General features: G+C 46.0%; 6 protein-coding genes across 12 annotated transcripts; 3 read left to right on the top strand and 3 right to left on the bottom strand.

Annotated features, from left to right (window-relative positions):
* Positions 1-9924: 9924 nt before the first annotated feature.
* On the bottom strand, positions 9925-18590 carry LOC101115059 (zinc finger protein OZF-like). Of its 2 annotated transcripts, XM_042232570.2 has the most exons (5): positions 18324-18590; positions 17598-17772; positions 15246-15284; positions 14258-14384; positions 9925-13021 (listed from the first exon to the last, which is right to left on the bottom strand). In XM_042232570.2, the coding sequence occupies exons 2-5, from the start codon at positions 17667-17669 to the stop codon at positions 11547-11549; spliced, it is 1713 nt and encodes a 570-aa protein (XP_042088504.1). In that variant the 5' UTR covers positions 17670-17772; positions 18324-18590; the 3' UTR covers positions 9925-11546. The 2 variants fall into 2 exon arrangements, with proteins under 2 accessions (XP_042088504.1, XP_042088505.1); XM_042232571.2 differs by lacking the exon at positions 17598-17772.
* Positions 18591-30714: 12124 nt separating this feature from the next.
* On the top strand, positions 30715-46231 carry LOC101114805 (zinc finger protein 550). The gene is made up of 4 exons (XM_012094874.5): positions 30715-30958; positions 33713-33839; positions 34641-34736; positions 39992-46231. The coding sequence occupies exons 1-4, from the start codon at positions 30932-30934 to the stop codon at positions 40996-40998; spliced, it is 1257 nt and encodes a 418-aa protein (XP_011950264.2). The 5' UTR covers positions 30715-30931; the 3' UTR covers positions 40999-46231.
* Positions 46232-51884: 5653 nt separating this feature from the next.
* On the top strand, positions 51885-75459 carry LOC121816451 (zinc finger protein 550-like). Its single transcript, XM_060397862.1, has 5 exons — positions 51885-51917; positions 52883-53006; positions 55180-55745; positions 66571-66697; positions 71796-75459. Exons 1-5 carry the CDS (start codon positions 51885-51887, stop codon positions 72827-72829), a joined length of 1884 nt encoding a protein of 627 aa, XP_060253845.1. The 3' UTR covers positions 72830-75459.
* Positions 61780-71827, bottom strand: LOC132657796 (uncharacterized). Its single transcript, XM_060399188.1, has 3 exons — positions 67662-71827; positions 66004-66197; positions 61780-61942 (listed from the first exon to the last, which is right to left on the bottom strand). Exon 1 carries the CDS (start codon positions 70319-70321, stop codon positions 69206-69208), a length of 1116 nt encoding a protein of 371 aa, XP_060255171.1. The 5' UTR covers positions 70322-71827; the 3' UTR covers positions 61780-61942; positions 66004-66197; positions 67662-69205.
* Positions 75460-85804: 10345 nt separating the features above from the next.
* LOC101105270 (zinc finger protein 773) lies at positions 85805-92961 on the bottom strand. Of its 4 annotated transcripts, none has more exons than XM_004015444.4 (5): positions 92662-92961; positions 90864-90902; positions 88975-89101; positions 88410-88508; positions 85805-87546 (listed from the first exon to the last, which is right to left on the bottom strand). In XM_004015444.4, the coding sequence occupies exons 1-5, from the start codon at positions 92749-92751 to the stop codon at positions 86435-86437; spliced, it is 1467 nt and encodes a 488-aa protein (XP_004015493.2). In that variant the 5' UTR covers positions 92752-92961; the 3' UTR covers positions 85805-86434. The 4 variants fall into 4 exon arrangements, with proteins under 4 accessions (XP_004015493.2, XP_011950259.2, XP_042088508.1 ...); XM_012094869.3 differs by having other exon boundaries at positions 90609-90902; positions 92662-92746; XM_042232574.2 differs by lacking the exon at positions 92662-92961 and adding an exon at positions 90609-90667.
* A 9664-nt stretch (positions 92962-102625) lies between these two features.
* ZNF772 (zinc finger protein 772) lies at positions 102626-112415 on the top strand. 3 transcript variants are annotated; one of them, XM_060399186.1, is made up of 4 exons: positions 102626-102866; positions 106112-106238; positions 106752-106874; positions 107511-112415. In XM_060399186.1, the coding sequence occupies exons 1-4, from the start codon at positions 102834-102836 to the stop codon at positions 108656-108658; spliced, it is 1431 nt and encodes a 476-aa protein (XP_060255169.1). In that variant the 5' UTR covers positions 102626-102833; the 3' UTR covers positions 108659-112415. The 3 variants fall into 3 exon arrangements, with proteins under 3 accessions (XP_060255169.1, XP_060255168.1, XP_060255170.1); XM_060399185.1 differs by having other exon boundaries at positions 102800-106238; XM_060399187.1 differs by lacking the exon at positions 106752-106874 and having other exon boundaries at positions 102800-106238.
* Positions 112416-121896: the final 9481 nt, after the last annotated feature.

Here is a 121896-nt window from a genome sequence, read left to right as displayed (position 1 = left end):
CCGCCACGCTTCCCCTTCTGTTCTTCCCTTGCTCGCTGCATTCATCCCTGCCCAGTGTGCCGCTTTTGCTCTTGCGTTTCGCTTTGTCTGATCCCGGATCTCTGCAGGGCTGTCTGTCGCCCCTCCCTGTGCCTCAGTGTCTGCTCTTAGGATAGTCTTTTCCCAGCAGTTTTCCTTCTGGCTGCGATACCCCTGGCTCCCACCTGCCCATCTTCTGGAAACGCTCTGCCATCTTTTGCTGAATGGTCAACTCTCACATCTTGTGGCCTCTAGTGGAAGCATGGAGTCCTAACCACTGGACCATCGGGAATTTCCTGTGGCGACTTACTGGAGCTGCCTGGACCTCAGGCCTCCGCCTGAGACACAGAGTTGATGATGGCCTTTACCTTGTGGGCCAAGTGGGAGGACTAGTAAAAGTCAAAAAGGACATGGCACACTTCACTGTGCCGGCCCTCCCGCATCTGGTGTGTGAACATGTTATTTTCTCTTTAGTTCTCAGAATCACAGCACATTGGGAATGAGCATAGTATTAATGGTGACACTGATGCTTGGAGAAATGATGAGATGTTGTGCCCATGGTCACACTGCCAGCAAGTGTCAGACTTCAGACTCTTCATCTGAACCCCGGATCTCTGGCCCAGAGCAAGGAATCTGCAGTCACTTGAACGTCAGCGTGTGAAGCCCTCCGCCTGGACAGGCGCTCAGACCGGGTGAGGGCAGCTCAGGTGCTGTCGCTGCTGTGGCCATTGTTGGAATTACATCTTGAGCATTTTTCCCAGAGCACCTACTCTGCCCCCCGACCTCGTGGAACACCACTGTCTGTGTCATCTCCTGTGGCCTCCTTCACCTGAGGCTTTCCTCTCAGCCACGACTGCTTTATGTCCCAAGGCTGCACCTGTTTCCCCCCTGAACCCAGCCCAGAACTCGGCCATCAGCAGGCGTCGCAATTCAGGCCTGGGTCTCTGCACCTTCACCAGCAGCACAGTGACAGGCTGGATCCCACCCAAGTGCACATCACCAGTGTTGCCGTGTTTGACTCTCCAGGTGGTGGTGACCCTCAAGGATGTGGCCGTGACCTTTACCCGGGAGGAGTGGGGACAACTTGACCTGGACCAGAGGACCCTGTTCCGGGAGGTGATGCTGGAGACCTGCGGGCTCCTGGTCTCCCTGGGTACGTGCTCAGCTCTTAGACCTGTGCGGAGCCCAGCCTCCTCCTGGTTTCTGGCTGATCAGAAGGTCACAGGAGTCACCTTTGCTGCTCCCCACAGGCCCTGGAGTTTGCTGATCCCTCCTCCTCCTGCTTGGTCTGTGTCTGGGATAGAAGCAGTGTCCCTCTGAACACCAGCCCTCATCCCAGTGCCCAGTACCCTCAGGCATCAGTCTGAGGTCCCTGTTCTTGACTCCTCTGCCGGGAAGCTGACTGACCCAACCTGGTGGGGTCACATGTCCCCACAGCCAGTTAGCAGGGCTGCTCTCAGAAGGGAGGGGGTGGGTCAGGCAGATCCTCATGGCCTTTGTCATCAGGGACCTCTCTGACCAGCACAGTCTCAGCAGAGAGGCCCCCTGGTTGGCATGACCCTCACCTGTGTCCGGGGTCCCTGGTGGGTTGCATGGGGCAGTCCTTGGAGGGCCAGGAAGAGATTTCTCAGGAGGCCGTATATGCTCGGAATCATCAAATGACAGTTCAGACTCTTTGTCCCCTAGCGTGGAATCAAGTGGCGGACAGGTGAGTGGCACCACTGACAGCTATCCACAGTGAGGCCCTAGGGGACACTTTGGCTTTCCATCCCCACAACGTGCTGATTGTGTAGAGGTCTTCATTCTAATGGGACTTGTGCTTCTACTGTCGCAAAAGAACGACCCCTTTGTCCTGGGAGGTGACCCTGCCAGTCGGCCACTTTGTGCTCCTCAAACTTCGGAATCAACAGGGAGAGAGTTACCGTGCTGGCTCTGGTCGTTCGCTCTGATTCCAGGAGCAAACTGGACTGTGCTTCCCACTGCTGCTGCCCAAAGGAAGTGTGTGCCTGGAGTGCAGGGGTCCCTGAAGACGTCTTACTGTGACCCATGATTAACCTCAATGAAAACTATACCAGCCTAATTTAGGCAGGACAACTCATAGCCCAGACCCTTCAGGAATGAATGATTGGTCACCTCAGTTCAGTTCAGTTCAGTCGCTCAGTCGTGTCTGACTCTTTGCGACCCCATGAATCGCAGCACGCCAGGCCTCCCTGTTCATCACCATCTCCCGGAGTTCACTCAGACTCACGTCCATCGAGTCCGTGATGCCATCCAGCCATCTCATCCTCGGTCGTCCCCTTCTCCTCCTGCCCCCAATCCCTCCCAGCATCAGAGTCTTTTCCAATGAGTCAACTCTTCGCATGAGTAGCCAAAGTACTAGAGCTTCAGCTTTAGCATCAGTCCTTCCAAAGAAATCCCAGGGTTGATCTCCTTCAGAATGGACTGGTTGGATCTCCTTGCAGTCCAAGGGACTCTCAAGAGTCTTCTCCAACACCACAGTTCAAAAGCATCAATTCTTCGGCGCTCAGCCTTCTTCACAGTCCAACTCTCACACCCATACAGACCACTGGAAAAAGCATAGCCTTGACTAGACGGACCTTAGTCGGCAAAGTAATGTCTCTGCTTTTGAATATACTATCTAGGTTGGTCATAACTTTTCTTCCAAGGAGTAAGCGTCTTTTAATTTCATGGCTGCAATCACCATCTGCAGTGATTTTGGAGCCCCCAAAAATAAAGTCTGACACTGTTTCCACTGCTTCCCCATCTATTTCCCATGAAGTGATGGGACCGGATGCCATGAACTTCGTTTTCTGAATGTTGAGCTTTAAGCCAACTTTTTCACTCTCCTCTTTCACTTTCATCAAGAGGTTTTTTAGTTCCTCTTCACGTTCTGCCATAAGGGTGGTGTCATCTGCATATCTGAGGTGATTGATATTTCTCCCGGCAGTCTTGATTCCAGCTTGTGTTTCTTCCAGCCCAGCGTTTCTCATGATGTACTCTGCATAGAAGTTAAATAAGCAGGGTGACAATATACAGCCTTGACATACTCCTTTTCCTATTTGGAACCAGTCTGTAGTTCCATGTCCAGTTCTATCAGTTGCTTCCTGATCTGCATACAGATTTCTGAAGAGGCTGGTCAGGTGGTCTGGTATTCCCATCTCTTTCAGAATTTTCCAAAGTTTCTTGTGATCCACACAGTCAAAGGCTTTGGCATAGTCAATAAAGCAGAAGTAGATGTTTTTCTGGAACTCTCTTGCTTTTTCCATGATCCAGCGGATGTTGGCAATTTGATCTCTGGTTCCTCTGCCTTTTCTAAAACCAGCTTGAACATCAGGGAGTTCACGGTTCATGTATTGCTGAAGCCTGGCTTGGAGAATTTTGAGCATTACTTTACTACTAGGGAATAAAAAAGGAATATCTGAAGTGGTACTGAGGACCAAAGGAATTTGAAATGGGTTGCAGAAGAGATACATACTAGTCGTGGTTATATGACCATATAGAAATGAGGATAGTAACCTGTAATGTCATAAGTATGTCTTCCTTCTTTTTCCATGAATATGTGTGTGTATTCAATACCTTTTTCTTCCTTCTTTCATCCCCTTAATATAACAAAAGTAGTGTTGGGTGGTTCCCTGATAGTTCAGTGGTTCAGTTCAGTTCAATCGCTCAGTCGTGTCTGACTCTTTGCGACCCCATGAATTGTTCAGTGGTTAGGAGTCTGCATTTTCACTGCAGTGACCCAGGTTCACTCCCTGATTAGGGAACTAATCCTGTAAGTCACCTAGCACAGCCAAAAAAAAAAAAAAAAAAAAGGCTGACTTAACATCTCAATATTTATTCACTATATATCATTAAACTGATAGTATTTGGTTCTGTTTTATACTTTGGTATTTTGGCCCCTAGGCATGTGAAATCTTAGCTTCCTGACCATGGATTGAACCCACATCACTGGAAGGTGAAGTCTTAACCACTGGACCACCAGGGAAGACCCTGTATATCATAGTATTTGGTTATAGGATATCCAGCAGAAGAGTGACCATCACCCAAGGAATCTGCATCCTTTCTTTAGAAAATGTTAGTGTATTTTCTATCGTACATAGGATAGTTGTATCATGATAGGTGGAAGTATGACCTTGTTGTCTTTATTTGGAGGTTAGGAATGGTTTGAGTTTCTGTGGATGCCAAATTGACAAGAGGTGGACTTGTGATGATTAATTTTATATTCAACTTGAAGGGTGTATGACATCTAGATGTTATTCAAACACCAGTCTAGCTTTTGCTGTAAAACTTTTTCATGGACTAAGCACCTATATTTTTTATTTATAATTTTTAAATTCATAGATCAAATACATATTCAAAAGATATGACCTCAACTTAATGGAATATTGTCCCTTAAGAAAGTAGGGGGGGAAAAAAGAAAGTAGAAAAGTAAGGCAAATTAAACAAGACTTGGATTCAGTAGCATACTGAAAATTTTAGTAAAACTAGACATCTATTTAATATTGAGGTGGAGGTTATAGTCACCATAATGAGGCAATAAAAAGAAATAAAATTACTCCTTGTTAAGGGTGAAATAAAATTGATCTAATTGATCTAGCTGGGCTGGAAGAAGCACAGGCTGGAATCAAGATTACCAGGAGAAATATCAGTAACCTCAGATAGGCAGATGACACCACCCTTATGGCAGAAATTGAAGAACTAAAGAGCCTCTTGATGAAACTGAAAGAGGAGAGTGAAAAGGTTGGCTTAAAGCTGAACATTCATAAAATGAAGATCATGGCATCTGGTCCTATCACTTCATGGTGAATAGATGGGGAAACAGTGGCTGACTTTATTTTGGGGGCTCCAAAATCACTGCAGATGGTGACTGCAGCCATGAAATTAAGACACTTACTCCTTGGAAGAAAAGTTATGACCAACCTAGACAGCATATTAAAAAGCAGAGACATTACTTTGTCAACAAAGGTCTGTCTAGTCAAGGCTATGGTTTTTCCCAGTAGTCATGTATGGATGTGAGAGTTGGAGTATAAAGAAAGCTGAGTGCCAAAGAATTGATGCTTTTGAACTGTGGTGTTGGAGAAGACTCTTGAGAGTCCCTTGGACTGCAAAGAAATGGAACCAGTCCATCCTAAAGGAAATCAGTCCTGAGTGTTCATTGGAAGGACTAATGTTGAAGCTGAAACACTAATACTTTGGCCACCTGATGCAAAGAGCTGACTCATTTGAAAAGACTCTGATGCTGGGAAAGATTGAGGGCAGGAGGAGAAGGGGATGACAGAGGATGAGATGGTTGGATGCCATCACCGACCCAATGGAGATGAGATTGGGTAAACTCTGAGAGTTGGTGATGGACAGGGAGGCCTGGCATGCTGCAGTTCATGGGGTCAGCAAAGAGTTGGACACGACTGAGTGACTGAACTGAAAATTGACCTATGGAGAAAATTGTATGGGATATACCAAAAAAAAAAAAAAAACAAACATATACAGTGGAATACAGAAAGTGAAAGTGAATACTATCCAGCCATCAATAACGATGAAAAATTTCCATTCACAACAACATGGATAGACTTGGAGAGTATCATGCTCAGTGAAATAAGTCAGACACAGAAAGACAAATTCAGTAGGATATCACTTATTTGTGGATTTTTTTTTTTGTTTGTTTTTGGCCATGCTGCATGGCCTAGGGGATCTTCGTTCACCAGCCAGCGTTTGACCCTGTGCCCCCTGCAGTGGCAGTGTAACATCTGAACCACTGTACTGCCAGGCAAGTCTCCAGGGTAATTCTTAAGTGAAAAGCTATAGTCTAGAACAGTGTACAAAGTATACCATGTTTTTTGAGTCATGTAGAAGTAAAAATATATAGGGACAGAGATTTAACAGTTTGGAAAGACAGGAATGTAAGTTATCACATTTTCTTATGTTATAGTTTTAGTTTGTAGAGATCTAAGTGTTTTCTATAATGTTTAAACAGCATTCAATCAAAATAGAGTTTAAAAATCCATAAAATCAATAGTAAAACTGAAGAAAAAGTGAGAGAGGCTGTATGTTATATTGCTGGCACATGTAGGACAAAGGAACGTGGCTTGAAAACCTGGAGGAGGGACTTCCCCGCAGTCCAGTGGTTAAGACTGAGTGTCACTGTAGAGGGCACCTGTTTGATCCCTGGTCAGGGAACTTAAGATCCTACATGCCATGTGATGTGGCGAAGAAATAAAAATAAAAACCCTGAGAAATAAACATACACACACTTGAGTACAAATATAACTAGAGGAATCTGAATAAGTTCAGGTGATCGTATCAAAGTCAATATCACTGTTGTGATATCATAATATAGTCTTCCTGTTAGGGAAACTGGGTAAAGTACACACAGGATTTCTGCATGTGAATCACTGGTTTTCACCATAAATATTTCAATTACAAAAAATCCAAGGGAGGAGGAATTCCCTCGTGCCCCGGTGATTAGGACTCTGTGCTTTCTTTCATTTGAATCAACCCCTTTTTAAAGATTGATAATTTACTCCAGTGGTGGTGCCTGGGCTTCTTTCCTTGAAGAGCAGGAGCTCTGGGGCATATGGGCTTCAGTAGTTGTAGCGCTCTGACTCAGTAGTTGCAACTCACAGGCTCTAGAGCTCCGGCTTAGTTGTTGCGGCACACAGGCTACGTGATTCCTCAACATGTGAAATCCTCCCAAACTAGGCATCAAACCTGTGTCCCCTGAATTGGCAGGCGGATCCTGATACACCGCACAACCAGCAAAGTCCTTGAATCAACACCTTTATGTCAACTTTTTAAAAATCAAATCTGAAAGTCATACTCTTTGATTTTGGATTAAAAGAAGTAACATCTACATTTATTACTCTGCAGCTGTATTTTCATTATTCTCATCACGATAGATTATGTAACTCAAGTTATTCATGATTTTATAGAAGAAAACGGAAGCTTGATAAACATATATGAACCTGTAAGGACACGACTCCTGACTGGTGAAAGCAATCATCCCACTAGCAGGGACTATGGGCAACTGGACATCAGTGAGGATGTTTGACAGGGAATACACAGGAGAAGTCCACTCCGCACTGTCAAGCAGGGGCTGTTCTCAGATCTTCCTGAACATTTGTGTGAAGTTGTCATTTCTGTCTGGAAGGATCCTCACCAGTTTTGAGCAGTGTTCCTTCCCGGGTTGGGGACTTGGTGAGGGAAGAGTGCAGTATATCAATCTCATTATTCAGTTTATACTCAAGTGGTTTCTTCAAAATATTCACAGTAAACCTCATTTTTATACTACTACTTAAGGTTGTAGGAAATATAACCAGCATGATGAAAATAAGTCACAAAAGTAGAAAACAAAGCAAAATAAGGGACAAAGGAGAGGACCAGGAATCTTGATAAGAGTCCCAAAATGAAGTTAAATGACAAAGACATGTCAGTAGAATTTACTGTGGAAATCAGGGCATTTGCATAAGCCTGAGTCCGACAGCTGTGACATTGCTGAGGTTATGGACCGCTCCACTCTTAATGACCCCCAGGGAGCCACAGGCAGTAATGACTGATAACTTCCCCTGATCATACAGGTTCTGTGGAGACACAAAGGTTCTAAACTAAATGCCCCCTTCTCATTGAGTGTAGGGTGATGCCATTCTTCCAAAATGTCTGGTCCCAGGTTCTCTGTTTAAAAAAATTATAGATGGGATGTTACTGAGATGAAACCAGAGTACGGCCAATGATAGAGATAAATACGTGATAGATACTTAAGTCGGTTTCCCAGGTGGTTCAGTGGTAAAGAACCCGCCTGCCAATGCAGGAGACCAGGCTTCAATTGCTGGGTGAAGATCCCCTGGAGAAAGGAAATGGCAACCCACTCATAGGTATTCTTGCTTGGAGAATCTGAAGGACAGAAGGAGCCTGGCAGGCTACAGTCCATGGGGTCGCAACAGTGTTGGACACGACTGAGCAACTGAGCATGCGTGCATATAAATAGAAAATAGATATATAGGTAGATGATGGATAGATGAAAGAAGAATGGATCCATTTTTACAGGTAAGGAATGGAAGCCGAGGCCCCAAGAGGATGGAGTGTTGATTACTATGAGAAAGAGAATATCCAAGTACTTGAGATGCAATGAACAGCTTCCACTATGGCTAGAAATGTAGACACACATCATTAAAGGCTCCGTAACATGCCCCAATCAACAGAGACTACACAGACCCTAGGACTTCCCAGATGGCTCAGTAGTAAAATTCTGCCTGCAGTGCAGGAGACGTGGGTTCAGTCCTGGTCGGGAAGATACCCTGGAGGAAGGCATGGAAACACACTCCAGTATTCTTGCCTGGAGGATCCCATGGACAGAGGAGGCTGGTGATCCATGGGGTCATAAAGAGTTGGACACGACTAAAGCAACTAAGCACATATGCACACAGAACCTAGGTGTTGACCTAGACTGGGAGCTCATCTTTATCTTATTACTTACAACCTGCCTCATCTTGACGGCTTCCCTCATGACTCAGTAATCTGCCTACAATTCAGAAGACTTGGGTTTGATTCCTGAATCAGGAAGATCCCCTGGAGAAGGGAATGGCAACTTCAGTATTGTTGCCTGGAGAATCCCAAGGAGAGGAGTCTGGCAGGCTACAGTCCTTAGGATTGCAAAGAGTCAGACACAACTGAACTAACGTTTTCACTGTCACCTTATCTAGAGGAGAGGGGGGAGGTGTCAGGCATTCCTGAAGCACCTTGATGAGGAGCAACTTGCCTCTGGTTCAGCAAATGCCTTTCCTGTTTTTATGGGTTTGTTCTTGTTGTCTGTATCTATATGTATCCATAGATATGATCTATCTAAGGTGTTTTGTTTTGTTTTTTTTGTCCTAATGTCAGTAAGTAAAATTTAAAGAACAGTTAATCTTGGGTTTCCTGAGATAAACATCTTCTAAGAATCAGATACCTGAAATGAAGAGATACTTACCTGAAATGAAGAGGTACTTACCTAATGTGTTTGCTCCCAGGACAAGGGCTGCCTTGGCAACCTCTGTGCATCTGCAGTGAGGACACGTAAGCCTGAGATAAAGGTTTAGACCCCCTATGTCATCTGGCCCTGGCAAAGTGACCACCTGTAAGTGCACCAGCAGTTGTTTGTGTAGGGCCTGGAGACAAACTCTGAAAAATGTTTGGGGCTGTGTAACTACCAAGAACTATGGAAAATGCTCCGTGTGACAGATATCTGTCAGGAGTGGAAGAAAGTGATGACGGGAAACTGGTTTTTGAAATAATCAAAATCCCACGGGAATGTATGGGGGAAAAAAACCCTGAGTTCTATTCAGTGAGGGAAGGAAAATGCCTACTGGGGATTTTTAAATTGATTTAAAGGCTTTTTGCAAAACATGATTTCTTCCCATAACTCAGCACTGAGGGCAGGGAAACTGAAGGAAAAAGCAGAGTGAGGAGAGTTAGAAAGTATATCCACAGATGTACAAATGAGTAAGTATGTATTTTCAATTTGTTCTATATTTTGAGACATTAATATATATCCTAGGAGTTTCAGACATGTTTCTAGGAATATGGAATATGTCAGTGCACAACATTTAAATACATATGTCCCTGCTGGAACTTAGTATTTGATAGAAAAATACAATAAGCAGTTCTTCTATTTAAGTTGCATAGTGTCATAGAAGGTGATGGTTCCTAAGGAAGTAAGGGCAGCAAATGGGTGATTAAAAAAAAAAAATAATAATGAGTTTATGAGTCCAGTCACTGAGTGTCCATATGTGGACTACTAGCGAAGATGAAAACTAAGGACATACTATAGATGGTTTATTTCCTCCTTTCCAATTGCTTCATATTTTTATTTTGCCTTTTAATGAAATTGGAACTCCAGGATAATGCTGAATTGAGAACAATGAGCAGCTGTCCTTCTTTTATGCTAATAGGAATATTTTAATAATGGTTCAAAAATACAGTATTTATAACTTTTTGTAGATTTATAAAATGATTAAGAAGGATTGCTTCTATCTGCAGTTTGATATCTCTCTCGGTGTACTAGCACTGAACAATTCACAAAGGAAAAAAATTTAATTCCCATTCATAGTATTACCAGATTTAGAAAACCCATATGCAAGACCAATAAAAAGAAATCTAAAAACACTGTTAACAAAAATTAAGATCTAAATAAAAGGAGACTTATCATGTTTATGGATTGGGACACTCAGTATTTCTTCCTAAATTGAAAATTAAGGAAATGTCCTGGTGGTCCACTGGTTAGAACTCTTGTGTTTTCACTGCCATTGCCTCGGTTGAGGGACTCTAGATCCTGTAAGCCAAATAGCATGGCCAAAAATCAAAAATAAAAACAAATCAATGCAATCCCAGTCAAACTCCTAGTAGGATTTTTGTACTGTATAAACTAGAAGGTGGATTCTACACTTCATATGAAAAGCAAAGATCCAAGAATGACTATGAAGACTTTGAAGAAAAAAAAAAGGAAGTCAAGGGAGTACACAACTTTGATTTCAAGACATATTATGAAAACAAATTAGTCAATACATGAAAATACTGGCATAAATAAAGTAGGTAAATGCAACAGAATAGAAATTCCAAAAATAAACATACATAAATGATTCACCTTCAATAAAGTACTAAAGCAATTCAGGGGAAAGATGTAATCTTTAAATCACTATCATGGCAGGAACTGGGTGTCCATATTTTAAAAAATAATCTCCACAATTAACTGAAAATAATTCCCTTACATCAGTAAAAACCCCAAACCATAAAAGTTATAGGAGGAAGCAAGGGAAAAAGTAAAGAGAATAACAAATTAGACTACAATAAAATTAAAAACTTTTTCTCTGGATAAGTGATTGAAAAGACAAAACCAGTTCTGGAAGACTGTATTGCTAGGTATTTCCATTAGAGTACCTTAATCAGTAAGCAATGACAAAATGTCAAAACTCACTAATTAGAACAAGTTATATGAACAGAAATGTCAAGAATGATATGTGGTTGGAAATCAACACATGGAAGACCACTTGGCATCACATCATTAGAGAAATGCAAATTAAAATCACTTGGTCCCACTATGCAACTGTGGTGTCACTAAAATGGGAAAGCCTGAACATACCAAGTGAGAATGTAAAGGACAGGATCTTGGCTTATGGTGCTTCTGATGAGACTATAAAAGGACACCACCACTTTCAGAAGAGTTGGACTGACCTACATGAGTGTAACATTCACTTACTCTATGACGAGGAGTTGTGCTACTAGATATTAACTCAAGTGAAGGAAAGCATGAGTCCAGAAGGCATTTCTCCAGTGTGACCATTGGTGGCGCAGTGGTAAAGAGTCCGCCTGCCAATACAAGAGGCATGGGTTCAGTCCTTTGGGCTGAAGATCCCATGGAGTAGGAAATGGCAACCCAATCCAATAGTCTTGCCTGGAGAGTCCCATGGACAGAGGAGCCTGGCAGGCTATAGTTCACAGGGTTGCAAAGAGTTGGACATGATAGAGCGACTGAGTGCACACACACACACACACACACACAATCATGACCTTGGAGCTGTGTACAAAGAACTACACGCATAAGGCCTTTCTCCACTGTGGGTTCTCTGGTGGACAATTAGACTTGTTTTGTAACTGTAAGGCTTCCCACACTCATTGCACTGAAAGGGCTTCACTCCAGTGTGGATCCTCTGGTGGACAATTAGACTTGTTTTGTTACTGTAGGGCTTTCCACATTCACTGCACTGGAAAGGCTTTGCTCTAGTGTGGACGTTTTGGTGGCTAATTAGTGTGTTCTTCAGCTTGAAGGCTTTCCCACATTCATTGCACACATAGGGTCTTTCTCCAGTGTGGATTCTCTGGTGCTCATCGAGTGTGATTTTCCTCTTGAACCCTTTCCCACATTCACTGCACTCATAACGCCTCTGTGAAGTGTGAACATTCTGGTGTTTGTTGAGGGCAAAGCTGCTCATAAACAAATTCCCACATTTCTTACAGGCATAAACTTTTTCTCCACTGTGGATTCTCTGGTGGACAATAAGACTCTTTTTGTTGACATAAGCTTTCCCACACTCACCACACATATAAGGCCTTTCTCCAGTGTGAGTTCTCTGGTGGATAATAAGACTTGTTTTGTAACTAAAGGACTTCCCACATTCAGTGCACTTAAAAGGCTTTTCTCCAGTGTGTATTCTCTGGTGCACAAGGAGTTTATTTCTGTACAGGAAGAGCTTCCCACATTCACTGCACTTATGAGGTTTCTCTCCAGTGTGGACTTTTTGGTGCTGGACAAGTGAATCCTTGCGGGCATAAGCTTTCCCACATTCCTGACACTCATAGGGTCTTTCTCCAGTGTGGACTCTTTGGTGCTGAACAAGCTTACATTTGTAGATGAAGACTTTCCCACATTTACTGCAATCGAAAGGCTTTTCTCCTGTGTGAACTCTCCGATGATGAGAGAGACCCCCCCGGAGTCTAAAGAATTTCCCGCAATCATTGCACTTATATGGCTTTTCTCCGGTGTGAACTCTCAGGTGCTCTGTGAATTTGTACTTCTTACTGAAGGCTTTGCCACATTCGCTGCATTTGTAATGCCCTTGCCCAGGGTGAGAGGCTCCCCTGCTCTGCCTGCTTCTGCGTGGATGCTCTCCATCGTGGGAGGGCTGGTGCTGGAGAAAGCCAAGGCTACCGAGGAAATCCTCCTCAACCTCTCCACATGTGAACACAGTGTCAGGTACAAAGATCTTGCAGCTTGTCACGAGCAAGGCCCCATTCTCGTCCTTCCTGAGACGTTTCTCTCCACTTAGCTGTGTCTGGCACTGCTGCAAGTGAGAAGTGAGCATTTTCCCAGAAGCCCCAGAAGAGGGCAGGGTTTTCTCCACCAGAGCACACATGTCAGTGGAAGTGACAGCCTTCAGGATAGATGAGTCCACCCGTGGATGCCTGTCTCGTGTCACTTGCTCTGCAGAAACACATTGTTCAGAACCGGCCTCTTCGGTATCTCCTCCACGCCAACACCCTGAAACCATAAAAAATGCTGGTAAGTATGGAGACTCTGGTGGGGAAGGATACATGTAGGAATGAGCCCATGGGTTTGTGTTCAAAACAAGGGAGGAAGGGTCAAGCGGTAGAAGGGGATACTATGCATTTCTTAGCCCCTGGTGGTCACAAAAATAGAAATGTTTCAAACCAAGGAGAACACGGGATATGGAGCTGTGCCAGGAGGAGACCCTGGAACAACTCAGTCCTTGGCCAGTGGCAGTCAGCAGGGTTTTCTGGTGGAGACAAGTGTCAGCTCTGTAGAACTGACGTGTGTCCTAATCCAGGAAAATGCAATTATATCTGTTTGCCTGGTGTTCAAATACCATACAAGAAAACATGCAACTTTAAAACCACATTAAACATATACGATATACTAAACACATAATATGGGAGAACATTTCAAAGAGAGAGGGAGAGGGCAGATGTGGAGGACACTAAGGCAGAAGACAGAGAGAGGTGAGAAGTCACAGTGAAAGGATAAGTGGGCCAAGTGTCCAAACAGGGAAGAAAAGAAAGAAAAGAGAGTGACCAGGATGAATCTGGGGACTAAAACACCAGTGAACAAAGGACATTTCCCTGTAGGATTAGAAATGACCTATAATGTGCGGTCCTACAGCCCCTGCTCACCAGGCCCAGGATCCAGTAACCCTCTTCCAATGACTAGAGAAGTGTCTACCTCATCAGGGACCCAGGGCCACCTCCATCCCCAGGTCAGGTAGGGTGACTGTGAAACTTACTAGATCAAAGGCCTGAAGAGAAAATGGGGCCATTATGAGAAAGACACTGGCCCAGGGTCAATCAACCAATGACAGACTTCAGGAAAAAAAATATATATATATATTCTTCCAAAAATAACCTAGTGTTGACCATAAATGCTAACCACGTCTCTAATTCCTGAGACAAGCAGTGCATACAGACAGGGTTAAAACCTGTGACATCGATTTTCCACCCAGCACAACAGCCAATACACAAGCGATGGCAACGCAAACTGGAAGTGGACAGTTAACAGGGCTCCGAGACCAAACTCTTCTGTGAAAGGCTTCAGGGCATGTGCTACAGGACTAGACATGCACAGGTTGGGGCACAAAGCTGAAATGCCAGGAAGCCAGGGAAGGAAGCAGTGTCCATGGCCCAGGCTGGGAAGGCTGGAGTGAGCCAAGCAGAGAGAAGGGCCGAGCCCAGCACGAGCGGTGTGTGCGGACGCAGTTCTTACCCAGGGAGGCTATCAGGGACAGGTTCTCCAGCATGACGTCATAGTACAGGAGTCTCTGAGCCTCGCCGAGGAGCCCCCACTCCTCCTGGGAGAAGGACACCGCCACGTCCTCAAAGGTCACATGGCCCTGTCAGGAGGGGGACACGAGTTCACAGCGGCCTCTGTAACCAAAAACACTCCCCCCAACCCCCTCAGGCTTCATGGCACCAACACCGTGACCTGAGGGCCTGAATCTGACATGGTCCACCTGCGGTCCACCTGCTCAGGAGTATCTTCACACCTGGACCCTGCCCCCACCTGATCTCCAGATGTGTGTCTAGTTGTACACCTGACACCTCCCGTGAGACACCCCTGCCACATCTCAGACTCAGCATGAGGATACCTAATTCTGGACAGTCCTGCTCATCACTCCTACTTTTTGTTGGCTGCACCAGCTCTTATTTGTGGCATGTGGGATCTAGTTCCCTGACCAGGGATCGAACCCTGGGCCCCCTACATTGGGAGCGCAGAGTCTTGGCCCCTGGACCACCAAGGAAGTCCCGTCACTCCTACTTCTCACTTCCCGTCTCAGACACAGTGTCCCTACTCTCACTTAAAGGCAGACATCGTGGTGTCATGTCAGGCGACTGTCTCTCACCCTGCACAGCAGAAAATCATGCAGCTCCTCAGGCTGCCACCCCAGGAAAGGCTCTGCTCTGTCTTCATCCACCCACACCCTGGGTCCTGCAGTTTCCTGGACACACCGGACTTGGTCTCACCTTCAGGCACACACACAGGCTGGCTCTAGTCCCAGGAATATCTCACCACCTCACCTTCTCCAGTGGATACAGGAGACCACCTCAGTACCACTTCACGGGTCCTGTGCCTGAGGTGACCCCAGGGCCAGAACTAAAGCCCAACAACCCAAGGATGACTGTCTCCTGCATCTGTGTGTCAACACCAGGGGTGGGATGACGTCAGGAGATGTACTGAGGCTTCTTCCACTTACCTGTCCAGGGACCATAAAAGTTGCTGCTACCATGGGAACCTGTGAAAAGAGGGAGGGGAGGATCTGAGATCAGGGTCATCTTGGTGAGGATGGAAAGGCGGAACTGTGTCCTCCTTTCCCTTTCCTGCAGATGAGTCACCTCAGGCTGACCTCTGACCTCACAGCTATAACCTGACAACTCAGATAGCCTTTAATAAAGACCCAACCTCCTTGAATTTCAGTGTCTTCAGGTGTAAAAGGGCAACACTTAAGAGGTCTATCTCCTAATGTTGTGTAAACATCAAATGCATTATTAACGTCTCCCAGACTAAGATTCACTATGACATAACACAGGATTAAGGTCCGGCTAGTCAAGGCTATGGTTTTTCCTGTGGTCATGTATGGATGTGAGAGTTGGACTGTGAAGAAGGATGAGCGCTCAAGAATTGATGCTTTTGAACTGTGGTGTTGGAGAAGACTCTTGAGAGTCCCTTGGACTACAAGGAGATCCAACCAGTCCACTCTGAAGGAGATCAGCCCTGGGATTTCTTTGGAAGGAATGATGCTAAAGCTGAAGCTCCAGTACTTCGGACACCTCATGCGAAGAGTTGACTCATTGGAAAAGACTCTGATGCTGGGAGGGATTGGGGGCAGGAGGAGAAGGGGACGACAGAGGATGAGATGGCTGGATGGCATCACGGACTTGATGGGCGTGAGTCTGAGTGAACTCCAGGAGTTGGTGATGGACAGGGAGGCCTGGCGTGCTGCGATTCATGGGGTCGCAAAGAGTTGGACACGACTCAGCGACTGAACTGAACTGAAGATTTCTATAAATGTTTTTTTTTTTTTTTTAATCAGGATTTCCTTACATATCTTTCAAGGCTTTCTGAGACAAAGTATCTCTTTTCTACCACCAATTATTTGATTTCATGACAGAATTCACTCTTATTATTATACTCCCTAAAATACATGACCATAGGTTTAAGAGCTCAGTCCCATAAACTGCCCTCTTCTGAGAAGCCAGTTCCAATCCCTGGCCCTCAGGCTACCAGTACTTCGGTCAAACTGGCTACAAATCCAGGAATTCCCCTGAACCTGTCAGTATTGCTAATTTGATCAAATAACCTATGAAAGCTAGGAAAACACTTTTCTCACTTCTGGCTTACCGTAATGGATACAACTTAGAACAGCCCAATGGAAGGGATGTCTAGGTCTAGGTAGTGCGGGTAGAAGGCAGAAGGGGGTTTCAGGCCCTGTCAGTACATGCCACCCTCCCAGGACTTCCATCATTTCAAGGTGTTCGGCAATCTTGAGGCTCCTTGAATTTCATTCCTCAGCAATTTTTATACATAATCTCCAGTTCCCCTCTGATTCTTGGGAACTTCCATGTGGGGCTGAGAATTTAGCCTTCTATTCCCCTTATTTCCTGGTGACCAGTCCAATTCTAAGTCACCTCAATTATAAATAAACGCCTGTGTGAAACAGGGGCAAGTTTTAACAAAGAACAGTCCTAAAGCTAGGAAATTCCAAGGAGCCCAAGATAAAACCTAAACATATGTATATTATTATAGCACAGATATTCATTCTCATTTTAAACAGTGAGTACTTGCTTATACAAGATTAACTTGTTAAATCCATATATTTTTAACCTTATAGTTTCCCGGAAAAGCTTAGGCACCTATGCCCTTAACTGAACCTAAGATTGACTGACTGGTCAGCATCGCCCAATTTTTGTGGCTCCAAAAGGAATAGACAGTCATCTGGCTGAGTATTCCTCACAGTCAATGTACACAACCTCACCCCTCCTTCTCCACCTCCTTCCCAGCCAAAGCTCTTTACTCCTTATACCCACCCTTGCTTTCTTAGAAAGCCCTAGAGCCTCAGGACCCTCCCATTTTCAGGCAGCAGTCCTATCCACTCTGCCCTCGAGCCCCACCTCTTCTTTCATCTCAGGTCCTCTTTCACAGAAAAGTGAAACGATTTTCCCACCTAAATTTGAGATCCCGACTTAGGTGTCACCACAAGGACATCCTTGAGCCAGTGACCTCCTCCCTCAATTCCAGACTATAGATTCTACCAGCCCCTACATTACCTCAATTTTGGAATCTCAGAAATAGCATGTCTCAAATTCAACTTTTCTTCTCTCCCTAAAACTGACTTCTCACATCAGTGTGGCCTCTGGTCGTAAAGAAAACCTTTATTGTCCTTTACTCTGTCTTTAGCTCAGAGCCACATTTACTTCACCAGCCAATCGTGCCAATTACCTGTAAGGCTTATTAGGAATACTACCTGTTACGTTCCTTTGGAAAAAAAAATAAATAAACAGAAACCTCAATTAGAGTTGGCACACCAGAAGAGGGAGCCCTCACTGACCTGAGACAAGAATGGTATTCCAGAGGAAGAGTCTCCTCTTTCCTGGAAAGGACTCAGCCAATGAAAAGCCATGGGCTCTTTGGTGCCTACAGCCCTTTTAACTTCTTTTGTAATCTCTATAAAAGTGTTAGCTCCCCCATAGTCACACACCCCAGTTGCAATTCCCCGAATGGTCCTGAAAATTAAAAAAAAAAATTTTAAGCCTATTTTTGTGTGCGAAATACAAGGCAGGCTATTTGTTTCAGGTCAGCAACTTCCATACCCACCACTCTCGTCCATAAAACATCTTACTCCAGATTCTAACTCAGAAGCCTCCCCCAGGTCTCCCCGCCTCCACTCTCATCTTCTCCTCCCCAGTCTGTACTCCTCGGGGCTGGCTTTGAAATACTTTAAAACTCAAACGTCTTCCTAATTTATCCGCAACCCTCCATGCCTCCCAGAATGCTGTCGGCCCAGCTGACCCAGACGATTGACTCCTCTTTATATGCCCTGTCCCTGCGGAGAGGACTCCAACCCCAAGTTTCCCAAATGCTCCGGCTCGTGTGCGCCTCCAAGGATAGGCACGTGCCGGGCCCACGGCCTTTAACACCCCACCTCAGCACACAGCGTGTCAGAAATGGGACCGCCACACACGCACGCCTAAAGTTCTGCAGACGGGCCTAAGCCGCGGCGCTGCGAGCAGGAGACCCTCATGGGGGCTCGAGGATCCGGAGACGGAACTGTCACCTGGGCCGGGTCCTGCAGCGCGTCGGTTGCCATAGGACCCTGCGGGCGCAGTGGTGCCAGCAGACGCGCGAGATAATGGCGAAGACCTGGGCCGAAAATCCTGGAAGTGTCCTGAAATCCGCTCACTCCTGTGCACTGTGGACGGCGCCCCTTGGGTTCTTCCCAGTTTCTCTAAGGCCGGCTGCACCAGTTATTTAGAGTCTCAGGTTTTGCTGTCGGCAGCAAAAGCCGTCAAACGACCGCCATCAAAAAGACGCCGGAAGTCCCACCCCCTCCTATTTCGCAATCCCGGAAGAGCCCGAGTTTGGGGGCTTCATTGGTGCGGAGAACAAGGCTGACCGGCGCGTGGTCTTCTGGGTAGTGTAGTTCCCTCGCTTCCGGTTTGAGTTACAAACCCCTCCGGCTCTCGCCTTACCATGTTCTGACGAGAGTACAAGTTAAAAAGTAGACCCAAGAAAGCCTTTAGGTACAGTCTTTACAAAATTCTGATTTAACTACCATTTCTCAGCTAGAAGTTAATACAGGTTTAGCAAACAAGCGTTTCCCTCGTGAAAAGACTGAGAGTAGCCACAGTCCTCAGTTTTTATTGCTTTTTTATGAAAATCTTGAGAAATTTTCAAGTAAAATCAAGTCAGTATGATTTGAAGGGAAAAAATTTAAAGGGAATTATATGCAACAAAATATCTCGGTGTATTTCATTACTGGCAAACAGAAAAACCATATGGTCAGATAATAAACTCTGTAACGGGTGCTGTGGACCTAACTAAACCCCAGAGGCAATACCGTTGCCCGACACGTTTACACAGGATCAGAGAGTTACAATTGCGAACACATATTCAAATAGCCACACTAAAGGTGTCCTGATAGGGAATAAACGTCAGGGAGTTTTAAGGCAAAGAGAGGTTTGTATCACAAAGAATTTTAATTGCAGCTGGACTCAGAAGCTAGAGTATGGTAGCCAAACAGGGTAGAACAGGGTTGAGTGCCAAGGCCATCACTAGAGGAAGATGTAAGCCCTTTGTTGTGGCAAGTTTTAGGCATTCTTTCTGAGTCCTTGGAATATTTACCCTTTGGACCAGGTCAAAGTTCATAGTTTTACCTGGTGGGGAGGGGCAAGAGGTGCACTAATTAACATGTTCAGTTCAGTTCAGTCACTCAGTCCTGTCCGACTCTTTGCAACACCATGGACTGCAGCACACTAGGCTTCCCTGTCCATCACTAACTTCCAGAGCTTGCTCAAACCCATGTCCATCGAGCCAGTGATGCCATCCAACCATCTCATCCTTTGTCGACCCCTTCTCCTATCATCTTCAATCTTTCCCAGTATCAGGGTCTTTTCAAATGAATCAGCTCTTCGTATCAGGTGGCCAAAGTATTGGAGTTTCAATTTCAACATCAGTCCTTCCAATGACTATTCAGGACTGATTTCCCTTAGGATGGACTGGTTGGATATCCTTGCAGTCCAAGGGACTCTCGAGAGTGTTCTCCAATACCACAGCTCAAAAGCATCAATTCTTCAAAGAAAGTTCTCAGCTTTCTTTATAATCCAACTCTCTCATTCATACATGACTACTGGAAAAACCATAGCTTTGACTAGACGGACCGTTATTGGCAAAGTAATGTCTTTGCTTTTTAATATGCTGTCTAGGTTGGTCATAACTTTTCTTCCAAGGAGGAAGCATCTTCTAATTCCATACTGCAGTCACCATCTGCCATGATTTTGGAGCCCCCCAAAATAAAGTCTGTCACTGTTTCCCCATCTATTTGCCATGGAGTGATGGGACCAGATGCCATGATCTTAGTTTTCTGAACATTGAGTCTTAAGCCAAATTTTTCACTCTCCTCTTTCACTTTCAAGAGTCTCTTTAGTTTTTCACTTTTCTCCATAAGGGTGCTATCATCTGCATATCTGAGGTTATTGATATTTCTCGCAGTAATCTTGATTTCAGTCTGTGCTTCATCCAGTCCAGCATTTCTCATGGTGTACTCTGCATATAAGTTAAATAAGCAGGGTAACAACATACAGCTTTGACATACTCCTTTCCGATTTTGGAACCATTCTGTTGTTCCATGTCCTGTTCTAACTCTTCTTAACCTGCATATAGGTTTTGCAGAAGGCATGTCAGGTGGTCTGGTATTCCAGTCTCTTTAAGAATTTTTCACAGTGTGTTGTGTGATCTACACAGTCAAAGACTTTGGCATAGTCAAGAAACCAGAGGTCAAGAATAAACCCGTGGCCACAGGACTGGAAAAGGAGAATTTTCATTCCAATCCCAAAGAAAGGCAATGCCAATGAATGCTCAAACTACCACACAGTTGTACTCATCTCACATGCTAGCAAAGTAACGCTCAAAGTTCTCCAAGCCAGGCCTCAACAGTACATGAACCCTGAACTTGCAGATGTTCAAGCTGGATTTAGAAAAGGCAGAGGAACCAGAAATCAAATTGCCAACATCTGTTGGATCATTGAAAAAGCAAGAGAGTTCCAGAAAACCATCTACTTCTGCTTTATTGACTATGCCAAAGCCTTTGATTGTGTGGATCAAAACAAACTATGAAATTAACATTTTAGTTAATTAGTTAACTATCCAGCTCCATGTTAGTGTTAGTCACTCAGTCATGTCTGACTCTTTGCAACCCCATGGACTGTAGCCCGCCAGGCTCCTCTGTCCGTGGGATTCTCCAGGCAAGAATACTGGAGTGGATTGCCATGCCCTACTCCAGGGAGCTCCATGTTCATCTCCCCCCGCCCTTTTTTTTTTTTTTTTTTTGCCTAATTGCCCTGTATGCAGGATCCCAGCTCCAACCAAGGATCAAACCCTTGCCCTCTGTACTGGGAGCACAGAGTCTTAACCACTGGAAAACCAAGGAAATCCTAGATAAAAGATATTCTTGATTGCTGTATTTGGTTGCATTGGTTCACATATTATACTTTAAATTCACTTACAGATGATTGTCAAGTCAGAGAACTCTATCAAGTAAATTTCATTAGGTTGAGAGGCCACAGAGCCCTACCCCTGGAAGGCAGCATAGAATTCATCCCTCAGGAAGCCTCAGTGATTCAAGACTGGGACTCTCTCCACCATTCCCAGTGAAATAGATTTCAGTATCAGTTCAGTCACTCAGTCATGTCTGACTCTTTGTGACCCCATGAACCACAGCACGCCAGGCCTCCCTGTCCATCACCAACTCCCGGAGTCCACCCAAACCCATGTCCATTGCGTCGGTGATGCCATCCAACCATCTCATCCTCTGTCGTTCCCTTCTCCTCCTGCCCTCAATCTTTCCCAGCATCAGGGTCTTTTCAAATGAATCAGCTCTTCACACTAGGTAGCCAAAGTATTGGAGTTTCAGCTTCAACAACAGTTCTTCTAATGAACACCCAGGACTGATCTCCTTTAGGGTGGACTGGTTGGATCTCCTCGCAGTCCAAGGGACTCTCAAGAGTCTTCTGCAACACCACAGTTCAAAAGCATTAACTCTTTGGCACTCAGCTTTCTTTATAGTCCAACTCTCACATCCATACATGACCACTGGAAAAACCATAGCCTTGAATAGACAGACCTTTGTTGACAAAGTAATGTCTCTGCTTTTTCATATGCTGTCTAGGTTAATCATAACTCTCCTTCCAAGGAGTAAGCATCTTTTAATTTGATGGCTTCAGTCACCATCTGCAGTGATTTTGGAGCCCCAAAAAATAAAGTCAGCCACTATTTCCACTGTTTCCCCATCTGTCACGAAGTGGTGGGACCAGACGCCATGATCTTGGTTTTCTGAACGTTGAGCTTTAAGCCAACTTTTTCACTCTCCCCTTTCACTTTCATCAAGAGACTCTTTAGTTCTTCTTCACTTTCTGCCATAAGGGTGGTGTTATCTGCATATCTGAGTTAGGTTAGGTTCAGTCGCTCAGTCGTGTCCAACTCTTTGCGACCCCATGAATAGCAGCACGCCAGGCCTCCCTGTCCATCACCATCTCCTGGAGTTCACTCAGACTCACGCCCATCGAGTCCATGATGCCATCCAGCCATCTCATCCTCGGTCGTCCCCTTCTCCTCCTGCCCCCAATCTCTCCCAGCATCAGAGTCTTTTCCAATGAGTCAACTCTTCGCATGAGGTAGCCAAAGTACTGGAGTTTCAGCTTTAGCATCATTCCTTCCAAAGAAATCCCGGGGCTGATCTCCTTCAGAATGGACTGGTTGGATCTCCTTGCAGTCCAAGGGACTCCCAAGAGTCTTCTCCAACACCACAATTCAAACACATCAATTCTTCGGTGCTCAGCCTTCTTTACTGTCCAACTCTCACATCCATACATGACCACAGGAAAAACCATAGCCTTGACTAGATGGACCTTAGTCGGCAAAGTAATGTCTCTGCTTTTGAATATACTATCTAGGTTGGTCATAACTTTTCTTCCAAGGAGTAAGCGTCTTGAGGTTATTGATATTTCTCCCAGCAATCTTGATTCCAGCTTGTGCTTCATCCAGCCCAGTATTTCTCATGATGTACTCTGCATATAAATTAAATAAGTAAGGTGACAATATAGAGTCTTGATATACTCCTTTTCCTATTTGGAACCAGTCTGTTTTTCCATGTCTATTTCTAACTGTTGCTTTCAATCTCATATAAAACCTCAAGATCAACTGGCTGCCTCTGGCTCTCAAGCCATTAATGACCTTAAAGAACATGACTGGGTTGTGACGGAAGACTCTAAACTCCTAGTCTTATTTGGTAAGAACCTCTATGGCATGTGGACAACCTAAAGCTCTCTCCTTGGCTGCACATTTTTCCTCATTCCTCGCTGATGTCAACTACAAATTGGCACTTGCCAAGAGCATTTGCCAGAGACGGAGGAACAACAGCTACAAATGCATTTACCATCTGCCTTCCCTGGTGATTCAGATGGTAAAGAATCTGCCTGCAATGAGGGAGAAAGTGAAAGTGGAAAAGTGAAAGTGAAGTTGTGTCCGACTCTTTGCAACCCGTGGACTGTAGCCTACCAAGCTCCTCCGTTCATGGGATTCTCCAGGAAAGAATACTGGAGTGGATTGCCATTTCCTTCTCCAGGGGATCTTCCTGACCCGGGGATCGAACCCAGGTCTCCCACATTGCAGGCAGACGCTTTAACCTCTGCACCACCAGGGAGAACTAGGTTTAACCCCTGGGTGGGGAAGATCCCCTGGAGAAGGAAATGGCAACCCATTCCAGTACTTTTGCCTGGAGAATCCCATGGACAGAGGAGCCTGATGGGCTACAGTCACAGTTCAGTTCAGTCACTCAGTCATGTCCAACTCTTTGCGACCCCATGGACTGCAGCATGCCAGTCTTCCCTGTCCAGCATCAACTCCGAGTTTGCTCAAACTCATGTCCATCGGGTCGGTGATGCTATCCAACTGTAACAGGAGGGAAAGGGGCAGGCAGGGCACAAATTTTTAAAGAATGACATAGCCCAAGGACACAACATAAATGTGTCTGATCTGACTCTTTGTGACCCCATGGATTGTAGCCTATCAGGCTCCTCCGTCCATGGGATTTTCCAGGCAAGAGTGCTGGAGTGGATTGCCATTTCCTTCTCCAGGGGATCTTCCCGACCCAGGGATCGAACCTGGGTCTCCCTCATTGCAGGCAGACGCTTTACCGTCTGAGCCACCAGGGAGCTCATAACATAAACCGGCTATGCCCGATGCAGGATACAGCATGCTTGGGGCTGGTGCACGGGGATGACCCAGAGAGATGTTATGGGGAGGGATGTGGGAGGGGGGTTCATGTTTGGGAACGCATGTACACCGGTGGTGGATTCACGTCAATGTATGGCAAAACCAATACAGTATTGTAAAGTAAAATAAAGTAAAAATAAAAATTTTTTAAAAAAAGAATCAAATGGGACCAAGATTTCAGACAAGACTAGACCTTGATCCTCAATCAGTAAGTGAAATGACACACCCAGAGGTGCCATGAGAGGTCCAAGGCACTGTCAAAAGACCAAGGAGTGAGCGGTGGCCCAAATCCTGGAAATCTCCACCCCTTCCCAAAAATAGTTGGAATAATCCTCCTACTCATTAACATGTAAAATTATCAAGACTATAAAAACTAACCACGCCACATTTCAGGGCCACACTAGCCCTCAGTGATGGCCCATACTCTGTCTGTGGAGTGTGCTTCTCCCTGAATCTAAATAAATCCACTTCTTACCTATCACTTGGTCATCACTGAATTCTTTCTGTCGTGAGACATCAAGGACCTGAGCTTCATTAGGTCCTGAAACCAGCTACTGTGGGTTTTGGCTGGGTTTGAGTCCCAAATTGAGGTAAACAGACTCATAATCATCTCAACCTCTTTTGCCCCTTCTCCTGCCTTCAGTCTTTCCCAGTACCAGGGTCTTTTCCAGTGAGTCAGTAATTCGCATCAGTGGCCAAAGTACTGGTGTTTCAGCTTCAGCATCAGTCCTTCCAATGAATATTCAGAACTGATTTCCTTTCTGATGTACTGATCGGATCTCCTTGCTGTCCAAGGGACTCTCAAGAGTCTTCTCCAGCACCACAGTTCAAAAGCACCAATTCTCCAGCACTTAGCCTTTTTTTATGGCCCAACTCTCACATCCATACATGACTACTGGAAAAACCATAGCTTTGGCTATCACGGAGACTTGTTGGCAAAGTAATGTCTCTGCTTTATAATATGCTGCCTAGTTTGAGCATAGCTTTTCTTCCAAGGAGCAAGTGTCTTTTATTTCATGGCTGCAGTCACTATCTGCAGTGATTTTGGAGACCAAGAAAATAAAGCCTCTCACTGTTTCCATTGTTTCCCCATCTATTTGCCATGAAGTGACAGGACCGGATGCCATGATCTTCAGTTCAGTTCAGTCGCTCAGTCGTGTCCGACTCTTTGCGACCCCATGAATCGCAGCACGCCAGGCCTCCCTGTTCATCACCAACTCACGGAGTTCACTCAGACTCACGTCCATGAAGTCCGTGATGCCATCCAGCCATCTCATCCTCGGTCGTCCCCTTCTCCTCCTGCCCTCAATCCCTCCCAGCATCAGAGTCTTCTCCAATGAGTCAACTCTTCGCATGAGGTGGCCACAGTACTGGAGTTTCAGCTTTAGCATCGTTCCTTCCAAAGAAATCCCAGGGTTGATCTCCTTCAGAATGGACTGGTTGGATCTCCTTGCAGTCCAAGGGACTCTCAAGAGTCTTCTCCAACACCACAGTTCAAAAGCATCAATTCTTCGGCGCTCAGCCTTCTTCACAGTCCAACTCTCACATCCATACATGACCACAGGAAAAACCATAGCCTTGAGTAGACGGACCTTAGTCGGCAAAGTAATGTCTCCGCTTTTGAATATACTATCTAGGTTGGTCATAACTTTTCTTCCAAGGAGTAAGCGTCTTTTAATTCCATGGCTGCAGTCACCATCTGCAGTGATTTTGGAGCCCCCCAAAATAAAGTCTGACACTGTTTCCACTGTTTCCCCATCTATTTCCCATGAAGGGATGGGACCGGATGCCATGATCTTCGTTTTCTGAATGTTGAGCTTTAAGCCAACTTTTTCGCTCTCCTCTTTCACTTTCATCAAGAGGCTTTTTAGCTCCTCTTCACTTTCTGCCATAAGGGTGGTGTCATCTGCATATTTAGGTTATTGGTATTTCTTCCGGCAATCTTGATTCCAGCTTGTGTTTCTTCCAGTCCAGCGTTTCTCATGATGTACTCTGCATAGAAGTTAAATAAGCAGGGTGACAATATACAGCCTTGACGTACTCCTTTTCCTATTTGGAACCAGTCTGTTGTTGCATGTCCAGTTCTAACTGTTGCTTCCTGACCTGCATACAGATTTCTCAAGAGGCAGGTTAGGTGGTCTGGTATTCCCATCTCTTAATATTCCCTCTTCTTAATATCTTCTGCTTCTGTTAGGTCCAGACCATTTCTGTCCTTTATCGAGCCCATCTTTGCGTGAAATGTTCCCTTGGTATCTCTAATTTTCTTGAAGAGGTCTCTAGTCTTTCCCATTCTGTTCTTTTCCTCTATTTCTTTGCATTGATTGCTGAAGAAGGCTTTCTTATCTCTTCTTTCTATTCTTTGGAACTCTGCATTCAGACGCTTATATCTTTCCTTTTCTCCTTTGCTTTTCACCTCTCTTCTTTTCACAACTATTTGTAAAGCCTCCCCAGACAGCCATTTTGTTTTTTGCATTTCTTTTCCATGGGGATGGTCTTGATCCCTGTCTCCTGTACAATGTCATGAACCTCATTCCATAGTTCATCAGGCACTCTGTCTATCAGATCTAGTCCCTTAAATCTATTTCTCAGTTCCACTGTATAATCATAAGGGATTTGATTTAGGTCATACCTGAATGATCAGCAGTTTTCCCTACTTTCTTCAATTTGAGTCTGAATTTCGTAATAAGGAGTTCATGATCTGAGCCACAGCCATGATCTTAGCGTTTTGAATGTTGGGTTTTCAGCCAGCTTTTTCACCCTGCGCTTAGTGAAAGCACAGGTGGAGCACAGGTTCTCGGCACTCCCTTCAGTAACTGCACAGGCTCAGTGGCTGCGGGGCACTGGCGCAGTTGCTTTGCCCACGTGGAATTTTCTCAGACCAGGGATCGCACCCATGTTCCCTGCATTGGCAAGTGGATTCTTAAATGCTGAATCACCAGGGAGGTGGGGATAAGTTGCCCCATTTCACACGTGCTCAGACTGTGATCACGGCAGCCAATGTCCTAGGAGGAAGTAGCAGTTAGTACGTTGCTCTTTTCCGATGTCTCGTGGTTGTTTTTTCTTTTTAATTGTATCTGCCCCGATCCGTTTGAAGCTAGTTTAGGTCGTCTGCCCACGCCCTTGGTGGCACTTCCGGCAGGGCTCGTGCATAGCGCCCTGCTTTTGCTCCAGACACCTCAGAAGCCATACCTGGGTGGTAGGTTTTTTGGCATCTGACTGTTTATAACTTGTCCTAACTTCACAGGCACAGTTATTTTCAGTCCCCTGTAGTTTCTTTGTGGGCTTCCCTGAGGGCTCAGCGGGTAAGGAATCTGCCTGCAACTCAGGAGACAACAGAAGACTCAGGTTGGAACCCTGGGTGGGGAAGATCTTCTGGAGAAATAAATGGCAACCCACTCCAGTATTCTATCTGGAGAATTCCATGGACAGAGGAGCCTGATGGGCTGCAGTCCATGGGGTCACAAGAGTCAGACATGGCTGAAGCAGCTGAGCTCTCACAGACATGCTATCCTGGGAGCCTGCTTAACTTAGTAGGAGGAAAGCCCAGAGACAAAGAGGGCCTCTAGACAACCAGCATTATTGTTGTACCCAGAGGGGCTACAGGCAAATGTCATGAGGGGACTTCATTGGTGCACTGGAATGTCACTAGGTCACAAGGGAGGACAAGAAGGGAAGCTAGTTCCGGGAGCCACAGCCTCATCACTCTGCCTTGGAATGTGGAATGAAGCAGGGCAAAGACTAATAGAGTTTAGCCAAGAAAATGCACTGGTCATAGCAAACACCCTCTTCCAACAACACAAGACAAGACTCTACACATGGACATCACCAGATGGTCAACAGCGAAATCAGATTTATTATATTCTTTGCAGCCAAAGATGGAGAAGCTCTATACAGTCAACAAAAACAAGACCCAGGAGCTGACTATGGCTCAGATCATGAACTCCTTATTGCCAAATTCAGACTCAAATTGAAGAAAGTAGGGGAAACGGCTAGACCATTCAGGTATGACCTAAATCAAATCCCTTATGATACAGTGGAAGTGAGAAATAGATTTAAGGGCCTGGATCTGATAGATAGAGTGCCTGATGATGGAATGCGGTTCGTGACATTGTACAGGAGACAGGGATCAACACCATCCCCATGGAAATGAAATGCAAAAAACCAAAATGGCTGTCTGGGGAGGACTTACAAATAGCTGTGAAAAGAAGAGAGGCGAAAAGCAAAGGAGAAAAGGAAAGATATAAGCATCTGAATGCAGAGTTCCAAAGAATAGCAAGAAGAGATAAGAAAGCCTTCTTCAGCGATCAATGCAAAGAAATAGAGGAAAACAACAGAATGGGAAAGACTAGAGATCTCTTCAAGAAAATTAGAGATACCAAGGGAACATTTCATGCAAAGATGGGCTCGAAAAAGGACAGAAATAGTCTGGACCTAACAGAAGCAGAAGATATTAAGAAGAAGTAGCAAGAATACATGGAAGAACTGTACAAAAAAGATCTTCACGACCAAGATAATCATGATGATGTGATCACTCATCTAGAGCCAGACATCCTGGAATGTGAAGTCAAGTGGGCCTTAGAAAGCATCACTACGAACAAAGCTAGTGGAGGTGATGGAATTCCAGTTGAGCTGTTTCAAATCCTGAAAGATGATGCTGTGAAAGTGCTGCACTCAATATGCCAGCAAGTTTGGAAAACTGAGCAGTGGCCACAGGACTGGAAAAGGTCAGTTTTCATTCCAATCCCAAAGAAAGGCAATGCCAAGAATGCTCAAACTACTGCACAATTACACTCATCTCACATGCTAGTAAAGTAATGCTCAAAGTTCTCCAAGCCAGGCTTCAGCAATACGTGAACCGTGAACTCCCTGATGTTCAAGCTGGTTTTAGAAAAGACAGAGGAACCAGAGATCAAATTTCCAACATCCACTGGATCATGGAAAAAGCAAAAGATTTCCAGAAAAACATCTATTTCTGCTTTATTGACTATGCCAAAGCCTTTGACTGGGTGGATCACAATAAACTGTGGAAAATTCTGAAAGAGATGGGAATACCAGAGCACCTAACCTGCCTCTTGAGAAATCTGTATGCAGGTCAGGAAGCCACAGTTAGAACTGGACATGCAACAACAGACTGGTTTCAAATAGGAAAAGGAGTATGTCAAGGCTATATATTGTCACCCTGCTTATTTAACTTCAGAGTACAAAGTACATCATGAGAAACGCTGGGCTGGAAGAAACACAAGCTGGAATTAAGATTCCCGGGAGAAATATCAATCACCTCAGATATGCAGATGACACCACCCTTATGGCAGAAAGTGAAGAGGAACTTAAAAGCCTCTTCATGAAAGTCAAAGAGGAGAGTGAAAAAGTTGGCTTAAAGCTCAACATTCAGAAAACGAAGATCATAGCATCCGGTCCCATCACTTCATGGGAAATAGATGGGGAAACAGTGGAAACAGCGTCAGACTTTATCTTTTTGGGCTCCAAAATCACAGCAGATGGTGACTGTAGCCATGAAATTAAAAGACACTTTCTCCTTGGAAGAAAAGTTATGACCAACCTAGATAGTATAATCAAAAGTAGAGACATTACTTTGCCAACTAAGGTCCGTCTAGTCAAGGCTATGGTTTTTCCTGTGGTCATGTATGCATGTGAGAGTTGGACTGTGAAGAAGGCTGAGCGCCGAAGAATTGATGCTTTTGAACTGTGGTGTTGGAGAAGACTCTTGAGAGTCCCTTGGACTGCAAGGAGATCCAACCAGTCCATTCTGAAGATCCACCCTGGGATTTCTTTGGAAGGAATGATGCTAAAGCTGAAACTCCAGTACTTTGGCCACCTCATGTGAAGAGTTGACTCATTGGAGAAGACTCTGATGCTGGGAGGGATTGAGGGCAGGAGGAGAAGGGGACGACCGAGGATGACATGGCTGGATGGCATCATGGACTCGATGGGCGTGAGTCTGAGTGAACTCCAGGAGTTGGTGATGGACAGGGAGGCCTGGCGTGCTGCGATTCATGGGGTTGCAAAGAGTCGAACACGAATGAGCGACTGAACTGAACTGAACTGAGTGGTGTCCCTGAGGTCAGTCATCACTTGAGCGAGGTGCTCACAAACTGTGGGGATGGTGAGGCAGCAGGACACAAAGTTTAAAAAGATTGACAATACAGTACGCCCACTTGCTTAGAAACATGCAACGCCTCGTCTCCTTGGTTGGAGCCTCTGTAGGCCCTTTGCCCGCTTCAGACTCCAGGCCTCTGGGCCATTGACTCCCAGAAGGAGTGGTTTCCTCTTCTCGGCAGAGAAGGCGATGGCACCCCATTCTAGTGCTCTTGCCTGGAAAGTCCCATGGACGCAAGAGCCTGGAAGCCTGCAGTCCATGGGGTCGCTCAGAATCGGACACGACTGAGCGGCTTCCCTTCCACTTTGCACTTTCATGCACTGGAGAAGGACATGGCGCCCCACTCCAGGGTTCTCGCCTGGAGAATCCCGGGGACGGGGGAGCCTGGTGGGCTGCTGTCTATGGGGTGGCACAGAGTGGGACGGGACTGAAGCGGTTTAGCAGCAGCCCCTCCGGGGACGGAGGCGGGACTACATTACCTAGAAGGCTGCGCTCCACGGCGGCTGGGAGGGGCGGGGCGCTAGGGTCGCCGAAGGGGGCGTGGCGGGCCGCGTTCTCTGGGGCGGGACTTCCTGCGTCGCCCGCGAGGCGGCTCGTTGTTGACGGGCGGGTTTTGTCTGTCTCTGGTGACTGCTTCCCCGGGTTTGGGGCCGGATCGGCGAGGACAGCGAGGCAGGCCCACGGACGCCTCGGTGCGACCTGGCGGAGGGTGGGCTACGCCGCCTGGGCCGGCCGCTGGCCGGCGTCGCGCGTGCTCCTGCGCTCCCCGCGGGGCGATGGCGGCGCTCTTGACCGCGGGCCAGGTGAGTGGACGCCGCGCACCGGCTCGGACCTGCCCACGTGGCCCGGGCGCCCTGCGGCGCTGGCCGGCGGTGGCCTGTGTCTCGGCGCCTCGTCCTCTGCAGGACGCTGTCTCGGAGCCTCGGGAGGGCATCGCTTGTGCTCCGTGTGGGAGCCCAGGTTAGGGGCTCCGTACGGTGGATCCTATTTCTGTCAGTCGCTGGGACGCCGTGTAAAAGGGCGAGGCGTGCCTGCTAGAGTTCCTCCCCTCAAGCCCACACCAGTGGCGTGGAAGGACCCGCGGGGCGGAGCGCAGGCCGCACAGTCTTTCTGCGTGTTGAGCCCGCGCCCCTCCCCGAGTCTAGGACCTTGGGTAACTTTCAGTGCTGCCCTTGACTTTTTTTTTTGCTGAGTCGTGAGGCTTGTGAGATCCTAGTTCCTCGAGCAGGGATCGAACTGGTGTCACCTGAATCGGGGATTATTAACCACTGGCCCGCCAGGATAGTTCCTGTGCTTGGCTTTTATATTAAAGTTCCTCCACCTGGGTTTAGGACACTAGAAAAGGCACATGCATGACATGTATTATCTAGTGTCCAGTATGGTCCAGGGAGCATCACTCTGGCTGTCTTTTCATGGAGCTGCCTCCTGAGCCCATGTTGACGGCAGAGGCGCATCCCTGGGGGAATCTGGTCCTTGGCTTCCCTTTCCTGAATCCTCTATGAAGATAAGGGCTGGGGTGGGGAAGAGGCAGCAGTAGCCTGCAGCAGTCTGGGGATTGCTGCTCTGCTAGGACAGAAAAGGTGTCAGGACCAGCTGGGAGCCCAAAAGGCCAATTTACCTTTCAGTTTCCCGGGTGGCTCTAGAACCTGCCTGCTAGTGCAGGAGATGTAAGGGATGTAGGTTCAATCCCCAGGTCGGGAAGATCCCTTGGAAGAGGGCATGGCAACCCACTCCAGTATTGTGGCCTAGAGAATCCCATGGACAGAAGAGCCTGGCAGGCTACAGTCCGCAGGGTCTCACAGAGTCGTTCTAAGCCTGACATAGGTCACATACACTTCAGAAGTGGCAGTGGGTTTTGGTTGGTTTACAGCCAGAGTGAGCCCGTTCCGATGGTAAAGTATGATGGTGTACCGGAATGTGGGGCCCTTTGCACATAAAAGCACAAGAGGTCCTGGGTGACGGCATAGCCGTTGCCCTGAGTGCCCTCTTCACAGTCCTGATCACCGTCAGGACTTGTCCTGTTTGTTGATTTCCCCATCCACTCGATTCCCTTCTTTTCTCTATTTCAGACTCATTCCCATTGGCTGTCCTGAGAGAGGCTTTTCCTGGTGCCCAATCGCAAGCAGGCAGTCACCTCCTCAGCCTTCTGGCTCGTTTTTCTTGAGTTTGGAACCTTTTGGTCCCTCTGACATTGTTGGGTTCATTTATTTAGTTGTTCATTTAACATCTGTTTCCAGCCCTAGAACTTGAGCACCTGTAGTGCTCTCTGCCAAGACCTGGAATGGCCCAGGCTTATAAAAGGTGCTCAGGAGATGGTGGGATGAATGAGCCTCCCACCCAGGTGCTCTCAGCACACCTACAGTAAATACAGTCTCCTGCACTGTGGCCCACAGGGCTGTACTGGATCTGCCCTGTGAGCTCCTCCATGCTCCCCCACCTTCCGTTCTTCCCTTGCTGCACTCATTTCTGCCCAGTGTTCAGCTCTTGCCCTTGCATTTCCCTTTGTCTGGGGCCCTGATCCCGGATCTCTGCAGGGCTGTCTCTCTCCCCACCCCTGTGCCTCAGTGTCTCCTCTTAGGATAGTCTTTTCCTGGCCATTTTCCTTCTGGCTGAGGTACCCCTGGCTCCCCCCTGCACATCTTCTGGTAACTCTCTGCTGTCTTTTGCTGGATGGATATTCAGTTCCCAGTTCTGTTCCTTTTTTTTTTTACCATGCAACATGGCTTGTGGGATCCTAGTTCCACAACCAACAATCGAACCCTGGGCTTTGTCAGTGAAAGCGTGGCGTATGAACCACTGGGCAACCAGGGCATTTCCGAGCTTTTGTAGCTTAAATCTGAGGTTATGGGTGACTTTCTAGGGCTCCCTGGACCTAGAGCTCTGGCTGAGATAGGGAGGTGATGATGACCTTTCCCTCGAGGGCTGTAGGGGAATTACTAAAAGTCACAAAAGACACGGAGCACTTCACTGCATTGGTGCTCCCGCATCTGTTATTTTCTCTTTAGTTCTCAGAATCACAGCACATTGGGAATGAGCATAGTATTAATGGTGACACTGATGCTTGGAGAAATGATGAGATGTTGTGCCCATGGTCACACTGCCAGCAAGTGTCAGACTTCAGACTCTTCATCTGAACCCCGGATCTCTGGCCCAGAGCAAGGAATCTGCAGTCACTTGAACGTCAGCGGGTGAAGCCCTCCGCCTGGGCAGGTGCTCAGACCGGGTGAGGGCAGCTCAGGTGCTGTCCCTGCTGTGGCCATTGTTGGAATTACATCTTGAGCATTTTTCCCAGAGCACCTACTCTGCCCCCTGACCTCGTGGAACACCACTGTCTGTGTCATCTCCCGTGGCCTCCTTCACCTGAGGCTTTCCTCTCAGCCACGACTGCTTTATGTCCCAAGGCTGCACCTCTTTCCCCCCTGAACCCAGCCCAGAACTTGGCCATCAGCAGGTGTCGCGATTCAGGCCTGGGTCTCTGCACCTTCACCAGCAGCACAGTGACAGGCTGGATCCCACCCAAGTGCACATCACCAGTGTTGCCGTGTTTGACTCTCCAGGTGGTGGTGACCCTCAAGGATGTGGCCGTGACCTTTACCCGGGAGGAGTGGGGACAACTTGACCTGGACCAGAGGACCCTGTTCCGGGAGGTGATGCTGGAGACCTGCGGGCTCCTGGTCTCCCTGGGTACGTGCTCAGCTCTTAGACCTGTGCGGAGCCCAGCCTCCTCCTGGTTTCTGGCTGATCAGAAGGTCACAGGAGTCACCTTTGCTGCTCCCCACAGGCCCTGGAGTTTGCTGGGCCCTCCTCCTCCTGCCTGGTCTGTGTATGTAGCAGGGATCAGAGGGATAGAAGCAGTGTCCCTCTGAACACCAGCCCTCATCCTGGTGCCCAGTACCCTCAGGCATCAGTCTGAGGTCCCTGTTCTTGACTCCTCTGCCGGGAAGCTGATTGCCCCAACCTGGTGGGGTCACCTGTCCCCACAGCCAGGTAGCAGGGCTGCTCTCTGAAGAGAAAGTGAGGCAGGCAGGCCCTCCACAGCATTTGACATCAGTGCCACCAGGGAATTGAGAACTATTGATGCCTCGATGTGACCCTGAGCAATTTTGTTTCTTTTGGTTTGAGGTTGGGCTTAGGCATCCTTGGGTGGTTCTGAAGCACAGGGTGACTTGGAGGAATCATCAAAGACGTTCCGGAAGGAGCGTCTGCTTCCCAGGGTCCTGTCCTATGCCCTTGCACGGGCCTGGCTTCCAGTGATGATGTTCAAGGGCACAGGTGTTGCGCAGACAGACGACCCTACCTTCTACGGCAGTGGAAGCCCTGGAGTGGTGTGTGCGCCCTTGGTTCCAGGTCACGAATCAATACTTTATTTACTTGGGGAGCAGCTACATTCATGGTCTTCCTCTTCTGTCACAGAGTCCCAGACAGGGTGGAGGGTTTCATTCTTCTCATCAAACACCTGTATCCTGTTTCTTGCTCCATCCACAGGGCATCCAGTTCCCAAACCAGAGTTGATCCACCTGCTGGAGCACGGGCAGAAGCTGTGGACAGGAACCAGAGGCCTCCCGCATAGCACCGGCCCAGGTAGGAACTGGTAGCTGCTGGCCAGTTGCGCTCATGGCAGCCTTCAGAACGTGCGGGGACCGGCGCCTCTGAGGTGCCATGTGAAGCCCTTCGTGGGGTCTGGAGGTTTCTCTCGCATCGAGGTTTAGTATGCATCAGCTGGCAAGCTCAGGACCACACCATTGTTTAGAGATCCAGACACCTCCTCCTCCTTGTTTTTTTCTTTTTAATTTTCTCTATTAAATTGAAGTAGAGTTGATTTCCAGTGTTGTATTAGTTATGCTGTACAGCAAAGTGCCTCAGTTATACACATCTGTGTATTCTTTCTTTATATTCTTTTCCACTATGGTTTATCCCAGAACATCCAGTGTAGTTCCCGGCGCTACAGTAGGGCTTGCTGCTTATCCATCCTATATGTAATAGTTTGCATCTGCCGATCCCAAACTCCCAGTCCTTCCCCCTCATCACTACCCCACTTGGCAACAACAAGTCTGTTCTCCACGTCTGTGAATCTGTTTCTGTTTCATAGACAAGTTCTTTTGTGTCGTATAGTTAGATTTCACATATAAGTGAGACCATGTGGCATTTGTTTCTCTCTGTCTGACTTATGTCACTAAAGCATAATATCTTCTAGTTCCATCCGTGTTGCTGCAAATGGCATAATTTCATCCTTTTTATGGCTGAGTGATATTCCGCTGTATATAAGCGCCACAGCTTCATCCGTTCATCAGTCAATGGACATTTAGGTTGCTTCCATGTCTTGGCTATTGTGAACAGTGCTGCTGTGAACACAGGGGTGCGTGTGTCTGACAGCCTGTGGTGAACGATGTCAGATTCATGATCTCTAAAGATTTAGCTTCAGGACCAGGGACCAGGCTTGATCACTCAAAAGCTTTTGTGTAGCAGAGTTTTATTAAAGTGAAAAATGGACAGAGAAAGCCTCTGACATAGAGACATGAGAAGTGGGATGGTGAGTGCCCCTCTTGCTAGTCTTAGCAAGAGAGCTATATACTTTTTAATTGGTTATTACAGTGAGTCAAAAGAATGTCTCACCTCATTGGTGGAGAAATCAAAAGCTTTTCAGACAAGCAAAAGTTACAATTCAGTGCCACCAAACCAGCTTTACAAGAAATATTAAAGGGACGTATATAGTAAGAAATACAAGAGAAGAAAAAGATCTGCAAAGGAATGTCTCAAGGTCGTAGAGATCTTACTAGACCTGCTCCCGCAACTTGCATTTTAAGATGACAGGATGAGAACTGACAATAGGAAGATCTTCAGTTCAGTCGCTCAGGCGTGTCCGACTCTTTGCGACCCCATGAATCGCAGCACGCCAGGCCTCCCTGTCCATCACCATCTCTCGGAGTTCACTCAGACTCGTCCATCGAGTCCGTGATGCCATCCAGCCATCTCATCCTCTGTCGTCCCCTTCTCCTCCTGCCCCCAATCCCTCCCAGCATCAGAGTCTTTTCCAATGAGTCAACTCTTCGCATGAGGTGGCCAAAGTACTGGAGTTTCAGCTTTAGCATCATTCCTTCCAAAGAAATCCCGGGGCTGATCTCCTTCAGAATGGACTGGTTGGATCTCCTTGCAGTGCAAGGGACTCCCAAGAGTCTTCTCCAACACCACAGTGCAAACGCATCAATTCTTCGGCGCTCAGCCTTCTTCACAGTCCAACTGACCGCCATCCATACATGACCACAGGAAAAACCATAGCCTTGCCTAGACGGACCTTTGTTGGCAAAGTAATGTCTCTGCTTTTGAATATGCTATCTAGGTTGGTCATAACTTTTCTTCCAAGGAGTAAGCGTCTTTTAATTTCATGGCTGCAGTCACCATCTGCAGTGATTTTGGAGCCCTAAAAAATAAAGTCTGACACTGTTTCCACTGTTTCTCCATCTATTTGCCATGAAGTGATGGGACCAGATGCCATGATCTTCGTTTTCTGAATGTTGAGCTTTAAGCCAACTTTTTCACTCTCCTCTTTGACTTTCATCAAGAGGCTTTTTAGTTCCTCTTCACTTTCTGCCATAACCCATAATATACATTTTAAGATAACAGGATTAGTCAGAAGTTTTTCAAGAAGAAGAAACTGTCCTCAAGCAGAATACATTGTTGTTATACAATCCTTAGTACAGAGTTGAAGCTCAGTTGTTTAGTTGTGTTAAAGAAAAAAACGTTTTATGTGACTAAGGAATGTGGAAAAGAAGAGTTTGTCCTTTTCTCCTCCTTGAGAACGCCGCACCCGCTATCTCCTCCTCAGGGACCCCAGAGTTCTTATCAGCCTGAAATTGACTCTCTCATGTCTTTTCAAATTAGAGTTTTGTCTGGATATATGCCCAGGAGTGGGATTTCAGCTTCACTTTTTTTTTCAGCTTTACTTTTTAATATACATATAAACTGAAGTATCCTTTACCCCACCTAAAATTTAGAATATTTCCAGGACTGTGGCAGGTCCTGGCGCCCCATCCTTGTCAGTAGCTGCTCTTATTGCGATCCCCACTGTTGACACTCTGTCATTGTGGATAGATTTTCTTTGTTTCTTTCTGAGGATGGGAGTGGGTGCCTTGAACAGCAGTTTCAGTTCTCAAGGCTGGGTATCACCAAGGTTCATTTCTTCTGAGGCCTCTTTCTTTGGCATGTTGAACAAGATGGCTTGTCCTGGATGGTGGAGTTGCTGTTATCCTAACTGCCCCCTAAAGCAATGAGGATACTGACATTAGACTGCTTCAGAGAATCAGAGCCAAAAGAGATATGTGTCCATTGAGATCTATTCTACTGATCTGGCTTTGTATGATTGTGAGAGCTAAGAGATTTTGAAATCTGCAGGGCAGGCCAGTAAGCTGGGAGAGTAGATGCTTGCAGCCTTGAGTCTGGAGGCAGAATTCCTTCCCTCCCAGGGCATCTCAGTCTTTTCTCTCTCTCTCTTTTTTAAATTTATGTATTTTTAATTGGAGGATAACTGCTTTACAATGTTGGTTTCTGCCATACATTAACACGTATCAGCCATTGGCATACATACCTCTTCTCCCTCTTGGCCTTCCCTCCCACCCCTGTCTTTGCTCTTAAGGCTACTAATTGATTGGATTTGGCCCAACATATGAAGGGGAACCTGCTTTTCTCAAAGTCTGAGAATTTCACTGTCAGTAGTACCTAAAAAGTACCTTTACAGCAGCATGCCAAATGGTACTTGGACAAAGAGCTTGGCACAACCACCAAGCCAACTTGATGTACAAAATTAACCACCATAAATGCTCACACGGCGCCAAGAACTGTGCCAAGAGCTTTCCAGGCATTTTCTCATTTAACCCTCGTGTCCGCTGGAAAAACAGTCTTCTTGTCTCTCAGGTGAGAAAATTATGACTTAGAGAAGAGAGAAGGGACTTCCCTGGCGGGCCAGTGGTGAGAGCTGCATGCTTCCACTGCAGGGGGCGAGGGTTTGATCCCTGGTCAGGGAACTAAGATCCCAAAAACCACGCCTGGAACTGAGGCATTCTGACTCCAGAGCCCTTCCTGCTGACACCACATTAATGCCCCTCAGCAGCGGAAAATTGTGTTTCCTACCGTTTGGCCGGGTGTGTCTCTCTGCCCCTTCTCTTCTGAGATTTTCACTGTCTCCTTCCTATAACCGCCCTTGTAGTATTGCCTTCCCCAGGCTTCTCGTGCTGTTTTCTTTTTCTAACTCTTTTTTTCCTTTTTGGCCACATCACAAAGGCTTGCGGGATCTCCAGAGACTGAGCCCAGTCCTCAGCAGTGAGGATATGGAGTCATAATCACTGGACTGCCAGGGAATTCTTTCTCTTCTTTTAAGGCACTATTTTCAGGGTTTTGTGTACCAACCACTTGTTTTAGTTTTTGTTAACTCAGTAAGTCATGTCTGACTCTTTGTAGCCCCATGGACCCCATAGCCCGCTGGGCTCCTCTGTCCATGGGATTCTGCAGGCAAGAATACTGGAGTGGGTTTCCATTTCCTTCTCCAGGGGATCTTCCTGACCCAGGGATCGAACCCATTTCTCTTTCTTTACCACTGAGCCAGCAGGGAAGCATCAACTACTTAGATAACACTTATTACCTCCCAGGTCATCTTCTAGGCAGCTTTTTTTAAAAATTGGAGTAGAGCGGATTTACATTGTTGTGTTAGTTTCAGACGTATGGCAAAGTGAGTCAGTTGTACACACGTGTATATATTCTTTTGCAGCTTCTTTTCCTGTGTTGGTTATTGCAAGATATTGAGTATAATCCCTGTGTTATACAGGAGGTCTTTGTCGTTCATCTATTTCATATATAATAGTGTGTATCAAGTAATCCCAAACTCCTATTTATCTTTCCCCTTTGATAACCATAAGTTTATTTTCTGTCTGTGGGTCTGTTTCTGTTTTGTAAATAAGTTGAATTTGTATTTTGGGGTTTTTTAGGTCCCACATGTAAGTGATAGGATATTTATCTTTCGCTGTCTGACTTACTCCACTTAGTATGATCATCTCTAGGTTCATCCATGCTGCTGTAAATGCTTTTATTCTCTTTTCATGGCTGAGCAACAGTCCATTTTTTGATAATTCTAAAGCAGCCTCTAGGGGTGAAGCTACTCACACGTTCTCTTCTATTTCAACCCAGTGCCCCATCCTTCTTTCTGGCAACTCCCGTGTCTGCGTTAGGACCCAGCTGATGGGCTTCCCAGGTGGCACAGTGGTAAAGAATCTGCCTGCCAACATAGGAGACCCAGGAGATGTAGGTTCGATCCCTGAGTCCGGAAGATCCCCTGGAGAAGGAAATGGCAACTCACTTCAGTATTCTTGCCTGGGAAATCCCATGGACAGAGGAGCTTGGTGGGCTACAGTCCATGGGGGTCATAAAGAGGCAGCCATGACCAAGCACACATGCACGCGTGCACGCGCACACACACACACACAACACATCTCAGGGAAGATGGGCTATCTCTTCCCAGTGTCGCAAGGTGGCGTATTCCTGCACTCTCATAGAACCAAGGCATCAATCCTCGGGGCAGATGCTCTCCAGACAGTGTTATTGGAACTGTCCTCCCTCCCTTGCTCCAGGTCCTCTGTCTCCCAGCCCAGCTTGCCCTCGGCTCACCCCTTTCGTGCTGTCAGGGTGCAAGGATAATAAAAAGTAATTGGAAATCTAGGTTATGTTGGTGCGAAGCTACAGCAGGTGTCAGAGGTGCTGCTCTTGTCCTCGTTTGTCCACTGAAGTGTTGCTTTAGTTCCTTCCCTGTTGCATCACTAAAAACCCTCCTTCATGTATCGGCTTCTTTCCAGGTGACAGACCAAAATGTCAGACCAGAGAGTCAAGCAATTCTCAACCAGTTTTATCTGAGGAAGCCTTGCTCCAGGGAAGCCTGACTCTGGGATCTTCCTGGGACTCCAGGCTGGGGCGAGCCGGGGCTGCACAAGGGCTCTTGGAAATGTGGAGCGTTCCACAGAAGCCAGAGGTGGACGCTGGCAAGGAGGCCCATCCGGGGAAGATGAGCCTTGAGGATGACGGTTTAGGGGCAGGTGATGGTCTGCACTCAGGAGCGTTCCAGAAGAGAGGCTCTCAGGAGGATGTTCTCCACGAACGTGACGCACAGCGACCTGGAAAAGGCTCCCCCATTCATCACCTCTACAAGTGCAAGCAGTGCGGGAAGGCTTTCAACAGGAAATGGTACCTCGTGCGCCACCAGCGGATTCACACGGGCATGAAGCCCTACGAGTGCAACGCGTGTGGGAAAGCCTTCAGCCAGAGCTCCACGCTCATCCGCCACTACCTCATCCACACCGGGGAGAAGCCGTACAAGTGCGCTGAGTGCGGCAAGGCCTTCAAGCGCAGGTCCTACCTCCTGCAGCACCAGCCGGTGCACACCGGGGAGAAGCCCTACGAGTGCAGCCAGTGTCGCAAGGCCTTCACCCACCGCTCCACCTTCATCCGCCACCATCGGACCCACTCGGGCGAAAAACCCTTCGAATGCAAAGAGTGTGAGAAGTCGTTCAGCAACCGAGCGCACCTCATCCAGCACTACGTCATCCACACCGGGGAGAAGCCCTACGAGTGCGCGGAGTGTGCCAAGGCCTTCCGCTGCAGCTCGGAGCTGCTGCAGCACCAGCGGATCCACACCGGCGAGAAGCCGTACACCTGCACCCAGTGCGGGAAGGCCTTCCACCGGAGCACCTACCTCCTGCAGCACTCGGTCATCCACACCGCGGAGACGCCGTTCAAGTGCTCCCAGTGCGGCAAGGCCTTCAAGCGCAGGTCACACCTCCTGCAGCACCAGCGGGTTCACACTTGAGAAGGCGGCCTTCACCCGCTGCTCGCCCTTGGTCTTTAAGGAGGAGATCCAGGCTGGAGGGGAAAAGTTCTTCCCAGCAAAGAACGCTGGAGAAGGCTTTCTTGGTCCCCTCTTCAAACCCACAGGCGGTCACATGGGAGAGACGCCTGGGAATGCAGTAAATATCCGGAGCCTTCAGCCCCCCGTCATGGGAGGATTCAGACTGTAAAGAAACTCAGCAAGAAGGCATGTCACCCGTGGCTCCACCTCTGTCAACTTCAGAGCACACACTGGGAAGAGACAGCCTGCAGATAACCTGAGCTAAAAGAGAAAGGTCTTCCTGCCACCTGAGATGGTGTAGTGAACAGGAACCACCTAATTATCGCCTTGAGAAGAGTTCTGTGGCAGGTCATCCACCACTTGTGACGCTAGAGCCACATCAGAACCTCACAGAGCTTGGGCTTTTCCTGTGAGGAAGCACAGAGGGGACAAACTCAGGGGCGTTTGCACTTACAGCAACCTCCGGCCCTGGGGCTCCCTTGGGTTTGCACTTAAGAGGCCATCTCAGCATTATGTTGAAAGGGAAAATAACAAGGGAACTCCCATGTGGTCCAGGGTTAGGATTCTGTGCTCTCACTGTTCAGGGCCTGGATTCAAGCCCTGGTCAGGGAACTAAGATCCTGCAAGCCCCACAGTGTGGCCAAAAAGAAAAATAGCAAGGAGGTGGAGGGGATGCAGAGGAAGACTATAAACATGAAAAGTGAAAGTGTTCATCACTTAGTTGTGTCAGACTCTTTGTGACCTCCTGGACCTTAGCCCGCCAGGCTTCCCTGTCCATAGAATTCTCCAGACAAGAATACTGGAGTAGGTAGCCATGCCCTTCTCCAGGGGATCTTCCTGACCCGGGGCTTGAACCCAGATCTCCTGCATTGCAGGCAGATTCTTTCCCGTCTGAGCCACTAGGGAAGCACAAACAAACAACGGAAGTGCTTTTGCAAGCTCTTCCAGACTTTCCTGCCAAGGCTGCTGCTGTTTTTGATCAGTTCTATTTTTGAGGGGCAGTATTTGAGAGAGGAAAAGGGTGCAGCCCTTTATTTTTATATGTTCACAGCTGTCCCCAGCCATTAGGCACTTAATTATTTGTGAGAAATATGAAGGCTTGAGTCATGAACTACTTGAACTACTAAGAAATTGGAATACTAAAAGTATCATTCAGTTCAGTTCAGGCACTTAGTCGTGTCCGACTCTGCGACCCCATGAATTGCAGCACGTTAGACCTCCCTGTCCATCGCGAACTCCCGGAGTTCACTCAAACTCACATCCATCGAGTCAGCAACGCCATCCAGCCATCTCATCCTCTGTCGTCCCCTTCTCCTCCTGCCCCCAATCCCTCCCAACATTGGAGTAGTTTCCAATGAGTCAACTCTTCGCATGAGATGGCCAGAGTACTGGAGTTTCAGCGTTAGCATCATTCCTTCCAAAGAACACCAAGGACTGATCTCCTTTAGAATGGACTAGTAGGATCTCCTTGCAGTCCAAGGAACTAGCAAGAGTCTTCTCCAACACCACAGTTCAAAAGCATCAATTCTTCGGTGCTCAGCTTTCTTCACAGTCCAGCTCTCACATGCATACATGACCACTGGAAAAACCATAGCCTTGACTAGATGGACCTTTGTTGGCAAAGTAATGTCTCTGCTTTTCAATATGCTATCTAGGTTGGTCATAATTTTCCTTCCAAGGAGTAAGCGTCTTTTAATTTCATGGCAGCAGTCACCATCTGCAGTGATTTTGGAGCCCCCCAAAATAAGACAGTTTCCACTGTTTCTCCATCTATTTGCCATGAAGTGATGGGACCAGATGCCATGATCTTAGTTTTCTGAATGTTGAGCTTTAAGCCAACTTTTTCACTCTCCTCTTTCACTTTCACAAGAGGCTTTTAGTTCCTCTTCACTTTCTGCCATAAGGGTGGTGTCATCTGCATATCTGAGGTTATTGATATTTCTCCTGCCAATCTTGATTCCAGCCTGTGCTTCTTCCAGCCCAGTGTTTCTCATGATGTACTCTGCATAGAAGTTAAATAAGCAGGGTGACAATATACAGCCTTGACGTACTCCTTCTCCTATTTGGAACCAGTCTGTTGTTCCATGTCCAGTTCTAACTGTTGCTTCCTGACCTGCATATAGGTTTCTCCAGAGGCAGGTCAGGTGGTCTGGTATTCCCATCTCTTTCAGAATTTTCCACAATTTATTGTGATCCACACAGTCAAAGACTTTGGCATAGTCAATAAAGCAGAAATAGAAGTTTTTCTGGAACTCTTGCTTTTCCATGATCCACTGGATGTTGGCAATTTGATCTCTGGTTCCTCTGCCTTTTCTAAAACCAGCTTGAATATCTGGAACTTCACAGGTCACGTATTTCTGAAGTCTGGCTTGGAGAATTTTGAGCATTACTTTACTAACGTGTGAGATGAGTGCACTTGTGTGGTAGTTTGAGCATTTTTTTGGCTTTGCCTTTCTTTAGGATTGGAATGAAAACTGACCTTTTCCAGTCCTGTGGCCACTGCTGAGTTTCCCAAATTTGCTGGCATATTGAGTGCAGCACTTTCACAGCATCATCTTTCAGGATTTGAAATAGCTCAACTGGAGTGCCATCACTTCTGCTAGCTTTGTTTGTAGTGATGCTTTCTAAGGCCCACTTGACTTCACGTTCCAGGATGTCTGGCTGTAGATGAGTGATCACAGCATCGTGATTATCTTGGTCATGAAGATCTTTTTTGTACAGTTCTTCTGTGTATTCTTGCTACCTCTTCTTAATATCTTCTGCTTCTGTTAGGTCCATACCATTTCTGTCCTTTATCGAGCCCATCTTTGCATGAAATGTTCCCTTGGTATCTCTAATTTTCTTGAAGAGATCTCTAGTCTTTCCCATTCTGTTGTTTTCCTCTATTTCTTTGCATTGATCGCTGAGAAGGCTTTCTTATGTCTTCTTGCTATTCTTTGGAACTCTGCATTCAGATGCTTTTATCTTTCCTTTTCTCCTTGGCTTTTTGCTTCTCTTCTTTTCACAGCTATTTGTCAGGCCTCCCCAGACAGCCATTTTGCTTTTTTGCATTTCTTGTCCATGGGGATGGTCTTGATCCCTGTCTCCTGTGCAATGTCACGAACCTCCATCCATAGTTCATGAGGCACTCTATCCAATCTAGGCCCTTAAATCTATTTCTCACTTCCACTGTATAATCATAAGGGATTTGATTTAGGTCATACCTGAATGGTCTAGTGGTTTTCCTACTTTCTTCAATTTAACTCTGAGTTTGGCAATAAGGAATTCATGATCTGAGCCACAGTCAGCTCCTGGTCTTGTTTTTGCTGACCGTATAGAGCTTCTCCATCTTCTCCATCCAGTCAAGGCTATGGTTTTTCCAGTAGTCATGTATGGATGTAAGAGTTGGACTGTGAAGAACGCTGAGGGCCAAAGAATTGATGCTTTCGAACTGTGGTGTTGGGGAAGACTCTTGCGAATCTCTTGGACTACAAGGAGATCCAACCAGTTCATTCTAAAGGAGATCAGCCCTGGGATTTCTTTGGAAGGAATGATGCTAAAGCTGAAACTCTAGTACTTTGGCCACCTCATGGGAAAAGTTGACATTGGAAAAGACTCTGATGCTGGGAGGGATTAGGGGCAGGAGGAGAAGGAGACGACGGAGGATGAGATGGCTGGATGGCATCACGGACTCGATGGACGTGAGTCTGAGTGAGCTCCGGGAGCTGGTGATGGACAGGGAGGCCTGGCATGCTGCGATTCATGGGGTCGCAAAGAGTCGGACAGACTGAGCAACTGAACTGAACTGAACTGATATGGTCTGAATTTTCAAACTTCAGTTTTACATTCAATTCTTGAAATTTTTCCTTCTTTGCTTCTTTTTTCATGCTTTTGACAGGTATAGCAATGCTACTTAGAAATATCTGACATGTTTTCTGATTGATAGACTGGTTTATGCGGTGCATATATCAATAGAAGTTTTTGCACAAAGGAACAAAAGTTTCAAGTAACTGTAGTGAAAGTGAAAGTCGCGTCTGACTCTTTGAGACCCCAGGGACTATACAGTCCCTGAAGTTCTCCAGGTCAGAATCCTGGAATGGGTAGCTATTCCCTTCTCCAGGGGATCTTCCCAACCCAGGGATTGAATCTAGGTCTCCCACATTGCGGACGGATTCTTTACTGGCTGAGCCACAAGGAAAGCCTAAAACTACTGGAGTGGGTAGACTATCCCTTCTCCAGGGGATCTTCCTGACCCAGGAATCGAACCGGGGTCTCCTGTATTGCAGGCGGATTCTTTACCACCTGAGCTACGTAGTACTAAATGCTTTTTGCAAAATAAGTTTAATAGATAACCTAATGAATGTTTCTGATATTTATTAATTTCTCTAGTATTACCGACATTAGATAATATCAGACTTACTTAGCTCTCATCAATCTGATTGGTTGCCTTTTCCTTTTCCCAATGAAAAATAAAATAAAATTTTTTTTAATGTTCATGTGTGTTAAGGGACCAGACCTGAGCCATGACAGGCTCAACAAGCTATGCTAGGCCTAAGATTCAGATTCTTGTAAAACCTGAGTCATGATTCCGGGAAACCACACCCTGGGAAAGTCCCCACTGGCGCCAAACCTGAGCCAATCTGGATAGGGATGAGGGATTTGAAAATCGCCCGTGCGTGTATGGCTCAGCCAATCATTACCAGCCAGCTGTACTAAGAAATGCCTGTATAAAAGCAGCTGTGATTCAGAGCTTGGGGCGTTCGTCAAGACTCTACTGTGCTGGATGAGACGGGAGCCCTAGCTCGAGCTAGCAATAAAACCCCTTTATGCTTTTGCATTGCTGTGGACGTCTTATTCTCTCAGTTTTGGGGACTCGGACTTTGGGCATAATAATGTGTTTTGTAATTCTGATCTCAAGTGGCATACAAGAATTTTGCCTTTGAAGATTTTCAGTCTTTTCCTCGTTAATTTGTAGTACTTGTTGAATTTATTTATTATTTATGTATTAACTTAAAAATTTATAGCTCAGTATCTTAAGTGTTTTCTTGTTTCAATTTTTATGTTTTTTTTAAAGCCTGCTATTTTCATATAGTTTGTGTATATACTGTGAAAACATTTATATTTGCTTTAAAAACTGTAAGGCATGACAAATCAGTAATGTTCGGAAATGTGAAATAAAGTGGAATCATTTATGTCAAGGGGTTTTTAACCTGGAGTTAGGAGGCTTGCTTTTTTTTTTTTTTTTTTTTTTTTAGTTCTACCAGTTTATTGCTACCAACCCATCTCCCTCCATCCTCATGCATGCGTTCTCAGTCCTGTAACCCCATGAACTGCAGCCCGCCAGGGTCCTTTGTCCATGGACTTTTCCACGCAAGAATACTGGAGTGGGTTGCTATTTCCTTCTCCATAGGAGGCTTTTAATTGTGGGTCTCCTGTACCTCCCCGTCTTGTGAAACCATGAACTTTTGATCTGGACCAACCTGCAAATATTCCAAGGACTCTCCAAGAATGTCTGCAACTTATCACACAGGTTACCTCCCTCTAGTGATAGCCATAGCACTCAATCCTTTTCTTCCAAGACTAGCTTTTGCCTCCAGCTCCAATTAAAATCCATTGGAATGCGAACCTCTTTTTGTCTTTAAAAGCACCTTTTATTCCCTAGACAACATCTTTTTTTATTGCTATTCATACTTTAATGTGCCTGCATGCTCAGTCCCCTCCACTCTTTGGGACCCCAGGGACTGTAGCGCGCCAGGCTCCTTTTTCCGTGGGATTTCCCAGACGAGAACACTGGAGTGGGTGGCCATTTCCTCCTCCAGGGAATCTTCCTGACCCAGGGATCGAACCCGAGTCTCTTGAATCTCCTTCACTGGCAGGCAGATTCTTTATCACTGCACCACCTGGGAAGCCCTGATACTTTAATGTGCACGGAGTTGCAATTCTTTGATCACAAGTAAATGTGTTGTGGTTGATTATTACCTCTTAGGTTTATTTAGGCAGACAGTATCCACTATAGAGTTCTGTTATCTAGTTTCATGTATTTTCTTTTTTAGACAATAATACAGAATTGCCTTTTTTATTCCAAAATCTTATTTCCTTACATACAGGCTTTGCTGGGTCTATTTTGATGTGTTTTTGAGTGGTTCTTCCGGCGGACTTGGCCCATTAGTGCCCTGCAGGGAGGGGGAGGGTCTGGTCCACTCAGCAATCCCTGGACGCAGGGGAACTACATTGTCCAGAAGTCGTGCGCGGCCTGGTACTCAACTGGGGCTTTTCCGGGAATGCGAAATAGGAGGCGGCGGGAATTCTGGCGTCTTTCTGATGGTCGGTTGACCGTTTTTGCTGCTGTCTGCAGGACCCAGGGCTCTAAATCACTGGGTGGAGCCGAGTTTAAAGAAACTGGAAAGATCCCGAGGGTCGCCGTCCACATTGCACAGGAGTGAGCGTGTTGCGGAACCGCTTTCGGGATTTTCGGCCCAGGTTTTCCCTGCTGCACCGAATGGGTCCTATGACAGCTGACGCGCGGCAGGACCGGCCCAGGTGACTGTTCGTCCCCGGATCGTCAAGCCCCCATGAGGGTCACCTGCCCAGGGCACCGCGGTTCAGTCCCCTGCGTGCAGAACTTTAGGCGTGCGTGTGTGGCGGTCCCATTTCTGACACGCTGTGTGCTGAAGTGTGGTGTTAAAGGCCGTGGGCCCGGCACGTGCCGATCCTTGGAGGCGCACACGAACCAGAGCATTAGGGAAACGGGGTTGGAGTCCTGTCTGCAGGGACGGGACATTAAGGAGGAGTCAACCGGTCAGCTGGGCCGACAGTCCGCATTCTGGGAACCATGGAGGGCTGTGAACAAGTCAGGAAGATGCTCCAGTTTTAAAGTACTTCGGAGGAGAACTGACTGGGGAGGGGGGGATGAGGTGGAGACTGGGAGAGGCTTCTGCGTTAGACTCCAGAGAGTTGAGTGGTTTCCGGACGACACTAGTGACTTTGGAAGTGGCCGACCTGAAACAATTCGACTGCCCTCATTTCTTTTGTAAAGATGTCTCCCACTCAGGAGCATCAGGGGTTTGCAGTTGGGGTGTGCAGCTATTACGGCAGGCAGGTCACTGGGTATGAGCAGAGAAATGGGGGCAGGGGCAGGGGATCCGAAGGCAGAGGAAAGCAGGAACCTCCAGACTGATAGGAAATCAGAGATCTTGGGTGGTAAGTGTCTGGGTAGCAGACAAAGAAAGGAGGAGAAAGGTGGGAATCTCCTATGTCCAAAGGTAACTTTTACTCATGATGTCCTCAATACAGTACGATTAGCCGGACAGATTTAGAAGTACCCATCAGGCACGGACGTCATAACACTTCTCATCGAAGCTAAGCAAGGACAAAAATCCCTTCTCCCCTTGGAAAATAGAGCTGGATTAAAATCAAGGAATCTGACCCCCAGACTTCTTCTTCGTGAGCATTCTGCCTCTTCATTTCTATCCCGCTCATAACTGCCTTGCCTGAGAAACCTGGGGCGCCAGATTTTCAACTCTCTCTCCTCTCCCGCTAAGAGCATAAGTTTGTTAAATAGACTCTCAGTTCACTTTCTTAACCTCTCCACTTTGTCTCCAAATTCTTTCACAGTGAAGAAAGAACTTTAAATTCAAGGGCAATACAACCGTCCGGAGCTAACACTTTATGCAGATTAAAGAAGGAAGTTAGATGGGCTGTAGCCACCAGTGAGTCCATGGCTTTTCATTGTCTGAGACATTTTCAGGAAAGAAGAGACTCTTCTTTTTTTTGAATACCATTACTGTCTCAGGTCAGTAAGGGCTCCCACATCCAGCTGGCCAACCCTAATTGAGGTTTGTATTAATTTTTTTTCAAACTTTTTATTTTGTATTGAGATATAAACAATTAACAATGTTGTATGTTTATTAATTTTTAATAAATGAATTAAATAAAAAGAATATGAATGACATTAATTAAATATAAGCATTAATGATATTATTTATATATTTATAAGGAACAACAGACTGGTTCAAAACAGGTAAAGCAGTACGTCAAGGCTGTATATTGTCACCCTGCTTATTTAACTTACATGCAGAGTACATCATGAGAAATGCTGGGCTGGAAGAAGCACAAGCTGGAGTCAAGATTCCCGGGAGAAATATCAATCACCTCAGATATGCAGATGACACCACCCTTATGGCAGAAAGTGAAGAGGAACTAAAAAGCCTCTTGATGGAAGTGAAAGAGGAGAGTGAAAAATCTTGGCTTAAAGCTCAACATTCAGAAAACGAAGATCATGGCATCCAGTCCCATCACTTCATGGGAAATAGATGGAGAAACAATGGAAACAGTGTCAGACTATTTTGGGGAGCTCCAAAATCACTGCAGATGGTGACTGCAGCCATGAAATTAAAAGATGCTTACTCCTTGGAAGGAAAGTTATGACCAGCCTAGATAGTATATTGAAAAGCAGAGATATTACTTTGCCAACAAAGGTCCGTCTAGGCAAGGCTATGGTTTTTCCAGTGGTCATGTATGGATGTGAGAGTTGAACTGTGAAGAAGGCTGAGTGCCGAAGAATTGATGGTTTTGAACTGTGGTGTTGGAGAAGACTCTTGAGAGTCCCTTGGACTGCAGGGAGATCCAACCAGTACATCCTAAAGGAGATCAGTCCTGGGTGTTCATTGGAAGGACTGATGCTGAAGCTGAAACTCCAATACTTTGGCCACCTCATGCGAAGAGTTGACTCACTGGAAAAGACCCTGATGCTAGGAGGGATTGGGGGCAGGAGGAAAAGGGGATGATAGAGGATGAGATGGCTGGATGGCATCACCGACTCAATGGACATGAGTTTGAGTGCACTCCGGGAGTTGGTGATGGACAGGGAGGCCTGGTGTGCTGTTGCAAAGAGTCTGACACGACTGAGTGACTGAACTGAACTGAACTGAAGGAATATAAATAATTGTAGTATAAAACCTTAAAGACAATTGGCAGGATTTCCTGGTGCCGTAAACGTGGCTCTGAGTAAAGGACAGTAAAGGTTTTCTTTTGGCTGAGCATCTGTAAGACCTGAGACCACACTGATGTGAGAAGCTGGCTTTAGGGGGATAGTAAAAGTTGAATTCGGGATGTGCTGTTTCTTAGATCCCAAAGCTGAGGTAACATAGGGGTTGCTGAAGTTTGTAGTTTAGAATGGAGGGAGGAGGTCGCTGGCTGAAGGATGTCCAGGTAGTGATGGCCTAAGTGCTGGACTCCAGCCGTGTCTGGATCTCACATTTAGGAGGGAAAGTCTTGTCCCTTTTCAATGAAAGGGGACCTGAGATGAAAGAGAGAGTGGGGCTTCCTGAGGCTGCCGGATGGGAGGGCCCTGTGGCTCCAGCGCTTTCTGGGGGAAGCAGGGTATGAGCAGTAAGGAACCTTGACTGGGGTGGAGATGGAGGAGGTGCAGGGTGGTCGTGTACACTGACTGCTGGGAACACTCAGCCAACTGTCTATTCCTTGTGGTGCCAGAAAAATTGGACCATACTGACCAGTGAGTCAAGCTCGGGTTCAGTCAAAGCACAGATGCCTCAGGTCTTCCAGGAAACCACAGGGTTAAAAATGTATAGATTTAACAAGTTAATCTTGTATGAGCAAATAATAACTGCTGAAAACGACAATCTATGTCTGTGTATAATCTTACGTATATATTTAATGTCATTTTTGTCTTGGGCTCTTCACATAGGTCTCTGAAGCCCTTGGAATTTCCTAGGAGTTTAGGACGTTTTTTTGTTATTCACAAGTAGCCCCCTTTTCACACAGGAGTTTTATGGTGAGATGACTTAGGGTGGGTCTCCTAGGCAGCCTCAGCATGGTACCAGTCACCAGAAAAACCAAGCAATTAGTGTAAACCCCCACCCCCACCCCCACCCTGGGGCCTCGCAAGGATCAGAAGGAAACTAGATTAGGTATAAAAACTGCTGAAGAATGAAATGAAGTTTCCTTCAGATTGGTGAACACATTGAAATGGTGCAGGTCCTAGGATGGCGGCATGTACTGAAAGGACCTGGAAACCCCCTGCTTCCCTTCACCCCCCCCCCCCCACCCCCACCTTCCCCACCTAGCCTTCTCTTCCATTGTGCTGTTTCTAAGCTGTATCATTACAATGAACCAGAAGAAAGGAAAGTGATTACTTTCGTGGGTCATTTTATCAAATTATCAAAACTGAGGAGGGGTTCACGGGAATCCCTGAATTTGTAGGCAAGTGGAACAGAAGTATTGGTAGCGTGGGAACCAGAGATCAGAACTGGCCTCTCTAAAAAGGGATAGTCCAGTGAGACTGAGCCCTTAAACCTTTAAATTTTGTCCCTAACCTCTGGATGCCAGAATACGGTTAATGTAGGGCACCCAGTTGGTATCATGGAATCTGATCATTGGTGGTAGAAAAGATATCATATAGTTGGTGTCAGATAGGAAATCATAGAAGGAATCACAGAAACTTCAAGGCGTTGATTAAATGTCACATTTATATACTGACTTAAAAGACATGTAAGAAGTATCAAATTTTCAAAAACACTTGTGGATGTGTTAATCCTGTGTTCCGTTATAGCTCGGTGATAGCCCCAGACATAGAGTAATAATGCATTTGATGCCTACAGTAACATCATGAGATGGGCACCATAAATGTTGCCATTTTACACATGAAGACACTGAAACTGAAGAAAGTTGAGTCTTTGTCGAAGGCTATCTGAGTTGTCAGGCTATTGCTCTGAAGCCTGAGGGTGTAGGGTCAGAGGTTAGCCTGAAGCGACTCATCTCCAGGAAAGGAAAGGGAGGACGCGGCTCCGCCTTTCCATCCTCACCAAGATGACCCTGATCTCAGATCCTCCCTCTTTTCACAGGTTCCCATGGTAGCAGCAACGTTTGTGGTCGCTGGACAGGTAAGTGGAAGAAGCCGCAGTACCTTCCTAGATGTCATCCCACCCCTGGTCCTGACACAGATGCAGGAGACACAGTTGTCCTGGGGTTGTTGGGCCTTAGTTCCGGCCCTGGGTCACCTCAGGCACAGGACCCTCTTTAGACAGGCCAGTTCTGATCTCTGGTTCCCAGGCTACCAGTACTTCTGTCCCACTTGCCTACAAATTCAGGGATTCCCATGAACCCCCTCCTCAGTTTTGGTAGTTGTACTGAGGTAGTCTCCTGTGTCCAGTGGAGAAGGTGAGGTGGTGAGATGTTCCTGGGACGGGAGCCAGCCTGTCTGTGTGCCTGGAGGTGAGACCAAGTCCGGTGTGTCCAGGAAACTGCAGGACCCAGGGTGTGGGTGGATAAAGACAGAGCAGAGCCTTTCCTGGGGTGGCAGCCTGAGGAGCTGCATGATTTTCTGCTGTGCAGGGTGAGAGACAGTCGTCTGACGTGACACCACGACGTCTGCCTTTAGGTGAGAGTAGGGACACTGTGTCTGAGACGGGAAGTGAGAAGTAGGAGTGACGGGACTTCCTTGGTGGTCCAGGGGCCAAGACTCTGCGCTCCCAATGTAGGGGGCCCAGGGTTCGATCCCTGGTCAGGGAACTAGATCCCACATGCCACAAATAAGAGCTGGTGCAGCCAACAAAAAGTAGGAGTGATAAGCAGGAGGATTGTCCAGAATTTCGTATCCTCATGCTGAGTCTGAGATGTGGCAGGGGTGTCTCACGGGAGGTGTCAGGTGTACAACTAGACACACATCTGGAGATCAGGTGGGGGCAGGGTCCAGGTGTGAAGATACTCCTGAGCAGGTGGACCGCAGGTGGACCATGTCAGATTGAGGCCCTCAGGTCACGGTGTTGGTGCCATGAAGCCTGGGAGGGTGGGGAGGGTGTTTTGGTTACAGAGGCCGCTGTGAACTCATGTGTCCCCCTCCTGACAGGGCCATATGACTTTTGAAGATGTGGTAGTGTCCTCCCAGGAGGAGTGGGGGCTCCTCGGCGAGGCTCAGAGACTCCTATACTATGACGTCATGCTGGAAAACCTGTCCCTGATAGCCTCCCTGGGTAAGAACTGCATCCGGACACACTGCCTGTGCTGGACTCGGCCCTTCTCTCTGCATGGCTCACTCCTGCCTTCCTAGCTTAGGCCATGGACACTGCTTCCTTCCCTGGCTTCCTGGCATTTGAGCTGTGCCCCCCTCCTCATAGATGTTCAGTCTGTGTCACGTGCCCTGAAGCCTTTCACAGAAGGGTTTGTTCTTGGAGGCTTGTTCCTGCTTGTCCACTTCTCCTTTGCTTTGCCAATACTTGGTGCATTGACTGTTGTGCTGGGTGGAAGATCTGTGTTGCAGGTTCTAACCTATTTTTGTGCAGCACCTGCCTCAGTGATAACAGACAATTACGTGGTCAGCATTTGTGGTCAACACTAGGTTTTTTTTTTCAAGACTCTCCTCGAGGTTCTCCTAATAATAAATATTTTTCCTGAAGTCGTCATTGTTTGGGTCACTCTGGGCTGGTGTCTTTGACTGCCCAGTTTGATCTGGTAGGTTAATCAGGCCTTTGATCTGGTAGGTTCCACCCTCACCCATCCTGAGCTGAGGGGCAGAGGCAGCCCTGGGTGCCTGACGAAGTAAACATCTGTCTGGTCATAGGAAGAGGGTTGACAGGATCCAGGGCCTGGTGAGCAGGAGCTGTAGGAAGGCATGATGTCACTGATGAGTTCTAATCCTGCAGGGACAGGTCTTTCCTCCACGACTGTGTTAGTTTTTAGCTTATCCTGGCTGAACCTCACTTCTATCTTCCCCGTTTTGACACTTCCCGCTTTGGTCTATTTCTACTGCGAGTTCATACCCCTGTCCTTTTCTGCCCCAGTGTCACCTGCATCTCTCCTTTCCCTCTCTCCCTGCAATCTTCGCCAATAGAAGTCTGTTCTTTTTTGCTAGTTTTTTTGTTTGTTCACTTGTGGTTGCCACACTGGTGGCATGTGGGATCTTAGTTCCCCAACCAGAGATAGAATCCCCTCCCACCCCAGCACTGGATGGTGGATTTTTTACCACCGAATCATTGGGGAAGTCCCAGTAGTTGATTCTTTTTTAATTTTAATTGGAAGATATTACTTTACAATATTGTGATGCCTCCACCATACATCAACGTGAGTCGGCAATAGGCACGCATACGTCCCCTCCTTCTTGAACACCCCCTCCCACCTTCCTCCCCACGCCATCCCTCCAGGTTGTCGCAGAGCACCGGCTTTGGGTTCCCTGTGTCATACAGCAAACTTCCATTGGCTATCTGTTTTACATATGGTAATGTATAGGTTTCAATGCTATTCTCTCACGTCATCCCACTCTCTCCTTCTCCCACTGTTTGCAAATGTCTGCTGTTTATGTGTCTGTCTATTTTGCTACCATGCACTGTTTACAATAGCTAGCATGTGGGACAACCTAGATGTCCGTTGGCAGATGAATGGGTAAGGAAGTTGTGGTACATACAGACAACGGAGTACCACTTACCTATGAAAAGGAACATACTTGAATTAGTTCTAATGAGGTGGATGAACCTGGAGCCTGTTACACAGAGTGAAATAAGTCAGAAAGAGAAAAACAAATGTCATATTAATGTGTGTGTATATATATATATTTGAAATCTAGAAAGACAGTACCAGTAATCCATTCTTAATGTATCTTGGGAGGTACACATTCTTATATACTCCTCGAACACTGAGTAGTCAGGTGTGAATGCATTTTCCAGAAGTGGGGCACATTCTGCCTAGTACACTTGTCACCACCCCAAAATCCTGCTGAACACCTGCAGAAGAGTGGGTAGTTCCAGGCCTCTCCTCTTAGCACAGCACCATATCCCGGCATCCTGTCTTTTTCCCTATTCTCTGATCACAGAGGCCTAGTATTCACAGTAGCCCCTTCTGCCGCCTGTCTGCCTCCCTTGTTTGAATCATTTGCCATGGACTTACTCTCTGATATGTCATAAAGAAATCTGTAATGGGTTTCTGTCCGACAAAAGTCTCCACACACTTGATCAGTACTTTTTGTTTTTTTTTTTCAGGTTGTTGGCAGGGGGGAGAAGCTGAGGAAGCCATTTCTAAACAGTGTGTTTCTGTAGAGCAAGTGACACAAGACAGGAATCCACAGCCAGACCCTTCTATCTTGAAGACTCTCGCTTCCAGTATGTGTGCCCTGGTAGAGAAAGACGTTCTGTACCTGGCTGACCCTGTGTTCAGGTGCAGAGAGATTGAGAAGACTTTCCTTGGCAGCCTGGGCTTTCTCCAGTACCATTCTTCCCATGATGGAGAGCATCCATGCAGAAGCAGGCAAAGGAGAGAGGTCTCTCACTCTGGGCAAGGACATTACAAGTGCAGCGAATGTGGCAAAGCCTTCAGTAAGAAGTACAAATTCACGGAGCACTGGAGAGTTCACACTGGAGAAAAACCTTATTTGTGCAATGACTGCGGGAAGTTCTTTAGACAGAGCTCCAGTCTTATTCACCATCGGAAAGTTCACACAGGAGAAAGGCCTTATGAGTGCTGTAACTGTGGGAAAGTCTTTGTCCACAAATATAAACTTTTTGAACACCAGAGAACTCACACTGGAAAAAGACCCTATGAGTGTAATGAATGTGGGAAAGCCTTCATTCGCAAGGATTCACTTGTCCAGCATCAAAAAATCCACACTGGAGAGAATCCTCATAAGTGCAGTGCGTGTGGGAAGTGCTTCCTGTACAGAAATAACCTTCTTGCTCACCAAAGGATCCATACTGGAGAAAAGCCTTATGCGTGTAGCAAATGTGGTAAGTCTTTCATCTTCAAAATAAGGCTGCTTTATCACCAGCGAGTCCACACTGGAGAAAAACCTTTTATGTGCAGTGAATGTGGGAAAGCCTATGTCTACAAAGGAAGTCTTGTTGTGCATAAGAGAATTCATACTTTGGAGAAGGCTTATGGGTGTAACAAATGTGGGAAATTGTTTACAACCAGCTTCGCCCTCAACAGACATGAGAATATTTACATGGCACGAAGGCACTACCAGTGCACCGAATATGGGAAAGCTCTCAATGGCAAAGTTAAACTTGATGAGCCCCAGAGAACCCACACTGGAGAAAGACCCTATAAGTGTAACAAATGTGAGAAAGCCTTCATGCACAAGGCTACACTTGTTCATCACCAAAAAGTCCACACTGGAGTAAAACCTTTTAAATGCAGTGAATGTGGGAAGCCCTTCACTTACAAAACAAGTCTTGTTGTCCACCAGAGAATTCATACTAGATGAAAGCCTCATGAGCATAGTTCTTTGTAGGCAGCTCCAGGTTCATAAAAAACAGGAAAGTTCACACTTGGGAAGTGCCCTTCTGAACTTAGGCTTGCCTTCATTCGAGTTAACATTTGGTAGCACAGCTTCTGTGTCATAGAGTAGGTGGATGTGCAATTTTTGTGGAGTCACTCAACCTTTTCTAAAGTGGTTAAATCTTTTTACAGTCTCACTGGAAGCACTAAAATCCGAGTTTCTGTTCTTTCCATTCTTGGCAACACTTGGTGTTTTTGGGCTTTCTCATTTCTGTGATGTTATAGCCGTATCCAGTGATTTGAAGTAGCATTTTCCTAATGACATGATGCTGAGTCATTTTCCATGTGTTAATTTCCACCCATATATCATTGGAAATTGCTGTTCATATGATTTACCCTCTTAATTACTGACTTGATGTTTCTTCATGGATTATTGATTAAGGAAATATTTACCAGTATTCCTCCAGAGACTTGGTCATCACAGTTCAGTCACATTTCCAGAGAAAGAGTTCTGTTTTATTTTGTTTATTTATTTGGCCATGCTGCTGGACATGAGGGATCTTAGTTCCCCAACCAAGGATCAAACCTTTGCCGCTAGCAGTGGGAGCGCAGAGTGCTAGCCACTGTACCACCTGAGAATTCCCAAGATGCTTTAATTTTAGTGTAGTTTAATTTGTCCATTTATTCGTTTACTGATTATTCTTTTGGTGTTGTAAATAAGAAATATTTCCCAAATTTAAAGACAGAATTTTTCCTATATTTCCTTCTGTAACTTTAAATTTAGGTTTCTTAATGATATTAATAAGCCATCCTCAGTTGATTTGGAAAGTTATTTTTTTTTTAAATATGGATACCCAATTGCTGCAGTGATATTGATTTAAAATAGTATAGCTTATTTCTTGAATTGCTTTAGTATCTTCATGGAAGGTCAATCATGTCTATATATGTCTATTTCTAGACTTTCTCTTCAGTTGCATTTATCTACTTTATTTATGCCAATACTTTCATGTGTTGAATAATTTATTTTTAACAATAATATGTCTTGATCTCAAGGTTGTGTGCTCCTTGGACTTTCTTTATCCAAGTTATTATGGCCATTCTTGGTCCTTTGGCTTTCCATAGGAAGTTTGTTTGGCTGCTCAGCATATGGGATCTTAGTTCTCTGAGGAGGAATTGAACCTGTACCCTTGGCAGTGGAAGTGCAGAGTTCTAACCACTGCATCACCAGGGAATTCCCCCATATAACATTTAGAATCCACTTTTCAATTTGTGCATAACAAAAATTCCCGCTAGAATTTTGATTGGAATTGCATTTAATCTTCAGTATGGTGAAAGTGAAAGAGGAGAGTGAAAAAGTTGGCTTAAAGCTCAACATTCATAAAACTAAGATCGTGGCTTCTGGTCCCATCACTTCATGGCAAATAGATGGGGTAACAGTGGAAACCATGTCAGACTTTATTTTTAGAGACTCCAAAATCACTGCAGATGGTGATTACACCCATGAAATTAAAAGACACTTACTCCTTGGAAGGAAAGTTACGACCAACCTAGATAGAATATTGAAAAGCAGAGACATTACTTTGCCAACAAAGGTCCATCTAGTCAAGGCTATGGTTTTTCCAGTGGTCATGTATGGATGTGAGAGTTGGACTGTGAAGAAAGCTGAGCGCCAAAGAATTGATGCTTTTGAACTGTGGTGTTGGAGAAGACTCTTGCGAGTCCCTTGGACTGCAAGGATGTCCAATCAGTCCATTCTAAAGGAGATCAGTCCTGGGTGTTCTTTGGAAAGACTGATGCTAAAGCTGAAACTCCAATACTTTGGCCACCTCATGCGAAGAGTTGACTCATTGGAAAAGACTTTGATGCTGGGAGGATTGGGGGCAGGAGGAGAAGGGGACGACAGAGGATGAGATGGTTGGATGGCATCACTGACTTGATGGACATGAGTTTGGGTGAACTCTGGGAGTTGGTGATGGACAGGGAGGCCTGGTGTGCTGCGATTCTTAGGGTCGCAAGGAGTTGGTGACTGAACTGAACTGATGGTGGTGCAGTGGTAAAGAATCTGCCTGCCAGTGCAGGGGACCTAAGAGACTTGGGTTCCATCCCTGGGTTGGGAATATCCCCTGGAGTAGGAAATTGCAACCCTCTCCACTATTCTTGCCTGGGAAATCCCATGGACGGAGGAGCATTTTGTGCTACAGTACATGGGGTCACAAAGAGTCAAACATGACTGAGCAACTGAGCACACACACACATAGAAGAAAGACTGTGTCCCAATCTATAAACATAACATTTTATTCAGATCTTTAATTTTGTTAGCAGTGTTTTTTAGTTTTCCCTTTGTAGATCTTAAACATTTCCAGGTATTTTCTACATGTGATGATATTGAATGGAAAAATATTCAATTTGTGGATTGTTCATATCTATTACACTTAGATATCAAAGTAATGATAGAAGTGATCCTTCTTGTTTTTTTCCTTGTTTTTTTTTTTTTTTTTTTTTTTTCTCTCTCTCTCTCTTTTTATTTGGATGGCTTGTGAAATCTCAGTTCCCCAACCAGGGATTGAACCCAGCCCACAGCAGTGAAAGTGCTAACCACTAGGCCACCAGGGACCTCCCTAGTAGTGATCTTTCTTAATCTTGTAAATAAAGAACATCTACATAAAGCTATTAGAAAGACTACCTTTGAAACATTGTTAAAATATCCGCATTAGAATAAAAGGAGGACAGTGGGTTCTAGTGTCATCCTGGAGTTCCGGTTTCATTCAATAAGGCAAAATAGTGACTGCAGCAATAGGGAAGGATGAAATAAACCACCTCAAATATGCCCTCAGTTTCCATCTTCACTAGAAGTCCAAATATGGACACTCAGTTTAGTGCCTCAACCCATCATAAACGCCTAATTTTTTCATCGTCCATTTTCTGCCCTTCTTAACCTCCTTAGGCCCCATCACCATCCATTATACTATGCAACTTAATGTCATAGATGAGCTGCTTATTGTATTTTCTAACAAATACAGAGTAAGTTCCAGTAGGAAAATATGTGTTTACATGTTGTATACTAATGCATTCCATATTCCTAGATATATGTCTGAAACACCAACACATTTATGTCTTGAAATAGATAAGATGAAAACACATTTCATGTTCATTTGCAGAGCTGTGGCTATATTTGCTAACTCTCACCCTGCTTTTTCCTGTATGTTTCTAGAAACTTGTCCATTTCTTCTAGGTTGTTGAATTTATTGGCTTATGACTGTTCATAGTATTTTCTTAGGATTTTTTGTTTGTTTTTCTATAGTATCAGTTGTTACTTCTCCTCTTTGATTTCTTGTTTATCTGGGTTGTCTCCCTTTTCTTTTTGGTGAGCCTGACTAGAGATTTTTTTATTTTGTTTACCCTTTCAAAAAATTATCTCCTGGTCTTATGAATCTTGTCTTTGAAAAAAAACAAAATACCTGCTTTATTTATTTCTTTTACATTTATAATTTTATTCCTTCTGCTGACTTTGGGTTTTGCTCTTTTTCTGTTTTAGGCGGTTGGTTAGGTTGATCTTTTGAGATTTTGTTTGTTTCTGGAGGAAGGCCCACCTCACTATGAGCTTCCCTCTTAGAACTGCTTTTGCTGCATCCAATAGACTTTTATAAGGCTGTGTTTTCATTGTCATTTTTCTTGAGACATTTTCTGATTCCCTGCCTGATTTTATCATTGACCCGCAGGTTTTTTAGTAGCATTTTGCTTAGTCTCCATGTAATTGGGTTTTTGTTTTTCCTCATTTTTATTTCTGTGATTGATTTTCTGAGTTTATATTACCATGCTCTGAAAAGATGCTTTAACTTTCTGTCCTCTCAAATTTATCAAGGCTTGTTTTGTGAGGTTATGTGTAGTCTATACTAGAGAATGTTCCATGCACACCTGAAAGGAATGTATATTCTGGTTCTTAAAAAAAAAAAAAAAAATCCCAGGAAACGAAAGTCCAGGGCTGGACTGCTTCACAGAGGAGTTTTACTAAAGAAGTTTATATAAAGAAGAGCTAATATGACTTCTCAAACTGTTCCAAAAAACTAAAGAGGATGAAACACACTTAAATTTATTCTACAGTGTCATTCATTATTGCCCTGATACCAAAACCAGTCAAAGACACTATAAAAAAGAAAATTAAAAGTAGGGACAGGGGATGAATTCTGATCCTGAGTGGTGTTTGAGGTTGAAACCGTAGTGCATGGTTTGACTGCATGACTTGTGGTTTTGTTCTGTCTTTGAAAAACAACTCAGTTTCTTGTTAGAAACAGGCTATGGCCAGATTTAGTCTGATTCTGCAGTTATACATCTCAGGCAGTTTTCCTGGCCTTCGCTTATATTCTTATGGAAGAGAAACCTAATATCACTGACATGATTCACATGATTGATATCTTAGGTTTTGATCAAACATATTCTGCCTAAGGTTGGGTTTTGCAGAAGCAGAACCTGACACAGAGTTCAACGACATATAATTTATCTAGAGGAAATTAATATGAGAAGTTTAATGACTGAGTACAAGCAAAGGAAAAGAGCTAGCAAATCAGGTACAGCCTGATTTGAAATCTCTTATCTGAAATCTACCTTTTGGAGATCAGGAATGTGAATGGTAAGTACCACGTTTATTCCACCTTAAGAAAAAAGAGCATCTTTTTGTAGCTTCAGACAATCCTTTAATATTTCCCAGATATCCTGCTGTTTATTTTTTCTAAAACATTAGATTTACCTGTAACTGCAAGAATCCAGGTATGTGACATTTTACTTGGCATTATTTCTGTACATTAATTTTTTTCTCTTGGGGAGTCTGGATTGCATAGCTCTGATCATTCTTTAAAAATCAGCCCATCAAAGAATAAAACATCTCACTTGTTTTGCCAAAAGAAAAGTCAGGGCTTCCCTGGAGGCTCTGGAGTGGTAAAAATCCACCTGCCAAAAAATAAAAAAGAATCCGCCTGCCAGTGAAGGAGACATGGGTTTGATCCCTAACCTGGGAATATTCCACATGCCCATGGAGCAACTAAGCCCGTACACCACAACTGTTGGGCCTATGCTCCCCAAGAGAAGCCACTGCAATGAGAAGCCTGCACACCTCAACTAGAGAGTAGCCCCTACTCATCAAAACTAGAGAAAAGCCCACACAGCAGTGAAGACCCAGCACAGCCAAAAAAAAAGTAAATAAATAAAGTCATTTTAAAAAATCAGAGTATCAGAGTCCTACATTCAAATGCCTACAGCCTGTCTCACTTGGGTGTTTGATAGATTCTAAGATAAAATATGTTCAAAAGCAAATTTTAAATATTTCCTTCTAACCGCCTCCATCTATACCACCACCACCCTTCCCATCTCAATGACTGATAAATCTATCCTTCCGGCTTAGATAGAAACCTTAAGTCATCTTTTTTATTGTAGTGTTAGGCTGACTAGGAGATGGAGAAGTCATGTTTTGATCTGATGACATGAAGCTGTGTAAGCACAGCCATGTCCAGATCTTCAGTAATAAAGACACTATATAATGAAAACATGTGGCATCTTAGAGTGAATTTTCATTGAATAAGGACGAATGTACAGAATGAAGTGATGGTGCATAATCTTGCTATCAGATGGAAACTGGTGAGCAATCACCTTTCACAATCTTCTCAGAAATAATTTCAAATCCTCTGGCAGATAGCATTGCCATTACACCAGCCTGAAATAAAAAAACATTATGTTTATCTGAGTTCAGGAGGCCACTTTGGACACATTTCTACCACTACAGGAAATGTCTTGCAGAAAATGCAATTTGGTAAATTTCCTTTTCAAATAGATCTCAGGTGTCATCACCACTAAAAGAAATAAACTTGCCTTGTAATGTGCAGTGAGAAATGCTATATTGATATAACAGATGGGCTGGATAGGAATACAATTGGTGAGTATAGAGGCAGGGAAAATGTGTTTTTTGAGGGAAAGGGAGACAGCATCTTGGCCACATGATTCAAGGCTGCCTGATATCTCTGCCTTCCTGTCTATGAAGTCTTTTCCCCGTGGTCCATCACTGGTGTTGGAGTTCACAGAATGACCTTCAGGCTTCTGTCTCCTTGTGTTGAAGAGCAGCAAGATAATGCTTATCAGGTCCAATCTTTGAATGGATGCACTTTTTCTCTCTCTCTCTCTTTTCTGCAGCACCACACGTGGGATCTTAGTTCCCTGATCAGGGATACACCCGAGCCCTTTGCACTGGGAGCACAGTGGCTCAGTATTTTGGACCACCAGGGAAATCCCTGAATTTGCTTCCACTCTGCGTATCATGGTCCAGCGTATCCCTCTGAGATTTTAGCCTTATGGCACATGAAATAACACGTTTAAGAATTTTCCTTAGCTGCGGAAGATACTACACGGAGACGGGGTGGTGGCCATTTAAGAAGACACCAAGAGCCGCTTCTTCCAGCCCCCCACCCTTCTCCTCCCCGCCCCCCGCCCCCCGGAGCCCGAGGATGTCATTTTCCAGAGCCCTTTACGCGGGTACTTAGAATCCTCGGCAGAAATTCCCAGAACCGCGCCCTTCGAAGTACCCGGACGGGTGGCGGTAGCCGTGTTACCCAGGAGGCTCCGCGGCAAGAGGCGGTTGCTCTGGACCAATGATTGTGCAGGACCGGGATCCCGCGTTGCACGAGACTTCCGGTGGCGTCCTCGCTGGGGTCTCGTTGGCTCCGCCTGAGGCGTGCTTAGCTTCGCGGGCACGTCGGAGCCTGTCAGCCTACGCGAGGCTGGAGCAGAGCGAGTGGGGAAGAGCCTTCCTCCCCGCGCTGCCCCGAAGTCGAGTCGAGGGTGGGCGTGGTGGGGGTGGTGCGGCCGTCGGAACCCTCCGTGGTTCCCCACCTTGCGTGGCCTGGGGGCCCTGCGCAGGGCACCATGGCGGCCCTGGCGGCACAGACCTACCCGGCACCGGTGAGTGGGTGGCCCCTCAGGCCCTTTGAACCCCCCGCCACGTCGTCCCAGTGCCTCCATAGAGGGGAAAGTGTTGCCCAGGGTCTCTGCTTCCCCTAACTCTGGGGACTGTGGAGGCTGGTCAGTCAGTCCAGGCCGGGGTTGATATGGACGGGTTCCCAGTGCAGTTGATCTGTCCAGGGGTGTCCCAAGCATATGAACCGCTAGATGAAAATGCTGGAGGTGAGGCTGAGCGGCATTAAGTTGTGACTCGCATAGCCTGTTGGAAACCGTGGAGAAAGGTCTGGAGTGGCGGACTGAAGAAAGGGTCCACTTGTGAGGTTGGTGGGCACCATGGAGGATTTGGAGGCAAGGAGGGAAGGAAGCTGATCCAGATTTTAATAGGTGTCCTCTACGTGTCGACTGGAGTCGCCAGTGAAGGAGAGGGCTCCCTGTAACCCCCACACATACGTGGAGCCCTCTGTGCCATCCTCCATATGTGTATTGCAGGTGTGCAGAACGAACTTTAGAGCCCGTATCCTGGGTTCAGCTCCAGGGTCTGTCCCTGCCCACTAATGGGGAGTGTTGCTAGGTCCTGACTGCGCAGTTTCCTTTGCTGTGAAATGGGGTTAATCCCAGTATATTCTTCCTGGGTTCTGGTGAGAGACGAGTAGGGCAGGGTGTGAAAAGCACTGACGGCAGCACAGTGCACTCAGAGACGCCCAGGAAGTGCTAGCTGTGGCTCTTTCGTCACTCTGATTTCTAGGGTCGAAGGAGGTCTTCTCCCCTAGGCTTGTCCTAACGGCAGTGCTGAAGAGATGGGGTCTCAGACCTTCTCTGTCCCTGGACACCTGAATGGAGCGCTTTGAGGAAAGCGCTCAAGCAGCAGGATGGAGACTTCAGTGTGTGTTGTGTCCGTGCCCTTCCCAGGGCTGTGACCTTGAGCAGGTCTCATCACTGCCCTTGTCTCCCATACCTTGGGGTTAATGAGGGTATTAACATTTCCTTCTCCTGGCTTACGGTGATCAGAGAGGGTGTTCCCCAGGATCCAGCCAGGTAGCATCGCTCCAGACACTTCAGGAGCAGAGCCCCTGTCCTGAGATGATCTTAGGGACACCCCCCCCACCCGGGGAATCAGGTCTTGGGGTTCCCCTGGTCTCAGGCCTGTGTCCAGGTGAGGCCTGCAGGAAGGAGAGCCTGGGGACAGATGCACAGTGTGTGCAGCAGTTTCAGAATCAGGATGCTCAGTCATGTCAGACCTCGTTCACTCCTGTGTCCCCATGGACTGCAGGCCGCCAGACACCTCTGTCCATGGCATTCTCCAGGCAAGAATACTGGGATGGGGTGCCATTTCCCACCCCAGGGGATCTTCTCGACCCAGGGTTTGAACTCGCATCTTGCATCTCCTGCATTGGCAGGCAGGTTCTTTACCACTAGCACCACCTCGCTGCTCCTCTGCCAGGAGGACCCTGGGGTGTGCTGAGAGCCAGGAAGGTCACTGGATTCATCTTGGCAGTTGCCATCTGTTTATGCAAAACTAGATTACCATTTTCAGCAGCAAATTCATCCTTCTATTAAAGACATTTCCTTTTATGTGAAAAGTGAGTTGATTAAAGATAGGGTGATGGTGCCTTGTGGGAGCCTTTGAATGTCAACACACAGCAGGCCCCAGAATTCTCTCCAGCGTGTGACACTGTTTGCTCTTGTCACAGCCCCAGTCACCACCAGGAATTGTCTTGTGTATTTGCTTTTTGTTTTTGTGGCCCCCTCATCAGAGAGGGCTTTTCACATTTGCTCCCAATCTATGTGCATCCTTGATCCCTGATAGCTCAGTTGGTAAAGAATCCACCTGCGATGCAGGAGATCCCGGTTCGATTCCTGGGTTGGGAAGATCCCCTAGAGAAGGGATAGGCTACCCACTCCAGTATTCTTGGGCTTCCCTTGTGACTCAGCTGGTAAAGAATCTGCCCGCAATGCAGGAGACCTGGGTTCGATCTCTGGGTTGGGAAGATCCCCTGGAGAAGGGAAAGGCTACCCACTCCAGTATTCTGGCCTGGAGAATTCCATGGACTGTATAGTCCAAGGGGTTGCAAAGTGTTGGACATGACTGAGCGACTTTCACTTTCACTTTCTCTAATCTTCCCAGTTTTCTTTTTCTTTTTATTAATTTTATTTATTTATTTATTTTTGACTGTTCTAGGTCTTTGTTGCTGCACAGGCTCTTTCTGCTTGCGGTGAGCCAGGGCTACTCCTTTTTGTGGTGTGCGGGCTTCTTATTGCAAATGCTGCTTTTGTTGCAGAGTCCGGGCTCCAGGCACTGGGACTTCTGTAGTTTAAGCACATGAGCTCAGTAGTTGCAGCTCCTGGGCTCTAGAGCACAGAATGAGTGTGACGCCTGGGCTTAGTTGTTCTGAGGCATGTGGGATCCTCTTAGACCAGGGATCAAACGGGTGTCTCCCGCATTAACAGGCGGATTTTTTACCACTGAACCATGAGGGAAGCCACCCCTCTGCCCCCCACTCTGTTTTCTCATCACCAGAATCCTTAGAGCCAGCTGATGTTGTCTTGCTCATTCATTCAGTTGCTTATTGAGGATCCGTGAATCCCTGTTTGCTGCTTTATCCCTGGGCCTAGAACAGGGCCGGCCCTATATGTAACGGGCTCACTAGCTGCTTGTGAGCTAATGGGCGCTCATGACACTTGGAATCAGTTCAGACCCCAGCACGGGCCCCTGTAGCTGTCCCTCTGATTCCCTCTGTGTGGACTGTGTATCCCCTTCCCCTCCCACCCTTCCCCAGCTCACTGCCCTCCAGCTGCACCATCCTCCACTTGCCAGACTCTTACCGACTTCCCAGCCTTTGCCCTTGCAGTCCTCCCCACTTAGGATGGTCTCCAGTTCATCCCTGGGCATTGTTCAGATCTTTGCTCAAATACCACCTCTTCTTTGAAGCAGTTCCTGATAAGTACCGCCTGCACCCATTTGCTTGGGATCTGGCTTTTTTGTGCAGAGCTGTGTGCTGGTTGAGATTTTCCAGGGCCTTAGAGGGGCAAAGAGGAGAAATAATCGTAAAAAGCAATGGTCATAGCGGGCTTTTATGGGGCCCTTGGTTTGCTCTGAGGGACCTTTGTTACCTTTCGTCTCCTTCAATCCCCACCTCTTCAAAATTAGGTTCTGTTATTTTACAGAATGCTTTATAGAAGAGAAACTTGAGGCTCAGAAATGTTGTTACCTGCACCAGGTTACACAGTTCTCAAGTTAGTTGAAACTCACACCTTGTCCCTCCACCACCAGAACCTGTGTTCCCAACTACAGCAGGCTGGAAAGGTCTGAGGCAGACACCTGAAATAAACAGGCTCTGATCCCATCCAACCACCCCAAAGCACATGATGCTACTCTGTTTGACTTGCCAGGCACCAGTGACCCTCAAGGATGTGGTTGTGACCTTCACCCGACAGGAGTGGAAATTACTGGACCCGACTCAGAGAACCCTGTACCAGGAGGTGGTGCTGGAGACCTCCGGGCTCCTGGCCTCACTGGGTAAGTTTCTCCTCACCTCCGTGGTGGCAGGGGTGGGAGTTCTGCAGCCTCCTTCTGGGTTCCATCCTCTCAAGGCCTGGATGGTGGAGCCACCCGCCCCCCTCGTCCCCCAGCCCATCTTCCTCGCCATGTTCTGGGCTCGCTTCCTCCCACTTGCTCTCCCTTTGTCTCCAACATGGATGGTTGAGCAAGAAGCCTGGTCCTCCTGGTGGGAGGAAGTGGGGCTCCTGGGAGCAGGGTGTCCTGAGGACCTGTCCCCAGGACCTGGGAGAATCCGCAGGCAGATGCGCACCCTGGCTCTGGGTCTCACCCTGGCTTCTCTCTGTGAGTCTGCTTGGGTCACTGTCTTTTCACAACAGCTTTGGGTAGGAATGGCCACCTCAGTCCTTCTCTCTGAGACCCTCAGACTTCTTATCTCTACATTTTCCAGCATGTCTATGTCATGCCCTTTCTGTGAAGGTGTTTTTGTGATAGGAAGTGACCTCTTGCCCCAGCACTCAGCAGGGGCTCAGCCTGAGGCCCCTGTAAAAGATTCCCCTGATAGGGATCTGACTGACCCAACCTGGCTGGGTCAGGTGACCCCAGGCCTGATCCCAGAGACCTGATTTGAACGGGCCTGTGGTGAGAATCTGGCATCACCTGGTGAGACACATGGACTTAGATTAATCAGAGAACATCTGTGGGGAAAGTGGGTGTCTTTTCCAGGGGTCCCGTGGCTGCATGTGAGCAGGTTTTGGATTCTGTAGGATGGAGGCTGTTGTGTAGACATTGCCCAAGGCTGGTGTTTGTGCCTTGGTTTCAGGACCCAGGGCAGCATTTTTTTTCGTGCATGGGAGCACTATAATTCTGAAATCTTCTTGTCCTAAAAATCACACTCTATAGAGAGAGTCTTCATAGTCTTTACAAAACACCTTTGTTCTGTATGTCCACAAACAGGGTATCCCATTTCCAAACCAGAACTGACCTGCCTGTTGCATCCTGGACGAGAGCTACGGATGGTGAAGAGAGCTCTTTCCCCAAGCACTTCCTCAGGTGGATTGCCAAGATCCAGGCAGTGGTGGTCACTGCAGACTGGGAGGGACTGTTGCCTCTGAAATTCTGGGGAAGCTTCTTATTGAGACCTCTCTGGGGACACAAGTTACACCCAAGTTGAAAAGGCCAGAACCAGCTTCGAACAATCATTAGATCCCTTGTGCAGCCATACCCAGGTCCTGTTCATTATATGTGAACAATCATTAGATCCCTCACCCAGCCGTGCCTAGTTCCTATCCCTCATATACCCCGCATCATTCCTGACTACATCACCTTCCTGAACTTCACCCCGGTCCACCTCTCTCACCATCTCTCGTCTGCATGATACTGCACGCCCGTGATCTCTGCACTTCTGCTGTGTCTCCTACACCAGCTCTCCCAGCCACTCACTTCACCTCAAACCCTCACCACTCTCCACCTGCTGAAGCCTCAGCCTGTGAGAAAATTCATGTTGGAAAGAAAGACTGCTTGCTTCTCTTTCCCTTCACTCAGTCCTTTCAGACTCATCTGCATCTGATTGCCACTTGAAGCCTTTCTTCTCACCTCCCTCTGTCCCTCCCATGACAGATTCCTGCATTAGAAACATCTCCCACCTTCCTGGGCGTTCCTATCATCTCTTATTCCCGGAACCCGCACCCCCAATCCCTGAGCTCTAGAATGGCCTCTGATCAGTGTGACTATCTGTACAACCAGCTTCTCAGAGGCTGTTTGTAGAAGAAAGGTCTACACTAGACTTCCATTCATCCCCCTTATTCTTTTTGTTTTTTTTTTTTTTTTCAAAACTGAAGTGTAATTTACACATTTCAGTGTTCATGACTCTTAAGGGCTTAGCTTGATGAATTTTGACACATGAATAAATCCAAATAACTACCATCAGGTCAAGATCCTGACCTTAGGAGGCTCCTGCAAGCCTTCTTAGTCCATACAACTTCTTACAAACATAACCACCAGTAGAAGGAATTTTTACTATTCACAAGTGGGTAAAACAGAACTTCCTAGTGTGTTTTCTGCTTATCTCCTATTGATCATCAGGATGTTTCTGAGATTCATTCAGTTCAATTCAGTCACTTAGTCATGTCTTGACTCTTTGGAACCCCATGGACTGCAGCATGCCAGGCCTCCCTGTCCATCACCAATGCCCAGAGTTTACTCAAACTCATGTCCATCGAGTTGATGATAGCATCCAACCATCTCATCCTCTGTCATCCCCTTCTCCTCCCGCCTTCAATCTTTCCCAGCATCAGGGTCTTTTCAAATCAGTCAATTCCTCACATCAGGTGGCCAAAGTATTAGAGTTTCAGCTTCAGCATCAGTTCTTCCAATGAATATTCAGGACTGATTTCCTTTAGGATGGACTGGTTAGATCTCCTTGCAGTCCAAGGGACTCTCAAGAGTCTTCTCCAATACCACAATTCAAAAGCATCAATTTTTGGTGCTAAGCTTTCTTTATAGTCCAACTCTCACATACATACATGATCACTGGAAAACCATAGCCTTGACTAGATGGACCTTTGTTGGCAAAGTAATGTCTCTGCTTTTTAATATGCTGTCTAGGTTGGTCATAACTTCTTCCAAGGAGCAAGCATCTTTTAGTTTCATGGCTGCAGTCACTGTCTGCGGTGGTTTTGGAGCCCCAGAAATAAAGTCTGACACTGTTTCCACTGTTTCCCCATCTATTTCCCATGAAGTGATGGGACCAGGTGCCATGATTGTAGTTTTCTGAATGTTGAGCTTTAAGTCAACTTTTTCACTCTCCTCTTTCACTTTTATCGAGAGGATAATTCTCTTTAATTCTTTTTCACTTTCTGCCATAAGGGTAGTGTCATTTGCGTATCTGAGGTTATTGATATTTCTCCCAGCAATCTTGATTCCATCTTGTGCTTCTTCCAGTCCGGCGTTTCTCATGATGTACTCTGCATATAAGTGAAATAAGCAGGGTGACAATATGTTAGGTCCACCTACTCCTTTCCCAGTTTGGAACCAGTCTGTTGTTCTATGTCCAGTTCTAACTGTTGCTTCCTGACCTACATACAGATTTCTCAAGAGGCCAGTCAGATGGCCTGGTATTCCCATCTCTCTCAGAATTTTCCAGAGTTTGTTGTGATCCACACAGTCAAAGGCTTTGGCATAGTCAATAAAGCAGAAATAGATGTTTTTTTGGAACTCTCTTGATTTTTTGATGATCCAGCAGATGTTGGCAATTTGATCTCTGGTTCCTCTGCCTTTTCTAAAACCAGCTTGAACATCTGGAATTTCACAGTTCACGTACTGTTGAAGCCTGGCTTGGAGAATTTTGAGCATTACTTCACTAGCGTGTGAAATGAGTACAATTGTGTAGTCATTTGAGCATTCTTTGGCATTGCCTTTCTTTGGGACTGGAATGAAAACTGACCTTTTCCAGTCCTGTGGCCACTGCTGAGTTTTCCAAATGTGCTGGCATATTGAGTGCAGCACTTTCACAGCATCATCTTTTAGGATTTGAAATAGCTCAACTGGAATTTCATCACCCCCACTAGCTTTGTTTGTAGTGATGCTTCCTAAGGCCCACTTGACTTCGGGTTTCAGGATGTCTGGCTCTAGGTGAGTGATCATACCATCGCGATTATCTGGGTCATGAAGGTCTTTTTGTATAGTTCTTCTGTGTATTCTTGCCACCTCTTCTTAATATCTTATGCTTCTGTTAGGTCCATAACATTTCTGTCCTTTATTGTGCCTATCTTCCCAGGTGGCTCAGACGGTAAAAGCGTCTGCCTGCAATGTGGGAGACCTGGGTTCAATCCCTGGGTTGGGAAAATCCCCTGGAGAAGGAAATGGCAACCCACTCCAGTATTATCGCCTGGAGAATCCCATGGACAGAGGAGCCTGATGGGTTATAGTCCACGGTGTTGCAAAGAGTTGGACACAACTGAGCGACTTTACTTTTTCTTTCTTTGCATGAAATGTTCCCTCAGTATCTCTAATTTTCTTGAAGAGATCGCTAATCTTTCCCATTCTATTGTTTTCATCTATTTCTTTGCACTGATCTCTGAGGAAGGCTTTCTTATCTCTCCTTGCTGTTCTTTGGAACTCTGCATTCAAATGGGTATATTTTTCCTTTTCTCCTTTGCCTTTAGCTTCTCTTCTTGTCACAGCTATTTGTAAGCCCTCCTCAGACAGCCATTTTGCTTTTTTGCATTTCTTTTTCTTGGGGATGATCTTGATCCCTGTCTCCTGTACAATGTCACAAACCTCCGTCCGTAGTTCATCAGGGACTCTGTCTATCAGATCTAATCCCTTGAATCTATTTGTCACTTCCACTGTATAATCGTAAGGGATTTGATTTAGGTTAAATCATATTCATTCATGTGGTTGCACTTGCTTGGAGTGTGATGCTTTCATACTGTATAATATCTCATTGTAGCAATATGTTGCAGTTTATGTTATTCATCCTCCTGTTGGTGAACATCAGTAGTTGTCGTTCAGTCGCTCAGTCGTGTCTGACCCTTTGAAACCCCATGGACTGCAGCACACCAGGCTCCTCTGTCCTTCAGTGTCTCCCGGAATTTGTTCAGATTCATGTCCATTGAAGCGGTGGTGCTGTCTAACCATCTCATCCTCTGCCGCCTCATTCTCCCATTGCCTTCAATCTTTCCCAATAGCAGGGTCTTTTTCAATGAGTTGGCTCTTCGCATCAGGTGACCAAAGCATTTTTTTGGACATTAGAAACATAACCACTGTGAGCAGTTATGTTGGGCATATACCCAGAATTGGATTGACTCAGACAAGGGATAGGTGTATATTTAACTTGAAGAAAAAGCACCCAACAGTTTCCAGTGTGGCTGACCTTCTGGCACTCCTGGCAGCCACATGTGAGTCCCACTGTTCCCCACTCTGTCAGTGCTTGCTGTTCTCTCATCACTCTGTGGCACTTCAGATGAGGTTCTCAGGACCACATACCTCCAGCCAAACCACAGCTGGGTATCAGGGGTCCACATTTCCGTCTTCCTTTTCCTGCTTGCTTGGTGATTTTGTTTCTTCTGTGTTGGCATTACTAATAGGCCTCATTTGTATATTGGAATCCCTTCAGGTGACAAAGCAGAAACCAAGACCACAGAGACTACTGCTTCTCAGCAAGCCTTGTTCAAGGGACGCTTACTTCAGAGGTCACTGACTCAGGAAGGCTGCAGTGTTTCTCCATTGGGGCAAGCTCGGGAACCGGAAGGAGCGTCAGAAAAGCAGGGAGGGCATTTGAAGACGGCAACAGTCCTCCGCAAGGAAACCCTCCCTGGAAACAGGATCCCTGAATGTGGTTTTCTGGGGAGAGGCAACAGTCTGGGCTCAAAAGATTTACAAGATCAAGTCTCCTCAGGAGATGCCCCTCACTCACGTGAGTCACATGGATCAAGAGCAGACCCACTGTTTCACGGAGGGAAGAATTCCTACAAATGCAAGGAATGTGGGAAAGGGTTTGTCAAGAATCGCTTTCTTCTTCGACATCAGCAGATTCACACTAGAGTAAAACTCTATAAATGCAGAAAATGTAGCAAGACGTTTCTCAAGAAAGCAGACCTCACTCTACACTACAGCATTCACACTAGGGAGAAACTCTACGAGTGCAGTGAGTGTGGGAGAGCCTTCAGCCGCAAGTCTCACCTCACGGAGCACCAGCGGATTCACACTGGAGAGAAGCCTTTCGTGTGCGCTGAGTGTGGCAAAGCCTTCAGCCGCAGGTCACACCTCACGGGGCACCAGCGGAGTCACACTGGAGAGAAGCCGTATGTGTGCAGTGAGTGTGGAAAGGCCTTCGCCCACCACTCTGACTTCATTCGGCATAATAGAACCCACACTGGGGAAAAACCCTTTGAGTGCAAAGAGTGTGGGAAAGCCTTTAGTGACAGCTTTTCTGTAACTCGCCACATGAGATGTCACTCTAGGGAGAAGCCCTATGAGTGCAGTGAGTGTGGAAAAACCTACAGCTACAGCTCAACCCTCACCACCCATCAAAAGATTCATAGTGGAGTGAAATCCTACACATGTCTGAGATGTGGCAAAGCCTTTTACAAGAAGGCTGGGCTCAATCAGCATCAGAGAACTCATATCGGGAAGACTTCTTTAAAGTAACTATTGTGGTGAATAGTTTGGCCAGAGGAAAAGTGTTCTTTGGCATCTGAGACTATGTACCCAAGTAATACCTTATGTCCCCTCATGTACTCAGTTTTGCTGTGATTGTGTGTTACCTTTAGCTGTAGCTGAGCCCTTTCACTGAGGAGATCATGTCCCAAGACATGATGTGGTTCTCAGCAGAAGGAGTTTCTTTCTACACCTCAAAGTTCCTTGTTACATGGCCCATGAAGAGACCTGGAACTCAGTTTGTCCCAACACAGGAGTACGTGCATCCCCATGGATGAAGGACCGCTTTCCCTAATGGCCTGTGTCACCCCATCTAATTTTCTGTGTATAGAGGGGTCCACTGTGCTCTTGCTGGTTTGATGGGCAGGAGTCGTGAGAACCCCATCTTTCATCCCTGTTGCTCCATGCAGTGTCCTGGGTTATGGAGATACATGGGTGACTGTGACAGGAGTCTTGTGACTCATGTCTAGAATGGGAAACCGACATAACACACAGGTGAGGTACGCCAGTGTTGTTGCTGTGATAGTAACATGCCTGCAATCCCCATTCAGCATAATGAAGAACAAGGTCAAAACGTTGGCGTGGAAGCCAGATGTGATCAGGAGGAGTGGTCCAGTGGCTGCGAGCTTGGACTCTGGGGACAGTTGGGATGCAACGTTCCTGAGCTGTGCCTATCACCATCTGGATGACCTTAGCCATGTCACTTCCCCACAAGTCTGTCTGCATGTCTGTGAAAGTAGAAAGATGGCTGTTAAACTAATGCATGGGAAAAGGAACAGAAGGTATACAGGACTGTGAGGGACAGAAGAGCCCCAGCCATGTTTGAAGATGGAGAAGAGCACTCCTTGCAAAGGGAACAGCATGTGCCAAGATCCTGAGGCAGGCCAGAGCTGGGACTGTCAGAGGAAACAGCTGAAGACCAGCGGGTCCAGAGGAAGCAGGTGGTGGGCAGTGAGATGGAGGGGCAGGGCATCATGAGACACGTGGGTTGTATTGCAACTGCTCTGGGAGCTGAGGAAGGGACTCACAGGACAGCGGGATGATGTCATTTGTCTCTAAGCCTCCCTTTGGCTGCTGTGTGGAGCACAGACTGAGGAGGATAAAGAACTGATGTTGGAGAGAGGGAGGAGGCCACTACAGTCCAGGAGGATGTTGACAGTGGACTGGCCCAGGATGGTGGCTTAAGAGATGACCTGGGACATGTTAGGAGGCAGAGTTGATGGGACATGTGCGTATTTTGGATGTTGGGATGAGTCTCCGGGAATGACTTTGCCCCTTCAGTCCTGACAGAGCCCTCTGCATCCGTAGGAAACGTGACCCATGGCTTGACAGTGTGTCCAGTTTCTTAGTCACAAGTGTCACAGTTCCCAGTTTCACAAGTGTGGTGAGTGAGGCTGAAGGTCCTTTTCTGGGATACACACAAGTCAGAAAGACTTCTTGTAGATCATCCTGGTAGTTTGGGCAGTTGAATTTTCCATGAGCTTATTTCTCTGACCCAGGAAGGGTCCCGGCCCTGCCCAGATTATATGACTTCAGGCAGGAGGGTGAGGAGAGCAGTGATGAGATCTCCGTCACTTGGGCCACCATTCTCAGCTGTGCTACTCAGCGGTGCCCATAACTCAGACCAACTCAGGGAACTTCTGGGTTCTTGGTTTTCTCCCTTGTAAACTTGGAGTTGGATTAACCATTGGAACCTTCATTATTTATGAAACAAGCGTGTTGACCAGCATGCCTCACCGGGTTGTTGCGCAGGTTAAAGGATAGTGTTGTAAAGAGCCTATCATATGGCTGGGTGTGTGGATGTGCTTAAAAGTTGGCTGTTGTTACTCACAAGTTACTGCTCCATGCCATTCTCTTCTTTCCTCACCAGGAGCTGTGCTGCTGGTAATTTCCTGATGGCTTCTCAGCAGATTTTATTTCTTAAGAAGCTTAATCATGGGCTCTAGTGACATTCAGCATAAGGTCTTGGTTCTCCATCAGCCAAATTTCTATTTCTCTGAATAGAAATTCAAAACCTCCCTTTAAAAATCTCTTGTGAAGGGAATTTTGAGCTGTCCAAAAGTACTGACTGCTAATTTAACTTATCCCATATTTATTTAATGTTACAGTTAATATATATAATTTGAGTTTAAATATGCACTCTTATTTTTTGGATTTTTTTGCATCACTTGTTCTTTTTCTCCCCTCCCCTTTAAATTTTCTATTAATTACTTATAGGTTTTCTTTATTCTAGTTTGGAAAGCATATTCTCTAATTGTGTTTGTTATTGTTTAAGATTTATAAGCACTTATTAAAAACAGTAGAGCACAGAATTATAAGTACTTTTTCTTCTTCGCTACTATGTAAGACACTTACCAGTATATCTGTATCTCAGTCTATGTGTTGAGACCTTGTGTGTTAATTCCATCATTCTAACTCCACAAGGAAACATCATTCATGTTTAATACAAATTATGAGCACTTGTATCCATCTACGCAGGCATTTACCCTCTTGGACCCTCACTGTTTCTATCATTGCAGGTCTTCCATCTGAGATCGGTTTCCAAATCCTTAAATATAAACTTTAGGATTTCATTTCGTGTGTGTTAATTTTCTATTAAATTTCCCATATGGAGTTCAAAACAGTCATACTCTTCTTTTTTTGGCTACGTCCTGTGGCACATGGGAGCTTAGTTCCCTGACAGCATTCAAACCTGTGCTCCCTGCATTGGGAGCAAGGACTCAAGCACTGGAGCACCAGGGAAGTGCCTACTCGTACTTTTTCTTAAAAGGCAACTTTGCTGTGTATATAGAAATCTGTATTGGCAGCCTGTCTCTTCAGCAGGTCTTTCAGTAGTTCCTGCCACTGTATTCCAGAACCATAATAATACTGAGGATGAGTGCCAACTTATTTTGTTTATTGCCTTGTTGTCTTAGTTTAGGTTAAGAACAGAGGAATGGGGTTTGAGGTTTTCAACTGAAAAGTAGTAAATAGTGCTGAATATGTAGGAGGGATAATGAAATCCATTATCCCAGTGACTGAACTGATGGATTGTACTAGATACTGCGTACATGGTCTCCTATCCAATTGTTTCTTTATCAACACACAGCTTCTCTTCCATGGACCATGTCAGTGAGTTTCAGACAATGGCATATGGGCAGAAGCGATTGTGAAATTGTGTCTTCACAGCATCGTCTCATTTTTGCTTCTCTGCTGGGATGTCCCTGTGGGTGTGTGATTGCTGTTCTCACGTGCCCCAGGATTTAGTGCTGTCTTGGGAGCTGCAGGTTCAGGCTATCCATGGACTGACCATGTACAGGCAGTTTTAGCAAAGTCCTTGGTGATGCTGATGTTACCGGCTTGGGAACCACTGAGTAAAATCATCATTTAATGTTAGCTCACAAAGACAGTGTAAGCAACTTATCTTTCTAGTACCATTTTTGGGTTGGTTTGTTTGTTTTTCGTTTTTTGCTCTGTTGGATACTTGTCAGCCATGAACCAACCGTTCACTCTCAGAAACAGACATTGACAGAATACCAAAGTATCAGCTGCTCCCTTACCTCATACACTAGACATTGTGTGTGCCTGCTCAGTCATGGCCAACTTTTTGCAACCCCGTGGACTGTAACCTACCAAGCTCCTCTGATCATGGGATTTTCCAAATGAGAACTAGAGTGGGTTGCCATTTCCTCCTCCAGGGGATCCTCCCAACCCAAGGATCAAACCTGTCTCCTGCACTGCAAGCGGATTCTTCACTGCTGCGCCATAGTTGAGTGCCTACATTTAAATCCCCAAATGGGAATGGAACCCGGGTCTAAGCAGTGAGAGCACCAAGTCTTAAACACAAGACCACTGGGGAGTACCCTTCCTCATGATTTTTAGTGGCATATTTTTCCTGAGGGTGTGAGAGACTTAAGAAGCTTGCCAAGGGCTTCACAGGCAGGGGTGGATGGCTTTGCCCAACATGGCCGCAGAAATCTAGCGTGTTCATCTTTGGAACAACACAGCATTGTCTTCCAGGGTCTCGAAGGTTGTTTGGCCTTCGCTATGGAGAATGGGAAGGGTGGGATGCAAGACAAAAACTACATTACCCAATGGCCTGTGCTTGTGTGTGGGCAGCAGACACTCGTCCAGTGACGACCCAGGACAGAGCTGGTACCTCCCGCGGAGGTGGAGGCCGGACTTCCGATGATGTGACAGAGGCTGATGGGGGTCAGTGCCTCTCTTTGGTGGAGACCTGAGTCCAGACCTGGGGGTATTTCCAGGGTAGCTATTAGGGATCAAATAAGGAAGCAAGGGAAAGAGAATTGGACCCTTCTCTGCGCCTTTGTGCAAGCCCTCCACCTAGCTGTGCATTGTTCGGGCTCTGCACCAGCCCTCCTTCCTTCTGGTTCCTGGAGTTGGCGTACTTGTCCTTGTGTGCCTTTTACACGTGAGGAGCTGAGGCTGCTAGTGCGGGTCAGCCAAGGTCACGCCTGACCAGTGCCAGATAACTAGGGAATCCACTAAGCTAGAAGGACCCGCTGGGCTCCCTGCTCAGTTCATGGAGTCCACTGGCGACAGTCAGCTGGGCCGGACACAGGTGAGTCAGTGGCCTTTAGGCCACCAGCCCCTGGAACCGTGGTCCTGTTAGCCTCGGGACATGACATAGAGGATGCTGTTGTCCTAGGACTTTCCCCTTCCGCTCTCTCTGCCCTGGAGTTTGGGGTACCCAGAGGTGAGTCATTCTTGGCCCATGGTTCTTAATTGAGTAGGGGATTGTGTGAAACACGTCCATTTTGGGAACCCGGTAGGATAAGGTAAGGGTTTCAAGAACTAGCATGTTCGTATGCTTCAATGTGGCACTGGACTGGGGATGTTCTTGAAACCGTAAGTGTACTTTATGTTTTTTGGGACCTGAGACCAGGTAGGCAGAAATCAGCCATGGAATGGCAAATGAGGAGCTGGACCTTGTGAGGGCTGTGGGAGCCATAGAAGGTTAGAGCTGAGAGAGGTGCCCTAACTCAGCTCTTAATAGTGATTCCTAAAGCTCAGCTTTTCTGTTCACCTGTGTGAATCGAATCGCACAGAAAGAATTTTGGATGAAGTAGGAGGACACAGCATGTTCCCTCTAAACTGTGTGTCCCCACTTGGAGAAGATAGTTGAAATTTTTGTAGTAATTGTTCAAAGAGGGCATGATCAGCATCAAACATTCTTCTGAATGGTTGATGGTGAGGTAAGTAGGAGTCCGCATCATCAACCTTCAGGTCCAGCTGGTCTGGGGTCTACATGCTTGTGGGCAGCATACCTTCTTAATCATTAATTTCTCCCACCTGGAGGGGGTTTCAGTATCTACAAAATAGCTCAAAGATATTGTTATATGTATCCCTTGGTGGGGAAACTGGACCTTCCCCCAAGGCTGCTATTGACTGCTTGTTTCTCCCTGGTCTCACATCCCCTCCTTCCCTAATTAACAACTGCTTGGAATTGTTACCTGCCCCTTGGAGCTCAGGTAAGGTCGTGGAGGCTGAATGAAGGCTATTTCCTGTAACCAAAGAAATGAGGGACACTTAAAGGCTTTGTGCCCAGGAGCCCCACAGGGCCCTGCTTTTATCAACAGGCTCGCTCTGGTCACTGAACAGGTGAGGGATGAGGGCCAATTGTTTCCCTAGTGTTCAGTCAGCCATATTTTCCTCTGGTAAAATCCGGTGATGCATATTTACTTTCTTATGGATTTAATTTGCTGTATATTTTTTCACCTCTATTAATTAGGACTGTGGTCGTGGTGGTGGTTTAATCGCTAAGTCGTGTCCGACTCTTTGTGACCCAGTGAACTGTAGCCCACTAGGCTCCTCTGTCCGTGGGATTTCCCAGGCAAGAATACTGGAGTGGGTTGCCTTACCCTTCTCCAGGGGATCTTCCCGAACCAGAGACCAAACCCAGGTCTCCTTCATTGCAGGCAGTCTCTTTACTGACTGAGCCACCAGGAAATAGTTCTGTAATTATTTTCTGTGCTTGTTACATTTTTGTGTCAGATAGGCTCATCTCTTAAAATGAGTTGAGAAGCATTCCTTCCTCTTATTTTCTGAAAAGACGTGTTATTGTGGTATTATTTATCCTTTAAATGTTTTGTATAATTTGCCAGTGAAACTATTTAGGTCCTTAATATTTCTCAGTGGTGTATGATGATTTTTTAATAGTTTTTGAACAAATTTTTATTCAGTTTACTTCTAAATACATCATATTTTGATGTTATTATAAAAGATATCAATTTTTTTTCAATTTCCAAACAGTGATTGCTAGTATCAGAAACAAGTCATTTTTGTATATTGGCCTTTTATCCTGTGACCTCAGTAAATTCAATCATTCTCAGTCATTCGATCTAGTAGCTTTCTAGTGAATGAGTTGTAATTTTCAACATAATCACGTCTTACTTGAATAGAAGTTTTGGCTCTACCTTTACAATCTTTTTTAAAAAATATTTTTTATTTGGCTCCGCCCATTCTTAGTTGCAGCATGTGAACTATTAGTTGTGGCATGTAGGATCTAGTTCTCTGACCAGGGATTGAACCCTGGCCCCCTGCTTTGGGAGCAGAGTCTTAGCCACTGGACCACAAAGGAAGTCCCTACCTTTACAATCTTTAGACCTTTTTTTTTCCCCCTTCATGTTACAAACACAGTTCTTTAGTACCAATACAATGTTAAATAAAGTGATGAGCATAGACACATTTGCATTATTCCCAATACCAGGGCAAAAGCATTAGGCTTTCAACATCAAATGTGTTATCAGGAAGTTCCCATCTAATCCTAATTTGCTGAGAATTTCTGTCATTCACTGGTTTTGATTCTGAGCAATGCTCCCACTACACCTTTGAGATTATTGTTTTTTAGTCTATTAAGACAGATAACAGGTTCAATTGTTGAATCATCTTTGCATTCTTGATAAACAGCACTAGGTTATGATTTATGTGTTCACATATGTATATGGCTGGATTCAGTTTGCTATATGTTCATGTGGGTGCTAGTCCCTTTTTTTTTTTTTTAACTTTTTATTTTATATTGAAGTATTAGTTGATTGTTGAAGTATTGGCTTCCCAGGTGGCGCTAATGGTAAAGAACCTGCCTGCCAATGCAGGAGACATAAGAGAAATGGGTTCAATCTCTGAGTCAAGAAGATCCCCTGAAGGAGGAAATGGCAACCCACTCTAGCATCTTTGCCTGGAGAATGTTGTGGACAGAGAAGCCTAGAGAGCTACAGTCCATGGGATAGTACTGAGTCAGACACAACTGAAGCTACTTAGCACACACATTAGCTGCTCAACAGTTGTAACAGTCACTTAACTATTAATAGTTGAGAAGTGTTTGAATCTTCTTTTAGAAGAATTTCTATACAATTGGTACTGTTTCATCTTTAAGAAAACAAGAATATCAGTCCCACAACCACAAATGTGCTCCACTGGGAGAAGGGAATGGCAAACCACTTCAGTATTCTTGCCTTGAGAACCCCATGAACAGTATGAAAAGGTAAAAAGACAGGACACTGAAAGATGAACTCCCCAAGTTGGTAGGTGCCAGTTATGCTACTGGAGATCAGTGGAGAAATAACTCCAGAAAGAACGAAGGGATGGAGCCAAAGCAAAAACAACAACCAGTGGTGGATGTGGCTGGTGATAGAAGCAAAGTCCACTGCTATAAAGAGCAATATTGCATAGGAACCTCAAATGTGAGGTCCATGAATCAAGGCAAATTGGAAGTGGTCAAACAGGAGATGGCAAGAGTGAACATCGACATTCTAGGAATCAGCAAACTAAAATGGACTAGAATGGGTGAGTTTAACTCAGCTGACCATCATATATGCTATGGTGGGCAAGAATCCCTTAGAAGAAATGGAGTAGCCATCATAGTCAATAAGAGTCTGAAATGCAGTACTTGGATGCAATCTCAAAAACAACAAAATGATCTCTGTTTTCATTTCCAAGGCAAACCACTCAATAGCACAGTAATCCAAGTCTATGCCCCAACCAGTAATGCTGAAGAAGCTGAAGTTGACAGGTTATATGAAGACCTACAAGACCTTTTAGAACTAACATCCAAAAAAGATGTCCTTTTCATTATAGGGGACTGAAATGCAAAAGTAGGAAGGCAAGAAACACCTGGAGTAACAGGCAAATTTAGCCTTGGAGTACAGAATGAGGCAGAGCAAAGGCTAATAGAGTTTTGCCAAGAGAATGCACAGGTCATAGCAAACACCCTCTTCCAATAACACAGGAGAAGACTCTATACATGGACATAATCAGATGGTCAATAGTGTAATCAGATTGATTATATTCTCTGCAGCCAAAGATGGAGAAACTCTATACAATCAGCAAAAACAAGACTGGAAGCTGACTGTGGATCAGATCAAGAACTCCTTATTGCCAAATTCAGACTTAAATTGAAGAAAGTAGGGAAAACCACGAGGTCATTCAGGTATGACCTAAATTAAATCCCTTAGGATTATACAGTGGAAGTGACAAATAGATTCAAGGGATTAGATCTGATAGAGTGCATGAAGAGCTATGGACAGAAGTTCGTGACATTGTACAGGAGACAGGAATCAAGAACATCCCCAAGAAAAAGAAATGCAAAAACAGCAAAATTATTGTCTGAGGATGCCTTACAAATAGCTGTGAAAAGAAGAGAAGCGAAAAGCAAAGTAGAAAAGGAAAGATATACCCATTTGAATGCAGAATTCCAGAGAATAGCAAGGAGACATAAAGTCTTCTTCAGTGATGAGTGTAAAGAAATAGAGGAAAACAGTAGAATGGGAAAGACTAGAGATCTCTTCAAGAAAATTAGAGATACCAAGGGAACATTTCATGCAAAGATGGGCTCAATAAAAGACAGAAATTGTTTAGACAGAAGATATTAACAGAAACAGAAGATATTAAGAAAGAGGTGGCAAGAATACACAGAAGAACTATACAAAAAGATCTTCACAACCCAGATAATCACGATGGTATGATCACTCACCTAGAGCCAGACATCCTGGAAAGTGAAGTCAAATGGGCCTTAAAAAGCATCACTACAAACAAAGCTAGTGGAGGTGATGGAATTCCAGTTGAGGTATTTCAAATCCTAAAAGATGATGCTGTGAAAGTGCTGCACTCAATATGCCAGCAAATTTGGAAAACTCAGCAGTGGCCACAGGACTGGAAAAGGTCAGTTTTGATTCCAATCCCAAAGAAAGGCAATGCCAAAGAATGCTCAAACTACCGCAGAATTGCACTCTTCTCACACACTAGTAAAGTAATGCTCAAAATTCTCCAAGCCAGGCTTCAACAGTATATGAACTGTGAACTTCTAGATGTTGAAGCTGGATTTAGAAAAGGCAGAGGAACCAGTGATCAAATTGCCAACATTTGTTGGATCATTGAAAAAGCAAGAGAGTTCCAGAAAAACATCTACTTCTTTATTGCTTACGCCAAAGCCTTTGACTGTGTGGGCCACAATAAACTCTGGGAAATTCTTAAAGAGATGGGATTACCAGAGCACCTGACCTGCCTCTTGAGAAATCTGTATGCAGGTCAGGAAGCAACAGTTAGAACTGGACATGGAACAACAGACTGGTTCCAAATAGGAAAAGGAGTGTCAAGGCTGTATATTGTCACCCTGCTTATTTAACATATGCAGAGTACATCATGAGAAACGCTGGGCTGGGTGAAGCACAAGCTGGAATCATGATTGCTGGGAGAAATATCAATAACCTCAGATATGCAGATGACACCACCCTTATGGCAGAAAGCGAAGAAGATCTAAAGAGCCTCTTGAAAGAGGAGAGTGAAGAAGTTGGCTTAAAACTCAACATTCAGAAAACTAAGATCATGGCATCTAGTCCCAGCACTTCATGGCAAATAGATGGGGAAACAGTGGAAACAAACTTTATTGTTTTGGGCTCCAAAACCACTGCAGATGGTGACTGCAGCCTTGAAATTAAAAGACGTTTGCTCTTTGGAAGTGAAAGGTTGTTGCTGAATGAAAAGACGCTGGGATTATTGGCCTCTGTGGGAGAAGAATTCAATCCGGGGCCAGAGATGAGGCTTGATCTCTCAGAGCTTTTGTGTAATAAAGATTTATTAAAGTATAAAGGAGATAGAGAAAGCTTCAGACACATAGGCATCAGAAGGGGGCAGAAAGAGTGCCCCCCTGCTAGTCTTCAGCTAGATGTTATATAGTCACTAGCAGTCTGTTCATGAAAGAAAGGAATGTCTTAAAACTCAGAATGGCTCCAGGCCCCTCACCCATAAGATGCATTTTGGGATAATGTTGGCACCAGATGATTCATCTCAGGCCATAAAACGATTGACTTGAATCTTGTAGAAGGGCAGATTACCATACAAATAGTTTCATTTACATAGATTAGGGGAACAATATCTGAGTATAATATACTGGCTTGTCAAGTAGATTCTGAGCCATTAGGCGCAACCACTTGAAGGCAGAGTCTGGGGTAAATGCATAGAATATTAACATAGCTTAAGACAAACATTTCCATAAGAAAAATGCATTGGTTAACTTGAGGTTTGAGAATAGTTAACTTCAGGTGAAACCTGTCATTTTGGCAACACAGTATTTTAAGAGAAACCTCCTTTTAAATTTGTATAGAGAAGGAAAAAAATATCGCTAGTTTGTTTCCTCCTGCCGCTTAAGACAGATAAAAATGTCTGACACTTGCAGCCTATTTCCTCCATTTGGAGACCCCTGACCTTCCTGCCTGTTACCCTCTCAGAAGGAAAGTTATGACCAACCTGGTAGTTCAGAGGCTAAAGCGTCTGCCTGCAATGCAGGAGACCTGGGTTCGATCCTTGGGTCAGGAAGATTCCCCTGGAGAAGGAAATGGCAACCCACTCCAGTATTCTTGCCTGGAGAAGCCTGGTGGGCTACAGTCCACGGGGTTGCAGAGTCGGACATGACTGAGCAACTTGACTTTCACTTTCAGACAGCATATAAAGAGCAGAGACATTACTTTGCCAACAAAGGTCCATCAAGTTAAAGCTATGGTTTTTCCAGTAGTTATGTATGGATGTGAGAATTGGACTATAAAGAAAGCTGAGCGCTTAAGAATTGATGCTTTTGAACTGTGGTGTTGGAGAAGACTTTTGAGTCTCTTGGACTGCAAGGAGATCCAACCAGTTCATCCTAAAGGAAATCAGTCCTGAATATTCACTGGAAGGACTAATGCTGAAGCTGAAACTCCAATACTTTGGCCACCTGATGTAAAGAATTGACTCATTGGAAAAGACCCTGATGCTGGGAATGATTGAGGGCAGGAGGAGAAGGGGACGACAGAGGATGAGATGGCTGGATGGCATCACTGACTCAATGGACATGATGTTGAGTAAACTCCAGGAGCTGGTGATGGACAGGGAGGCCTGGTGTGCTGCAGTCCATGGGGTCACAAAGAGTCAAACATGACTGAGTGACTGAACTGAACTTAACTGAACCACAAATAACTGAAATTGTCCAACAACTCAAATGAGCAGAAAACAGAATTTTCTTTAAACACTCCAGGAACCCCCCCCCCCCACACACACACACACACACACAACCTTGGCAACAACTTGAGTTTAGCCCAGTCGGACCCATCCATGTCTTACTGGACATACGATCTACAGAACCATAATATAATAAATTGGTGTTGTTTAAGCCATTGGTTCGGAGAAGACAATGGCAAGCCACTACAGTACTCTTGCCTGGAAAATCCCATGGACAGAGGAGCCTAGTAGGCTGCAGTCCCTGGGGTCGCTAGGAGTCGGACACGACTGAGCGACTTCACTTTCACTTTTCACTTTCATGCATTGGAGAAGGAAATGGCAACCCACTCCAATGTTCTTGCCTGGAGAATCCCAGGGACGGGGGAGCCTGGTGGCCTGCCGTCTCTGGGGTCGCACAGAGTCGGACACGGCTGAAGCGCCTTAGCAGCAGCAGCAGCAAGCCATTGGTTTGTGGTTATCTGTCAGTACAGTAATAGAAAGCTGCCGCATCATTATTCTTTGATTACTTCTTTACTTTTCTTTTGGCTGTGCTGCACAGCACGTAGGAGTCCTAGTTCCCCAAGCAAGGATCAAACCCTGTCGCATGCATTGGGAGTGCAGAGTCTTAGCCACTGTGAAGGAGTCTTTGGGGCCTAGAAAAGAAAACAGTAGTCTCAAAGGCCCTTGCTGAACCATCTAACTTCGGAGAAAACAAAACTGAACTTTAGGTCCCACCCTGATGCTCCAGGCTGGTTGCATCTATCTGGGTCTTATCACCCCCTGTCCAGAAACCTTCCTCCCCCTACACCTGCCCAGAAGACTTATCACCCCCTGCCCAACTACAAATACCATCTCAGCTAAAGCATACCCCAAACATCCCGCCTGATTAACGTTTCCCTTATCGCTTCCACAAACCTCCCTATAAATATGGAGCCTCCCTGATCCCTCTCAGCGCTCAGCTGGTCGTTAGGCCAACTGTCACCCCTCCTTGCCTGAATAAAGGGAACCTACTTTCGTTGAGGTCGTCTTTCTTTTTTTTGCCTCTGCTCGAACTATACCTTACACACTGGACACAAGGGAAGTCCCAAGTACTTCTTTATTTTCTAAGGCAAGGATATTTCCTTGGCTTATGTTAAACTTTTCCAGCTCTAACCTAGAAGTAGCCTCTTATCTAAGGAGTTCTGATTCTTTTTACTGAAATACTATATTCATAAGCCAATAATTGGACATTAAATATGTTCACAGCTGCTGGACTATGTCTGCATTCTAGGCTGTCACTGAATAGATAGAGGGTATGTTCATATGTAAACATTTCTACATACACTGAACTTCTTTGTCTGTATTTAAACTAACAAAGATTTCACAAAATTAGATATTTAAAAGGGCTCTTAGGGTTCCAATAGCATACCCAAGAAAGGTGTTTTTTGTTTTTTTTTTTTACAGGCAGTGATAAAGTACCATAAGAGAAAAAGAGCAAAATACGAAAAGTACAGCCAATAAAAGAACAAATGGATAAGTTGTATTTCATGAAAGTTAAGAAATTCTACTCTAGGGAAGATACTGTTAAGGAAACCAAAGCCACAGACTTAGAGGAAACATTGGTAAACTATATATCAAATGAGTCATTTGCATCCAGAATATATTAAGAAATTGCAAGACAGTTCTTTTAATAGTAGGCAAAAAACTCTGATCAGATAATTCACTAAAGAAATGATGGCAAATACACAGGGAGAAATACTGAACACCAAGTCACTAGGGAAATGCAAATTTAAATCACAGTGAAATACTTCTAGACATTCCCTAGAATTGCTAAAAATATATGGCCAATATTTTACATACAAAACTCAGCAAAGATATGAAGAAACTGGAAAACACACACACTCCAGGAAATGTGAAATGGTATAACCATTTAGAATACAAGGTGGCAAATTCTTAAAAAAATTAAATATTTGCATCAGTTTCCAGCATGACAGTGTGAGGAGCTTTGCAGGCCTGCTTCCCAGGGAAATGGGTGAAAATTATAAAGACATCATTTAAAGCCGCTGCAAGTGATCCGAAGGATATACAGCAAATGAAGAAACATTTACTTAAGAAAATCTAACACTCAGGTAGAAAAGCAAGGGTCCATCACATTTGAACCTTGCAAGACTTTTCTCCACTGTGAACTTTCTGGTGCTGTACAAGGTTGAAACGCTGGCTAAATGATTTCCCACAACTGCTGCACTCATAAGGCATTTCTCCAGTGTGAATCCTCCGATGCTTAACAAGGCTGGAGCTGTGGCGGAAAAATTTCCCACATTCTCTGCACCCATAAGGTCTTGCTCCAGTGTGAACTCTCTGGTGTTTAACAAGGCTAGAATTCTCACTAAAGAATCTTCCACATTCATTGCACTTAAAAGGCTTTTCTCCAGTGTGAACTTTTCGGTGTTGCACAAGGCTAGAGCTTTGGCTAAAAAATTTCCCACATTCGCTGCATTCATAAGGCCTTTCTCCAGTGTGAACTCTCCAGTGATTAATAAGGCTTGACTTGTGGCTATAGAATTTCCCACATTCACTGCACTTATAGGGTCTTTCTCCAGTGTGAACTCTCTGATGCTTCATGAGACTTGAGTTAAAGCTAAAGAACTTCCCACATTCACTGCACTCATAAGGCCTTACTCCAGTGTGGATTCTGTGATGCTGAACAAGTGTGGAATTGTGCCTGAAAGCTTTTCCACATTCGCTGCATTTAAAAGGCTTTTCTCCAGTGTGGACTCTCCGGTGTTGAATGAGGTCAGCATTGCGGCTAAAGGATTTTCCACATTCACTACACCCGTAAGGCCTTTCACCAGTGTGAACTATTTGGTGTATAAAAAGGTTGGATTTATGGCTGAATAATTTCCCACATTCACTGCATTCATAAGGCTTTTCTCCCGTGTGTAGTCTCTGGTGCTGAACAAGTAAGTATTTCTGACCAAAGGCTTTCCCACACTCACTACACCTGTAATGCCTTTTCCCAGGGGGAACGCCCTCCCCACTTTTCGTGCTCCTACATGGCTCGCCTCCACTAGGAGCCGCCTGAGGTTTGGGAAGACCAGAGCTTCCTGGGAAGACCTTCCCATTCTCCTCATGCTCTTCTCTTGTTGAGGGTTTCTCTCCAGAGTTTAGGCTCTGGTGTTGGTGAAGGTTTGCTCTGTCCACTTCTACACAACCACTCTGCTCAGAAGGTGCCTCGTCAGCCTCTGCTCCACACCAACAACCTGCAAGTGCAGAAAGGCTGATGAAGTGTCTGTGAGTGTGCAGACTTTGGCAGGACAGCACAGCACCCTCACACGTGTCTGACACAGGCAGTAAGGGGTTCCTGGGACCCTTCTTAGTTGTCACCTTTGTTGCAACGTGCCTTCAGTGGCAAAACCCAAGTCTCCCAGTGACCTTTAGCATCACCACAACTTAGGCGGCAAGTGTCACCCATCACAGTGAGCATTGCTAAGGATGTTGAGATACCACAGCATCAGCTGTACTGTAACCTGTGAAGCTCCCTATTTCCGGCTGTGTCAGCATCCCAACACACAGGCTGGAGCACCCTGCCCAGGTGCACTGGTGTAAGGAGGCTGGTCCTCTGCACAAGCAGCCCTTCTTGTCCTCCCCTGAGTGTGACCTAATTATGTTCAAATGCACCCATAAAATGCCATTGTGCCTTTTCTTGTACTTTCCCCACCAACAAAGGCACCTGCTAACAGGTCCTCACCCTCTGCTTCTCCCTGCTTGTTGGAGCCCACTCCGTCCAGTGTGACCCCCGCTTCCCCTCTCGACAGGTAGGGACTACCTCTTTGGACCTGTGAGCACAATCAACTGTTTGTTTGTTTTTTCTTAGGCTCTCCTGTGTTTCCTCTCATGGCACAGCTGACTAGCCAGGTCATAAAACAGTAGAAAATGAGGCCACTGTCAGTGAGCACTGCAGAGTGGAAGAGGGTAGGTGACAGCCCTGGCAGCTGAGGGAAAAAGATGGAAATCAGCCTTGGCCCCTTGTCTGATACCAAAGCATAAGGGCCTCCTGGGGAGACTCCTGGTGTGAACTCATCCCTCGGTTCACCCCCATGCTCCACCACCTCCCTCCAAGTACCTGCTGCTGTGGCTGTGGTTGAGACTCCCCCAGTAGGCACACAGGGCTCCCCACGCTGCTCCAGCTGAGTCATGTCATGGTTCCTGGACGATGTGAGTCCTACAGAAGGAACAAGGCAGGAGGGTCAAAGTGACCCACTCCTCAGTAGCCCACAGGAACTCAGGCTGAGTGTAATCAGCAAGAAGGTAGGAAAAAGATGCTGCAGAAACATCCCGGTCAAGCAGTGGCCAGGTCAGCGCCTCAGTTCCTGACACAGGCAGATCCTCTATCAGCCAAAAGAGGAGGGCCAAAGTGGGGGTGTTGGACTGCCATGGATCTCTTTGGCATCACCAGGCCAGGGAGAGTCCAGTAGCATAGGATCCATCTGATCGCAACACTTGGGATCCCCAAACCCATTCCTGCACAACCATGGAGCAGCTTGGGGACAGAAGTGGGTGGTGCACCCAGGCTTGGCTGTTATACCTACTCTAGGACCCAAGAAAGGATGCAGTGCCCACAGACCAGCTTTGGGAGGGATGGACCTGCCCTTGGAGAGGGGAGGAGCTATAGGGTGCAAGAACCTTACCGAGAGAGGCCATCAGTGAGAAGGTCTCCAGCATCACCCCATGGTACAAGAGCCTCTGGGCCTCATCAAGGAGCCCCCACTCCTCCCAGGAGAAGTAGACAGCCACGTCCTCAAAGGTCACTTGGCCCTGCCATGATGGGGATGGTTCAGTTTACATGCCTTCTTTCCTGGGATTCTAACCCTCCTCCCGAGCTCCCCACCTCAGTGGAGATACCAGACCCTGGTGCTGCTGATGCCCGCCCTCCTGGCCACCCCAGCGATCACCATGTTCTGTTCTCAGCAACAACAGGTGGGGGACAGGTGTCGTCTGAGCTCTGGTGCTGACCTACAGAGCCTCACCCTTCTGCAAGACAATTCACCCAAGATCCTTTAGACTGTGGTGAACCACCAAAATTCAGTCCCCTTCTCCTTTCACCCCAGTACAAGGGCCTGGGGCCACTGGCTGGCACTCTCTCCCAACATGCATATTCTTCACACCACACCTCCCTCATGGCCCTGACCCTACTTGGCCCTTACCCTGGCTTCATCCTCAGCATCTTGGAACCTGGAGTAGATCTCAGGTACACTCAGCCCTCTTCCATTCTGTGTTACAAAGCAGTCTCCTGACCCGTCTCAGCATCCTCTGACACTTGTTCAAAGCCCAGGTCTACCTGTCTCACATCATGCCCACCAACAGTCCCAGGGGACCCCGTGTGACTTTGTGTGGACTTCCAGGTCCTCGCAGCCATAAGAACAAGAGCCTGGGGAACCCACAGCTGGATGAATCAGCAGTAGCACCAGCTTTGCTCTCATCTCCCTGCCTGGTCTCCACCTACATCTCATGTCCACTCCCCATGGAAATCTGGCCTCCAGCCAGATCCTCCTGACCCCTACAATGCCTCCCCACCATGACCACTACACTCCCCTCATGTGTGTCTATGAAACCCAGCACCCCATCCAGCAAGAGACCCAGTCATCAGCCCCACACGCCCCTCCCTTGTTACCTAATGCACTGCCACAGGACCTGAAGGTGCCCCCTGCCAAATCTGATCACAGCTCCATCCTGGCCCATGCACCATCCACACTGTGGGTGAATCCAATCTGAACCCTTCACCTGAACTCCAGCCTGTGTGTCCAGGTGCCCAGGGGAGGAATCCACTCGAGGATTTCTGGGTTCAACAGCCAGAACCTAACTCCCTATTCCCAGTGATAATTCCTCTTGCCACCGACTTGGACGTGGTGGTACTTCCCTCCTTCTGGCTAGTGAGGCCAAACATCTCAGAATCACCTGACGCCTCCTCTTTTCTCTCCCAACCTTCTACATCAGAGAGCCTGCTCAGACCTACTTGAAAGAACAAACTCACACTCCCAACATGTTGCCCACCTCCACTGCCACCACTCTGGCCCATCTACCACCACCCTCACCTGGGCTATTGTAGTAGCCTCCTCCCTGGGCACCCTACCACTCAACTGACTGCTTATTAAGCCTGGCTCTGATCAGTTCCTTCTTCTGCTCTAAACCTCCTGTGGCTCCCACCACCCTCTGCAGGCACACCTCTGCAGACCACCATTCCAGGTCTAACTTCTGCTGCTTGCTGTTTCCTCCACAAATGAGGGGGACCTAAGTTTGCTGGGCATTCCCAGCTCAACCTTACCTCTAATATTTTCCAACAATCACCGTGAATGGACTCTCTTCTAGGCTTCATGCCACTGGCTGCCAGAAATGGGAACCAAACCATATGATTCCTGGTCTGCACTCAGGGACCTGATCCTCGATGACCACCTTTCAGGGATCTTAGATGGCACGGTGAGGAGCATAGCAGGTAAAACAAGTCCCAGAATGCTACAATGCTGGAACCCAGGCAAGTGGGAGGTGAAAAGGGTAAGGATCCAGGACACCTATCATTTACCTCTTCATGGTCTGGAAGCCACTCCGCAGCCACAGCAACCTATGGAAAAGCCAGGCCATGAGAAGAAGGCAATAATATCGGGCCCCAACAGCTCAACCAAGGTACCTCAGTCCTCGGTGATGCATGCCTCTTAACAGCTGTGTAACCTTGGACAAATACTCGACCTCCCTGTGAAGTGTGGTGATCTGTCAAATGTGGATAATAATGATGTCCACCCAAGAGGACTATTGTTTGCTCATTTCTAAGCATCAAGTTCTAACTATCAACTCTCACTGTCCTCATAAGTGATGCTTCTGTCGTATTTCCTGGTTGGTATTAAAAATGTACTTTTTCAACATGCCTTTTAACTAATAGAATATTGAAGATGTTTGATTTAATCAAATGCTTATCAGGATATTGATATTTCAACTAATTATTATATGTTAGCTTGTTAAAGTTGCATTGTCTTAACTACCTATGTGTGCATGCATACACATACATATTTATGTGCATATGTATATATGTATTTTCACCAGTTAGTGTTAAATGAGTATTTATTCATAAACTCACAAGATAAGAAACTAGGGGATTAGGCTTGAGAAAACTGAGTAGCTACTAGTCCAACTGGCAACTGGCTGCCTGGTATACACCCTCCTGGAGGGAAGCCTGCTAGAGGCCTTTCCACTGGAGCAGCTACTCATGCCTCCTGTCCTAAAAGCTGGGGGAACTTAGGTATCGAAGGAGATGCCCTACTAGCCTACCTGAGTGTTCTTTTTCTCCACAAGGGGGGAAAGAGGGCCTGCTGAGCCTGGAGTGGCAAGTCTACACCACTGACCATCTCAGTCTCCAGCCCAGACCTGGGTCTGCTAACCATTCCTCCATACCAGCCAGAAACACTTTGGAGCACAGGAATCCACCCCTCTGGAGGCGGCCCACCCTCCAGGCTCATCTGAAATAAAAACCTGAACATTCTTCCTTCTAAATATAAGCCCCAGTCCATGCCACGGACCAGGCCACCCCCCACCATCCCTTGGATATCTCCAGCCCAGATCCCTCCCTGGAACCCTGGAATCCCTCAGGTGAGCGAGCAAGTTGCCCATGCAACACCTCCATTGTGGGAAACCTCAGGGTTACCACGTCCAAAATCCAACTCCCAATCTTTTCCCTGAAACCTGCTCCCTGCAAACCAAAAAACAGGTTCGTCCTTCCTTCCCTACATTTTCACAGCCACAGCCGGTGCGGCAGGAAATCCTGTCTGTCCCGCTTTTAAAGCCTGTGAGAGACCTGATCATTTCTCCCCACTCTGACCACCAGCGGCTACAGTCCAGAGCCCACCAGCACTCCACGGTATTTACTTCGTCACAGGTCTTCCAGTCTCCACTCACACTCTCATCACCCCTACCCCTGTCTCTTTTTCCCTGCGAAGACTTTGGACAATTTTGACACACAGATTGAGCCTCTCCTCTTCACAACCCTCCCTGGCCACTGGCGGACGCACAATGAAGGCCCAGCTGCTGCGGCTGCCTTGTCCCATGCGACTCATCCTCTCATGCGGTTGCGTGCAGACTCCAGACAAATCTCAAGTTTAACACTCTCCGTTCAGTTACTGTTTCAAGGCTTTGATCGTGCCGGTCCCGAAGCCTGTAACCCTCTCCCACGTCCCATCATACTGGCTGACAGAAATACGGCCTCTCACCCACGATCTCCTTACAGACCTGGACCCAGGGGCCTGAGCAGGGGACGATCAAGGGCGGGGGGTGGGGAGCCTTCATCGTCTAGCCGGGCGACGGCGGTGAGAGACCGGAGGACGAACATTTACCTCAGGCGGGACTTTGAGAGCGGCCGCTGCCATCGGACTCTGTGGGCGGAGCAGGGCCAGGAGCTGTGGACCAGGTCGGGCCCCACGCATCCCTGTCACGGAATCGGAATCGGGTGATTCCCGGACGCCGCTGCTGAACGTCAGACCCGCATTAGTGCCGAGAAGAGAACGTCAGCCTCCTCTCGCCCCTTCCCGCTCCCGTCACCCCAGTTCAACACCAGCTTTCCGGAGCCTCTCATCAAGCACACAGACCCTAGAGACCCCCAAAACGACCGCCCCAACCCCGAAGGCGGAAGTCCCGCCCAGCGGGTTCCACCGGGGAACTATCTGGGCTGTCGGCTGGGCACCGCCCCCGCAGGAAGCGGCGCCTGCTGGGTAATGTAGTCCACTCGCCGCCAAACCTGCAGGAAGTGGACCGGTAATAGGGCGGGGCTGGCGCAGCCGTTCGCTCGGGCCAGTTACCGCATAGCCCTTACCTCATAACCGTTACCGCGAGACAGCTGTGGGGACTGTTAGCTCCAAACCTAGGTAGGGCGGTTAGAGGGCCTGCTGGGCCAACCGGCCAGGTGCTGGTCCACTGGTGGAGAGTGTGGCAGAGGGTGGCTTTCTCCTGGGGACGCTCCAGGACTCATGGCCTTTTGGCTGCGGGTGAGCTGAGGGGCACTGTTGAGGGGAGGCAGGGGCCGTGTCCTGCGGAGCTCCAGAGCCCTTGCCACCGTGGCCCACTGGAGGGACCTAGGTCTTCAAGCAACGAGGAACCTCTCTGCCATCCCTGCCTCCGTGACCTGGTGGCAGCAGCAGTGTGCATGGGTTGCAGTCCGCAGGACCTGGGACGCATGTACACTCCACTCCCATTGGGGCATCTGAGGAGCCTGAGAGCTAGTTGGGTCCTGGGCACCTGGCTCCCTCAGTGATGATAGCTGTGCTGAGTCTGGGGACCTGACCTTGAGTGCACTGCCTGCTAAAACCTGCCTCTGTTGCCCAGCCTGGATGCTGGCAGGAGGACCCAGCGCCGCTCATCACCGAGGACCTAGACCTTGGAGGGTGAAAGTTGTGCCCTGGGCTCTTGCCCTTTCTTGTCCTAACAGAGAATTTATTCATCTGATGTAGGTTTATAGAAACATCATTTGACCATGACTTGATCTCAAGAACAAGTGATCTGAAACCAAAAGTTTGCAACAACTGTCAGGCTGGTTTATTTCTCTTCCTCAATTCTTGTCTCGTCACAACAAAAATTTGGACCAATGGACCAAAAGGTGTAGAACAGACAAGTTACAGCCTGGTTCAGGCTCAGAGAGATTTTTTATTAGTTTCACACTCCCAAAGGAGTCCTCCTCATCCTTCCAGTCCAGCCCTCTTGGCTTTCCCCTTTTATACTTCCAGTCTTCTCCTTTTTAGGCATCAGCTAACTATCAGATAACTAAAATGGACTGGAATGGACAAATTTAATTCAAATGACCATTATATCTACTGCTGTGGGCAAGAAGCCCTTAAAAGAAATGGAGCAGCCCTTATAGTCAACATAAGAGTCTGAAATGCAGCACTTGGGTGCAATCTCAAAAATGAAAGAATGATCTTAGTTCATTTTCAAGGCAAACCATTCAATATCACAGAATCCAAGTCTATTCCCCAACCACTAATGTCAAAGAAGCTGAAGGTGAATGGTTCTATGAAGGCCCATAACACCTAGAACTAACACCAGAAAAACATGTCCTTTTCATTATAGGGGGCTGGAATGCAAAAATAGGAAGTCAAGAGATACCTGGAGTAACAGGCAAATTTGGCCCTGGAGTACAAAATGAAACAGAGTAAAGGCTAACAGTTTTCCCAAGAGAAGGCATTGGTCATAGCAAATACCCTCTTCCAACAACACAAGAGACAACTCTACACATGGACATCACCAGACGGTCAGTACCAAAATCAGATTGATTATATTCTTTGCAGCCATAGATGGAGAAGCTCTATACAGTCAGCAAAAACAAGACTGGAAGCTGACTGTGGCTCAGATCAAGAATTCCTTATTGCCAAATTGAAACTTGAAGAAAGTATGGAAAATCACTAGGCCATTCAGGTATGACCTAGGTCAAATCCCTTACCATTATACAGTGGAAGTGACAAATAGATTCAAGGGATTAGATCTGATAGAGTGCCTGAAGAACTATGGACAGAGATTTGTAACATTGTACAGGAGGCAGTGATCAAAACCATCCCCAAGAAAAATAAATGAAAAAAGGCAAAATAATTGCCTGAGGAGGACTTACAAACAGCTGAAAAAAGAAGATAAGCTAAAGGCAAAGGAGAAAAGGAAAGATATACCCATTTGAATGCAGAGTTCCAAAGAATAGCAAGGAGAGATAAGAAAGACTTCATAAGTGAATAATGCAAAGAAATAGAGGAAAATAATAGAATGGGAAGACTAGAGAACTCTTCAAGAAAATTAGAACTACCAAGGCAACATTTTCATGCAAAGAAGAGCACAACGAACGAAATAAACAGTATGGACCTAACAGAAGTGGGAGACATTAAGGAGAGGTGGCAAGAATACGCAGAACTATACAAAATAAATAAATAAATAAAGGTCTCAAAGACCCAGGTAAGAGAAACCCAAGTAAGATGGTAGGTGTTGCAAGAGGGCATCAGAGGGCAGACACACTGAAACCATACTCACAGAAAACTAGTCAATATAATCATACGAGGACCGCAGCCTTGTCTAACTCAATGAAACTAAGCCATGCCTGTGGGGCAACCCAAGACAGGCGGGTCATGGTGGAGAGGTCTGACAGAGCATGTCCACTGGAGAAGGGAATGGCAAGCCACTTCAGTATTCTTGCCTTGAGAACCCCATGAACAGTATGAAAAGGCAAATGATAGGATACCAAAAGAGGAACTCCCCAGGTCATTAGGTGCCCAATATGCTACTGGAGCTCAGTGGAGAAATAATTCCAGAAAGAATGAAGGGATGGAGCCAAAGCAAAAACAATACCCAGCTGTGGATGTGACTGGTGATTGAAGCAACATCCGATGCTGTAAAGAGAAATATTGCATAGGAACCTGGAATGTCAGGTCCATGAATCAAGGCAAATTGGAAGTGGTCAAACAGGAGATGGCGAGAGTGAACGTCGACATTCTAGGAATCAGCGAACTAAAATGGACTGGAATGGGTGAATTTAACTCAGATGACCATTATATCTACTACTGCGGGCAGGAATCCCTCAGAAGAAATGGAGTAGCCATCATGGTCAACAAAAGAGTCCAAAATGCAGTACTTGGATGCAATCTCAAAAACAACAGAATGATCTCTGTTCGTTTCCAAGGCAAACCATTCAATATCACAGTTATCCAAGTCTATGCCCCAACGAGTAATGCTGAAGAAGCTGAAGTTGAACGGTTTCATGAAGATCTACAAGACCTTTTAGAACTAACACCCCCAAAAGATATCCTTTTCATTATAGGGGACTGAATGCAAAAGTAGGAAGTCAAGAAACACCTGGAGTAACAGGCAAATTTGGCCTTGGAATGCGGAATGAACCAGGGCAGAGACTAATTGAGTTTTGCCAAGAAAATGCACTGGTCGTAGCAAACAACCTCTTCCAACAACCCAAGACAAGACTCTACACATGGACATCACCAGATGGTCAACACCGAAATCAGATTGATTATATTCTATGCAGCCAAAGATGGAGAAGCTCTATACAGTCAACAAAAACAAGACCGGGAGCTGACTGTGGCTCAGATCATGAACTCCTTATTGCCAAATTCAGACTTAAATTGAAGAAAGTAGGGAAAACCACTAGACCATTCAGGTATGACCTAAATCAAATCCCTTATGATTATACAGTGGAAGTGAGAAATAGATTTAAGGCACTAGATCTGATAGAGTGCCTGATGAACTATGGACAGAGGTTCATGACATTGTACAGCAGACAGGGAGCAAGACCATCCCCATGGAAAAGACATGCAAAAAAGCAAAATGGCTGTCTGGGGAGGCCTTACAAATAGCTGTGACAAGAAGAGAAGCAAAAAGCAAAGGAGAAAAGGAAAGATATAAGCATCTGAATGCAGAGTTCCAAAGAATAGCAAGAAGAGATAAGAAAGCCTTCTTCACCAATCAATGCAAAGAAATAGGGGGAAACAACAGAATGGGAAAGACTAGAGATCTCTTCAAGAAAATTAGAGATACCAAGGGAATATTTCATGCAAGGATGGGCTCGATAAAGGACAGAAATGGTATGGACCTAACAGAAGCAGAAGATATTAAGAAGAGGTGGCAAGACTACATGGAAGAACTGTACAAAAAAGATCTTCACGACCAAGATAATCATGATGATGTGATCACTAATCTAGAGCCAGACATCTTGGAATGTGAAGTCAAGTGGGCCTTAGAAAACATCACTACAAACAAAGCTAGTGGAGGTGATGGAACTCCAGTTGAGCTATTTCAAGTCCTGAAAGATGATGCTGTGAAAGTGCTGCAATCAATATGCCAGAAAGTTTGGAAAACTCAGCAGTGGCCACAGCACTGGAAAAAGTCAGTTTTGATTCCAATCCCAAAGAAAGGCAATGCTGAAGAATGCTCAAACTACCGCACAATTGCACTCATCTCACATATTAGTAAAGTAATGCTCAAAATTCTCCAAGCCAGGCTTCAGCAATACGTGAAATGTGAACTCCCTGATGTTGAAGCTGGTTTTAGAAAAGGCAGAGGAACCAGAGATCAAATTGCCAACATCTGCTGGATCATGGAAAAAGCAAGAGAGTTCCAGAAAAACATCTATTTCCGCTTTATTAACTATGCCAAAGCCTTGACTGTGTGGATCACAATAAACTGTGCAAAATTCTTCAAGAGATGGGAATACCAGACCACCTGACCTGCCTCTTGAGAAATCTGTATGCAGGTCAGGAAGCAACAGTTAGAACTGGACATGGAACAACAGACTGGTTCCAAATAGGAAAAGGAGTACGTCAAGGCTGTATATTGTCACCCTGCTTACGTAACTCATATGCAGAGTACATCATGAGAAACGCTGGACTGGAAGAAACACAAGCTGGAATCAAGATTGCCGGGAGAAATATCAATAACCTCAGATATGCAGACACCACCCTTATGGCAGAAAGTGAAGAGGAGCTATAAAGCCTCTTGATGAAAGTGAAAGAGGAGAGCGAAAAAGTTGGCTTAAAGCTCAACATTCAGAAAACGAAGATCATGGCATCCGGTCCCATCACTTCATGGGAAATAGATGGGGAAACAGTGGAAACAGTGTCACACTTTATTTTAGGGGGCTCCAAAATCACTGCAGATGGTGATTGCAGCCATGAAATTAAAAGACGCTTACTCCTTGGAAGAAAAGTTATGACCAACCTAGATAGTATATTCAAAAGCAGAGACATTACTTTGCCAACTAAGGTCCGTCTACTCAAGGCTATGGTTTTTCCGGTGGTCATGTATGGATGTGAGAGTTGGACTGTGAAGGAAGCTGAGTGCCGAAGAATTGATGATTTTGAACTGTGGTTTGGAGAAGACTCTTGAGAGTCCCTTGGACTGCAAGGAGATCCAACCAGTCCATTCTAAAGGAGATCAGCACTGGGATTTCTTTTGAAGGAATGATGCTAAAGCTGAAGCTCCAGTACTTTGGACACCTCATGCGAAGAGTTGACTCACTGGAAAAGACTCTGATGCTGGGAGGGATTGGGGGCAGGAGGAGAAGGGGACGACAGAGGATGAGATGGCTGGATGGCATCACAGACTCGATGGACGTGAGTCTGAGTGAACTCCGGGAGTTGGTGATGGACAGGGAGGCCTGGCGTGCTTCGCTTCATGGGGTCGCAAAGAGTCGGACACGACTGAGCGACTGAACTGAACTGAACTGAAGACCCAGATAACCACGATGGTGTGATCAATCACCTAGAGCCAGACATCCTGGAATGCAAAGTCAAGTGGGCCTTAGGAAGCATCACTACGAACAAAGCTAGTGGAGGTGAAGGAATTCAGTTATGTTCAGTCACTCAGTCATGTCCAAGTCTTTGCAACCCCACGTACTGCAGCACGCCAGGCCTCCCTGTCCATCATCAACTCCCAGAGTTTATTCAAACTCTCATCCCTTGAGTCGGTGATGCCATCCAACCGTGTCACCCTCTGTTGTTCCCTTCTCCTCCTGCCCTCAATCTTTCCAAGCATCAGGGTCTTTTCAAAGTTGAACTATTTCAAATCCTAAAAGATAATGCTGTGAAATTGTTACACTCAATATGCCAGCAAATTTGGAAAACTCAGCAGTGGCCACAGGACTTAAAGAGGTCAGTTTTCAATCCAACCCCAAAGAAGGGCAATGCCAAAGTATGTTCAAACTACCACACAATTGCTCTTATTTCACATGCTAGCAAAATAATATTAAAAATTCTCCAAGCTAGACTTCAACAGTATGTGAAGTGAGAACTGCCAGATGTTCAAGCTGGATTAAGTAAAGGCAGAGGAACCAGAGATCAAATTGCCAACATCCGTTGGATCATAGAAAAAGCAAGAGAATTCCAGAAAAACATGTACTTCTGCTTCACTGACTATGCTAAAGCCTTTGACCGTGTGGGTCACAACAGATTGTGGAAAATTCTTAAAAGATGGGACTACCAGACCATCTTACTTGCCTCCTGAGAAACCTGTATGAAGGTGAAGAAGCAACAGAACCAGACATGGAACATCAGACTGGTTCCAAATTGGGAAAGGAGGACATCAAGGCTGTATATTGTGCCCCCCCCACCCCACCCCCCGTTTATTTAATTTATATAGAGAGTACAAGATGCGAAATGCCAGGCTGGATGAAGCACAAGCTGGAATCAAGGTTTACAGGAGAAATACCAACAACCTCATATATGTAAATGATTCCACTCTATAGCAGAAAGCAAAGAGAAACTGTAGAGCCTCTTGATGAAAGTGAAAGAAGAGAGTGAAAAACCTGGCTTGAAACTCAACATTCAAAAAACTAGGATCATAGCATCTGGTCCCATCACTTCATGGCAAATAGATGAGGTAACAATGGAAGGACTGATGTTGAAGCTGAAACTCCAATACTTTGGCCACCTGATGCAAAGATCTGACTCATTTGAAAAGACCCTGATGCTGGGAAAGATTGAAGGCAGGAGGAGAAGGGGACAACAGAGGATGAAATGGTTGGATGGCATCACCAACTCAATGAACATGAGTTTGGGTAAACCCCAGGAGTTGGTGATGGACAGGGAGGCCTGGCGTGCTGCAGTCCATGGGGTCACAGAGTCAGACACAACTGAGCGACTAACTGAACTGAACTGAACAGTGGAAACAGCGACAGACTTTATTTTTCAGGGGCTCCAGAATCACTGCAGTTGATGGCTGCAGCCATAAAATTAAACAAAATTTGCTCCTTGGAACAAAGGCTGAGCAACAACAACAGCTCCTCCTTTTGGTTATGTCCTGTGCAATGTAGGGCTTGTACCCACCGCAAATTAATGAAAGGGAATACAAATGGGAATACGCTCACGGCTGATTAACAATTATAAGTTACATAACAGCAGGCTATGTTGTTTATATCTCCCCATAATTCCACCTGTGATAATTAGATGTAGAATATTCATAAACCCTGTATCAGCTCCTAACTGCCTAACTACCCAAGGTTAGAGAGCTGCTGTGGTCATTTTGTATCCACTGTGTGCCTAGGGCACATGTGTAGCAGTTGAAAAGTCATGCAGTTATTTCGTAGCATGTGTGCGAGCTCTCCTGGGTGTGTCTGGGGTGGAGTTAAGAGATCAGCTTCCATCCCTTTCAGCCAGGCCTCCCCTCAACACTCATGTCTTCTACTCAACACAACTAACCACAACCCCCCCTCCTCACTTTTCAGTTTTTCTTAAGCTTTTAGGGAGTCTGGGGTTTGGGGCATGAGACATCCATCTCCTTATCTGTCTCTGCAGTGAACCTTTTACTGCTCCAAACTCCTACATTTTAGTATAATTTGGCCTCACTCTTTGTGGGCCACATGGACTTGCATTGAGTAACAGAGCTGCAGAGATGATGGTGGAGCAGTAGTGAGGAGCTCTGCCAGACTCATGTAGAGACCATCCTTACTGTAAATGGGCTTTTATTTCAATGTCCCTGCACAGCTGGTGCTCCAGTCTTTCATTCTCTTGAAGGACTTAAAGAGGATCTTGAGGACCGCAAGAAAGTGGTTTCCTTAGAGTGAACCAATTATATGTTACCAAGTTTCCTTTGCCAGTGCGATGCCCAATATAAAAAACTTGGTGATGAAGCAAAGACTGAGTTCTGAATGTAGGCGATGACATAGTCAAAGATCCCCCCAAACAAAAGCAAACCAAAAACCACATCAGCGCATACACTACTCAATATGGTCTTGGCACCTGGCAAAGGAATTTTATCATCAAAGGAGTACTAGCTTTGGCATCCCAGGAAGGGGAGATGTTTTTATCTCAAAAACAGACAGTCTTTACTTCCGGTCAGTGTGTTCTTTTCTTTAATAACTAATGCAGATATGCAGTGAATATTGGATAAGCCACCAATAGGCTGTCTTGGTTAGCCTAAAGTTCGAGTTAAATTATTGTATAAGCCAGAATGACTTTCCCATACCTTCAGTCACTTCAGTCCAGTTGCTCAGTTGTGTCTCTTTGCGACAACATGAATTGCAGCAAGCCAGGCCTCCCTGTCCATCACCAACTCCCGGAGTTCACCCAAACTCATGTGAATCAAGTCGGTGATGCCATCCAGCCATCTCATCCTCTGTCGTCCCCTTCTCCTCCTGCCCTCAGTCCCTCCCAGCATCAGAGTCTTTGCCAATGAGTCAACTCTTCGCATGAGGTGGCCAAAGTATTGGAGTTTCAACTTTAGCATCAGTCCTTCCAATGAACACCCAGGATTGATCTCCTTTAAAATGGACTGGATGGATCTCCTTGCAGTCCAAGGGGCTCTCAAGAGTCTTCTCCAACACCACAGTTCAAAAGCATCAATTCTTCGGCACTCAGGTTTCTTCACAGTCCAACTCTCACATCCATACATGACCACTGGAAAAACGATAGCCTTGACTAGACGGACCTTTGTTGGCAAAGTAATGTCTCTGCTTTTCAATGTGCTATCTAGATTTGTCATAACTTTCCTTCCAAAGAGTAAGTGTCTTTTAATTCCATGGCTGCAGTCACCATCTGCAGTGATTTTGGAGCCCCAAAACATAAAGTGTGACACTGTTTCCACTGTTTCCCCATCTATTTCCCATGAAGTGATGGGACCAGATGCCATGATCTTAGTTCTCTGAATGTTGAGCTTTAAGCCAAATTTTTCCACTCTCCTCTTTCACTTTCATCAAGAGGCTTTTTAGCTCCTCTTCACTTTCTGCCATAAGGGTGATGCCATCTGCACATCTGAGGTTGTTGATATTTCTCCTGCCAATCTTGATTCCAGCTTGTGTTTCTTCCAGTCCAGCGTTTCTCATGATGTACTCTGCATGTAAGTTAAATAAGCAGAGTGACAATATACAGCCTTGACGTACTCCTTTTCCTATTTGGAACCAGTCTGTTGTTCCATGTCCAGTTCTAACTGTTGCTTCCTCACCTGCATATAGGTTTCTCAAGAGCCAGGTCAGGTGCTCTGGTACTCCCATTTCTTTCAGAATTTCCCACAGTTTATTGTGATACACAGAGTCAAAGGCTTTTGCATAGTCGATAAAGCAGAAATAGATGTTTTTCTGGAACTCTCTTGCTTTTTCCATGACCTCAAACTCTGCCTAATCCTCAAACTGAAAGAAACCTTTTCTAGGCGGCGTTAGCTAGGTAGCTCCATTTGTGACCTGGAGGTGGCGCCCAGGCCCCATTTCGTCCTTGGTGCTGTGGGAACTATATTACCCAGGAGCCCCGGCAGCTCTGGGCCAATGAGGCCCCACGAAAGGGGCGTTTCCGTTCATAGGGACGATGCCTGAGCGGGACTTCCTGTTCCCGTCTTAGGCGGACATATTGTTTGCTTTCGGATTAGTCCACCAGATCCGTATCCAGAAGGTTACGTCACACACGGGGTGACGCGATGGGGAAACGTGAGAGGCGTTGCTGCCCTAAACAGAAGCGGACCTGAGGATTGGTGGTGGCACTGCTCGGGTGACCCGGCCCCCGGAGCCGCTCTGCAGCTACTCGCCTTCCCCGGTCCGCAGGTGCCGATGGCGGCCGCGGTGCTGACGGACCCGGCGCAGGTGGGTGCTGGGCCCCCGGCTCCTCCCTCGACCTCCGCCTCTGAATCCTGAAGCCTCGAATGAGGGAAGCCTCAGAGCCGCGCAGCGCTGGGCCCTGTGTCCCGACTGTGGGGGCGCTCTTGGGCGGACGTTTCTGACACCGCGCGTGATGGGATGACAGGACGTTACAGACGTTGGGGCCGGAATGTGCAGAGCGTTTGGGAAACCTGGAGTCTGAGTCCTTGGTGTCTGAAAAGATCAGAGGGTTTGAGCAGCTGTGCCTTCATTCTGAAGGTGATGGGAGCACGGAAGGTTCTAAACAAAGAGACCATATATGATGGTTTAAAATGTAGACTGTCCAGGTGTGAACAGACTTGACGTCAGTGAGGACAGTGGAGCCTAGAAATGTTGAGAGATGGTCCAAGGCCACGCAGTTGTTAGATGGCCTAGAGGACTGCGGCACACAGGGTAGACTGTCAGCTCCAGATCCTTATGGCCGAGCAGCAGCAGCAGCAGCACAGAGGCCTGAGGCTCTCTTGTGGCTATTTGGTGGTTGCTTTTCTCTCACAGTTTCCCTGCACCTACAGGTTCCCCGATCTCAGAAGTAATTATGGGATTTATACAGTGAGACGCAGAGAAGGCAATGGCACCCCACTCCAGTTCTCTTGCCTGGAGAATCCCCATGGATGGAGGAGCCTGGTAGGCTGCAGTCCATGGGGTCGATAGAGTCGGACACGACTGAGCGACCTCACTTTCACTTTTCACTTTCATGCACTGGAGAAGGAAATGGCAACCCTCTCCAGTGTTCTTGCCTCAAGAATCCCAGGGATGGGGGAGCCTGGTGGGCTTCCGTCTATGGGGTCGCACAGAGTCGGACACGACTGAAGCGACGCAGCAGCAGCAGCAGCAGATACAGTGAGACGAGGATATCCAGTCTCTCATCGATTCCACCTTCACCCATCAGGGCTCCAGGATTGTGGTTTCATAGAACACGTTACCTTGTACTCTCCCAGCTCTTGAGTTTGAGGACCCCTGAGAAACACCAAGCTCAGAGTTCTCAGTCCAGTCCAGGGGTTATATGGCAGGGCACTGACTCCTGGGGACCATTGGAATAAGGTGTGGAAGTTTGTTCCAGGCACAGGAACCAGCATACCTGATAGTGAGATTGAATTGGGAATTAAAAAAAAAACAAGCTACAGATCTTCACCAAGTCTGGTAACAGGAGTCAGGCCTGAAATGGCCAATTGAGAAGCTAGGCCTCTGTTATGAAGGTGGTGTAGCCATGGCAGATGTGGAGCAGAGGAGGGAAGTGATCTGATCTGGGTTTTCACAGCTTCCCTGTAGATGCCATGTTTGATCACTGGGTTGGGAAGATCCCTTGGAGAAGGAAATGGCAATCCACTCCAGTGTTCTTGCCTGGGAAATCCCATGGACAGAGAAGCCTGGCGGGCTACAATCCATGTGTTTGCAAAGAGTTGGGCACAGCTTAGTGACTAAACAGCAACAAAGACAGCTCTGAATTCCAAGTGGAGAACAGGCTATGTGGCGAAGGTTGAGGGAATTAGGATAGAGGTGAGGAGAAAGACTGGGGAGAAGGCTGCTTCTGTATTCCAGGCGAGTTGTAACAGATGGTTGGGCCAGAGGGGTCGCTGTGTAGACGGGAGAAGTGATTGGGTCAGCTTTTCTGTGTAAGAAAGAGACAGCCCCAAGGTGTTGGGCCATATCAGTCAGAAGGGTAGAAGCACCATCGAGGTGGGCAAGTTAGTGGTAGAAGTAACTCTGCATATGGGTATCAGTACTTTATTTGTGGCCACGTGGAGAGTCTGAGATGTGCCAGAGAACCCTTGAGGTAGCCAGTGAGCTGCTGGACATGGGGCTGAAGTTATATGGAGGGGTTCAGGAGAGAGACATCCAAAAAGTAGAAGATGGCATGTACATAGGTTTACAAGGGAGAAACTACAACACAACAGTACGCTCCTGCCACGTCCAGCACAGCGGGTGAGAAATACCTGATACAGTGAGCATGTAAGGAAAAACCAGACACATATGATCTGGCAAGCAGGGAGTCAGGGGGCCCTCCTGCGCTCCATGACAGAAAGACGAAACGGCTCCTTTCCGCCCGCACTTTTATTGGCAGAAGTCACATGCGATCATTAGGGAATAGCTATACTGGGTAGTTTGATCAGCGCACCGTAAAGAGGGAGTAAAGTTATGACTCTGCTGTTGATTAGGAACATCTTGTTTTGTTTCCTTGGGGACAGACTTAGGGGCAGGCAGTGAAGCAGAGCAGAGAGCACGTCCCACCCGACCGTTTGGCATACTTACCAGGACAGTCAAGAGGGCGCATTTTGCCGCACCCTGGAGTCATGCGGCAAGGTGTTGGTCTCTGCTCCAGGCTGCAACACCCTCCTGCAGTCTCCCAGGAATGGTTGCCTGGTAGCGGTTACTCAGTAAAGGGTGCCTGCAAATGGCTGCGCGCCAGCTCTGCATCTATTACCTGTTGATTTCCTCAAGGTTTGGTGGCATGTGAACTACATTACCCAGCAGGCTTTGCTCTCTGGGGGGCAGTTAATGAGCTAGGAAGGTGATGAAGTGAAGTGAAGTCGCTCAGTTGTGTCTGACTCTTTGCGACCCCATGGACTGTAGCCTACCGGGCTCCTCCGTCCATGGGATTTTCCAGCCAAGAGTACTGGAGTGGGTTGCCATTTCCTTCTCCAGAGGATCTTCCAGACCGAGGGCTCGAACCTGGGTCTCCCACAGTGTAGGCAGACGCTTTACCGTCTGAGCCACAAGGAAAGCCCTGTAAGAAGGTGATGATGAAGGCCAATAACTGGGTAAGCGACCAGAGTTGTGAGAGGTGATCCAGAAGAACAATGTGCATGTGGAAAAGGAGTGTGAGTTGATGGCCCTTGGGCCCTGGTTTGGGGGACTTAAGGAAGAAAGATGAGCCTAACTTTGGTTGTTTGGTAATCATGATTTTAGCAACTTTCAAAGAACTGGCTGGAAGGAGGTGGGTGGGGGGTGCTGTGCACCATACCAGCCCCAGAGTTTAGACAGGCCTTTCTGCCCCACCTGCCCATTGTTGCTGTGGGTGGACAGTGATCAACGGGACCCTGAGGAGAGAGCAGACATATATGGCACCTGGTGCTGGTGTTTCCTCTGAGTTGAGGAGCTGGATGGGAAGGAATGGTCAGGGGAGTTCTGTGGGGGCAGATGGGATCCTTGAGAAGGAGACTGCTCACAGACTGCTCTCCCCATTATGGCAGGGGAATGTGACCTTTGAGGACGTGTTCGTGTCCTTCTCCCAGGAGGAGTGGGGGCTCCTTGATGAGGCTCAGAGGCTCTTGTACCACGAAGTGATGTTGGAGAACTATGCACTGATGGCCTCACTGGGTAAGGCCCTCTTCTCCCCTGCAGTGCCTGGACTGGGCTCTCCCCCTTCCCTGTTTCCTGGATCAGAGCCATAGGCAGTACCACCTGCCCTGGTTCCTTGAAGTAGGTGCCGTGGGTGCCAGGTGTGAACTGTGGGCTCTAGCACCTCTGGTTTCTGAGTGGTCCCACTACCTGCTGCCCTGAAGGCTTGCATGGAGGAATGCAGGCATGAAGTGTCCAGTTGTTACCCAGTGGATCACGTCCAGTTTGTCCTCTCCCTGATTGGGTGCCTCTGTCTAGATCCATGGCACTCTTGTGCCCCAGATTGTGCCCCCTTCCTCTAGCTGACGTTTCTCATAGCCTACCTGTATCAGGAATCCCAAGGACCCAGTACAATCACTGCTTGTTGGGACCACTAGGCTATTCCTGCAAGACAATACTTCAGAGTTATTTTCATGATATTTAGGTTTCTTCTCTGAGGGGTGGGTCACCCACACCTGTGCTGGCCATTTACCTGTCCTGTCTTTTCCTTAGAATATGCATCTTCTATGTCCCATGGGGTTTCCCCACAGGAGCTTGGCAGGGAGCCCTGGGTCTCTGACTGGGCCAACACAACTCCAGCCCTGACCAGAGAGGCTCAGAGTGCAGGTGGCCCTGGTGAGTGGGAGCTGGGGAAAGTGTGATGTCAGGCTGGGTTCTGGTCACTCTCCAGCCTCTCAGTGCCCACAGTGGTTTAAGTGCCAAGGCCACTGCCCACACTTCATTCCTGTCTTTACTGCCCTGTTTACACACTTACCTTTTATGCTGTGACCTTTGGCCTTTGGCAGTTCCTCACCTCTGCCCACATCTCAGCTGTTCCTCTCCACTGCTTCCTCTGTACTGCTCTCCAACACTGGCTTATATGCTTTGTGTGTCAAGAGAGGTGCATGTTCTTCAAATAATTCTTAAATACCAGCTATTCTATTCATTTGTAGCTGTTTAGTAAACACACTCTTCTTCTGCATGTCTCCCCAGCAACCAAGGCCTTCCTACAATGCATTTGTGGATAATTTCATTGGGGATCCTGGCTCTTTCTGGGCTGTTCGTCAGATCTGTGTCCTCTCCCCATCAAGGCTGCTTCCAGCCTGTGACCTTTAGATGCCAAGACTGTGGAGCAGCCCTTTACTCAACTTGCACCCTGGCCTTTTGTCCTGAGGCAGACCTCAGTCTTAGTTTTGATAAACACACATCTGTAATAACTGCCCCTTCCCACCAGTGTCACTGTGTACTTTACCACCATTTGTCTGCTTTCAGGTTGTTGGCATGGAATGGAGGAGGATGAGATCCGTTTTGAGCAGAGCATTTCTGTGAAAAGAGTGTCTAAGGGCATGATTCCTAAGATGATTCCATCTTCCCAGAAGGCCCACCCCTGTGAGACATGTGGCCCGATCTTGAGAGATGTTCTGCACATGGCTGAGCACCAAGAAACACGTCCTGGGCAGAAACCATACCTGTGTGTGGCGTGTGGGAAACAGCTGGGGTTCAGTGCAAACTTCCCCCTCCACAATCAGTACAGTGGAGAGAAACCCTGCAGGCGGGACATGCACAGGGCCCTTCTTGTGAGCAGCTGCCCTGTCCAGTCGTTGAAGACACCTTTTACCACGAGGGAGGGTTGTGAGGATTTCCCAACCAGCTCAAGCATGTTTCAGCAGCATTACCCTCTTAGCAAGTGGAACCCACAAAGTGACACCCACTGTGCAGAGGTCTTTCACAGTGGACAAAAGCATTATGAGTGCAGCGAATGTGGGAAGGCCTTCAGCCGCAAGGACTCACTTGTTCAGCACCAAAGAGTCCACACTGGAGAGAGGCCTTATAAGTGCAGCGAATGTGGGAAAACCTTTAGCCGCAAACCCATACTTGCACAGCACCAGAGGATCCACACTGGAGAGATGCCTTATGAGTGTGGCATATGTGGGAAAGTGTTTAATCATAGCTCTAATCTCATTGTACACCAGAGAGTCCACACTGGAGCACGGCCTTACAAGTGCAGCGAATGTGGGAAAGCCTACAGTCATAAATCCACGCTTGTTCAGCATGAGAGTATCCACACCGGAGAAAGGCCTTATGAGTGCAGTGAATGTGGGAAATACTTCGGCCACAAATACAGACTCATTAAGCACTGGAGTGTTCATACTGGGGCACGGCCTTATGAGTGCATTGCATGTGGGAAGTTTTTCAGCCAAAGCTCCGATCTTATTGCCCACCAGAGAGTTCACAATGGTGAGAAGCCGTATGTGTGCAGTGAGTGTGGAAAAGCCTTTAGCCACAAACATGTGCTTATGCAGCACCTTAGAATCCACACTGGAGAAAGGCCATATAAATGCAGTGAGTGTGGGAAAGCCTTCAGGCAAAGGGCTTCCCTCATCAGACATTGGAAGGTTCACGCTGGAGAAAGGCCTTAGGAGAGCAGGGAATACTCTGTCTTATTCAACATACTGACACCAGAGAGAGGCTCCAAGAGGAGCCTTTGTGAGTAGCCATAAGCTAGAAGATGAGCCTCGTGTTTGAACTCCCACCCTGAGGAGATTCTTCTGTGTGCCAGCTCTGTGGGAAGCGTTCTGGGGGCAGTATTGTACTTTGTAACATGCCTTGGCCACTGTGAAAGGTCTCTGCGTGCTTGCCAAAAGCATGTCACTGCCAGCATCTGAAAGAAGCCATACATCTGTGCAACAGCAGGGCCCCACATTGTGCGTATGTCACCCCAGACGCTTTGATGGGCAAGATCTCTGCTCTTCCTGTCTTCCCTAGAGGGCACCATCGGTAGCCTGACCCTATTGATAATCCTCACTCCTTCCTGCTCCCTACTGGTGGAAGCACGGGTGTGACCCATTTTGAGTCAGAAGAATGCAAGCTTGGTTCTTCTGGCTGCTGCAGAGATGTCCATATTTCAGACTGTGTTGTTCTCTTGTGACCCTCGTGATGAGTTTGACCAGCCTCTGAGTCACCTGACCTGGAAATTATCTGCCTCATATTGTTCTGGTTTTGCAACACATGCCTTAGTTTCTAAGCTATCTTTATTCCTGGGAATTTTGTTCACTCTGTGGGGTGAGTTGAGAACAGAATTGGGCTTGCCAGCCTGAAAGAATGAATAGCTTGTGTGAGAGCGCCAACTGTTGAGTCTCAGTGGTATTTGCAGAATGATTAAAGAAAGAGCAGCTCTTATTCTAGTTTCGGCCTAATTTACATCGCTGCTCAAGGCCTACTGGGAAAGAATACCAGCCTTTGCAGGCCTAATTGTGTGTCCTGTATGTTGAGATGATTTGTGTGACCAGGGTCTTCTTGAGCAGGTTGTCAAGGTCTTGACAGCCTCTGATGTATGTGGGAACAGCATGAATTGGGCCCCCTGTTCCTAGGGAATGTTTCAGAATTTGATTCCCTGGGACCTGTCTGCATCCCTGACATCTATCATTTAGTAGGGTATTATTGGTAGGCAGATGTCACTGTCACCTACAAGGACCAGTTAGGAATCATAATTGATACAGAGACACTGATTAATAGGAAGTTGGGAGACCATAGCCAACTACAGGGAATGTAACTCTTTTAAAGGTGTATCCACAAACTTGTCCATCACTATGACTTTGGTATGAGGGTTTATGGAAATTCTCAGGACTCTCATATTTGTGTCTCACGATCTTACAGCAATGGTTACTATCCAAAATAGAATGAAAATATTCTGCAATTGCATGTATTTACAATGTATAATTTGATGATTTGTGTGTGTGTGTGACCCCATGGATTATAGTCTTCCAGGCTTCTGTCCTCCTATCCATGGGATTTTCCAGGCCAGAATACTGCAGTAGGTTGCCATTTTCTTCTCCAGGGGATCTTTACGACCCAGAGATCGAACCCCTGAACCCCCGTTGGATTCTTTACCACTGAGTTTTGATACATATTTGCACCTTTGAAACCAAGTTTCCTGATTCCTTTTGTAGTATCTCTTCCCCTCACCCTTGCTAGGCAACCACTCATCTTGCTTTCTGTCACTATAGATTTGTTGGCATTTCTTAGAATTTTAAATGTATGTGTGTATAGAATAACTTAAAGTGTATTTTTATGGTTCTGGCTTTTTTTTAACTCTGTATAATTATTTTGTGATTTATCAGTGTTCTGTGTATCAGTTCATTCTTTTTCATCCATACTTTTACTTAAAGTATTCCACTTTAGAGAAATAGTTCCAAAGCAAGAGGACAAAGCTACAGTTTCTGTTATGACCTTAACCTGGAAGTGATGTGCCACCGTTTCTGACTTACTCTATGGGTAATACAGACTAATCTTGGTACACAGTGCAAGGGGACTCACTTTACAACAGTGAGAATGCAACATGGTAGGTATTTGTGGGAGCATTTCTTGGATACTGGTGACTACAATCATAGTTTTTCTTTTTTTCCCTTTGTGTATAGCCTTTTAATGAGGAATCATATTGACTGATTTCAAAAGTTAAACCAACCTTGCATTTCTGAGGTAAATCCCATTTGATCATGATGCACTACTCTTTTTATGCATGGTTCAATTTTATACACTGGTTTACTTTTCTTGTTGAAGATTTTTGTATCTATGCTCACAAGACACGAGAGCTATTAGTCTCTCTCTCTCTCTCTCTTTTTTTTTTTTTTTGGCTCTGATATTTTTAATGCTTGGGTTTGGTTGCTATCAGTGTAATGTTGGGTTTACAGAATAAGTTGGTTAAGTATCCCCTGCTCTTTAATTTTCTGGACAAGTTTGTGAAGAATTGACAGTATTTCTTGTTTGATAGAATTCACCAGTGAAGTATGTAGGCCTGGAGTCTATTCTGTGGAAAAGTTTCTAACTGTAAAATTCCATAGTGAACCTGTGCTATGCTTAGTCGCTCAGTCATGTCCGACTCTCCCTCTGTAGACCACCAGGTTCCTCTGTCCACGGGATTTTCCAGGCAAGAATACTGGAGTGGGTTGCCATTTCCTGCTCCAGAGGATCTTCCCAACCCAGGGATTGAACTTGCCTCTCTTAGTAGTGTAGTGAAGTGGCTCAGTCATGTCTGACTCTTTGCGACCCCATGGACTATAGCCTACCAGGCCCTCCATCCATGGGATTTTCCAGGCAAGAGTACTGGAGTGGGGTGCCATTTTCTTCTCCAGGGGATCTTGCCTCTCTTACGTCTGCTGAATTGGCAGGCAGATTGCTTACCACTAACGCCACTTGGGAAGCCATAGTGGACCTAGGTTTATAGAATTTACCCCACCCCACCCACACACACCTATACACACAGTGAGCTTTGGTAGTTTGTATCTCTCGGAGTTTTTTAAGTAGTCAAAATTTTCAAGCTATTCTCTTATTACTTGAGTACCTGTAGAATCTGTAGGGGTGCCTCCTCTCATTTTTATACTGATAATGTCTGTATTTTTTTTTTCTTTATCAGCGATTTATCAGCTTTATTGATCTTCTTAGAGCACTTGACTTCACTGATTTTTCTGTTTTGTTTTCCCTCATTTTGACTTTACTGTTACCTTTTGCTTTTATTATCTTTCATTTCTCTTCTACTACATTTTAGCATAGAAGCTGAGTTCCTTCATTTGAAACCTTTGGGTTTTTTGTTAATACAGGTGCTGAATACTAAGAACCACCCTGTAACAACTGCTTTAATTACCTCCCACAAAACTTAATATGTTGTATTTTCATTTAAATTATTTTAAACCTTTTCCAGTTTTGTTTTAAATTTCTTCTGACACATGGTTCTTTTAGAAGTATGTTGTTTGGGCTTTTTTTTTTTTTTGGTAATTGATTTCTAATTTAATTCATTATAGTCAAAGTATACACATTATGACTTGAATTATTTACATTTATAGGTATTTGCTTCATGGCCCAGAATATGGGTTATCCTGTGTTTCACGTTAACTTGAAATGAATGTATATTGTTTTCCTGTTTGCTGGAGAGTTTCTACAAATGTCATCTCAAGTTAATGTAATTAATAATGTCTAAGTTTTCTGTATCCTTACTGATGGGATGGGCATTGCTCTGTCAATTATTTGAATGGGGTTGTTGACATCTCTGACTCTAAAAGTGGATTTTCCTATTTTTCTGTTTAGTTCTATCATGTTTTCCTTTGTGCTATTTATTTTTATTTTTTTATTTGCTTTGTGTCTTTTTATTAGGTGAATAAACATTTCCTAATGTTATGTCCATTTAATGAGTAGACCTCTTTAGCATAAAAGGCCCTCTTGGGACTTCCCTAGTGGTCCAGTGGTTAAGACTCTGTGTAAGTACCGCATGCTATCCAATTGTGCCACCAGAGCGTTAGACTCTATACTCCCAATGCATGGGGCCTGGGTTCAGTCCCTGGTCAGGGAACTAGATCCCCCATGCCACAACTAAGGCCTGGGGTCCTCTTTATCTATAGTGATATTCTTTGCCCTAAAATCCACCTTGTCACACACTGTTAACATTGTGTAGTTTTGATTCAATACTCATTTTGACTTTTGAGTGAGTGAAAGTCGCTCAGTCACGCCCAACTTTTTGCGACCCCATGGACTATACAGTCCATGGAATTCTCCAGGCCAGAGTGGGTAGCCATTCCCTTCTCCAGGGATCTTCCCAACCCAGGGATCAAACCCAGGTCTCCTGCATTGCAGGCAGATTCTTTACTAGCTGAGCCACAAGGGAATCCCTTTGCCTTTTTGGGTACTGAAAATACCTGCTTTTCAGTAGACATTCTTTATAGATTTTTAAGGTTTTTTTAATGTGGACTGTGTTCTGAAAGTCTTTATTAATTTGTTGCAATATTGTTTCTGTTGTATGTTTTGTTTTTTTTGACCATGAGGCATGTGGGGTCTTAGCTCCCTAACCAGGGATCAAACCTGCACCCCCTTCATTGGAAAGCAAAGTCTTGACCACTGGACTGCCAGGGAAGTCCCAGAGATATTCTCAATATTTTACATGCTTAAGTTCCTTAGAGTATGATCTTTGGGGATCTTGATTCCAAACATTTTTAGGTGGAATTATTGCAGCATTCATTTAAAGGCTATTTTCTCACCCTCTGCTGAGACACAAGTCATTCTGTCTTTTCTATCTTATGCTTCCTAAGGTTTCTGATTTAAACTGATTAGAACAGGTGCTATTCTGTTCTCTACATTACCCTTGGAAATTGTTTCATTGAATCCTTTTGGGTGTTTCTTTACCCAACCTCTGGTCCTTCCCTACCTATATATACAGATTTGTACTGAGCTGAATACTTTAAGATGACCCTCTGTAGGTCTCTCTCTTGTCCTGTGCTCTATTGGACTCCAGACACCTTAGCAGGCCCAGGTTGTAAGTTCTTTCTCATATTAGGATGATTTTGGGGTCTCCTGGTCTCAGCACTTTTGTGTTAGAGCCTGGGAACTTCCTTTCATGGAAACCTGAGATGGCCATGGGGCTCGTATCATTTATTTGCTCTGTCTCATAGGTTACTGGTATTTTTTCCAGTATATTAAGAATCAATTTCATGTACTTTTTTTTTTTTTTCAAGAAAATCTATGAATCATCCTAAAGCAGATACTTTGAATAAATTAGTAGAATTGATAACACCTCCAATTACATCAGAAAAAAAAAAGAAGAGAAATCACATTTATAAATATAAGCAAGGAAAGAAGGTATAGCACTAGATATCTCTGAGACATAATGGATAATGTGTGATTGTTTTATATTTTGACTGCGCCATGTGGCATGTGGGATCTTAGTTCCCTAAGAGGAAACCAGGTAATGAAATATATCAGGCTGTGAGTGTAGATGCAAAAAAAAAAAAAAAATCCTTAACAAAATTTTAGAGAATTAAATGTGTGTTTATATATGGCATATTTTGAATTGGTAAGCCAGTTTTACACTCCTGATAATGATTACAACCTAGTGAAATTGATCATGAATATAAGTTGGTTTAGGGGCTTCCCGGGTGACTCAGCTCTAAAGAATCTGCCTGCAATGTAGAAAACACAGGTTCGATTCCCTGGGTCGTGAAGATCTCCTGGAGGAGGGCATGGCAACCTCTTCCAGTATTCTTGCCTGGAGAATCCCATGGACAGAGGAGCCTGGCAGGGTACAGTCCAAGGGTTGCAAAGAGTCAGACATTACTAAAGCGACTTAGCACGCACGCACACGACGTTGGTTTAGTAATTGAACATATATTAATTTAATCCATATTAACTAGAGGGTATGGTATAATGATGGGACCGGATGTCATGATCTTCGTTTTCTGAATGTTGAGCTTTAAGCCAACTTTTTCACTCTCCTCTTTGACTTTCATCAAGAGGCTTTATAGTTCCTCTTCACTTTCTGCCATAAGGGTGGTGGCATCAGCATATCTGAGGTGATTGATATTTCTCCTGGCAATCTTGATTCCAACTTGTGTTTCTTCCAGCCCAGCGTTTCTCATGATGTACTCTGCATGTAAGTTAAATAAGCAGGGTGACAGTATACAGCCTTGACATACTCCTTTTCCTATTTGGAACCAGTCTGTTGTTCCATGTCCAGTTCTAACTGTTGCTTCCTGACCTGCATATAGGTTTCTCCAGAGGCAGTTCAGGTGGTCTGGTATTCCCATCTCTTTCAGAATTTTCCACAGTTTCTTGTGATCCACACAGTCAAAGGCTTTGGCATAGTCAATAAAGCAGAAACAGATGTTTTCTGGAACTCTCTTGCTTTTTCCATGATCCAGTGGATGTTGGCAATTTGATCTCTGGTTCCTCTGTCTTTTCTAAAACCAGCTTGAACATCAGGGAGTTCACGGTTCACGTATTGCTGAAGCCTGGCTTGGAGAATTTTGAGCATTGCTTTACAAGCGTGTGAGATGATCACTCCATGGGAAATAGATGGGAAACAGTAGAAACAGTGTCAGACTTTATATTTTGGGGCTCCAAAATCACTGCAGATGGTGATTGCAGCCATGAAATTAAAGGACGCTTACTCCTCGGAAGAAAAGTTATGACCAACCTAGATAGTATATTCAAAAGCAGAGACATTACTTTGCCAACTAAGGTCCAGCTAGTCAAGGCTATGGTTTTTCCAGTGGTCATGTATGGATGTGAGAGTTGGACTGTGAAGAAGGCTGGGCGCCGAAGAATTGATGCTTTTGAACTGTGGTGTTGGAGAAGACTCTTGAGAGTCCCTTGGACTTCAAGGAGGTCCAACCAGTCCATTCTGAAGGAGATCAGCCCTAGGGTTTCTTTGGAAGGAATGATGCTAAAGCTGAAACTCCAGTACTTTGGCCACCTCATGCGAAGAGTTGACTCATTGGAAAAGACTCTGATGCTGGGAGGGATTGGGAGCAGGAGGAGAAGGGGACAACCAAGGATGAGATGGCTGGATGGCATCACGGACTTGATGGACTTGAGTCTGAGTGAACTACGGGAGATAGTGATGGACAGGGAGGCCTGGTGTGCTGCAATTCATGGGGCCGCAAAAAGTCGGACACGATTGAGCGACTGAACTGAACTGAACTGAACTGGTGGTGTAATGAATGTATCTGATCTTTGTCCCAGGTTCCTGCCACAGAGCCTGAGAAATCATGAAATTCCTGGTGTGATAGGAGTCTTTCTGGTAAGAATTGGGTAACTCTTGATAAGCCCCTAGAAAGTTTCAAGATGAGGACCTGTTACCAGAAAGACCAAGCATATGATTAAAAGTTTGAAACTGAGCCTGTGGGGAGAGAAGAGGGTCTAGATGTTTTGTTCTGGCATGTGACCATGATCTAATCGGTTGTGTCTGTGTAATCAAATTCTGATCCAAACACTGGATGGACAAAACTGGATGGGGCTTCTGGTTGGTGAACACATTGATGTGCAGGAGAGTGGTATGTCTGTACTCCCCAGAGACAGGTCATGGAAACTTTACGCCTGGGACCTGCCCATACCTTGCCCTTGCATTCGTTCCGTTGGCTGCTCCTGAGCTGTATTCTTGATAACAAAACTGGAATCATATTAATATAGCACTCTTAGCAAGTCCTCTGAGCCATTCTAGCCAATTATTAAACCTGAGGGAATCATGAGAACTCCTGAAATTATAGCCAGATGGCCAGAAGTGCAGTTGGGCCCTGTGACTTGAAAGTCTTTTCTGAAGTGAGGAGGACTTTCTTGTGGAGGACTGAATCCTTAAAGATGTGGAGACCAACACAAACTCTGAGTAGTTGGTGTCAGAAAATTGATGTCAGAACCAATATATGGTAGCATTAGAAACCGAAAGCTGACATTACACTTAATGGGGAAAGTTTGGATGTTTTCCCTCTGATACCAGGAATAAGGAGGAATGTCCACTCTCACAGCTTCTGTGTAATGTTGCACTGAGAGTCTATTCTGGTGACATAAAATTAAAGAGAATAAATGATGTGCAAATTGTAAAGGAAGAACCAAAGTAGCCATTATTCACAGATGACATGCTTATCTATTTAGAAAACCCTTTACTATATATATATTTTAAAAAGATCTAATTGGTTAGTCATGTTTACAGGATGAAAAGTCAGTATACAATAAATGTTAGGAAGTTGAAAAACTATACTGCTTACTGTAGCATCAATATATGAAATATATAGGAATTTATGAAAGAAAGTACATTCAACAACCTACAAAGCAAATTCACAAAACTTCACTGAGACATAACCATGTTTCTGAACCTCAGGACTTAATATTTTAATTTATTCTGTAATTGTGCTGTTGATTCACACAGCTATCAAATTCCCAGGGACTTTGGTAGAAATTGACAAAATGATTCTAAAATTCATATGAAAATTCAAAAGACCTAAAATACATTTTGGAAAGAACACAAACTTTAAAGGTTTTGGTCTGATTTTAAGAATCAGTTATAGAATTATAGAGCTTTACTAACAAAAGTATAATACTGATGAAAGGATAGACAATAAAAATATATAGAGTACAGAAACAGACCCACACCTGTACTGTCTATTTTCAATAAAATTGCCAATGTATTTTAAGACTAAAACAACAATGTTTGCAACAAAATGCTCTAAAATAACATCCATATGAAAAATAAAGTAACAGAAACCCTCAACATCTCACCATTCAGTAATTAATCTGAAGTTCATAACCTTGAACGTCTGAAACACAAATTATACATCTCATAGAAGATATGGATGAGGAGCACTCTTTGAACATGGGTTAAACAAGGACTTTTTCTTACCAGACATAAAAACCAAAACCCAAATGAAAGAATAAATTGAGACTCAAAATTAAAAATATTTGCTATTAAAAAGACCCATTTGTGAAAGTTTCAGGAATGCCCTGGTAGTCCAGTGGGTAAGACTTGTTTTCATTGGGGTGGCCTGGGTTCAATCCCTGACTGGGGAACTAAGATCCTACAAGCCATATACTGGGGACAGAAAAAGGAAAGAAGAAAGTTTAAAGTATAAACCAAATTTCATCTGATTAATAACTGGTGTCCAAAATTTTAAAATAACCTTTACAAGAATAAGGAAAATCGATTTTTTTTAAATAAAATTTTTGAATACATGTTTCACCAAAGAAGATAACATGAATATGGGACTTCCCTGGAGGTCCAGTGGTTCAGTTCAGTTGCTCAGTCGTGTCCAACTCTTTGCAACCCCATGGACTGCAGCACACCAGTCTTCCCTGTCCATCAGCAATTCCCGGAGCTTACTCAAACTCATATCCATTGAGTCAGTGATGCCATCCAACCATCTCTTCCTCTGTCATCCCCTTCCCCTGCCTTCAATCTTTCACATCAGGGTATTTTCCAGTGAGACTGTTCTTTGCATCAGGTGGCCAAAGTATTGGAGTTTCAACTTCAGCATCAGTCCTTCCAATGAATATTCAGGACTGATTTCCTTTAGGATTGACTGGAGTGATCTTGGGAGGAGACACCCCGCGTCCGAGGTCAGGGGTGGTGGCCGAGAGGAGCTATCCGGCGTCCAACTACCGCACAATTACACTCATCTCACACGCTAGTAAAGTAATGCTCAAAATTCTCCAAGCCAGGCTTCAGCAATACGTGAACCGTGAACTTTCTGATGTTCAAGCTGGTTTTAGAAAAGGCAGAGGAATCAGAGATCAAATTGCCAACATCCGCTGGATCATGGAAAAAGCAAGAGAGTTCCAGAAAACATCTATTTCTGCTTTATTGACTATGCCAAAGCCTTTGACTGTGTGGATCACAATAAACTGTGGAAAATTCTGAAAGACATGGGAATACCAGACCACCTAACCTGCCTCTGGAGAAATCTGTATGCAGGTCAGGAAGCAACAGTTAGAACTGGACGTGGAACAACAGACTGGTTCCAAATAGGAAAAGGAGTATGTCAAGGCTGTATACTGTCACCCTGCTTATTTAACTTCTATGCAGAGTACATCATGAGAAACGCTGGGCTGGAAGAAGCACAAGCTGGGATCGGGATTGCCGGGAGAAATATCAATCACCTCAGATATGCAGATGCCACCACCCTTATGGCAGAAAGTGAAGAGGAGCTAAAACGTCTCTTGATGAAAGTGAAAGAGGAGAGTGGAAAAGTTGGCTTAAAGCTCAACATTCAGAAAACGAAGTTCATGGCATCCGGTCCCATCACTTCATGGGAAGTAGATGGGGAAACAGTAGAAACAGTGTCAGACTTTATTTTTCTGGGCTCCAAAATCACTGCAGATGATGATTGCAGCCATGAAATTAAAAGATGCTTACTCCTTGGAGGAAAAGTTATGACCAACCTAGATAGTATATTCAAAAGCAGAGACATTACTGTGCCAACAAAGGTCTTTCTAATCAAGGCTATGGTTTTTCCTGTGGTCGTGTATGGATGTGAGAGTTGGACTGTGAAGAAGGCTGAGCGCCGAAGAATTGATGCTTTTGAACTGTGGTGTTGGAGAAGACTCTTGAGACTCCCTTGGACTGCAAGGAGATCCAACCAGTCCATTCTGAAGGAGATCAGCCCTGGGATTTCTTTGGAAGGAATGGTGCTAAAGCTGAAACTCCAGTACCTTGGCCACCTTATACGAAGAGTTGACTCACTGGAAAAGACTCTGATGCTGGGAGGGATTGGGGGCAGGAGGAGAAGGGGACGACTGAGGATGAGATGGCTGGAGGCATCACGGACTCGATGGATGTGAGTCTGAGTGAACTCCGGGAGCTGGTGATGGACAGGGAGGCCTGTCGTGCTGAGATTCATGGGGTCGCAAAGAGTCGGACACGACTGAGCGACTGAACTGGTGTGATCTTGCTGTCCAAGGGACTCTCAAGAGTCTTCTCCAACACCACAGTTCAAAAGCATCAATTTTTCAGCACTCAGCTTTCTTTATGGTCCAGTCCAGTGGTTAAGACTCCCCAGTTCCAATGCAGGGGGTAAGGGTTCGACCTCTGGTTTGGGAACTAAGATCCCAAATGCTGCACAGTACAATAACAACAAAAAGTAATAAGCATGTGAAAACATGATCAATATCATTAATCGCTAAGAAAAGTGCAAATTATACACAAGACACCAAAGCATGCTTCAGTGCAATAGAACTCCCATACATTACTGATGGAATGCAAAATGGTAAAACCCACTTTAAAAACTCATAATTTCTATAAAGTGATAGATGCACTTATCATGTGATACAGCCCTGTAATCTGTAGGTATATTGCCAAGAGGAATTTAAAAAGCTGTGTCCACAGAAATGCTCGGACTGTTCACAGCAACAGCAGCTTTTTTGATTAGAGCCAATAGCTAGGGGAAAAAAAAGATTCTGCATATGCGCATGCATAAATAACTTGGCAATAGTACTAGTTTGCTAGGCCTGCCATCATAAAATACCACAAACTGGCCTAAACAATACATATCCTCTCATAGTTCTGGAGGCCAGAAGTCCAAGATGAAGATGCTGTTAGGTGCCTCTGCGGCCTCCTTGGTTTGCAGACAGCCGCTGTCTTGTATCCTTCCTCCGGAGTCCTCTACAGGGGATGGGCTCAGCTGCAGTGCAGGAGGCCAGTGGGGCAGGTGGGAACTCCTTTGACTGTTTTCCTTTATTTCTGCATTTTTTCACTTCTCTTATTAACCTTATTCTTTGGCTAAGGTTTTTGCACAGACAAAATGCAGGTAGAGGACATGGGGCCAGTGGAGGAAGGACCGTAGGACCCTGTTCTGTTTCACAATCCTTGAGTGTAGACCATTGTATTGTGTTCAGGGCTCATTTTCCCAGGGAGTTTCCTCCCTCTGGAGAGTTTACCTATGGTCTCATGTGTGGTCCATCTTTTTTTTTTTTTTTTTTAATAGAAGGGATGAGACTGCTTTTTATTTTTATTTTTTGGCTGTGCTAGGTGTTTGTTGCTGCGTGGGCTTTTCTCTGGTTGTGGCAAACAGGGGCTACACTCTAGTCGTGGTGTGTGGGTTTCTCACTGCTGTGGCTTCTCCTATTGCAGAGCATGGGCTCTAGAACACGCAGGCTTCGGTAGTTACAGCATGTGGGCTTACTAGTTGCAGTTCCAGGGCTTTAGACACAAGCTCAATAGCTGTGGTGCTCAGCATGTGGGATCTCAGAGGTCAAACCTGGGTCTACTGCATTGGCAGGGAGGTTCTTTACCACTGAACTGTTGTGCCCAAAGTCCGTGTCCCCAAAACTGAGAAAATAAGACATCCACAGCAATGCAAACGCACAAAGGGGTTTTATTGCTAGCTCGAGCTAGGGCTCAGGTCTCATCCAGAGCAGTGGAGTCTTGACGAGAGCCCCGAGCTCTGAATCACATCTACTTTTATACAGACGGTTCTTTGTTCCTGTAACAGCATAGCTGATTGGCTAAACCATATGTGCGTGGGGGACTTTTGAACCTCGCACCCCTATCTGGATTGGCTCAGGTCTGGCGTGGGCGGGGGGCTACGGGGATCTTTTCTAACTGGTCGAACTACACTGCCTGCGGGAGTTCCCAGTGCCTCAGCTTCCCTAGAGACTAAACCTCAGGCCTAGCCTGCCCCTTAGAGCCTGTCCTGGCTCCAGTTTGGTCCTAACATTCCCCCCCCCCCCCCCCCGTCTTCAGCTACATAGAAGAATCTTCCTCTTTATTTTGGGGCAGGGCCTGATACTGTTGCCTCAGTACCATCAGTTGGATGGTATTGACGCGGTCTTTTACAAAGGCAACAAGCTTATTTATAATGCATGGACCAAAAGTAAGTATTAATAGTAGCACTATTAGAGGGCCCACCAGGGTGGAAATTAGCGTTGTTAACCACGGGGACTGTTGGAACCAGGACTCAAACCATCCTTGTTGGGCCTCTTGTTCTCTTTTTCGTTGGGCCAGCCCTTCCCTTACTTTGGGCATAGATTCTCTTACCACCCTGGTGTGGTCTGCATAAAAACAACATTCTTCCCCCAGAGCCGCACAGAGTCCCCCTTGTTGTAGGAAAATCAGATCTAACCCTCTTTGGTTTTGTAAGACCACTTCGGACAAGGAAGTTAGTGATTTTTCTAGGTGACTGATTCTTCTATGCGGGAGATGTCTTCATCTATAGCTGCCCGCAAGGAAGTAAATCCTTGTCGCTGTAAGGTCAAAGAGGCTATTCCTGTTCCTGCCCCTGCAACCCCCAGACTAAACATGGTTGCCAGAGTAATGGCACTGACCGGCTCTCTCTCGTTTTTGTTTCTTTTTAACTAGTTTGTTGTCTCTCTAACCCAATGGGTGTACATAACCTCTTCAGAGTGATATAAG

This window comes from Ovis aries, chromosome 14, assembly GCF_016772045.2.
Source record: "Ovis aries strain OAR_USU_Benz2616 breed Rambouillet chromosome 14, ARS-UI_Ramb_v3.0, whole genome shotgun sequence".
Taxonomy (NCBI): Eukaryota; Metazoa; Chordata; class Mammalia; order Artiodactyla; family Bovidae; genus Ovis; species Ovis aries.
Note: the sequence above shows the minus strand (reverse complement) of the source record. Positions and strands in the feature narration are given on the sequence as shown.

Excerpts from the sequence above, each read along its gene's own strand:
- LOC101115059 (XM_042232570.2), bottom strand. The coding sequence starts at position 17,669 with ATGGCTTTTCATTGGCTGAGTCCTTTCCAGGAAAGAGGAGACTCTTCC. Across the intron at positions 15,285-17,597 it reads GAATACCATTCTTGTCTCAG|GTTCCCATGGTAGCAGCAAC; the intron begins GTCAGTGAGGGC and ends CTCTTTTCACAG. Across the intron at positions 13,022-14,257 it reads GTCCCTGATAGCCTCCCTGG|GGTGTTGGCGTGGAGGAGAT; the intron begins GTAAGAACTGCG and ends TTATGGTTTCAG.
- LOC101114805 (XM_012094874.5), top strand. The coding sequence starts at position 30,932 with ATGGCGGCGCTCTTGACCGCGGGCCAG. Across the intron at positions 33,840-34,640 it reads CGGGCTCCTGGTCTCCCTGG|GGCATCCAGTTCCCAAACCA; the intron begins GTACGTGCTCAG and ends CTCCATCCACAG. Across the intron at positions 34,737-39,991 it reads CCCGCATAGCACCGGCCCAG|GTGACAGACCAAAATGTCAG; the intron begins GTAGGAACTGGT and ends GCTTCTTTCCAG.
- LOC121816451 (XM_060397862.1), top strand. The coding sequence starts at position 51,885 with ATGGTAGCAGCAACGTTTGTGGTCGCTGGACAG. Across the intron at positions 51,918-52,882 it reads CGTTTGTGGTCGCTGGACAG|GGCCATATGACTTTTGAAGA; the intron begins GTAAGTGGAAGA and ends CCCTCCTGACAG. Across the intron at positions 53,007-55,179 it reads GTCCCTGATAGCCTCCCTGG|GTGCAGAGAGATTGAGAAGA; the intron begins GTAAGAACTGCA and ends CCCTGTGTTCAG.
- LOC132657796 (XM_060399188.1), bottom strand. The coding sequence starts at position 70,321 with ATGATCACTCACCTAGAGCCAGACATCCTGAAACCCGAAGTCAAGTGG.
- LOC101105270 (XM_004015444.4), bottom strand. The coding sequence starts at position 92,751 with ATGCGTGGGGCCCGACCTGGTCCACAGCTCCTGGCCCTGCTCCGCCCA. Across the intron at positions 90,903-92,661 it reads CTCTCAAAGTCCCGCCTGAG|GTTGCTGTGGCTGCGGAGTG; the intron begins GTAAATGTTCGT and ends GCTTTTCCATAG. Across the intron at positions 89,102-90,863 it reads GGCTTCCAGACCATGAAGAG|GGCCAAGTGACCTTTGAGGA; the intron begins GTAAATGATAGG and ends CCATCATGGCAG.
- ZNF772 (XM_060399185.1), top strand. The coding sequence starts at position 105,980 with ATGGCACCTGGTGCTGGTGTTTCCTCTGAGTTGAGGAGCTGGATGGGA. Across the intron at positions 106,239-106,751 it reads TGCACTGATGGCCTCACTGG|AATATGCATCTTCTATGTCC; the intron begins GTAAGGCCCTCT and ends TCTTTTCCTTAG. Across the intron at positions 106,875-107,510 it reads TCAGAGTGCAGGTGGCCCTG|GTTGTTGGCATGGAATGGAG; the intron begins GTGAGTGGGAGC and ends GTCTGCTTTCAG.